General features: G+C 45.4%; 2 protein-coding genes, 1 non-coding gene and 1 pseudogene across 6 annotated transcripts; 2 read left to right on the plus strand and 2 right to left on the minus strand.

Moving 5' to 3' along the window:
- The first annotated feature begins 25,677 nt into the window (after positions 1 to 25,677).
- On the plus strand, positions 25,678 to 121,047 carry CAMSAP2 (calmodulin regulated spectrin associated protein family member 2). 4 transcript variants are annotated; one of them, XM_065871250.1, is made up of 18 exons: positions 25,678 to 25,816; positions 44,396 to 44,655; positions 81,316 to 81,477; positions 90,538 to 90,621; positions 96,481 to 96,513; positions 99,321 to 99,462; positions 99,758 to 99,897; positions 104,013 to 104,106; positions 105,850 to 105,934; positions 109,221 to 109,303; positions 109,571 to 109,640; positions 109,955 to 112,109; positions 114,797 to 114,933; positions 115,362 to 115,582; positions 117,520 to 117,592; positions 118,344 to 118,459; positions 119,987 to 120,105; positions 120,742 to 121,047. In XM_065871250.1, the coding sequence occupies exons 1-18, from the start codon at positions 25,678 to 25,680 to the stop codon at positions 121,045 to 121,047; spliced, it is 4,419 nt and encodes a 1,472-aa protein (XP_065727322.1). The 4 variants fall into 4 exon arrangements, with proteins under 4 accessions (XP_065727322.1, XP_065727488.1, XP_065727408.1 ...); XM_065871416.1 differs by having other exon boundaries at positions 109,269 to 109,303; XM_065871336.1 differs by lacking the exon at positions 96,481 to 96,513.
- On the minus strand, positions 49,012 to 65,585 carry LOC136132932 (glycerol-3-phosphate acyltransferase 3 pseudogene; annotated as a pseudogene).
- LOC136140731 (small nucleolar RNA SNORA62/SNORA6 family) lies at positions 75,402 to 75,546 on the minus strand. The gene has a single exon (XR_010657655.1). It is a non-coding gene; the product is annotated as a small nucleolar RNA SNORA62/SNORA6 family (small nucleolar RNA).
- Positions 121,048 to 133,686: 12,639 nt separating the features above from the next.
- Positions 133,687 to 134,799, plus strand: GPR25 (G protein-coupled receptor 25). The gene has a single exon (XM_065871993.1). It carries the CDS (start codon positions 133,687 to 133,689, stop codon positions 134,797 to 134,799), a length of 1,113 nt encoding a protein of 370 aa, XP_065728065.1.
- Positions 134,800 to 143,772: the final 8,973 nt, after the last annotated feature.

Consider the following 143,772-nt stretch of genomic DNA (forward strand, 5'->3'; position numbering starts at 1 on the left):
AAACTCTGCAAAGTACTAAGAGAAAAGGATTGAAATCCAGGAATTCTATACCCAGGTGAATTATCACTTACCCATCAGTTTGAATGAAAGATACTTGTAAATATACAAGGATTCAGAGAATGTATCATAGACAAACCACCAGTTGAGGAAAAAACTCGAGAAAGTGAGCAAAAATAACAAATTAATCTGAACAGAGCTTATATTGTATTAATTATCCATGATAGATAACAATTACCCCAGAACTTAGGGGCTTGAAGCAATACTAATCATCTCTCACAGTTTTTGTGGATCAAGAGTGGCTTAGCTAGGAGGCTACAAAGATGAACTCACAGTGGGGCCAGGGCTACAGTCACTTAAAGACTTACCTGGGGCTGCAGAATCTGCACCCAAGATGGGTCACTCATACGACCAGCAAGTTGGATGGCTGTTGGCCAGAGGTCTTAGTTCCTCTGCACATGGAGAAATCAAGCAACATAATTCTAAAGAACCCAGGGGTCAAAGAGAAAGTCTCAATGGAAATTTTTTAAAAATATAAATAATGGAAAGTAAAAATACAGCATATCAAAATACGTGTGATGCAGCTAAAGCAGTGCTGAGAGGGAAATTTATAGCATCAAACACACACATTAGAAGCAAGTAAAGGTCTTAAACCAGTCATCTAAGTGCCTACCTCAAGAAACTAAAAGGAGAGAAACAGAATAAGGCTCCAGCAAGTAGAAGGAGACTTAAAAAAAAAAAGAACAAAATTCAATGAAATTGGAAATAGAAAATCAATGAAGAAAAAAAGCTGGTTCTTAAAAAAAAGATATCACTAAAATTGATCATCTCTAGCAAGACTGACAAAAGTAAAGAGAGCTGACACAAAACAGAATATCAGGGATGCTACTCTAAATCCTTCAAGGAATCCCATGAACAGCTTTATGTTCATAAGTTTGACAACTTAAAAGAAATGGACAAATTTCTTAAAAACCACCAACTACCAAAATTCAATCAAGGTGAAATAGAGAAACTAAATCATTCTACAGCCATTAAAAAACTGAATTTGTAATTTAAAATTCCCTAAAAGAAATCCAGTCCCAGATGTCTTCACTGGAGAGATCATCAAACATTTGAAGAAGAATTAATACCAGTTTTACATAGTCTTTTCGAGAAAATAGAAGCATAAGGAATATTTCCTGACTCATGTGTTAGGAGGCCAGTATTACTTTGATATAAAATCAAAGACACTACAACAAAACAAAACTGCAGACAAGTATCTCTCTTGAACTTAGATACAAAAATTCTGACAAAATGTTAGCAAATTGATTCCAACATAGTATCTAAAACAAATTATCCACCATGACCAAGTGGGATTTACTCTGGGTATGTAAGACTGGTTCAACATTTGAAAATCCATCAATGTAATCACTATATCAACAGACTAAAGAAGAAAAATCATAGGGTCATAATGATCATATTAATTAACAAAGAAAAGGCATTTGACAAAATCCAACACCCATTTATGATTAAAAAAAAAACTCTCAGCAAGATAGGGATAGAGGAATTAACTCATCTTCACAAAGAATCTACAAAATCCTATGGCTAAAATGTCACTTAATGGTGAAAGACCAAATGCTTTCTCCTTAATATTGGGGACAAGACAAGGATGTCCCCTTTTATTACTATTTTATTATTCAACGTAGTACTGGCAAGTCTAGTCGCTGCTCTAGGGCAAGAATAAAATAAAAAGCGTATCATCTGGAATGGAAGAAATAAAATTATCCCCATTTGCAGGTAACATGATTGTGTACATAGAAAATCGAAAATCCCAAGGAATCTGCAACAAACAAACAAACCCTAGAACTGAGTTCAGCAGGATCATAGGATAAGAGATCAACACACAAAACACAGGGTATCTCCACATACTAACAATGAACATGTGGAAAAGAAATTTAAAACACAATACCGGGCTTCCCTGGTGGCGCAGTGGTTGAGAGTCCGCCTGCCGATGCAGGGGGCACGGGTTCGTGTCCCGGTCCGGTAAGATCCCACATGCCGCGGAGCGGCTAGGCCCGTGAGCCGTGGCCACTGAGCCTGCGCGTCCGGAGCCTGTGCTCCGCAACGGGAGAGGCCACAACAGTGAGAGGCCCGCGTACTGCAAAAAAACCCCCCACAACAACACAATGCCATTTACAATCACCCCAAAGAAAATGAAAAACTTAGGTATATATTTATCAAAACATGTAGATGATCTGTACACTGAAAATTGTAAAATGTTGATGAAATAAAAGAAGACCTAAATAAATAAAGTGACATTCTGTGTTCACGGACTGGGAGACCAAACAGTAAAGATGTCAGTTCTCTCCAAATCAACCTGTAGCTTCAATGCAGTTCCTATCACAATCCCAGCAAAGATTTTTTAAGACATAGACAAGCTTATTCTAAAATTTATATGGAACAGGTCCTAGAATAGCTAAACTATCTTGACAAAGAAGAATAAAAGGGGAGGAATCACTCTACCTGATAGTAAGGCTTGTAATCTAGCTACAGTGACTAAGAGAGTGTGGATTTGGAAGAGGGAAAGACACGTAGTTCAATGGTTTAGAATAAAGAACTCAGAAATAGGGGACTTCCCTGGTGGTCCAGTGGTAAAGAATCTGCCTTACAATGCAGGGGACATGGGTTCGATCCCTCGTCAGGGAACTAAGATCCCACATGCCGCGGGGAAGCTGAGCCCGCGTGCCACAGCAACTGAGCTCGTGCACCCCAACTAGAGCCCGTGTACCGCAAACTACAGAGCCCACCCACTCTGGAACCGGCACAGCACAACTAGAGAAGAGAAAACCTGCATACCACAACTAGAGAGAAGCCTGTGTGCCACAACAAAAGATCCTGCATGCCTCAATGAAGATCCCGCATGCAGTCATTCATAGTGAAAAAGATTGGAAACAAAGTGTCTGTCCACTGAGAGAGGAATGGCTGAATACGTTACATTCTTTCACACTGAAATATTGTGCAGCCGTGAAGAAGGATGCATTAGCCTTCTGCCAGTCGACACAGAGGGATTTGGATGAGACATTATTGCAAGACAAAACTAAGGTATGAGAGCAGAGTATATAATATAATCTCATTTTTGCAAAGCAAATAATGGTTTAAAATCTACATATCTATGTATAGTTATATGTCTGGAGAAAAACACAGAAAAATATGCATCACCTTGTTTGCACAGATTCTCTGGAGGAGAAAGGGGTGGTCAGAGGGACAGGGGAGCAGGAGAGGAGAGAAGGAGAGGATGCAGATAAATACATAATATGGAATGACTAAGCAAAGTGAACGTACTCTAGTATACACGGAATAAACTCTTCTATGTAAAATAGCGTGTGTGAGGGAGATTATGTATGAAGAGATTAGAAAACATTGTTACAGACATGGATCTACTAACTTGCAGAGAAATCTATGACAGACTGTCAGATTAACAAAACGTAAGTTGGGCTGCATGGGCTGAGGGTACTTAAAATCAAGTTGGGATTCAGTACTGAATCTTGGAAAATCTGGAACTGTATAAAGTATGATAACAGATAAGCCCCCAACGTATCTGAATATATATTTGTATATGTGTTAAAATACTGACGTTGGTTATCTCAGGGTAGCAGCAGTGAATGGACGGCGTTGGGGCAGAGGTAGAAAAAAGAGGAGACAGTTAGCTTTGTCTTTTATATATGTTCGTTCCATGTTATTGCACTTGTTATTAGAAGCATGGGCTACTGCTATAATGTTCAAAACATTTTTAAAAATTAAAAAAACATAAACCCCAAGTTTTCCCACATGACGCCTCAAATGCATGCCATAATCTGTGTGGAGAGCACACGTCAAAGAGGAATGTACTGAGAACTCATTTTGGAGATGGGATACAGGCATTTGTGGCTGAAAACGGATTTACTTTAAGGAACATAAGGACTTTAAGGAACATACTTTAAGGAACATAACTTGGGAGAGAAAATAATACCTACATTTAGGTGCCTAACTATTCATTTAATCTCAGCTTGAAAGAATATTAGATAGCAACTGCTCGAAAATAAAGCATCAGAACGATCCTTAATGCGAAGCAGGAAAGAGGTAGATGGACTCGTGTGGCTGGACATGTGATACCAATGATGCAAAGAGATAAAACTGCAATCTTTAGGGCCTGTGAGTGCTCACTCAAGTTCAGTTCAGGCAGCCACAGCCCAACAAGCCAACAAGCCAATGGAATCATTTAGGACGGTTTGCAGAAGCTCATAGACAGACCACTAGAGTCCTAGGCAAATTGCAATGAAGAGAATTTAAATGTGTTCCCTTTCCTCGTGTCTTCCTCCTCCTTGGACTCCCACTTTGGTCTTATGTCTCCAGACTTAGCCTGCAGTAGATTCTCGGGAGTGTTTGTTGGTGGTGTTGACGGTGCTGATAATTCAGTGCTTTCCCGCCTCCTGGGAGCTTCCTGCAAGTCCTTATTGCCCGTAAATTATCTCCTGGACCGCCCAGCTCTGAAACATCCCAACACAAACCAAAACACGAGGATCGGTCATTTTACAACCACTTCCAAAAGGCCAGAATAACTAAACTGTATCTCTAATGAAGGCATTTCCCGACTGAAGGCATGAAGCGTTTCAACACAGCAGAGCCAGGAAATAGGGAAAAAGATAGCACTTCAAACCATGGCGGGCGGGGCTCCACCGGCTCACTCCCTGTTTTGCCAGCCATCTGTGGGCCAGGACTCTAAAAGGGCTTTGTGCCACTTTCTCTATTTCTGAGACGGGAACAACAATATATTTTCCTCTGCATAACCAGTAAACATATCCTCTAAAGGCTGAAACTTGTACCTAACTCCCGTCTTCCAATTCTTTCTCCGTTAGTCACCAGGAGTCTTCTGTGCCCTATGACGGCACAGGGCAGGTTAAGTACAAAATCAGCATTTGCTCCCAATGAAGCAAGTAGCCATGCTTTGTCTCGAGAAGCTGCCAAATGAAAGATGATGAGATTATCTGGTGAGCTTTAATTGCCGAGTTAATTGTCTGGCTAATTCAGGAAAACAAGTCCAGAAATGGAATTTGGACTAGATTATCTGTCATCACCTGGATCTGAATTTGCCTGTTCCACAGGTAAGTCAGTCCAACCTCCATCTTCCCCTCACTTGTTTAAAGCTAATTTGTAGTGTTTAAAGCAACATGTCCGACACGTGATCTTTATCCCTGGTGGTGGAAAGCCCGGGCTCTGACCTCAGCTAGTATCTCAGGAGGGGCAGTTAAGAGTGAGCAGTCCTGCCTGGGATGCAGGCAAAGAGCAACGGGGGCCAGAGGCTGGGGACTGATGAAGGGGTCCCGGGAAGAAGGGACGGAAAGTAAGGCAGGCTCAATACACGTGTGATGACAAGTATTTAATTTTCCCAATGAAAGATTTCTTTGTAAAATTGGAGCATGTCTTATATTTCCAAATATGGTGGTTTGGAAAAAGAAACCATCACATCCCTCAAACTTGCTCTTAATCTCATGAAACTCCAGCTATAAGCCAACTCGAAAATTAATAGTTTCCTTCCTGAGTTTGGTGAATGAAAATAAGAATTCTAAACTTTTTAGATAATTGTTGAAAAAATCACCTTTACTCCTGAGCCTTGAGTCTAGTTGTTAGATATGACTACCTGAAATTAGAGAGTCCTTTCATACATTTTCAGGTTTACGTTATGATTATACTTGAGAGCAAATGGAGGCAAATGTTTGACTATGAGCACAGGGAAAGAGGTCTGCAGAGAGAAAGAGAGAAATGTGATGAACACAGGAAGCCACAGAGTCCCCAAGTAAGAATGCAGAGGCTTAGTTTTCTAGTTTAGTTGTCTAATTCTTCACATTGCCCCATTCTTGAGGTTCCTTGTGATAACCTAATTACTTATAATAAACCCCTTATATAGTATATTTTCAAGATGGCTCGAGTAGATTTCTATTGCCCAAAACCAAAACAGTTCTGATTAAGAAACCCTGCCATGTCATTGTAGCTGAGTATTTAGAAGTTGATTTCACCCAAGCACCACTTAAAGGACTTAGGACAGTTTTTATTGCTAGTGTAGATGTACGTCGGCTCTTTCAAGGTTTTTGGTAGGCAAAGTTAAGCCTAAATGCAAGTACTGGAAATTGATTATTGAAAAAATGGTTATCATTTCAAGTATGTTATTTAAAACACTTTCTATAAAATATTTAAAGCAATATGTTATTGATTTGTCATCAAAATTTCCCTCTCTGAATATTGAATAAGAGTAGTAATTCCAGGACTTACCTGGTGGCGCAGTGGTTAAGAATCCTCCTGCCAATGCAGGGGACAGGGTTCGAGCCCTGGTCCAGGAAGATCCCACGTGCCGCGCGCGGAGCAACTAAGCCCGCGAGCCACAACAACTGAAGCCCTCGCTCTGCAACAAAGAGAAGCCACCGCAATGAGAAGCCTGTGCACCACAATGAAGAGTAGCCCCCGCTCGCCGCAACTAGAGAAAGCCCAAGCACAGCAACGAAGACCCAATACAGCCAAAAGTAAACAAATAAATAAATAAACTTATTTTTTATAAAAGAGTAGTAATTCCAAATTTCCTTTAAGAGACACTTTAGAATTTAGGCAAAACAATTATAATTGATATTTAATTTTAGGGAATGAGTTACAGAATGCATTAAGATGATCTCATCTACTTTGCTGTATATTATAGATGTTATGCAAGATGAAACCCTTCTTGGCTAGCATTAGAGTAATAACAGAATGATTAACGCTTCATGTGATAGTTGACTTAGTGCATGTTCAGATTTTCATACCAAATTTATTAGGAGATATTTGACTAAATGTTTCTGATAAATTCTCTAAATTTAAATAAATATAAAAATAACCTTACATCATTTACCTTACCTCTCACTGCTCATACTGGAGTTTTTCTCAGGCCTTTTGTATGGCTCTATTTGGAGGTGGGGTCTTTAAGGAAGAATTAAGGTTAAATGAGGTCATAAGGGTGGGGCCCTGATCTGATAGAATTAGTGTTCTTATAAGAAGAGACATCTGGGGAGCCCGGTGTGTGTGTGTGTGTGTGCGCGCACGTGTGCACATGTGCACACCAAGGAAAGGCCATGTGAAGACACAGCAAGAAAACATCTGTCTGCAAGCCAGGAACAGAGCTCTCACCGCAAACTGAGTCATCTGGAGCCTTGATCATGGACTTTCAGCCTCCAGAACTAGGAGAAAATTAATTTCTGTTGTTTATGCCACCCAGTCTATGGTATTTGTCCTGGCAGCCTGAGCAGACTAACATATACCACTAGGTACATGTGATGGAAAATTAAAGTGCTGTTTGTTGAGGGAACTTAGAGGCCGAGAACAACAGAGGGCACACGATCTTCCCATCTCTCATTATCCCCCAGAGAAATGTGCTCAAGTGGGGACTTTGTGATGTGTCACAGGATCCAAAAAGAGGTCCCCCCTTTATTGTTCTACATATTTCTAAGGATGTTGGAGGGAGAGGCAAGGAACATCTATTTTACAGCAAAACAGTGGGACCTTCTTGATGGAAGAAATGGACTTACTAGGAAGAGGAAGCTGGCACTACTAGGATGTGGTATCAGCCTGTCCTTCCATCGAGTTAATCTGCTGAGCTACTTTCTCCTTAAGCTACCAAATGTAGGAGGGAATGAGCCTCCAGGACGACCTGCTTGTCTCTCATCAATAAGCAGGAAACTTAAAATGTGAGGACACCAAAAGGGTGAAAAGGTAAGATGGGAAAAGCTATGTTAGGTAAATTCTAACAAAAGAAAGCTCCATGATTAAGCCAAAGAGCATTATCAGGGACAAAGAGAGTAACTGTCCAATGATAAGAGGAAACAATTTTCCAGAAAAATATAATAACACTAAACTTGCAGGCACCCAATAACATAGCTTCAGAGTATACAAAGCCAAAGTTGTCCAAAGTACAAGGAGAAACTGAAACATGAACAAGCATATTGTTGAGGTATGAACAAAACCCTATGCAAACATGGTACTTAGTTGTGAATTGTTAGAAGCATGACTTTTAAAGTCAAGAACAAATCAAAGGTACCCGTTATCACAACTTACATTCATCATTGTATTAGAAGTTTAAGCCTCAGCAGTAAGAGATGAAAAAAGAAAAGTGCAAAAGTTGGAAAAAAACAAACTAAACTATAATTCCCAAATGACCAATTATCACAGTTATCATAGAAAATCCAGAGAATCAATAAATTACTAGAACTAAAAATAGAGTTTTAGAAAACCAAATTGCATTTCTACATATCATCAATATAATAGTACCCAAACCCATAAGATTCTTAGGAGTAAATCTGACAAAACATGTTGGGAACCTGTAAAAAAAAGATCTGAGGCTAATCAAAATAAATAAAAGGAGATATATAAACGTAGAGCTATATCTTGTTTATTGGAAGATTCAATATTGTAAAAATGTCCATTCTCTTCCAACGAATCTCTGAACTCATAGTATTTCCAACCAAAATCTCTACAGGGTTTTTGCAAATGAATTTTAAAATTTATACGAAGAGATGCTTTCAGAGAAAAAGAACAAGGTAAAAGAATTTTCCCTGCCATGTAAGAAAGCTTATTATAAGTTATGACTGTGCCTATTATAATTAATGTTGGTTCAGTGATGGGAAAATAGATCAAAAACACCAAACAAAAATTTGCAGAATGAAACCATTCCTACATGGAAACTGCATATGACATTACAAATTTGCGGGGAAAGGACAAACACTTCAGTAATTGACGGTGGCAAAACTGATCAATCATGTGGGAAAAAATAAAATAACATACCTATCGCACACAACGCACAAAGGAAAAGCCTAAATAAAATAAAGACTACTCAAAAGCAAAATGAGTGAAGGGTGAAAATAGGCAAGTCACAGAAGAAATTCAATTAACATGAAACAAGAATGATCCAACTCACTTGCAATCAGAGAAATGCAAATTCTAACGAAAATGATCTTGCATTTCCATACATCGGATCAGAAAAAATGTAAACATCTGATGATGTCAAGAGCTGGTATGGATGTGGACCAGGAGAAACGCACACACTTTTTTGCAACCGAGGAGACATCTTTTTTTCTTTTTAATTCATTCATTTATTTATTTTTGGCTGTGTTGGGTCTGTTGCTGGGCGCAGGCTTTTGTCTAGCTGCGGTAAGCGGGGGTTACTCTTCGGTGCGGTGCGCGGGCTTCTCATTGCGGTGGCTTCTCTTGTTGCAGAGCACGGGCTCTAGGCACACAGGATTCAGTAGTCGTGGCACACAGGCTCAGTAGCTGTGGCTCGTGGGCTCTAGAGCGCAGGCTCAGTAGTTGTGACACATGGGCTTAGTTGCTCCGAGGCATCTAAGGGATCAAACCCGGTCTCCTGCATTGGCAAGCAGATTCCTAACCACTGCCCCCGCCACCAGGGAGGTCCCCTGAAACTCACACACTTTTGAGAGCCTTTGAGAAATACATATTTAGGTTGAAAAGGTGCATCTTTGTAACCCCCAGCGACTCTCACACACGTGCCCAAGAAAACAGGTACAAGAATATTTACTGTAACACTTGGCAATAGCAAATAATTAGAAACCACCTAAATATCCACTAATAGTAAAGTGGATCAATAAACCGTAGTATATTCATATAAAAGGATGCTATACAACAATCAAAATGAATGAACTTGGGCTTCCCTGGTGGCGCAGTGGTAGGGAGTCCACCTGCCGATGCAGGGGACACGGGTTGGTGTCCCGGTCCGGGAAGATCCCACATGCCACGGAGCGGCTGGGCCTGCGCGTCCGGATCCTGTGCTCCGCAATGGGAGAGGCCGCAGCAGTGAGAGGCCCGCGTACGGCAAAAAAAAAAAAAAAAAAAAAGAATGAACTTGAGTTGAGTGGGTCAACATGGGTAAATGTTAACATTGAAAGATGGTCTGATATCATTAATATAAAATTTAAAAGCATATGTCAGTAATGTGTTTTATTTGTTACACACTCATATGTACAAAAATTATAAAAAGAAGTAAGGGAAAAAACGTTCAGTGTATAATGTATACATGGGAAGCAGAGGGTGAGGAATGAGATGGGGAAAACATACAGAAGGTTTTAACTGTACCTGTAACATTTTATTTTTAAAAACTTGGAGCAAATATAGCAAAATATTCAGATTTGACAAAGATCAATGGTCAGTACTTTATGCTATTTTCTGTAACTTTCTGTAATGTTCTTGAAATATTCTAAGCAAGTTTCCTGAAATATTTTAAAACAAAGCAAAACCAGTCCTGCCTGATTTATACCTTCGAACAGTAGTTGCTGAATACAAGTCTTATTATTCTAACATTTTGAACTTGAGTAGGAATGTCTTATGATACATTGATTTAATACTAGCATTTTCTACTTATAACACAGTAAATGAAGAAATCATTTAAAATCAAGCAGTGTTTTCCAAAATTACTTTACTAGGGTGAAAGAGTGAAGACGCAGTCGTATTTAATAAAATTGGGAGAACGATGAAGGGAAAAGTGAACCAGGCTTGGTGGGGAGCATAGGGATAGAGAGGAATACAGCTGAGCAACCAGGAGAGAAGGGAACCAGAGGAAAGGAAAATAAGTTTTAAATAAGCAGGCCCAACACCAAAAATAAAGGGAGCAAATTGAAAATAATATGAGTGGGTAATGTTTTTTTTTTAAAGTTCAGAACCTTAATTTTCAATTTAAACATTTTTTATTGAAGTAGAGTTGATTTACAATGTTGTGTTAATTTCTGCTGTACAGCAAAGTGATTCATATACTTTTTAAAAAAATATTCTTGTCCATTATGGTTTATCATAGGATATTGAATATAGTTCCCTGTGCTCTACAGTAGGACCTTGTTATTATCCATACTATATATAATAGTTTACGCCTGCCAACCCCAAACTCCCAGTCCATCCCTCCTCAATCCCCTCCCACTTGGCAACCACAAGTCTGTTCTCTATGTCTGTGAGTCTGCTTCTGCTTTGTAGATAAGGTCATTTGTGTCATATTTTAAATTCCACATGTAAGTGATATCATATAATATTTGTCTCTCTTTCTGATTTACTTCACCTAGTATGATAATCTCTAGGTCCATCCATGTTGCTGCAAATGGCATTATTTCATTCTTTTTTTGTGGCTGAGTAGTATTTCACTGTATATATGTATAGAGTGGGTAATTCGTCATGTAATTATAGAAACGATTTTAAAAGGCAGACTTAGATGCCAAATGTGATTTAATTTAACTTAGGCCATTCCTAACGCCTTCTTCAACACCCTACTTCGAAATGGGAAAACTGAGTCCCAGTGAGGTAAGTCACCCTGTGGTCAAGTGCAGAGCTGGAAGAACGCACAGTCCTGAGGGCACCTGGATGCAGTGGTTCTTTCTCTTCACAGCACCACCTCATGCACCTGGGTCTCCATCTGCCACGAAGGGGTGCTGGGTGACAGTGGGGTGCGAGGGCAGTTCAAGGGACACACCCAGGCTGAGAAAAACCCAAAAAAGGTAGCAGAGGGACAGAGTGAGTTAAACTTTTACACCTGTGTAGTCTTCCTCTTGTATTTTTAAGCCTTCTTTTTTTTTTTTTTTTTGCGGTACAGGGGCCTCTCACTGTTGTGGCCTCTCCCGTTGCGGAGCACAGGCTCCGGACGCGCAGGCTCAGCGGCCATGGCTCACGGGCCCAGCCGCTCTGCGGCATGTGGGATCTTCCCGGACCAGGGGAAGAACCCGTGTCCCCTGCATCGGCAGGCGGACTCAACCACTGCGCCACCAGGGAAGCCCTGAGCCTTCTTTAAAAAGGCTAAGTGGGCATGCTTCTTCTGTTTTAGGTATTTAAATTGGCAAATGATATAGGGAATTAAAAATGGACAACTGAGAATAAAAAATGTTGAGAACTGTTACATTAATCCATTCTTATACTATTTTTATTTCTGCTTTTCCGGGAGAACATTCTCTGTAACTCATTCCTTGAAATCCAGTAAAGTATCAAAAAGGAATCTTCTCTAATTAGGCCCTAAAAGAAGAGTACAACCTGCAGAGGAGAAGCTGGCCTCTGCACACCTCCAAGATGATGGCAATGATTGCCTTTTTTTAAAAAAATGACATAGATTTAAACAGTAAACTGTGGTTTTTGATGATTGTTTGACGTTGATGGTTAGGAAGTGGTTATGTGCTTTAAGACAGAATGTGAAGTTAAGGGAAAACAGCAAACAAAAACCAAATGGGGAGCATGATACACTGAGCTTGAAGTGTCTTAGTTCTGCTGGATGGTAAAAGCTCATTATTAGCTAATGAAATAATCCATGTGCCAAAATAATATTTGGTCTATCAGAAGCGCAGTGCATGGGCAGATGCCAGGCACCCTTCAATGTGTTTCTTTCCATGCCTTTGAGTTTTCCAGATAAACCCCACTAACAGCTCCGGCAGCCTCATGTTTAGCTGGTGACAGACTGGAGCGTGCAGTGTCCTGGAGACTCCTGAATGCTTCTTTGTTCCAGGGGCTCTGCTGACCTGAGGGCTCCATCCTGCCCAGCACTTGCCATTCAAACCTCCCTTTGCAGAGATGTATAACTTGGCTGGAATACTTTGTCATACAACTTTGCTTCAGGGGATCGTTGTGGTGGTAAGTTTTTTCTTTTGTTTTGTTTTTTTACAAATTCTGAAAACACACACACCAGGTAAAGCAAACCGAACATGTTGTGTAGAGCCTGACTTTCTCCATTAGTTATGCTTTCACTTTTTATTGTAAGACGTTTTGGGAGAGGATGCAATTAGGAAAGTGTGTGTTTCAATAAGGCCTTTGATCAAAACCCAATCGTGCTCTTGGCAAGCATCTTTTACATAACGTAGTTTTAGTTGCATTTGGGATTTAGAAAGAACTAAGATATTTGCCTGGAAAAAGTGGTAATTTGTTTTCTTTTAGAGAATTTCCTCTGCAAAAAAGTACCTGGGGTCCTACTGAATCAGTTAAAAAAAACACCTTGTAGTAGAGACCATGTAATGTTGTTCTAAACTACAATAATTAATAGATTTTTTTTAAAAGAGGATGACAAAACCGTTTTTATTAACTTTCATGAAACTGTGAGAAGCCACTGAAGTGTCACAGAGCTCAAGGGTTGGACAAGCCCTCTGAGGCCACTCAGTCTGTCTTTCCACCAGGCTAGACTGTCCCCTTCATTGTTCTATTCAGCATTGTTCTCTAGTCCCCTTGGAATGTCTAAAGCAACACAACACAGTCCTTGGAATTACAGTTGTTATTCCAGCATTTCATCAACTGAAGCAGTGCTGAGTGGTTTTCCTAAATTGAATGCGGCTTCTAATCTCCGTTAAGAGATTTAAAATTAAGGCAATGACCCTCTTTTCTTACGTTGGAACTCTGTTTGGGCCTGGATGTTAGGGTGGTATGCAACTTATAGATTAGCACAATTCAAACATTTACTGTATTGGTCATTATGTTTCAGAAGAGATAGTTCTGTGTGGAGTCATACTATAATGTGGTCCTGCTACAACACATCATGATTTTGAGGTTTTATTGCTTTCTTACATACAGTTGTTCTGTAAAATGACATACTATCCTTTTGGATGTTTAGTTGGAAGTGTCTGGTGGAACACAGTTTATTGAAGGAAAGAACTTACCTCAAGACACAAAACATATTGTAGCTGATGGCCCCCAAAGAATATTTGTCAAGGGACCTATTTAAAAAAAGGAAGAGGCAGGGCTTCCCTGGTGGCGCAGTGGTTAAGAATCCACCTGCCAATGCAGGGGACATAGGTTCGATCCCTGGTCCAAGAAGATCCCACATGCCACGGAGCACCTAAGCCCGTGCGCCACAACTACTGAACCTGCACTCTAGAGCCCATGAGACACAACTAGTGAGCTCCCGTGCCACAGCTACTGAAGCCCGCGCGCCTAGAGCCCGTGCTCCACAACAAGAGAAGCCACCGCAATGAGAAGCCGTCACACCGCAACGAAGACCCAACGCAGCAAAAATAAATTAATTAATAAATTTTAAAAAATACATTTATTTTTAAAAAATGCTATAAGTGGGAATTCCCTGGCGGTCCAGTGGTTAGGACTTGGTGCTTTCACTGCCAAGGGCCGGGATTCAATCTCTGGTCGGGGAACTAAGATCCCAGAAGCTGCGTGGTGCGACCGAAAAAAAAATGCTATAAGTAACATTAAAAGAGAAGTGATACTACCATGTATAAAATAGACAGCTAGTGGGAACCTGCTGTATAGCACAGGGAGCTCAGCTCAGTGCTCTGTGAGGACCTACATGGGTGGGATGGGGGGTGAGGGAGGTCCACGAGGGAGGGGGTATCAGTATGCATATGGCTGATTCACTTCACTGTACAGCAGAAACTAACAACATTGTAAAGCAGTTATCCTCCAATAAAAAGTAAAATAAAACAAATGGTGCATCCATTTGGAATAATTTTTTAAAAAAAAGAAGTGATAAATTTGGAAAAATGGCTATTTGAGAGACAAAGCTAATATATTTAATATATAGTATGTCTCCCACAAATCAATACGAGAAGATGAATACTGTAACAGATAAACGGGAAACTAGTCTTATAAGAGAAAAAAGGCAAATAAAATTATGAAGAAATGTTTAACATCATTAGTTAGCAATTAAAGAAATATAAATTTAAAAAACAATGTGTACTCTTACCTATGGCTGGTATGCATGAAAATTTGTACAACTTCTCTGAAGAACAGTATAGCATATATATCAAAAGACAACAAAAATGAATAGACAATTCACATTTAAGAACTTATCCATATCTAAGAACAATCAGTGAAGTAAGCAAAGATGTATGTTCAAGGGTATTCCTTACAGCTTTATCATAAAAACAAAAATTATCGAAATAACAAAAATATCCCGTAACAGCGGTTTGGTTACAAACAAAAAAAGTAATGCATCCAAACAATGGAATTCTAGTATGCATTAAATTGATGTTTTAGATGAATAATTATTAATATCAAGGTATATTAATAATACTATTATGTGAAAGAAACAAAGTACAAATGGAATATACAATATGATCTCACTTTGGTACAAAATATATGGAAGTATATACAAAGCATATCTCTGGGTGGTGAAATTACAGGTGTTTCTTTTTTCCATTTGCTTTTCTGTATTTTCTAAATCAAAGAAATAAACGTGGATTGCTTTCGCCGTGAGAAAAAATTGCGTTTTAAGTTTAAAAAATATACTCAATTGCAATTAGAAGAAAGTATTCTAAATTGTTTTTAGTATTAACGTAGGGTTCCTGAAGTTATTTGTACTGTGTTCCCTTTTCCTAATGAAAAAATACATACTTTAAAAAGTGCTGGCCACGATTTGGGAACAGGCTGTGGTTCTGACCATTTTTTTTCCGATCCTACCCACCCCGTCTCTGCTCTCATCTCTCACTTCCACCCTCACTCCCAAAAGTTAACCAGGCTAGCTAAGTGGCCTGTGGAAGGTAAACAACAAAACTCAGTGCAAATGAAATCAAAAGTTAAATGATGTACAAGTATCCAACCTGCTTGAACCAGCCCCGCTCTGTGAATATTCATGTGGACAAACGAGATCAGTGGTGAGAAAATGGTTTACTATTCGCACATGTCCAGGTGGCTCCGAGCATTTCCGATCCTATTTACCTTCAAATAAAAATCTCCTGATCCTCTTTACAAATGGTTGTTATTATTCTGAATTGTGTCCACTAATGTAACAAAAAATGTTTTAAAATGCAATAAGAAACAGGTTTAAGCAGATTTAAAATGGATTAGCTAAAGCTCCAGAGTCTTTCTTCTGTTTTCAAGGACACCTCTTTTGTTTGGGAATCGTGGAGGATGATCTCTGCACATTTTTAACCCTCTGGGCCATTTGTTGCTTTTCCTGCCTTTTCAACTCCAGCTTTGATTTTGAAGACCCCAAGTGTTTCTCAAGTGGCAAAGATAATGTTGAGTTACCCAAGTGCCATAAGCAATATCATTTTGGATGCCACAGGCTTTTTCCTTTTCAAATGCTCAAGCTCAAGCTGTAATTTTCCTCTTCCAGTTTTATCCAGAACCTTTAAATCAACAACAGAAGAAACTAAACAGGAAGCTGCATTTCTCTGATGTAGAAAATGGGAAGGAAGATGGGGACAGATGAGAAAACTAAATCTGGAGAAGGAAGCCACCATATTTTGTTTCTGTTCATCAAAATCATATATTCATTATCCTCCCAGTAGCCTGGCCCAAAAGATCAAACATCGGGTGGCGGGGGGGGGCAGTACATTTTTCTAGCTGTCTATAGGGCATCACGAAAGGAATGACCATATCCTATCTTCAGCAACAGTTCGAAATCCATTTAGAAAGAGGTCCACAAAAGTTGAAGCATAACTCCTAACAAGAGGTTTAAAGGAAGAATTGATTTATATTTTTAGTGACTAAAAAAGAAGGAAAATTTAGCCCATATGCCATCACTTGTTCAAATACGAACATATTTGAAATGAGAGTGATAACTGTTTCCATAGCAAATATGATAACACAAAAATAACACATCTGTGCTTTGTTTTTCCGAATGCTATTTGGAGCCAGTTTTGTTTAAGAAGCCTAGGCAGGACCAATTCACTTAGTTCGGTCGATTAGAGCAGTGACCTCCAGACTGGGATTTCACAGAGCAGCGATGGTTCCCAAATGAATGAATAAGTAAATAAACTGGAGAGGAGAAAATACGGCGTTGTCCACTTTTCATTTCTCTAAGTGATACAAAAAGCTCAACCATCGTCAATAATCATGGTTATTCCCTGAGAGAAAGGACATTTTCACAGAAAAAAATCAGGAAGGGAACAATCTCATAATAAAAAACAGTCCTTCAGAGGAAGAAAATTAGTTTATGGAAAAAATCACTACATTTTCTCACTATAAATTCTAATAAAACGTAAGAGACTAGTATTTAGGAACCAATGGAAACGACTTAGTATAGCATTAAGGAGATTAGCTTTCCATTTTTAATTCCCATATAAGCTAGTTAAGTTATACTGGTCTGTTTAACGGTCTTAGGATGTGTGTTAATGTGTATTTTTTGTTACCTGTTAATTCACTGATTCTTTCTTCTATTCAACAAATACTTGCTGTGGTCTATTATATATTAGGCACTGATGGAGGTTATGAAGCAGAATAAGATTGTCTCTTCTCTTTTTTTTGTCTGTTTGTTTTTTACAATTTTATTTTATTTATTTTTTATACAGCAGGTTCTTATTAGTTATCTATTTTATACATATTAGTGTGTACATGTCAATCCCAATCTCCCAATTCATCACACCACCACCACCCTCCTGTCGCTTTCCCCCCCTTGGTGTCCATACGTTTGTTCTCCACATCTGTCTCTATTTCTCCCTTGCAAACCGGTTTCATCTGTACCATTTTTCTAGATGTCACGTATATGCGTTAATATACGATATTTGTTTTTCTCTTTCCGACTTACTTCACTCTGTATGACAGTCTCTAGGTTCATCCACGTCTCTACAAATGACCCAATTTCGTTCTTTTTTATGACTAATATTCTATTGTATGTATGTACCACATCTTCTTTATCCATTCGTCTGTTGATGGGCATTTAGGTTGCTTCCATGTCCTGGCTATTGTAAATAGTGCTGCAAGGAACATTGGGGTGCATGTGTCTTTTTGAATTATGGTTTTCTCAGGGTATATGCCCAGTAGTGGGATTGCTGGGTCATATGGTAATTCTATTTTTAGTTTTTTAAGGAACCTCCATACTGTTCTCCATAGTGGCTGTGTCAGTTTACATTCCCACCAACTGTGCAAGAGGGTTCCCTTCTCTCCACACCCTCTCCAGCATTTGTTGTCTGTAGATTTTCTGATGATGCCCACTCTAACCGGTGTGAGGTGATACCTCATTGCAGTTTTGATTTGCATTTCTCTAATAACTAGTGATGTTGAGCCTCTTTTCATGTGTTAGTTGACCATCTGTATGTCTTCTTTGGAGAAATGTCTACTTAGGTCTTCTGCCCATTGTTGGATTGTGTTGTTTGTTTTTTTAATATTGAGCTGCGTGAGAAGATTGTCTCTTATGGTGCACAGAAAGAATTATAATTCAAGACAAAACTTACCATGAGAGGGCACAAGTCGATCCGGGAAGCCAGGGGTGGGGCAGTAAAGGCTTCATGGGGAAGGTGGCATTTGGGGCAGATATTGAAAGATGAGAGGATTTCCGTAGCTCACGTTGGTCTGGTGGAGGGTGTTATGGAAGGAGGTGAAAAAAAAAATCATCCAAACCAGTCAGCCTGGGAAAGGATTCAATATGTTCGAGGTCTTGAGAGCAGTATGGCTCGATATGTACTGGAGAGTCCTGGGGAAATACGATCATAGCGAAGGCCATTTCGTAGGGGATCCTCAGAATCAAGGCAAATGTTTAGACCGCGTCTAGGAAGCTAGGCGGAGCAAGCAAGCAGGTGTGTGTGGATGGAGAGATTCCTGACCTTGAAATCAGGAGGCGTGACTTTGAGCGTCTGCGCTGTTCTCCCCATGAAACCTTGCGGAATTCTCTTACTCTCTCTGGGCCTCCATTTTCCAGCTGTAAAATGCGATTAATACCTCGATGACGTGCTATCGTATTATTCAGTTCAATAAGCCGCAGTATGGGAAAGGCCTAGGACAGTATCAGACACATAGTTGGAAACCATGACAGTTTGCTGGTCGTGGATATTTGCCGAATCACCAAAATCCAGGTTTAGGAAGATTCTCACATTCACCTGTGGACTCAGAAAGTGAGAAATAGAGGGAGTGGATGAGAGGGAACGGAAGTGAGAGCTCTTCGGATTGGTTGGGTGCAGGACTCAAGCACAATGACACATGTTAGCAGCACGTGCGAGGCAGAAGCTGAGACGCGGGTTAGGGAACCGCCTGGTCCAGTGATGAGAGTTGAAGCCATAAAGACATCCCTGTGATGCCAAGAGCAGGAGTGTGGAGGAAGGAGGGGACCAAGGGCTGAGTTTTGACCATCTCCTCTGCTGGGCTCGGAAGGACAGCAGAGAGAACACGGGTCTCCCGGAGCCCACGGAACCTGAGAGAGAAGATGGCCTCGGGAACAAAGGGGCAGTTGTAAGTGCCGCACGTCACAGGGGCCAAAGAAACAGGAGCACAGGAGTCACCACGGGAGCTCCTGAGGGACTGTTGTGAGCACAGTGTCAGTGGTTCCGGGGGAGCCGAAGCCACATCGCAGGAAAGAGTGAAGAGGTGAGTTTAAAATAGATTAAGTTAATATTTGGAATAAGTAAAGCTGCCTATGAATCAAAAGGTACCAAAGCACATAAAGAGAAACCTAGGTCTCTCACCTACTCCTCCAATTTCTGTTCAAACGTTCAGGAATATCCATGGAGAGTCAATGAATAGGTATTTCTGGTTTTTGTTTTCGGGTTTTTTTAGTCCTGAGAATTTTTTTTATTGTTATTTTATGATAGTTTCACACATTTTAATATATACCTGATTCTTCATAATCTGAATTTATAGTAACATATCAGGCACGTTTTCGAAATACCAACTAAAACCTACTACTCTGCACCCCTCTTTCTACACCATGTGATGTCTTGGAGATCTCTCTATATGATCCCGATGTACAGCGTAATTCATTCGATCAGTCTTGACACAGTCCTCTACTGGTGGCTATGCGGGATGTTTCCATCAAGAACTTGATAAAAAGAACAAAATCTTCATGAGTGACTAGGTGACGTTCTAAAACTCTAGACCTTGATGACTCAAGTAGCAGAACTACCGGATTTACCCACAAACAGCTGCATCCATTCCCTCTTGCTAGACTCCTTCCAGTTTTTTTTTTTGGCCGAGTCATGCAGCATGTGGGATCTTCCCCCACCAGGTATTGAACCCGCGCCCCCTTCCCTGCTGCGTTGGGAATGCGCAGTCTTAACCACTGGACCGCCAGGGAAGTCCCCTTCCAGTTTTTTTTTTTTTTTTTTTGCGGTACGCGGGCCTCTCACTGTTGTGGCCTCTCCCGTTGCGGAGCACAGGCTCCGGACGCGCAGGCTCAGCGGCCATGGCTCACGGGCCCAGCCGCTCTGCGGCATGTGGGATCTTCCCGGACCGGGGCACGAACCCCTGTCCCCTGCATCGGCAGGCGGACTCTCAACCACTGTGCCACCGGGGAAGCCCCCACTTCCAGTTTTTATTTGGTCCTTGCCTTCACTGGAGGACCCCATTTCTTGTCCTGTAACCTCCCCTAGCCTTTTTGCATTATCCTATCATAATGCTTTCTGGAAATAAAAAAAGTAACTTCCGCTCTAAAGATTTAAATCTTGAGTGCTAGCCAGCTGACTGATTAAACCTTCAGTTATGGTCTGGTAAAGTACAGAGATGTCACCCTCCCATTGTGGACTGTTGGCATTGCGAGTACCTTAGAATTTGCGTAACTCGACCTCCTTTGTTTTACAGAAGTGGAAATCGGAGAGCAGAGAAGTGACATGTGTTCCCCCAAATCATGTGGCCAAAGAGTAGTGGACCCCAGTATCCTCACTACCTTTTTCTTTTTTTCGGTACGCGGGCCTCTCGCTGTTGTGGCCTCTCCCATTGCGGAGCACAGGCTCCGGACGTGCAGGCCCAGCGGCCATGGCTCACGGGCCCAGCCGCTCCGAGTCATGTGGGGTCCTCCCGGACCGGGGCACGAACCTGTGTCCCCTGCATCGGCAGGCGGACTCTCAACCACTGTGCCACCAGGGAAGCCCACCTTTTTCTTTTTTAAAAAATAAATTTATTTATTTATGGCTGCATTGGGTCTTTGTTGCTGCATGCAGGCTTTCTCTAGTTGCAGTGAGTGTGGGCTTCTCACTGCAGTGGCTTCTCTTGTTGCGGAGCACGGGCTCTAGGTGCACGAGCTTCAGTAGCTGTGGCGCAGGCTTAGTTGTTCCGCGGCATGTGGGATCTTCCCGGACCAGCGCTCGAACCCGTGTCGCCTGCATTGGCCGGTGATTCTTAACCACTGTGCCACCAGGGAAGCCCTCACTCCCTTTTTTGTTTTGTTTGTTTTTTTGTTTTTTGGCCATGCCATGCAGCATGTGGGATCTTAGTTCCCTGACCAGGGATTGAACCCGGCCCTGGCAGTGAGAGCGCAGAGCCCTAACCACTGGATCACCAGGGAATTCCCCCAGATTGGGTGTTCTTTCTGTTTCCTCCAACATCCTTACCTGTCTTCAATGATTCTGAAAGTGGTAGAAGCATTGCCCATTACTGGAGACTCAGGTTTGAGCAGGGAATAAATAAAGGACAAATGTCTTAGGGATCTGGGAAACGGGAGGGCCGCCCCTGGGAAGCTGAGGGCCAGGCTTCACGGTTGGGTTTAGACACTGACTCACCTCCCGCCCCGCTGGGAGGTGTCGGGGATCCCAGTGTTTCAGCTGCTGCAGCTCCACACTTGGCCTCTGACCACACAGGCCTTGCTGGAGTCATTGTGAAGGTTGATGAGGTAATCCTTGTAGAACTCTGTTAGCTCTGCGGACGAAAACCACAACCGTGTCTAGAAATGATGGAGTGCCCGCCATTCGGCCCACACTCTTCTACCCCAACTTGGTTTATCAGATGCGGCTATACTTCAGCCAGTTTAACATCTTATTGTCATCAGTTAGCTTAGCATTCCTGTCTTTTTTAAACCTACCCCACCCCTGCCGGTCATTCTTAACTTGGATGATTCAAAGGTGACTTATTCTAGTTCCTTGAGTTTCAAAATAACATAAGGTCTCCACCACCTCCTTAAGTCCTCTGTACCTTGGTTATTCCATTTGCCAAATGAGGAAAATAGGGCTGTGGTGAAGGTTAAAAAAGTTAATGTATGTGGAGCAGGGCCTGATACGCAGAAAGTGTCAATAAGCGTTAGCTCCTGTCCGTGTAACTAATTGAAAATGGATGACAGTGTGTGAATACATGCCTTCAGTTAAAGAAGTAACGTGCACTTACTGTAGTGCTCAGTGTAGTGTAGTGTACAGTGTTTCTCTGTTTCCGAGGGGACGCAATGAAGATTTCTGTGGGTGAAGTACCAAGGCTTTGAGCCTACGAAGATGTAATCATGACAACGGGAGGAGAGCTGGGCTGCCCAGGCCCCGAGATCTCTCAGTTTTCCCATTCAAAATTTGCTTTCTCAGCTGTCTTGTTCAACACTGCAGCCTCAGCACCCAGGTACTCAATCAATATTGGCTTATGAATGAATGAATAAATGTATGAGTCTATCCAAAGACAGAGAAATGGAGGACGGCCCCAAGGAAGGAAGTCTGGCTGACACTGTGGATTTTCCAGGAGAAAGGAGATCAACTTTTAAAACAGAGAGGATGAGGAATAGACATGTAGGAATGGTGTAACTGTTGCCTGATGGCTAGATTCCAAGCCTGGAGATAAAAAATAGAGGGATGGCTGTGCAGTTGGGCAAGTTGGCCCAAAGAATCATTGGGTTTTGTTTCTGTTTTTTAATGAAGTCAGATACCTCAAGAAGGCCGCGGAGAGCGTTTCTTTTTGACAGCGGTGCTCTGCAGAGATTTCCAGTCGTTAAAAGGGATCATTCGGAAGGTATCACAAAGAGCCCCCTATTAAAGTGTCTGTCTCCCTGAAAGTAAATCCTTCTCCTTTGTACTCAGGGTGTTTCTCTGTTAATAATAGCCTCCTACTATGACCCCAAGTTTCACAGCCTCCCTGAAAGTAAAAGCTGCTCTTTGTGTCGGCATTTTTTTGTTTTCCGTTCCTACACACACTCCTACCCAATTGGGGTCGTAGTTATGCCATCGCTACCAAATGCATCACCACTGAATCAAAGGACAAGCAGAACAACTGTGTGTGCTCCCTTCTCTTCCTCGTTGTGTTTATTTAGGTTGAAATTGTTTTCCGTAAGATTCAACAAGCATTCACCCAGCACCCTCTGTGACTGAAGCGCCGTGTTAGGTCACAAACACAGCATAGAGTTGGCTGGGCGTGGTTTCTGGCCTCGAGAATCTTGCATTGGTTTGCAGATGGTCACGGTGACTGGCGAAATGCTTTGGTGTCTCTCTTCAACCTTTCCAGTATATAGGTTTCTCTTAATTTGACTTGTCACTTCAGGATTTCATTGAAGGTGAACTTGAGTGCATTCGGTTTGACAGAGTCTCTACGAAACCCCCCTGATTCCTCTATCCGGATGTCCCCTCTGCACTTTATGTGCACTTACATCATTCTTTATATTTATTTATGTACATGTCAACCTCCATAATCTGGGGAGGGAACAAGCACAGGGGAAGGAGCCCTGGGAGTGGAGCCAGAAGACCTGTGCTTGTTTTTGAAGCCAGCCCCAGGTATGAATCAGCCATGAAATCTTGCCCACACAACTTAATCCCTCAGATCCTCAGTCCTGCATCTAGAATTGGAAGATAGTAATAACGCCTATTTCACAGCATGGATGTGAGAATTAAGGTAGTTATCATATGAATGGGCTCTGTCAACTGTTATTCATATGCTAGTTTTATTATCCCCTGAATGATCTAGCAAAAGGCCTGGCCCATGAGAAATACTTTATTAATATTCATTCACTCATTGAAAAATGACATCAACCACCCTGTGGTGTATTATTCTCGTCACTCACGTTCTTTTCGTAGCCCCTATTGTTAGTAGGTTTATCTGTAATGCCCTACTAGGTTCTGGGGGAGTATTTGCAGGGATCAAAGGGGCCTGCTTGCCAGTGGAGCTGCCCTTTTAGATAGTAGGGTCCAAAGCCCCCTCCCCACCCCCCATATTTCATATGTCCTGCTTCTATCTTAAGGGCAGGGAGTACCAGAGAAGCCCAAGTAGTTAAAGCATGGGCTTTGCAGTAAGACGGTCCTGGGTTCAAATCTTAGGTCAACCAGTTTACTAGTTATGTGATCTGGGGTAATTTTCAAATTTTTCTGAGCTTTCCTTTTTTTGTATGTGTGTGAAATGAGGATAACACAGGGTTGGACAATTAAAAGTCAATAATGTATTGAAAGGAGATAATGTGAGGAATTCTGAGTTAAATAAGCTCAACAAGAGTGAACGACAATGATATCCATCCCGAGTCCTTGTACATTAATTGAGCAAGTACTATGGGTTGGGCCCTACACGGGTGCGGGAGATAGACGCTGTCATCAGTGGGAAGACAGACGAGTCCTAGATGATTGCATGTACAGTATGTGCAAGAGCTGGGACAGAACAAGAACACGGTGCTCTGGGAACAGGAGAGCACCTGCCTGGCAGCCCTGACCGGGAGGATCAAGAGCTGTCAGGGAAGGCTTCCAGGAGGAGGTGATTCCTGTGAGAGCCTTGCGGGCCGAGTAGGAGTGAGCCAAGGGGACAGAAGGAGTACGGCCGAGCCAGAACACTGACATCTGAGAAGACGCCCCTTCGGGAAAACGGAGCGGCTCTGACAATATGCAGCCACGAGGGTTTGTGGATGCCAGGTCATGCGGTTGGCTCCGTGCAGGAACTGATGCGTTGTTTGGAGGCGCTGATGGATGTGCCCCCTCCCGAGAGAGGACATTTAAGTGGAGAGCATGGAGTAAAGTATCCTGAAGTCGTGAAATCGACACCGGTGCGGAGCTTCCCAGATCCTCAATCCTGGTCAAGCCCCACGTGTGACTTAATCACCCCACGTTAACCTCTATACCTTTGTGGTCAACCAGCGATCACACCCACCCCCTCGGGTTACTTCGAGGACTAGATGGAATTGTTTAGGCACAAGTTGGTAGCAAAGTGTGTGTCACCGAATAAGCATTTTACTAAACATCAGTTCTCTGTGCCTCAGCACTGCGTCGCGAAAACACGAAAGCCACGGCGAGGCCCGTCTCCCCCTCCCTCCCCGCCTCTCCAGCAGGGTCAGCGGCCGCCTCACGCCGGGCCAGGACGCCAGGATGTGCACTCGGCTGACCAGCAGAGCCACCGCCGCCACCGCGCATGCTCCGCGGGCCGCCTGGACCCCCCGCGGGGCGGCGGGCGGGGCGGGCCGCGCGAGGACGCGTGCGCAGACCCGCGCCGCCGCTCGGTCCAGTGCGGCAGCTGGAAAACCGCAGCTGCGGCGGCGGAGGCGGCTACGGCGCGGGCGGCCGCAGGGGAAGCGCGGGGCAGGGCTGGCCGGGCGGGGCCCGAGCTCCGGGCTGACGGCGTCCGCAAGGCGGAGGGCGCGGGGCGGCAGCGCGGCGGCGGCGGGGAGCGGGCGCCAGGAGGGACGGCTGTCGGCGCCCGCGCCGCAGGGACTTTGACGTTCTCCGCGGCGGCTCCGGCTGCGCCGGGTGGGGGCCGCCCGAGTCCCGCGGCCGCGTCTCCGGCGAGTCCCAGCGGCCCCGCGCTCCGGCCGGCGGGCGCCCCGAGGGCAGGGCCGCGAGCGGAGGGCGGCGCTGCGGGCGGCGCGATGGCGGGACGGCCCCCGCGACGTGACCGCTGAGGACGCCCCCGCCGCGCCCGGGCCCGGCCGCGCCGAGACAAAGGGGAGGCGCCCGCACGCGCGCTCGCGGGAGGCTCGCGGGACGGCCGGACGCGGCGCCGCCTCATCCCGGGCCGGGCGCGCGGGGCCGATGCTCTGAGCGGCCCGGACCCCGGCCCGGACCCAGACCCCGACCCCCACCCCCCAGCGCCTACCCCGCGGCCGGCAGCACCATGTGAAGGGCGGGCCGGCGCCCCGAGCGCGTGAAGATGGGGGATGCTGCGGACCCCCGGGACGGGAGGAGGACGTTCATTGTTCCAGCCATCAAGCCCTTCGACCACTATGACTTCTCCAGGGCCAAAATCGCCTGCAATCTGGCCTGGCTGGTGGCCAAGGCCTTCGGGACAGGTACGTGGTGCCCGCCCCCCATCCCTCCATCCCTCCGTCCCCGCAGGCTGCGCGCGTCCCCGTTTTGTTTCCCATCCTCTGGTCCCCTTCGCGCGTGTCTCCGCGCACAGGCTCGGGGACGCGATGGGAGAAGAAAGGAGGGGGGGATAACGCAGGTTTGCTCTTCAGTTAGGAGCCCTTGATTTGGGCAGGTAGGATGCAGCCAGATTTCTTTTATTGGATAGCAAAAGTGGGTGGTTTTTTTTTTCCCCCCCTCCCAGTGACCAATTTTGTCATGTTTTTTACATGGGGTGGTTTTAATTTGTGGTATTTTCCTCATTGTGCTGCATTCATTTCCCCCACAGTCATAGTTGTGATTACACCACCGAGAAATCTGAGTTGGTTTCGTTATTATTGGAAGGAGGTGGATGGCACACAGACTACATTGATTTTGACATTTGTAACCATGGCTGCGATTCAGGATCCGTGGACTGTACCGTGGCCTCTGTCGGAGCGCAGTATTAATTTTTGTCGTCATTTTTGAAGCCCGTGTCCTCCCGTACACGTTTCAGTCTCTATTAAACCAGCTATTTAATATTTAGCTTGCTGAGTGTCACGTCCTATTTTTACTTCGTGTTCAGACACATTCCTTTTCGCAAACATTTTGGCTTCATAAATTAAGAAAAACAACAACTCCCTACAGTGGGATTTTTTTTTTTTTTTAATAGAAGAGTTTTTTGAGGGCATGTGCTGTTGACACAAATTGTATAGGACAGTAGGCGTCAGACACTCCCACCTTTACCCAGTCTTTGCAAAATGACAGGAAAAGGGCCTCCTGTTGTAATTCCTTAGCTGTTGCTTTAGGAGCCCATGTTGTGGAGCTCTGGAAGCATTACCTTCTCATGTGGAGATGCTCCTGGAAGGTAATTTAATCTGATAACCTTGAGTTATTTTGTAAGATTTCTGTGGCCTAGTTCATAAAGATTGGTTGTGTAAAATATTTATTGAGAAGTTTCTTAGTATTTACAGACTTTTCTCCGGATGTTAAATACAGGGTTTATTTTGTTTTGTTTTGTTTTGTTTTGAGGGGAAGAGGATGGCTTAATTCCAACTTTAGGACCGTGAAAATTTGTGGGTAAATGTTTTAATTCATTCTTACTGTTTAAACATACACAGCTGGATACATACACAGGTGACTATCAGGGCTGCATATTTAGTTAACTAGCAAATGAATCTCGGTGTTTAGAAAACTGTCTGAATTAGTTTTGAGGGAAACTTCACGTTACAGTGACTTTGTGCTTATGACAGCTTCTGTTTTATTTGAATTATCATGCTTTGATATTGAAGTAGAAAGATGTTAAAGGTTTTATTTATTTATTTATTTTTGGCTGCAGTGGGTCTTCGCTGCTGCGTGCGGGGTTTTCTCTAGTTGCGGCGAGCGGGGGTTACTCTTCGTTGCGGTGCGTGGGCTTCTCATTGCGGTGGCTTCTCTTTGTTGTGGAGCATGGGCTCTAGGTGCACGGGCTTCAGTAATTGTGGCATGTGGGCTCAGTAGTTGTGGCGCGTGGGCTCAGTAGTTGTGGCACGTGTGCTTAGTTGCTCCACAGCATGTGGGATCTCCCTGGACCAGGGCTCAAACCCGCGTCCCCTGCATTGGCAGGTGGATTCTTAACCACTGTGCCACCAGGGAAGTCCCGATGTTAAAGGTTTTAAAACTAGCATCAGGAGTAAATATAATGAAAAATTTATTCTGAAATAATTTAGATTTTAAAGATTTCTTTGGAACTAAATGTGTAGAGTAACACCTCGGAGGAAACACAAAGTGTTAGTATATTTTTGTTTTCTGGCACCACTGATATCGGTGGTGAAAGTAATTGATGTATTTTGGTTTTAACTTAAGCAGCATACTAAAGCTAATATCCGTTTAGAAGAGAAATGAAAGCTATTTAAGTTTTGGTTTTTTTTAAAAGATTTTTTTTGATGTGAACCATTTTTTAAAGTCTTTATTGAATTTGTTACAATATTACTTCTGTTTTATGTTTTTGGTTTTTTGGCTGGGAGGCATGTGGGATCTCAGCTCCCCGACCAGGGATCGAACCTGCACCCCCTGCATTGGAAGGCGAAGTCTTAACCAGTGGACTGCCAGGGAAGTCCCTATTTAAGTATTTAGAAAAGATGGAAAGAGTAAAATTGATACAGTGACCTCTGTGGAAAAGCAGTGTGTACAAAATGGAAGGCAGAGAGAATAGCAAAAATATTTTCTTTCCTTCTGAAACTGAGAGGAAACTTGTAGTACAGATGTCACAACGTTGCCCTGGATTCACAAGGGTTCCTAACCAGAAAACGGCCTACTCTCTGGATGCCTGTCAGGCAAGTTTACTAGATCCTGGACCACTTGGGAAACAAGTGTTGAACACACTTGGCGAAGAAGAGAAGAGGAAGGAGCAGAGTGTCAGTGGAATGTGTGCCGTGCCTGGGCACTGCGCTAGATGCTTTGCATTATGTTATATGTTCGGGACTTACAGCAGCTCTGTGATGTAGGTAGCGTACTCCCCATTTAAAAAAGAGAGGACGCCAGAGCAGAGAGAGGTTAAACAACTTCCCCACGGTCACAGTTTTAGTACGGGCAGACATGAGCTTTGATTTGATTGTCTGACTAAAGGGTATGGCGTTGGTGAGGGCAGGCATGCCTCTTGTATGCCCGATACCTCAAACACATTGCTTCGTTTATTCCCACAGCATCCCTCTAGAAAGATATTGTCCTCATTTTGCAGGTGAGGGAAGAAGCTCAGATGAATTTGCTCAAGGTTAAACATCTGGCGAGCGGTGGATCCTGCGGGCCAGTGCAGGTCTTTTTGACCCTTAAGTCTGCGCTGTTTACCCTGCTGTGCAGAGTAAGCCTCTCATCTGCCAGTGTGCAGAATGGGCATACAGCACGCGTTAGAAGTCTGATTGATTTATTTTCTTTGAAGGATGGGCAGATCTTAACACACTCTCAGATGGCTTAGATGAACGCTGTTGGTACTCGCAGTTGTCTTGGCAACAGTTAGGGTGGATGAAAGTCATATTCAAAATGGAATGAAAATCAAGCTCAGAAGACCTTAAGAGTCACTTAGTAACGAGAAATTATATTATTAAGAATGTTATCTTCGTGCATTCTGTTTATTCTTTAATCAACAGTATTTGAAAGTATAAATTTATATGGAGTGAGCTGAAAAAATGTCATGTTTCATTTCTTTTGATGTAAATTTTGTGCATTTGCTGCAGACACTGTCGTAAGGCAGATGTTAGTAGACAACGTAGAATTTCAGAGGTGTTGCTGGTGGTGTTCAGCTAATCATTCAAAACATTAGCCCGAATTGAAGTTACGATTTACTAAAATCACTTCTTTAATGATGACATGTCCGGTCCTCAGTCACCAGTTTAGTCTTTTTCTGTGAGAAAGTTTCTAACTTTTGACATATTAAAAAGAAGTCAATTTTAAACCCTATGTTGGAAAATTCATTGAAAATGATAGCTAGAAATCAATTTTGGGGCACAGAATGAAGTTACTGAACTATAAAAAGTAAATAAAGCGCTAGCATTGTAGTACCTAGAAAGCAAATAGAGTATTTACTTAATTTGAAGTCTTCTGTCAGAGCTTGGAATCATATTCTTTTTCTTTACACTAAAAATATTCCACATAACTCAAATCTTCATAGTTTATTTTGTGGAAGAATGCAGGTACGGTTTTGATCAAATGAAGAATAAGTTTGTTTAGGTGAATTTTAATCTGTAAACCAAATAGATACTTTAAGCAAATTGCGGAAGACGGGGAAGTTCAAGTGTGCTGTGTCTACTGTATTTGAACAGCTGAACCCATCTAGCAGTGATATTACTGAGTTTGCTTTAAGTGCTTTGCGGAAAATGGTGGGTGCAAACCCTTTTATGACCTTCTTCCTTACTAAATTCTGGCATTTGGAGGCAGCTCTGTGAGGCTTGCAGGATCTCAGTTCCCCAGTCAGGGATTGAACCCAGGCCATGGCAGTGAGAGCACTGAGTCCTAACCCCTGGACTGCCAGGGAATTCCCAGCATTTGGAGTTCGTAACATGGAGCTTAAGGCCCAATTCCTAGTGTCGCTTTATCATTTCAACTTGATCAACTATCATTCTCCCTTTCGTACAGTGTAGTTTGATGCAAACTACAAAACATATAGCAGAATATAAAATCATCTGCTCTTTTAAATACCCCTTATTTCATTTCTTTATATATCCCAACACGTTTTCTCAAAAATCCCGTCTCACACCTGACTCTCATGCACGTGTGAAGGATGTGCTGTCAGCGGACAGCGCTCTGGTTAAGAGAGACTGATTGCAGAGAGGCCTGTTTGGGAAGTTCTTGTAGGAGTCTGGGCAAGAGATGGTGAAAGCTTGAAGCAGCCGCGCGGAAATGCTGCTAATATTTATTGAGTACTTACTGTGTGTCGGTCACTCTCCATGAATCATCTCATTTTAATCCTCATGACGGCCTTGAGAGGTGGAAACTGTCCATCACTCCAGTGTTACTGATGAGGGAATGAGGCCCAGAGGGTTAGGGACTCACGCAAAGCCACCCAGCTAATGGTGCTGTGTTCTGAACCTGATTTCAGGCCGCCCACTTTACCACGTGCTGTTTGGGGAGAAGTCAAATTAATGGAAAAGAGGCAAAAGATAGAAAAAACATTGCAAAGGTATAATCCCTAGTGTTTCTAAATGACTGAATTCGGGGTGCATGGGGGGAGGATGAGGCCCCCTGAGCTGGCAAGGAGAATGAGGTTACTTGAGCTTTTGAGATCTGGTGACTGGGAAGGGTGAGTCCAGTGCCGTTGGCAGAGATGGAGAGCAGCAAGTTAAATGGCAAGTCGGCTTTGTTCTGGGGAACCTTAAGCTTGATGTGTTGGCCAGATACCTTATCTGAGAAATCTAGTAAGGTAGGTAGCTGTAAATGTGGGTAGGGAGTATGATTGACCAGGTGAGGCTACACAGTAGCACTTTGGGAATCTTCTGCGTATAAAGTGTGATTGGAATCAGAAGGAGATGACACCACAGAGCGACAGAAGAGATTTGAGACAGAATCTAGGGTGGTGAACACTTCGCATAGTTTTGGGAGGAGGCTGAGGAGAAGAAGGTGGAATTAGAGCAGAGAGTTAGGAAGAGAATTAAGAAAGTGTAAAGATATTGAGGCCCTGGAAGGAGAAAGTTTCCAGGCGGGTGGTCTTCTTAACAGTGTCAAAGGCTACAGGTATTTAAACCATGCCTGAGTGGCAAATACGGGTGGCGGGTGGAAGCACGTGGTCCGCGTGCCGGCACAGAGCTCGGAACCCGAGTACCGTTAGTGCAACAACACAGACCAGTAGGATTGGAGGAGGTTTATGTGATGAGTAGTGGGAGATGCAGCTTGAAAGGTAAATTGGCATTGTTTGAAGGGCCACGTTAGGGAATTTGGTATTTGCTTAGTAGATAAATAAATTATCCTAAGCACGTTGGATTTTTGAAAAAGCTACTATGATTTATTGAGCACATACTTCGTATTAAGTACAGTTTTGAACATTTTATATGCCTTATTTTAATTCTGAGAACGACCCTATTAAGTAGATATTATTTTATTTCTTCGTCTGCCACTCTAAGGTAGGGTTTCCCACTGCAGAACTACTGGCTGGCTCCTTCCTTGTTGAGGGGGCCGTCCTATGCATTGTAGGATTTTAGCAGCATCCTGGCCTCTACCCACTAGGTGACGGTGGTATTCCCCGCTCCTACTTCTTCCCCAGTTGTAACACCCAGAAACGTCTCCAGACATTGCCAGTGTCTCCTGGGGCCAATACGACTCCAGCTTAAGAATCACTGCTACGAAGACTGTGAGATACACCTTCAATTTAAAAAGGTTTTTTGGACATTGAAGTACAAATTTGTTACAACGTGTCCCGATTTCACAGATATTCCAATGGAAAATAAGAATTTAGGAAATATGACAGTTTGCCCTTTTAATAAAAGAGGAAATGGGTTTAGAGGGGTTAAATAACTTGCCCTTGATCATCCAGCTTGTAGATTGTGGAACACAAATTCGAGTCAAAACCTTTATGATACTAAAGTTTGTATTTTCACCTCTGTGTTATACTCTTCCTAGAGTTCATTACAGTTTTGTAGTATAATACTGGAAGTGAAGGCACAAAGAAAGCGTGAAAACCGTTCAAACGTAAGTCTTAAATTTTTTGTTTTTTGTGGAATTTAAAAGTATGTTTAATTTTTCTTCAACAAACCTGTTTGTATTTGATTAGTTAGTACAGAAATAGGAAACATATTTAGCATGGGTCTGTCATTTCAGGGTCGTCCCCACCCCCCACCCCAGTGGATCTAGTTTTTTAGGTGCTAGTTCATGGACCTTTTCTATTGGTAAATTACAAATAACGATCTTTAAATTAATATTACACATTTGTTAGTAGTCACAGCGTGGTGCTTCTGCTGAGATAATAATTGTATTCACTGTGATCACGTTTAGGACTTTGCTTCCTGTGCCTTTCAGGGTCTCTCCTGTTCTTTTTAAACACGGATTCTGCATCAACGTAACATCCTGGGTTAAAGGGCGACACCCCAACACTGTAGTGTCTTTCCAGCTCTCCTTCTACCACCTGCTCCCTTTTTGGGGGCCTTTTTCCTAAAGTCTTTGTCTCAGTTTCCCTGCTTGCCAAATAGTCATGATAATAAGCATTTGTTTTGCCTTCTTTAGAAGAGAAAGCATATACATTGAAACATGAATTGATCCATCTCACACTTAGGCTACTTTTGGATATTCTGTTTCCCATTGTGGAATGGGATTGTATTTCTTTAATAGTTTCAAAGAATTCTTTTTATTCAAAATACTTTTTTCAGGAACGAAATTGGGTCATTTGTAGAGACGTGGATGGATCTAGAGACTGTCATACAGAGTGAAGTAAGTCAGAAAGAGAAAAGCAAATATCGTATATTAACACATATATGTGGAACCTAGAAAAATGGTACAGATGAACCGGTTTGCAGGGCAGAAATTGAGATACAGATGTAGAGAGCAAACGTATGGACACCAAGGGGGGAAAGCTGCGGCGGGGGCAGGGGTGGTGGTGGTGGGATGAATTGGGCGATTGGGATTGACATGTATACACTGATGTGTATAAAACCGATGACTAATAAGAACCTGCTGTATACAAAAATAAATAAAATAAAATCCAAAAATTAAAAAAAAATAAACTTTTTCAACTATGAACTGGGAGAAATAAAACAGAGGCTGGGAATCCAGCACTAGAGAGAAAACCGAAGTCCCTCTGTAACCCTCACAGTCGCACCCTGAGTGTTAGGCCTAGTCGTGTTTATGAAGCACCTGAAAATGGTTTTTTGAGGTAAAGAAATAGAATTTCAGTTCACTGAAAAAGTGTTCGTCTCCTTACTCCATATTTAACAAATATAGGTTCCTGGGAACATGTGTGTATGATCTTGAAAAGTTATTTTGAATCTACCCCCGCTCCCACTCCCAGCCCTCTCCTTCAAACCATTTTCTGTCTCTAAATGGGAGTTACAAGGAAATTTTAAGTACTTTAGGCTCTTGGAATAAAAAATATTTGAAATGTTTGAAATACTTTGAAAGACATTTGTCCTCAGCAAAGGAACGTTTCAAAGTAGATGGTTTCATTTTTTTCTGCTGGCATTTTAATGCTACTTTCAAGATTCTCTTTCAACTGTCTTGTTTTCCATTCTTTCTGTTTTATGACATTCATATGACGAGGGCGCTGACTTGTAAATTTTTCTCTAATTTACGCGTTTTGTAGAATTTTGTATTGTAACAGATTTTGAAACAGCAGAAATAACCTTTTTTCTTTTTTAGCTACCTCCATTTTTTTTTAACATAGACTTTAGAGGGCTTGATTATAAGTTCTTGAAATTTTACTTTTGACACTTAATAGTTTTTGAAGAGGTGAGACAGGCACCGATTCAAAAGTCCAGAGGTGTAAAAGGCTAGGTCTAGTGGAAAATCTTCCCTCCTGGACCCTGAGCCACTCAGTTTGTGTTTTAAACTTGGTAATGTTGGAAGACTGTTTCTCGAAAGATCCCTGGGAGTGCACTTACAAATGGTTGACATGGTGATTTTAATGTTACGTGTATTTGGCCACAGCAAGGAAAAAGATCTCTTGGATACAGAGCAGGAAATGCATTGGAGGGAGACGAAGGGTTGTGAAGGGGGAACAGTTAGGAAGTTGTTACCGTCCAGGTGAGAGGTGGCATCGGCTTGGAGGTGGATGGATACGGAAGGAAGTGGATGCGCGTCAAAGGTAAGACCTGGTGGTTGGTTGGACACGGCGAAGGAAAGATGATATTGTGGGGCGTGTGAAGACTGATTTTCCTTACTGGGGAACAGAACAGTGGGAGAGGGCCAGGTTGTGTGTGCGAAGGAAAGAGGGCGGGACAGAGCAGCGCCGAGACGGTGGGGTGTGTGCGTTAGGCCCTTGAAGAGTCCCACTCAGGTGGGGCTCAGAAGATCTCGGGGATGAGAGGCGAGGTGGTGATGGAGACACACAGGGTGGGTAGGTGCCAGTCACCCCGTGGGAGAGTGTGGGGAGGCCCCCAAGACAGGAGAGCCACAGAGAGTGACCAGAGGGGAAGCGAGGAAGCGGGACAGGAGGCCCAGCCTGGGGGGTGAAGGCGCGGCCGGAGGCACCTCGGGATTTCGCAGCTCGGCAGAAGGTGTGGAGGGGAAGCGGGGGAGCGAAGCGGGCGGGGCGGCCGGGGCGTGTTCGCTGCGGCACGGAAAGCGCACCTGGGTCGGCGGACGGCAGCGGCGGGGGTGGGGGTGGGGGGGCTCCTCCCGCGCCCCGCCCTCTCTTACGTCCTTTCCCACGGCACCCAGGGCTCCTCAGAGAAACTTCTCTGCCCTTCTCCCGCCTCCTCCTTCCTCTTCGAGCAGACAAAGCCGTTTGACGATGGCACATCCCAAACAGCTATGATGACAGCGAGCTCCCTGTACCCCGCGTCTGACCTCCACGGCCGGCGGCTCACCCCCGACCCAGCCGCCGGTTATTTAAAGCAAGTCCCCGACATCGTGTCATTGCATCTGTAAACATACTAGTGTCTCCGGCAGCCAGGGGCTCCCTTTTTATTTTTTTTAATTTATTTATTGTTTAAGATTTTTTGATGTGGACCATTTTTAAGGTCTTTATTGAGTTTGTTACGGTGTTGCTTCAGTGTGATGTTTTGGTTTTTGTTTTGGCCCGGAGGCATGTGGGATCCTAGCTCCCCAGCCAGGAATCGAACCGCACCCCGTGCCTCGGAAGGTGAAGTCTTAACCACTGGACCGCCGGGGAAGTCCCCAGGCGCTCCCTTTTTAAACTTTGCCGTGGTGCTGCCATCACCACACCGCTCCACATCACCGGTCACCTTTCTGTTTTCACTTTTCTGTTTTACAGTTCATTTGTTCTAGTCAGTATCTAAATAGGGGCCAGCCTTTGCAATTTGGTATGTCTCTCTAAGTTTTTTAAATATATAGGCTCCCCCGCCATCTAATTCTGTTTTCCTTACAGTTTACTTACTGGAGAAACCATAGTATTTGTCCTGTCGTTTCCCACGGCCTGGATCGCCACGGGATGGTTTAACAGGTGTCATTTTGTCCCCTGTATTTCTTATACATTGACAGCTAAATATAGAGAATTGTACAGATTCAAGTTTGATTTTTTTTTTTTTTTTTGCATACTCCATAGGTTTGTGTACTTCCACCAGGAGGCACTTAATGTCTCGTTATTTCTCTTTGTGTCCTGGCTTCTTTGTTTGTTATTGGGAATTCTCTTCCCTGTATTAAATGTCTGGGTGCCCTGGGGGAGAAGTTTCCACAGCGAACTGCCAGGCAGCCACCCTGGAGGTCACGGAGCAGGAATATTCACAGACAAACTCAGAGAGCTTCAATCACAGGGATTGTTAAATCGGTTTACCGTGAGAAGCGAGGGCAAAGAAAGGTGGGGTGAATTAACACACCCTCCCCGAATCCGGCAGCACACCACACCTCGTTCTTTGTGCTCCATCAGCCTTGCCCACAGATGGTACGGTTGCAACAACCAGCGCTGAGGTTTGAACAAGGAGGCCCACAGTGATACAAGGCAGCACACTTGCTCCATCAGAGACGCAGAGGACGTGCATGCCTGCCGCAGCTGTGGCTTGTCGGGAAGCCTGATGAATAGCCTTGGGTCCTGTGCGCCTTGGGCAGAGCACACGCAGGCCAGAATGTGTGTCGCTGATGGGTGGCCCAGTTAAGCATTCATGAATTTTAAGTGTTCATGTATATTTAGTGTTCATTGCCTATTGTTCGTTCAGCCTCATGTATATTTAATGTATCATGAATATTTATTGCCTGGTGTATCTTGTGTATCATGAATAGTTAGCACGTTGGGACCTCATGAATATTAGGTATCTTCTGGTTTTCCCATTCCTTGCTATGTTTAACACACATATGCTGCTAACCACTTACCTTTATTTGGTACATTCTTTGAGTTCTGTCCGTGATTAACAACTTTTTGCTTACTAGTACTTATCTATACTTCAAATATCTTAAAAGGTTTCACATATATTTTACAAACGTAAGCATCTTTTATAACAGAATTGGTTAGCCTCGGAAGTAAAAGTGCATTTTCTGAGGTACAGGAAAGGCAGGATAACTGTTCTGTTCTTTCCCTTTATTGGACCAAACTGAATGGATCACTGGCCCCCCCGAGAATCTGGAAGGGAGTAAAGAACGGGTAGGAAGAGCATGTGAACAGTGGTGACGAGAATGTGCAAAGGCTTTGCGGGGGGAGGGAGCGTGCGTGGTTCCAGGAACTGAATGGGCCGCCAGGGGCAGGGCCATGTCTTTCTTGTAGGTCAGAGGAAGGCTTTGAGTCCTTAAAGAAGCAGAGGTCATTGAAAACCCTGAGGTCTGGCAGGGTGTGTGACCTGCTCAAGTTTGCCTACGGGAAGTAAGCAGATTCTGGCTACAGTAGAGAATGGTTTGGAGTGGGGACAGGTGTGGGCATTGCAAAGACAAGTTGAGGAGTGATGCAGTAGTGCAGACGCAAAGTTCCAAGAGCCAGGACCAGGAGGTGGGAGTTGAGATTGCGAGAAGGGGAGGGTTGGGCTGGGTTTGGTGATGGATTTGGTCTGGGGCTTGAGGGACGACGCCTAGATGCCGCTGTACTTGTGTGACGCAGGGAACACCGGGAATGATTACGCTTGGGGAGAAGATTGATTTGGGGCGCTTTGAGGTTTCATGACTCTCTTCAGCGTAATTTCAAATGCGTAAGAATAGTACAAAGGGGCTTCCCTGGTGGCGCAGTGGTTGAGAGTCTGCCTGCCGATGCAGGGAACATGGGTTCGTGCCCCGGTCCGGGAAGATCCCACATGCCGCGGAGAGGCTGGGCCCGTGGGCCATGGCCGCTGAGCCTGCGCATCCGGAGCTTGTGCTCCGTGATGGGAGAGGCCACAACAGTAAGAGGCCCGCGTACCGCAAAAAAAAAAAAAAAAAAAAAAGAATAGTACAAGGAATTCCTGCATACCCTTTCCCCAGGTTACCAGTTGTTAACCTTTTGTCCCATTTTCTCCCTTCCCCTTCCCCCACACAAATCCGTGTGTGTCTGTAGATACACACACACACACACACACACACACGTAATGTTTTCTGAGCTGTCTGAGAAAGAATTAGAGACATTGTACCCTCTACCCCTAAATACTTCAGGCTCTCTCCTGATGAGAGATGAACGGTAAGTCTCAGGTAATCTCAGTAAAATTATAAAAATAAGGAACTTTAACTTCGACCCCGTATTATCTAATCCACATCCCCTACTCAGATTTGCCATTGTCTTAACGTCCTGTGTTGCTGCTTTTCCCCCCATTTCCAAGATGCAGTCCAGGATCGTGCACCACATTTAGTAGACTTGTCTCCGTCGGCCCCTTAACCTGGAACGGCGTCTCAGTCTGTCTCTGTCTTCCACGATCCTGACATTGTGAGGCCTCAGCACCCCTGCTGCCTGCTGAGCTGGGTGGCAGGCCCCTGCCCTGGGCACTGTCTTTGCCCTGTGCCCCTGGCACAAGCAGGCAGGTCCCTGCAGGCTCCACCTGGGCCACCTCCTGCCTCGTGGTCCTCTGCCCTCTCTGGAACGCTGGGCCCTCATTCCGCCCCTGGGTTCCATGACTGGGACGACGATGAGATTCTGGTGTGGCTGCGGGCAGTGTCCCAACAAGAAAACCTAGACAGTCTGAAGGAACAGTACACAGACCCCTGACCCAGATAAGAAGTGATGGAGACCCAGGAACCAGAGACCTTTCCCGCCCCCCCATTCCCCCCGCCCCCCGCTCCTGTCCCCTGGTGCCACCCCGTCTTCTTTGGCTTTCTTCCTTCTTGTCCTTTGACCACCTACTCTCTACTCTCCCTCCTTCCCTCCCTGCTCGCCTCCAGCTGACCCGCCCTCGCACCCCCTCTCATCCCTGCCACCTCCGTCACCTGTCTCTCTCTCCAGCAGCAGGTGTCCTTCGTTGCCCCCTGCCTGGCCGCATCCCTGCGTTCCTCAGGGGGCTTGGGCAGGGATGCCCGGGAGGCACCAGAGATGAACCGCTGGGCAGCCAGGCAGCCGCAGAGGAGAAGTATCTAGACAGAGCGCAGTTTCCTTACCCTCTGTTGCTCCCAGGATCAGACCGCTTGACATCCTCCCTCATGCACCGAGATGCTGGGGAGGGGGGGTCAGGAAATAGGAAATCCAGGTTCTCAGTACCCCCGAAATGTCTGAGCCTGCAGTGTCGATTTGCTCCCTTTATTAAAATGTATTTTTATCTTATGAAAACAGTAGGCCAGTTATTTTATAGAACGTCCCTCATTTGGATCTAACGTGTCTTCTTGATGGATTCAAGTCACACAAACCTGGCGGGACGACCACAGAAGAGGTGCTGTGTTTTCAGTGTGGGTTGTGTCCGGGGCACGCGATGTACGTTCAGTTGGTGGTGCAGATTTTGATCACTTGCTTCAGGCGGTATCTGCCACTTCTCTCCGCTATAAAGTTATTATTTTCCATCTTTAATTAAGAAGCAGTTCGTGGGGAGATAATTTGAAATACCCTGTTCATCAAACCCACCAATTTAGCATCCAAAATGATTCTTGCTTGAATCAGTTGTTATCCCATTTATTTTATCCCATTTTTAGTTGGTATTCTACTACAAAGAAGAGTTTTCCCTTCTTTTTCTTTCACATACTTATTCATTTATTTGTTTCCATCAGGGTGGACATTCTTGTTTTATTCAGTGGGTTCTAATCTTTTATTGTCATTACTTATTTTGATGTTCAGATTGTCTCAGATTTGGCCAGTGGGATCTCTTTCCGGCTGAATCCTGTGACCTTTTGACATGGTCCCATCATTTGTTAGCTTTCGCACGCGCGCGCACACACACACACACACACACACACACACACGTTCTTAGCTGATCTTGCAGTTTTCCTGCTCCAGCCCGGGAGGAAACAGCCATTTCTGGAGGAGTCCTGGTGCGTTTTAATGGGAGGCGTATTAGAAACTGAGATACAGGTGCGAGGCTTATTGCCGCTGGGATTTAGCAGACAGAGCTAGGAAACACACACGTCCAGATGTGACTCTCTCTGTCACAGATACATGCCAACCACCATGTGTCCACACTGACACTTCCCATCTCAGTCCAGCCCCATAGAGCTCGCTCGGACCCCCCCGCCCTTTCCATGTTTCTGAGAAACCAGGCTCTGGTTTGGGGTTCGTGAAGGGTTGTGAGGACCTGGAGCTCAGGAGAGGTCCCTGCGTCTCAAAGTATCCCGTTCTCCTCCAGGCTGCATTGTAGTGGGAGGGGGTAGAAATAGGCTAACCTAAATATTATGGGATAGTAGTCATTGAAACAGGACGACTGCGTGGGGTCAGGGAAGGTGTATCTGGGAGATGACCACTGACTGAGCTCCCGATGGGAAGGGCCGACCGCGGGAGGAGGGTGAGGGGCCGGGGAGTAGCTGGTGCCCAGGCCCCGAGGGACAGACGTGGCACCCTGTAGCGTCTGCGGTGTGGTGGGCCCAGAGGTGGAGGAACTTGAAGTCAGGAGCAACCGTGACTGCACACCTGTGCAGGCTGGGGAGCCCGAACTCAGGACAGACAGTTCCTGCACTCACGGTCCCGGGTCAGGGAAGACACAGCTTTTAAATCCAAAGCCCCAGTTTTCCCCACTCTGTCATGCTGCCTCCTGCTGGTAGTGAATGTAGGTTAACTGGAAAAGGTTTGGTTTTGAGAGGGATACTATTGCAGAAGCAAAGAGTGGCCTAGGGGAAAACTGTCAGGTTTTTCAAAGCAGGTACACGGAGTAAATTAGGATTACTAGTACAGAATCTGGGAGTTGAGGGGAAATTTGAAATCTGGGAGTCCCTTTAGGACAAGACTGATGACTAAAATTAAAAAAAATAATAACATTTTCATTCATCAGATATTTATTTTGTGCTCGCCATGTATCAGGCACTAAGATGCTACGGTTTGTATTATGGGGAATAATTATGGTCCTTGCCCTCTGGTCATGTAGGAGGTACTCTTTTTTTTTTAAATTAATCTTTATTGGAGTATAGTTGCTTTACAACGTTGTGTTAGTTTCTACTCTACAGCAAAGTGAATCAGCTATAGTATACATATATCCCCTCTTTTTTTTTTTTATACTAGTGTTTTTTACTTGTTGACAGTTTTGCTTTATTTATTTATTTATTTATGGCTGTGTTGGGTCTTCGTTTCTGTGCGAGGGCTTTCTCCAGTTGTGGCAAGCGGGGGCCACTCTTCAGCGTGGTGCGCGGGCCTCTCACTGTCGCGGCCTCTGTTGTTGCGGAGCACAGGCTCCAGACGCGCAGGCTCAGTAATTGTGGCTCACGGGCCTAGTTCCTCCGCGGCATGTGGGATCCTCCCAGACCAGGGCTCGAACCCGTATCCCCTGCCTTGGCAGGCAGATTCTCAACCACTGCGCCACCAGGGAAGCCCTCCCCTCTTTTTTGGATTTCTGTGAGGTACTCATTTTAATACATCCTTGTCAACTGTGGGTTTAAAAATTACTTGCCATTTTGATAGGCAAAGTCTCATTGTAACTTTCTTTGATTACCGGTACTATGATTTTTTTAAAAAATGTTAACTGACCATTTTTGTGTCTTTTGGTTAATTTAGAGTTCCAGGTGTAGGGCTTACTTTTACTTGGAGATTTTGAAACTCACAAATTCTGTCTTAGTAATTGCCTTAGACATAATTTTTAGATTTGGAAAATAAGGCAGTGTTCCCATGGTTGAGTGGTGATATTTCTGAACTGCATTCCCCTTGTAACCCCTGACCATTCACTGTGTTAAGGAAATCTGTGTCATTTGCTGGTGCATGGATGCAACTAGTACTAACTCAGCTTTATAGAAAAGTGCCTTGGGCAAGACTGTTTCTGTGCCCTCTGCCTGTGCCCAAGCGTTTCAGGTGATTGTTAATTTCAAAGCTTCGCTCTAGTCAGGATTTATAATAACATGAGTAAGGTAGGTTCTTGCTTAAGTCCTGGTGCACAAGAAAAACTTGTCTCTTATCCTTTGCAATTCTGGGAGTTTCAGTTTCTTGAAGTATTAATTTCTTACCTTCTTGTACTCTGGAGGTGAGGGGCAGGGTGAAACCTCTTATCTTTGATTTTGCCTGTTTATTTTCTAATATGTGGTTTCAGGTCATTCATTTTAAAAATGTGATACAAGTCCAAACTGTTTTCTAAAAAATGATAGTCTTGTACTGTTGGCAAAATGATCGACATTTTCGAAGTCTTCTTTTAAGCATATTTAGTTCTTGAAGACTTGTTCTTAAAAGTGACCTACTTTACAATACTCAGTATGCAGTTTTGCATTCTTTTGGGGTGGAATAATCTGTTTTTGTCATATTCTTGAAACATTCTTTGACTTGCTGGATTCCTTCCCTTTTCCTTGCATTGAGATCTTTTTTTGACACTTACATTTTCATCACTTAGATTTGTGGGTTCGTCATAATAAAATGAAAATAGCCCCTAAGCTGTATGTTTTCCACCTTCCAGCCTGTTGATCCTGGCAAACCATTGTTATTTTTGAATCTGTTTAGCTACAAGGTTTCGAGCTAAGACTCTGCACTTATCAGCTATGTGTCCTTGGGCAAGGTAACCTTTCTTGAGTTCCTTATCTGTAAAATAGGGACAAGAGGGTTGTTAGTATTGAACGACAGAATGCATGTTTGTGACAGTGCCCGCACATAAAGGCCCTTATTAAGTATTACACATTCCTGATATTTTTCTGCGTATTGTCTGATTTGACAGTTCCACCAAGTTGTAATAAAGATCGTGTGTGAGAATGGATGTAAAAGCCGTAAATAAATGTAAGCGGATGTACAGGTGCGGTGAAGTTTGCAACCCTGGTGATGAGCAGTCACTTTTCTTTGCATAGCAGATGTTTAGGTACCAAGTCACTGCATTCGTCACTTTTTATTGTTATAGGGGGAAAAAATCTGTTATGTGTACATTTTATAATAATTGTCTTCAAACCAAATAATTTCCCTTTAAATTTGCTCTACGAGTAGCTTCCATTTAGCTCCCGTGATACGAGAATTTACGTGAGTGCCAGCGCCCGTCTTCTGTAGATTACAATGGAGCTCATGTGTCACGCTGAGGCCGCTGCTGAGTTTAAGGCTGGCTCACTACTGGTTAATGCAGCCACGAAGGAAGGAAAGTGTTTTCAATTATTAAATGAGGATGGTATTTTTAGATGTCTCCAAAATCCCGAATTGGTACATCTACTCTTGACCTCTTTCCAGAGTCCTGTATTCCCAGCTGCTTTTTGGATATTTCCACTTGGGTATTTTTGCTATTGTTTCAGACTCAGCACATGTAAAACTAAGTTTATGATCTTGCTTCTGGAGTTGATGCTTCCTCTGATTCTCTTTTCTCTTTTATTTATTTTTTCCATTTTAAATTTATTTATTTATTTTTGGCTGCATTGGGTCTTCGTTGCTGCGCGCGGGCTTTCTCTAGTTGCCGCGAGCGGGGGCTACTCTTCGTTGCGGTGCGCGGGCTTCTCACTGCGGTGGCTCTTGTTGTGGAGCACGGGCTCTGGGTGTGCGGGCTTCAGTAGTTGTGGCACAGAGGCTCAGTAGCTGTGGCTCGCGGGCTCTAGAGCACAGGCTCAGTAGTTGTGGAGCACGGGCTTATTTGCAGTGCGGCATGTGGGATCTTCGCAGACCAGGGCTCGAACCCGTGTCCCCTGCGTTGGCAGGTGGATTCTTAACCACTGCGCCACCAGGGAAGCCTCTTGATCGTTTATTGCTCACTGTTGTCTCCAGTTTCTGAACTGCAGAACTTTACCTGTCTGTCTAGATTATTTGTAGACTACTGGCTCCTTGAGGGTAAGGATTATTTCCAAATCCTTGAATTCCCCAGAACCATACTCATCTAGAAAGTGAACGTGCAATCATTATGATACTGTTATTTGATGAAAATATTTTTCTAAATGATAGGACCTGTCAAGAACTTGAAGGTAAAATTGCTACGTTGTATATTAATACTCGCGAGTACACCTTTTGGAAGGCTGGCGTGGCTGAGCGCTGTGGCGTCGTCGGGCTCACGCTGAAGCTGCCTGTTGAGGAGGCTCCTCGAAGCCGTGATGGGTGGCGGGTGGCCCCGAGCCCTCATTCTCCGGAGGAGGCAGGCGGGGGCCTGGCTGGTGTCGGGCCAGAGCTGCCAGGTTCTGTGACTGTGGCTCTACGCCAGCTTCCTGCTCAGATGCCCGCCTTTCCTCGCGGGGGACGACGCCCGTCCTTGCCTGGCGTTCTTCCCGGGCGATGGCCTGGCCACCAGAGAGAAGCTCAGAGACCATCCCATCGCCCAGCTGCCCTGTCTGTCTCCCTCGAAGGGAGCAGCTGGGTGCCCAGGAAGGCTTTTGGGGGTTGGGGTGGGGTCGGTGGGAAGGCGAAGGAAACAGGGCTTGCTGGCGTTCAGGACTTGTAAGGGTGGTTCTCCGAGAACCGCAGCTGTAGCTGCCGATCAGCAGCCTACGCGGGCCAGCAGGAGGGAGAGGCCAGAGGCGGCGGGAGGCGGAGGGAGGGCGCGCAGTGGGCGCGTCCTGCTTGGCAGCCGGCGAGCCGGGCAGCTTTGGGCAAAGGATTTTTTACTCCCAGGCGTCGAGGCCTAGCGGTGCCCGGAAGCAGCTGTTATCGTGAGCGCTTGAATGTGAGCGGATCCGCTGGAATGGGCTTTTCGGAGCCTTGTAGCTCGCTCGCTCTCTGTGTTCCAGCGTGCACGTGGGAATACTTTCCGCAGACTGCCCGGACTCAGAAGACGTCTCTTCCTTGATGGCTTGGTAGAGTCGCTTTTTAGAATATTCTCGGAACCGTATCTTCCGTATAGGAAAATTCTCTCTCTTTCTCGTTCCACATTACCTGCCGAGGTCGAATAAATCATCTTTTCAGCTAAAGGGTTATTGTTATTTTTAGAAGGAATCTTAACTTTTAAGACACGAATGATTGTTAGATAAGCTGTGTTTCTTTTATAAAAACCTTGTAAGAAATTGTTTCCCCTTAATCTTTGTAGAAAATGTGCCAGAGGAGCTTCGAGAGCCATTTTACACAGACCAGTATGACCAGGAGCACATCAAGCCGCCTGTTGTTAATTTGCTTCTCTCGGCTGAACTGTACTGTCGCGCTGGGAGCCTCATTCTCAAGAGCGACGCTGCCAAACCCCTTTTGGGCCATGATGCTGTCATCCAGGCTTTAGCACAGAAAGGTCTTTATGTCACGGACCAAGAAAAATTGGTAACAGAACGAGATCTCCACAAGAAACCCATACAGATGGTGAGTCTTTATACACCCAAGATTATTTTGTTTCAAGTGTGTACGTTTGTGAATTGTATTATAATACAGAGGGACATAGGTTTTACCATTGCATTGTCATCTCTGCCTAGAGTTTAAAAAATACCTTTTTTCTTACAAGCCTCATTTTCAGATTAAGATTTTTTAAAATTGAAGTATAGTTGATTTACAGTGTTGTGTTTCAGGTGTATAGCAAAGTGAACAAATTAAGGAAGATTTTAATAAACTATTGTGGAATGTTTGGTGCTATTATAATGCCTGGGAGAAACAATTACATAATTCCCAAGTAAAGAAAAGTGATTTCTTTTTTGATTTAAAAACTTTTTTCCATCATAGAGACTAGAAGAGATGTAAAGTGCATCCTTTTATTCTCATTAGGAAAGAGATGGGATTTGTAAGTGTTCATTTACATGCTTGAATGACCTCTTGGTAAATGTCTGTATATCAGATACTTCAGTTTACTTAACAACTTGAATGCGTTCTTGTGGAAAACACACAATGAAGGGCTCTGCGCTGGCTTGGGACTAGCAGGCAGGCCTCTCTCATGATAGTCTGTGGAGACACACAGACGCTCAGGTGCATCGCCTGCCGCTTCAATCTGCGGTACCGCTGTAGCTCAGGTTTACAAAACGCTGGGCATCGTCGAGAATGGCATTAGAACAGCAGATTCGCACGTTTAATTAAATCATGCTCTTGCATGAGACATTCCTTACTTCGGAGGAAGGAGAGAGATATACAAGAAGAAGATATGAAGTTTTGAAATTGAAGAATTTCAAAGAATGAACGAAAATTAGTTTACCGAATATAGTGCTGAAAGAGACGATTGACCCGCTTTTGCTTTCTGCCTATTTTCCTTCTTATAAAAAACAGTTACTTTCAAGAAATGGAGAATAATGTCTCAAGAAAAACGTAATGAATTTAGTAATAGATTTATAATAGAATTATTAAGGAAAAGTAAGAGTGTTTATTATCAGATGTGAGATTTTCACCTCTCACTGACGGCTTCAGGTCCACCTTGCGGGTTCCCCCATCGTTGTGCACCTGTCTCTGCTCAGGTGTCCCCACAGGCGCTCACCGCCACCTCTCTGCAGTCACTGCGCTAGTGGGATGCTTCTGCTCTGATTATTTTTGCTTCCATCGTTCAGGCCAAATGGATGGTTATAAAGCACGTCCGCAACGTTGAGTCTGTGTCTGTGTTTGCTCAGTACCCGTTCTTTCAGGTACCAAAGATACACGTCACATGACCTGGTCCTTCTAGCATTAGAGGAGGTTATCTATTTTAGATCCTCTTTAGTAAGAGTGAAACAAACCTACCACATTTTCTTCATTCTTTTTCCTAGTGCAGCTTGTGTGTGTGAAGATACAGGTTTGGTAGACGACTAATCGCATTCCTGTCAGGTTTCTTTCACTCTGTATCGATCCTGCTATTAAATCTGACTCCGGTAGATGAGATTTAAGGAACGTGATGTAAACGATACGGCCTCTGGTCCTCTGGGTCTGGCTTCTGTCTGTGGGCATCAGGCACTCATGCTTGACTACATCACCTGCACCCTTGCGGTGTCACACCTAATGATCTGTGTTTTAATCGCGTACTTGCAGTTTTTCTTACAGTTTGATTTCAGGTTTTCCAGTTGCTGTGAAATTTTGACCGATGATGCCGTACTCTAACTATTTTTCTAAGACCCCTGTGAGAAAATTTCTCAGAGTACTAGTAAAAGCTTTGTTTCCTGAGAAACTGTTTGGTCTGGTTTTAGAGGAGTAAGAATCAGTTTCCTGCCTTGTCCTGCTTTTTGAGAAGTATAATGAAAACTGGTATGTTTAACTGTCCTGAATATATTGACCCCCACCACACTTCCCACCTCTAAATTATCTTGGTATGTTTGAGATCTTTTATTTCTGTATGCTGCCTCCCAGCCTTTTGGGGGGAAGAAATGTGTGGTGGTAGCAGAAATATTCTAAGGCAAGTTTGACTAACCAGATTTTATTAACTCGGGGTGGGTGGGGATTGAAAGCAATGCCTTTTTTAAAAAATGACAACACCCGTTGCAGAGCACATGCTTTCTATCACAGTGCTTTTAAAGAGAGATTTTGAGAGTATAGCCTTTAAAATGTTTTCTTCTGTATTTATATCCATGGGCAAGTGTTTTCAGGCATTACGTTTCAAAGCCAGGTAATAGTTATGATGTATTAAAGTTTATTCATAACTATTAACTGAATTATCTGTCAGATCGCTGGAAGGGGTTGTAGAGTCGTGGTCTGCCTGATGGCTGTCACACATATGTGAGTAAAGGACAGATTGTGAACCAGGCACAGTTGCAGGGCCGGACGCACAGGCTCTGAGAGCTGACGCTAACGCGTGAGTCAGCGTTAAACGTATGGCGAGTTGTGTGCATTAAAACCACAGGGGAGCGCCTTCCACCAGAAGTGTGTTCTGACCCAGATCAGGTTAGCTGTCAGATTATTTGTCAGCACAAACACTGGTATGTAGGATGGCTTGAAAGTTGAGGGACTTGTACAGCAAATGGAGCCAGATGTTAAGAATGATAGCTTTTGAACTTTCCTGCACAGCAAAATGAAGTTGCGCGTGGACTGTGTTCGATATCATCGGGTTGGGCTGGGGGACTTGATCCATGTCATAAAATCTTAAATTCATAGAACTTCAGAGCCATAAAGAGCATTAGAGATCAGAAACCAGTGTGTAGTAGAAGACTTCCCAAACAGGAGGAGCCTGGGGAACACGCGTCCGTGGGAACTCTGAACACAGACCCCCTGGCCCCCAAGGCAGAGCTGCTAGCATAGAGCCTTTAGAAGAGGGGTCAGTACGTGTATTTTCAAACAAGTGTTCAAGGTGATTTGTATGATAAGAATGGGATCTGGGAAATTTGATCTAATCCAGAGTCATTTCAAATATGTAAAACTTAGAATTTAGAGAGGTTAAGTGATTTGCCTAGGGTAGCACTGTTATTTAGTAGCAAAAGTAGAATTAGAATCTGAACGAGCTAAAACTGTGACTTTCTAATTTAGACTGCTGTCATTTGAAGGGAATTTGAGCACTTTAATATTTGGACTCATGCTATCTAAACCGTAGACTGCTTATGAATCAAACTCTTGGTTGTAAATCAGCTTTCCAGCCATGTTTGTATATGTAGGAAATAAGAGTTGATATTTACATTTATAAAACTCCATAAAGTAAATGCATATAGTATGTGTGATATGAAACAAGGAGATTGATTTTCATATTTGATTTATAAAATAACATTTATTATTTAATCAGATCTTGTTTTGGAACAGTCATCCTCATATAACAAAAGTTTTATTTTGAAGTGCTTTCTTTCAATGAGTAGCAAAAAGATTTAATACTCTGCTTAACTAATGGAAATTAAAGTGGGCTGATAAATCATTTGATAAGTAAGGCATAAAATGTTCTCTCAGTGAACTGTCAGGATTGTTATAAGAGATGTTTTTGGTTATTGAGAAAACATAAGCTAAAAAGTTAGTACGTATACCTACTACTGTCCATTACACAGCTTTGTAGTAGTGACAGGCCAGTGAAGCTGTGTTTAGAACACAGAAAGATGATGGAAATATTCGTCTACCCTCAAGAAGGACATTCCTGTAGGTAAAGACGTGTCACTTTATTTTATTACGTTTTGTGGTCTGTGCATTCAGCTGACCACTGACACTCCACTTGAATGATGTGGAACTTAGAATCCAGTGAGGAAGAAGATCGGAAAAAATGCTAATTAGCATGAAACAAGTGCTCTAAGTGTGAGTTTAAGCAATAGGCGTTGGGAACGTACAGATGGGCGTGATGATTTCTGCCGGGGAGGATGAGGAAAGGCTTCAGAGGATGGATGATTAATGGGCTTTCGGTGGTTGGGAAAAGGGGTGGGTGACAGAGGTGACTGCCCTGAAGGAATTCTTGACCCAAGTTGGAACTGAAAGCGTATATGTCACTACTTACAGTGTTGCCTGTGTGGAGGCATAAATGTGAGATGAGGCTGAAAGATAGGGTGGGCTTCCTGGATGGTGAGGAGGCTCTGAGCCGAAGTTGAGGGTCTGTAGCTCTTTCTGTGGTTACAGGCTCATGGAGTCAGTTTTCATGCTGTTTTTCTGGGGTTTTTGTCGGTGGTGGTGGTGGTAGTGGTGGTTTGTTGACTTTTTTTTTTTCCAGCCTGCGTCGAGCAAGCGAAACATGGCAAAACACCGTGAAGCCCTTTGCGTGCTGATTTGCTTCTATCCATCTGTATACGTGTTCACGTACCATCCCACCTGGAAGCCCCTTTGGTTTAGCTTACTCTGTGCCCGGCAGTGTGCCTCCACGTTTCATCCCCCGTCTCACGTAATTGAAATCTTACAACAGCCCTTAGAGGAGAGCGTATGGTCCCCGCTGTACGGATGAGGAAGCTGAGGCTTTGAGAACGCGGCCCCGGCCTCGGAGCCAGCGCAGGGAGGGGCGGAGGCGGGATCCAGGCCAGCTCCGCTGCGGCTGGCTGTAGTTTCGTCTTCGCCCGGGTACGGGAAGTCCTGGGAGGCGGGCCGACGGGAGCGGGTGGGAGGAGACAGGGGCTGTAGGCGGGAGGGAGCAGGGCCGTGTGCCTCTGGAAGCCTGCGCAGCCCTCTTGCCCTGGCTTCTGCTCCTGTAGCCTTGTGTGAAGGGCTGCGGACGGAGGGCGGGTGAAGCAGCGTTGTGATCAGGTCTTCCTGGGGGGTGGTTTAAGACCGTGCCTGGTGATCCCCCGGTTACCACCGATTCTGCTCGGCACACGGAAAGCGCGGAACGGACGAGCCGAGCTGGGGGAGCGTCGTGCGGTCCTCCTCCCTCCTGTTTTCCTTCCCTGCCTCCCTGCCAACTGCCGGCACACTGGTCCGGTCAGCAGCTGCTGTTGGGATTTCCTTGGCACCTCTGTCGCTGGAACTCGGGGTCCTGTACCCATGGAGAAGCTTTAAAAAATCTTTTCCCCGTGTAAGAAGGTTAAAAATTGCACTTTAGAGGAAAAGGATTATATACATGGAACGTGATAGTAGTGGTTGAGAAGGTACTTATTTCTAGTCACCCTTGTATAATAGTGCCTTACAAACTTAGGAGCAGAGCTTGTCTGTGAAAAATTATTTTAAATTCTCATAGCCGTTGTTGAGCAGGGTTTTTTCTTCATGCCTAGTGCCGGGTCTTTCTGTTTCCCACGGATCATGTACCTAGTTTGGGCTCCATCAGTATTTCCGGGTAGCATATACGCCTCAGTTACAAAGTCACAGTATCTCTTGATATCTTACAGCCGTGTTTATTGTGTTTGAGTTTATTTGTAACAGTTATTTAGAACTCCAAATTACTTTCTCGTAGAAATAACTTGACGACTGGTGCTTACTTTACCAGATGATCTCACAGTAACCTTTATATTTATAATAAAACTGCAGTCAGTCAGGCCGTGTATTAATTTATTCAGTTCAGTCGTGTACTCTGTATTACCTGCTGTGATGAAACAGAGTCCCTGTCCTTCAGTGGCTCACTTTCTACTGGAGATTATAGAAACATAAGCACGCTGTAGTACATACGTTTCAGGAGTTCAGAGGCATCGAACTCAGTCCTAATCTTAGTCTGAGTCTTGACGGCTCTGAAGGGGTTGCCAGGTGGGCACAGAAGCGCCTGTTGTAGGTGGTGCGTGAGTGCCAAGGGTGTGAGAGCCGTGTGCACCGTCACAGCTTTAGCCCAGGGTACGTGTCGGGGCCGATGAGAACCGAGGCCAGACCGTTGGATGGGGCCAGGGCACGGATGAGCTTCTGTGTCCCCCAAGTGTCACTTCATCCTGGAAGTAATGGGGCTTTAAACCGGGGAGGAGGGCATCAGACTTGTGTTATAGTCACTGTGCCGTGGGAGAGACACCGCTGGAGGCCGTGGAATTTCAGGAGAAGCGTTTTTGAGGTGGAATTGAGATTTTTTTTTTTTTTTAATCTGTCCCTACCCCCCACCCTTCCCCCCTGGTAACCGTAAGTTCCTTCCCTAAGTCTGTGAGCCTGTTTCTGTTTTGTAAATAAGGTCATTTGTATCATTTTGTTTTAGATTCCACATGTAAGTGATATCATATGATATTTGTCTTTCTCTGTCTGACTGACTTCACTTAGTGTGATAATCTTCAGGTCCATCCCTGTTGCTGCAAATGGCATTATTTTACTCTTTTTTATGGCTGAGTAATATTCCATTGTATATCTGTACCACATCTTCTTTATCCATTTCTCTGTTGATAGACACTTAGGTTGCTTCCATGTCTCGGCTATTGTAAACAGTGCTGCAGTGAACACTGGGGTGCATGTATCCTTTTGAACCAAGTTTTCCTCCAGATATATGCCCAGTAGTGGGATTGCTGGGTCATATGGTACTTCTATTTTTAGTTTTTTAAGGAACCTCCATACTGTTCTCCCTAGTGACTGTATCAATTTACATTCCCACCAACAGTGTAGGAGGGTTCCCTTTTCTCCACATCCTCTCCAGCATTTATTGTTCGTAGATTTTTTTGATGATGGCCATTCTGACCTGTGTGAGGTGATACCTCACTGTAGTTTAAATATGCGTTTCTCTAATGATTAGTGATGTTGAGCATCTTTTCATGTGCCTCTTGGCCATCTGTATGTCATCTTTGGAGAAATGTCTCTTGAGGTCATCTGCCCATTTTTTGATTGGGTGTTTGTTTTTTTTGGCATTGAGCTGCATGAGTTGTTTGAAAATTTTGGAGACTAATCCCTTGTCGGTTGCATCCTTTGCAAATATTTTCTCCCATTCTGTGGGTTGTCTTTTTGCTTTGTTTATGGTTTCCTTTGCTGTGCTAAAGCTTTTGAGTTTAATTGGGTCCCATTTGTTTATTTTTACTTCCATTACTCTGGGAGATGGATCGAAAAATATATTGCTGCGATTTATGTCAGAGAGTGTTTGGCCTATGTTTTCCTCTAAGAGTTTTATGGTATCAGGTCTTACGTTTAGGTACGTAATCTATTTTGAGTTTATTTTTGTGTGTGGTGTTAAAGAGTGTTCTAATTTCATTTTTTGACATGTAGCTGTTCAGTTTTCCCAGCACTGTTTATTGAAGAGACTCTCTTTCCTCCATTTAATAGTCTTGCCTCGTTTGTTGCAGATTAATTGACCGTAAGTGTATGGGTTTATCTCTGGGCTTTCTATCCTGTTCCATTGATCTATATGTTGGTTTTTGTGCCAGTACCACACTGTTTTGATGACTGTAGCTTTGTAATATAGTCCGAAGTCAAGTCCTCAGTTGGGAAATGAAGAAGAGAACCTAGGATAAGGACTGGCCAAAAGATTTTAGCCCTTATATCAACTCCAAGTAATTAATTGTTGGCTAACTGCTAGAAGCTGGGAAAACCAGCTCTCTGGTTTCGCTTTGTTCTGGGAGCCTCAGGCTCCTCTGTTGCTTCTGGTGGTTTTGAATGCTGATACTTTTACCTAATAGGTTAAAAAAACAAAATAAGTAAAGGGACAGCCTTTTAGTTTAAAAATCTTGAGCTGATGGTCTTACGTCTTATTTTTGGTCAGAAAGATAAAGGTTACTCTAAGTCTCGTCTTAAGCTTCTCTTTTCTTCTTAGCACCTGTTGAAAAACATAGGGATGTATGTAAGTGAAAGTGGGTCTTTGTTGTACTAAGGAATGGAGTAAGATTGATATGCATTTTGTTAGAAACGTCTGGTTTTTCAGTTTGTTATGTTACATTTATGTTTTTACCAAGAAGGTGGATGGGAATTCACTTCTTTAATGTACTTACTGAGCTCCCACTGTGCACTCCAGGCTAGGCGTTGGTGATGAAGTCTATGGTCTCTGCCCTAAAGATGCTCCTGGAGACCTGAGGTGAGGAGTCACATGGATTGAAGGATCTGTAGTGTGAAAATGGGATAGGACCGAAGGTGGAGAGTTGTGGGGATAAAGTCAGGTATGAGGACAGTTGAACGTACTTTACAGATGTTAATTATCCACATGCAATATGTGATACGGGTATTAGTATCGCTGTTCTATAGATGAGGAAACTGATACTCCAAAAGGTGAGTTGACTTGCCCAAGGCCAGACAGGTGAGAAATGCCGATGCTCAGGCTTAGCTTGTATCTGCCGACTCCCAGGCCCACGCTCATCCCGTTTATACGATGGCCTTCCAAAAACCCTAAAACACACACAAAAAACCCGCTACTATTTCTGTAGTGTTTAACAGCTTATAAAGAATTTACACTTTTTTTTTTTTGGTAACAACTAGGAAAAGTAAATAGGGCAGTTATTACCATCTCTTTTTATAACAAGTAAGGAAACTTTATGGATGGATGTTGTGAGTAACTACTTGTTCAGTTCTGACTGGAACAAGTGTGCAAAGAGGCAGTGAACAGATGGCGGCGATTGTGTAGCCAGTTGGTGACAGAGCAGTGACAGGCTCAGGCCTCCCTGACCCCTGACCCGGTGCTTGTTCTGCACATACACTGTGCCACCACCCTTGCTCCTGTTCTTGTGGATTTTATTCTGCATGGATTCTGCGGAGACCAGCAGAGAGTGTCAGCGTGAAGCAGGATGTGACACAGTGAGAGGGTGTACAGCAGACACACGGAATGGTGAGAGGAGCGGGTTAGGAACCCCAAGAGCAGGGGAGGTCGGCGGGAAGGGGAGTTGTTCTGGTCGCCCAAGCGAGGGGCTGTCTTAGTCTCTTCAGGCTGCCATAACAGAATCCCACAGACTCCGTGGTTAATGAACAAGCGAAATTTATCCCCCCCAGTTCTGGAGGCTGGGAAGGCCAAGGTCAAGGAGTCAGCATGGTCGGGTTTTGGTGAAGGCCTTTTCTGGGTTGTAGGCTGCCAGTTTCCCGCTGTGACCTCACGTGGGGGGACAGGCAGGGAGCTCTCCGGAGCCTCTCTTACAAGGGCACGAATCCTGTTCACAAGGACCCCACCTCAGGACCTGACCACCTCCCAGAGGCCCCACCTCCTCGTACCATCAGCTGGGGCTTTAGGGTTCAGCATAGGAGTTTTGGGGGAACACAGACATTCAGATCACAGCAGGTACTCTTCTTACGTAGGGACGTCTCATTTAGTGACAGCTGACGTATGAAGATACAGACTTTTAAAAATAGAGTGATTCACTTTGCAAAATAATTTTTAAATTTTAAAAATGCTTTACACCAGGATTTATTTTCACAACGTTGCTTTGGAAAAATACGACTTTTAATCACCCAAGTTTCTAAGAATATGTGAAATGAAAAATATCGTCCATATCATAATGTTCAGTGTAACGTTCATTTTTTTTTTGGGCCTCTCACTGTTGTGGCCTCTCCCGTTGTGGAGCACAGGCTCCAGACGTGCAGGCTTAGTGGCCACGGCTCATGGGCCCAGCCGCTCCGCGGCATGTGGGATCTTCCCGGACCGGGGCACGAACCTGTGTCCCCTGCATCAGCAGGCGGACTCTCAACCACTGCGCCACCAGGGAAGCCCACGTTCATTATTTTAAAAGACTTGCTCTTACGTATAGTGCACAGTCTCCTTTATCTGTTGAAAACATATTTTATATTTCTCATTTTTCCCCAGCTTTATTGATAAAACTTGCATCTATTTAAGGTATATCATTTAATGTTTTAATATACACATACACTATGTATACTGACCATATCGAACCAAATATTATGCCTAGTGCTTAAAAATGAAATGTTAATTTCTGGCCATAAAAATCAGATGTTTTAGACAAATTGGGATGGTGGAGAGTTTGTTTCCCCAGAGACCCTGTCTGCGCTCCCTCCCTGTTGTCGGTGGTTTATCCAGGAGTTAGGCTGCCTGATGTAGGAGGGCTGATCGCATTGTGCGGGGGAGAAACCCACAGCACTGTGGTGGAAGGCGAGGCCGAGCTTGCGGGTGCCCTGCCGAGGCCCCGGAGCCCTTCGGTTTCTGTCCTTCCTGAGCCCACTGGTCCAGCGCTCCCAGAGTCTGTGCGCTGCTTCAGTGTCCCCACCAGTAAGTCCCAGTTGTTGTTTAAATTAGCGTAATTAATTCAACAGACTCTGTTGCCTGCCATTAAAAGAAACATAGCTAAACATTAAAGAAGCCACTCATTTCCCTTTATTTCCAGGTGAGGACAGACTTAACTGTAAAAGTAAAAGTTTTAGAGCAAAGGGACCATCACAGCCATCTGGCCTGGAGTTTTGAAATTCTCTTGACTGAGACTCACAGTTAGAAATGCATTCTGCCTCAGGACCCACGCCTGGTCTGGCTAGAGAAACGCATGTGACAGTTATCCTTGTAACTTGAGTTTTTTCCTGTTCTATTTGGAAAGAATGTGGACTGCAATCGACTGAACCTGCTTCACGCGTGACCGTGAGTGGGGCATAAACCCACGTTTAAAATCGCTTGTTTAGTTAAGTTTTTTTTTTTTTTACAGAGAAAAAAATGGTGAAATGACAGTGTTGGTACTGAAAACTCAATAACCATACTCATGTTTTTCTTAAAAATAGATTCTAATATACAAGTTACCAACGTGTATCTGTTTTAATGCAAAGAACTGTGGGAATAGAGTTTGTATGTGGACTTGCCTCCTTAAGATTGATGTTACCTAGGGACTTCCCTGGCAGTCCAGGGGTTAGGACTCAGCGTTTTCACTACCATGGGCCCAGATTCAGTCCCTGGTCTGGGAACTAAGATCCCACAAGCCACACAGTGAGGCAAAAAATATCTATATCTATATCTGTATCTATCTATCTTATCTAATTTCTATGGTATGCTGCTGCCAGATTAATTTTCCTGAAATGGCACTTTGATACCTGTCTTATTTTCCAGTTAAAAAATTTTAATCATTTTATTTGACTTGAAATGCAGTATACGTTACGGATTCAGATGCGTGTTCTTTTGAAAAAATTTGACTTTCAGAGCTAGTGTCTAAAGTGTGGTGTAACAAATTACTTCAAACTTTGTCTGTAAAATAGATAATTCACTTGTAAATAATGAAAGTTTTATTCTTTCTGTTTGTAATCTCATCTCCATAACATATTCAAAGTAGCAAAAGCTAAGATACTTAGGAAGTTGTCTGATATTACAGACCTGCCAGCAGTACTTTTTGATGATTATTGAAGGTGAAGTAAATGTATATGAACTAGGACTTTTCGTCTTTTAAAAAGGGAAGAAAGGTAACTATTCATTGTAGGTTACTAAACTTACGTAGGTAGTACTGTAGAGGATGGTTTTTCTTTATTTATGTGATACATACAGCATTAGTATACATAATTGGAGCACCGAGATGGAGCTGTTTTAGCAGGTTTGGTGTAGAAATGCGGATTTTTCTAATCTGCATGCTTACAGTCCAGTGCTGTCTAGCGGTGCACGGTCCCAGCAGTGGTTCGCAGCCACCGACACCCCAGTCTGTGTCGAACAGATCGATCCCCCATCCCCATCCCCATCCCCATGATACCGACCCATTTTTGTAGCTTGCTAGATTGTAGTAGTTTAGCAGATTGTTTTTAATTAATGTCAGTGATGAGCTTTAAAGGAGGAAAATAGATGATTATTTTAAAACTGTACCAAAAAAAAAAAACAAACTTTGCAGACTGTTCCATTTGAATGCTTGCCTGTGTTTAGACACCTGGGTAAATGAGCTTCTGTAATGGGGGAAAGAAAAATCTTTGTAATACTCGGTTTCTTCTGAGCTCACACTGTTCTGTGGTTGAAAAGAGGGTTTTAATGAGCTGTGTTACAAAGTGAGCTGTGTTACAAAGCTGTCCCTGGGGCCTGTCTTTTCAGGAAGTTCTTACATACTTTCAGGGATCGAAGAATGCTAATTATTGTTCTCCTGAAGCTAAAATATTTAGTTTGTGGTAAACAGTCCAGCTAGTAAACAGATTAAAAAGGTAACTTTAAAGAGTGATGAGGAAGGACTGTGGAGCATATAAAAGCGGGATGATGTGACGGAGCGATCGGGGGAATCGTATGCAGGTCCATCATGGATAGAAGGGTCGGGGCAGCCTCGCGTGCAAGAATGAGCAGAGGTCTCCATGAGGGTTCAGTTAGGCCGAGGCAAGGGGGAGAGCATCGCTGACAGAGGGAGCCTCAAAATAAATCAGCTTCACGTCTGGACGGTAAAGTTCCTACTAAGAGTGTCCTGGACGAAACATGTTCAGGAACTTGAAATTTTAGGGCCACATTTATTCGGCTTGTAATTCGTACAGCATGAACTACTTGATTCATTCAGTAATCCTGGTTGAGAATTACTGTGGGCCTAGGCGATAGGAGACAGAGATGGGAAGGCAGACCAAGCCTCGCTTGCACAGAACTAATATTTGAGTAGCAAAGACGAGCAATGAAAAGCTAAACCAGTTGTAATAATTGCAGATGGTAGTAAGCGCTCTGAAGAAAATAAATAAAAAAGAAAGAGGTGGAGGGAGTGAAGAATGCTGTTTTCATAGGAGGTGGTCGGGGAAGGCTTGTCTAGAGAGTTGACATTTGAACTGAGACCTAAATACCAGAAAGAAGCAGCGTGTGTGACAGCTGGGGAAAGAACAATCCAGGGAAAAGGGACAGCAAGCTAAAGGCCTGGATGTGTGTTTCAGGAGCTGAAAGGCCACGGAGGCTGGTCATGAGCAGGGTGATGAGTGATGTTCAGCATCTTTTCGTGATGCCTGTTGGCCGTCCATATGTCTTCTGTGGAAAAATGTCTATTCAGGTCCTCTGCCCATTTTTAAAATTTTTTTTTTTTTGGTTGCTTTTTTTTGGTCTTTTTCTTTTTTGGCTTTGTTTTGTTTTTGATTTGAGTTGTATGAGTTCTTTGTATATTTTGGGTATTAGCCCCTTATCATTTGCAAATACCTTCTCCCATTCAGTAGGTGACCTTTTTGTTCTGTTGACAGTGTCCTTCACTGTGCAAAAGCTTTTAAGTTTGCTGAGGTCCCATTGATTTATTTTTGCTTTTCTTTCCCTTGCCTGAGAAGGCAGATCCAGAAAAAGGTCACTAAGACCAGTGCCAAAGAGTTTTCTGCCTGTATTTTCTTCTAGGAGTTCAGGTCTTACATTTAGGTCTTTAAATGATTTTGAGGTTTATTTTTGTGTACGATGTGAGAACATGTTCTAATTTTATTCTTTTACATGGAGCTGTCCAGTTTTCCCAGCACCACTCATTGAAGAGACTGTCTTTCCTCCTCTGTATTTCTTGCCTCCTTTGTTGTAGGTTAATTGATCGTAGGTGTGTGGGTTTATTTCTGGACTCGTTATTCTGTTCCACTGATCTATATGTCTGTTTTTGGGCCAGTACCGTACTGTTTTGATGACAGTATAGTATAGTCTGAAGTCAAGGATCGTGGCACCTCCAGTTTTGTTCTTTTTTTTCACAATTGCTTTGGCTGGAGTCCATTTCTTATCAATATTTCCCTTTCCTGGGTATGGACTGAAGGGAAGGATGTGAGGGCTTAGAAGAGAGAGTGTATTTCCTTTTCCTTAAGCCAATTTCATGATTAAAAGGCTTTAGATTTTTGTTGTTTAGATAAAGCTACTTCAGAAAAACACTTAAAACTAACTGGAAAAGCAGTGGTGGAAAATCTTGGATAATAATCTGGAAGGAAATAGAATATTGTATTTATCTCCATTTCTTTCTTACAGTGTTTTATTTTTATTGAGATACAATTGACGTAGAACGTTGTATTAGTTTTAGGTGTACAGCATATATGTTTCTATTGCTGGATTGCAGTAGGTTCCGTTTTATCCCTACTCTGAAGCCTTTTGGGTTTCTGTTTGGGAGATGAGGATGGAGAGATACACACAACAAATGGCTTTATCTGCTAAAGCTTTTTTCTTTTTCTTTCTTTCTTTTTTTTTTTTTTAACTCTATAAGAAGTCGTTTTTTTAGAAAGAGTGAATCACAGAGTTCAGCTTATTTTTGTATGCTGGAGCCAAAATGAAATTCCTCAGATAAAGTGTAAACAGGGAGAAATCGTTTACTACTTCGCAGTTCTCCATCCAGCCGACAGGGGATGCGCTTTTTGTGCAGAATCAGCTCCACAAAATCAGGGCTGTGTTGATCATGTTGTGTTCCCAGCTCCTGGCCCAAAGATGCTGCCTCAGTGAAGGAAGAAGAGATGTTAGTGAATATTTAAATTAAGAATTAAATCTATTTTGAAAGAGAAGTCATTCAGAATTACAACCGAGAGAGTGGTAGAGATGTGGTTTTTGTTTTCGTTTGCCTACAGATTTGAAAAGCGTGAGCTGTGATTATTCATGACAGGACACGCATGTTTACTGAGCTTCCCCATGAGGTCTTCTGGGGGAGGGAGGCCCTGAGAATCTAATTAAGTGATGAGATTGTTGGCTTTCTACTTTACCGTTTTAATATAGTAAGCGCCTGTCTGCTTTCAGATAGTCAGCTGATGTTGACTTCCCTCTCCACCTCTGCTTTCTGTATCCAGCTGTGCCGTTTAAAACTTCACAATTCAGACCGCCTGGGGGGGTGGGAGGGAGGGAGCCGCCAGAGGGAAGAGATATGGGAACATAGGTATATGTATAACTGATTCACTTTGTTATAAAGCAGAAACTGACACACCATTGTAAAGCAATTATACTCCAATAAAGATGTAAAAAACCAAACCAAACAAAAAAACTTCACAATTCATATTCATATATCAAATCACCAGGATGTACGTTTTAAATGTCTTAACAATTTTATGTAGGTAAAGCTGAAATTTTTTTAAAAATCACATTAATTAATTCTGTTTATAACACAGAATTAATTAATGCATTTTTACCAGTTTGTTTTCATGAAGTGAAGTATGCTTGAGCTATAATTAGGTCTACTAATACCAAGGATATAGTTTAGAAACTAAATCCAGTTACAGTAGATTTTAGGTTGTCGCTCAGATTCTTTCATTATAGAGTTATGTGGTATTTCTCTAGAAATAGTTTAATTGTAAAGTAACTTCAGAGTTTTATTGCATTTGGCCAGAGCCATTTTTTGGTAAGAGCAGATTAAATCCAAGGAGTCGTTGACCCCTAGCTTCTGCCTTGTTGCTTAGCCCAAGGTGATAAATGAAGCCAATGAGAGTCTCTGCTTCAGAAACCTGAACAAACCATGGAAGGAATTTGCTTGTTAGCAGATTGAGAAACTAAGCAGAGAGTCCTGAGGAGGGAGAGTTAGGGCTGGGAAGGCATGGCAGACTGTGGAGTTAGGGGCAGGGAGAGCGCCTGGAAAGGGTCATAGCCATCTTTCCACATTGATGAGTATAGACCCATGCCATCATTTTTCAAGACCGTACAATACTCTGTGGTGTGAAAAGACCATAATTTATTTTTTTATTTTTTTAAAACTTTATTTATTTATTTATGGCTGTGTTGGGTCTTCGTTTCTGTGCGCGGGCTTTCTCCGGCTGCGGCGAGCAGGGGCCAGTCTTCATCGCGGTGCGCGGGCCTCTCTTGTTGCGGAGCACAGGCTCCAGACGCGCAGGCTCAGTAGTTGTGGCCCATGGGCCCAGTCGCTCTGCGGCATGTGGGATCCTCCCAGACCAGGGCTCGAACCCGTGTCCCCCGCGTCGGCAGGCAGATTCTCAACCACTGCGCCACCAGGGAAGCCCAAAGACCATAATTTATTTGCCCAGTTCCTTGATGGATGTTTAGAACCTCCCCGCACTGAAAGGTTTGTAAGTATAACAATGACGTGATCAGAGTTCCATGTTCAAAACATAGAAATAAGAGACTGTGTCACTAAGACTGAGCAGGCTGAGTGCGTATTGTAGTGACCTTTCCTGAGGTCGGGAAACGGGGAGAGGACGAATTGCAGTGCGGGGAACGGCCACGCTACAGTGAAGAGATGCCCGTTGAGGTGTGTGCTGAAGATAGACATTTGGGGATCACCTGAGTAGTCCTGGATAGCTGAAGCCATGGGATTGAGATGACTGGGGAGGGCGTGTTTCAGAGGAAAGAGAGAAGGTTAGGGATGGAATTGTTAGAAGCAACCAATGTTTAAGTAATGCACAGAAGGCACTGTGGAGAACAGACAAAGGTGTGGGATGAAGAACTGAACATTTCTGGATAGTATCAGGAGTCTTCTTGTTCTGATGACATCTGTTTTTCTTAATGATTTTTATCCTCATTTTGCTCGGTAATTATTCTTTTGGTCTTACGTCCCAGACTGGGAAAATACTTTAACCTGTCTGTTCAATATGTAGAACATCATGGGAGATTAAGAGTGATCTCAGAGATTTTTCTAAAGTAGTTTTGAAAAAAAAACCTTAAAAGTTTCCTTTAAAAAAAACGATGAGGCATACAGGTTCAGAAATGCTTTGGGTATTTTGACATTTTATTAATTGCAGTATGGTGCACTGGTACCACTTGTTTATATTCAGCTTTTCCTTCCCATCTTTGGCAGAATTGATGCCACACCGCTAGTTTCCACATTAGCTATAAGAACGTTACCGAAGAAAGCCTGAAAATACGAGGAAAACTGATTTTTTTCTATCCTTCTTTTGTTAAACAGCACTGTTATTGATAAACAATAGCATTATTTCTTGAATTTTTTAATGATCTAAATTAGAATTTAGATTTGAATAATGTCAGTACTTAATGGGTCATTAAAAATTAATGTTTTAAAGGAGTTATGTTTGTTACGGTCTACCAAAATTATAGTGGTGGCATTTTATGTGGACAGTAAGGTATTGTATTACCAGCTCAGAGGGTTAACAAAAAAACTTGATAGTCTTTTGATCTCTTTACACATTTCTTCACCTTAGAATGAACACAGGGGAGATTTGACAGTTTTATCGTAGGTAGGAGCATTTCTTGAGAGTTACGTCACCAGATTAGTTTGGGGGTCTCGTGCTGACAGCGTCTGTTCTAAGTGCACTGGCTCCTATACGTATTGAAACTCCTTTCATGTAAGCACTCGTTTTCCTGCCAGTTACCTAGTGAGGTACCTCCCAGATCTACAGCTCTTTACCTCTGGCCAGTATCTATGTGTAGAGGCCGTGATGCCGACCTCGGTGAAGTTAGGTGTCTTAGTTCTGCCGCTGTGGCATGTTTGTCTCGGCACTGCTTGCCAACAGGCCTTCATCTGGAAGGAAATGGTGACCTCTACTTGGTGGGTTGGAGGAAAGGTGTTCCTACTTCTTACTTTGCTGTTTGAGTTTCTGCCGTAGCTGTGTCCAAATCTTGTGACATTTTGCCCACTGTTATTCAACTTTAACTTGTCTTTGTAGTTTCTGAAAACCTGGGTGGTAACCTTCCACGTCACCAGGGAGAGACATCATGACCTTCCTTTTTCTCTTCCCCGTAGACAGTGCTTGGCAGATGAGTCCTGACTGCATGGTGGGCAGATGAGGGAACAGCTATGATTGTGTCAGAACCTCGTGTGGTTCACTTTCTTTTTTTCTCTGGTAAAGCTAGTGCTGTCAGGTGCAGTTTTCATACGTACCCAGCTGAAAGAAATCTGCTGACAAACTTCCTTTCGGGTAATTTTTTGAGTGTTAACTGGAGCTTTTACTGATGGTTATTTTTATATGATGAAGCATATTTCGGTGTATTTTATGCAACTTGTTTTCGATTTTGAGATTTGAGGCACAGTTTTTGGCTCAGCATATCCATATGCCTGGAAAACTTTCAAATCTGGAAAGCTATAAAACACAAACATACTTTGAAGTACACCATATGTGGCTGGTTCAGCTGCACTAGGAATGTCACATTGGTTCGCAAGTGAAAGAACATAGCTGTCATTCTACGTCGTTGGCATGAGGTGGCAGCAATTATGTTGAGTGGTGGTGGACGAGCCTGAGCTGCCATATGTAAACGGTCATAAAAATAAAACTTGCCCAGGTCACTATGGTTAGGACGTTTGAAAAGCACGAACGTTCTGTACTTAAATCGTGATGTGTTGGGTATAATCATCTACTTCCGTGGGTTTTCCGTAAAGCGGCGCACGCTTTGCTGTCCCCGTGGTGGCTGTCTTTTCCTGCTTCCACTGTCTTTGGTGGCTCATTGCAGCCCCCCCACTCTTAGTGGGCCAGGCGCACTCCTAATTTCATTCCTTAAAGTATCGATCCATGTAGCATTTGTTTGGGGGAACATAAAAATAAATGATTACGGGGCCTTCCCTGGTGGCGCAGTGGTGGAGAGTCCGCCTGCCGGTGCGGGGGACGCGGGTTCGTGCCCCGGTCCGGGAGGATCCCACGTGCCGCGGAGCGGCTGGGCCCGTGAGCCACGGCCGCTGAGCCTGCGCGTCCGGAGCCTGTGCTCCGCAACGGGAGAGGCCACGACGGTGAGAGGCCCGCGTACCGCAAAAAAATAATAATAATTAAAAAAATGATTACGATGAAGTTTGAAGATTATCTTTAGGTAATAAATTATTCTGCAGGCTAATCCCATCGTCATACACTGACTGATACCCGAAGTAATAAAACACTACAAATCATTGTGTCACATAACAACTTCTAGAGTACTTTGATGTACTTTGGTCTCATCTGATGCCTTGTGGGATGAGAAATTATGTATTATCTACATTTAACAGATGAAGAAGAAGACCCTCAATGAAGTCTGAGTGACTTCCAGGTCAGAGCTTTCTTTTTAAAAATCAGCTTTGTCGAGGCATAATTTAAATAAAGTGTACCTATTTAAAGTAAATAGTTTTGAGTTTTGACAAATGTATACACTCATGTAAATACTACTCCAGTTAAAACATAAAATGTTTTTATTGGCCCCCAAAATCCCTTCGTGCCTCTTTGCTGTCAGATCCCCATCTGCATCCCGTGCTAGATCTCCATCAGTCTCCTTCCCGTCCCTGTAGGTGAGTTTTGCCTGTTCTAGAATTTCATACAGATGAAAGCATAATGTATGAACTTTTATTTTTTAATTTATTTTTCTTAGAAATGTAGAATTTATTTATATTCACCGTAAAATGGTGTCACATTTTGTACATGGTTACCAGAAGAGAAATGACACTTGGATGACGCCATACTGCTATCGACATGGCTTATGCTGCAGAGTCGGGAAACACTTACTTTCCCCTTTAAAAAAATTTAAAGCTCGGTTTCCAAAAGGTAGTCTTACCACTTCTTTTCCTGTTCAAGAAACTGGGGAAATTCTGCAATAAAGGACGAAGGGGTGGAAGGGGAGGAACAGTGCTTCCTTCACTCCTGCCCCTGCTGAAGACACTCAGTGGGATTCGCAGTTGTCAAAGGTTCCTATTTGAAATGTGTTTGGTTACAAGATAAAACAAATCAGTAGATGGGAGAGGCCTTAAGTATAGATCTTTAGCATACAAACGAGGAAGACTAAAAACTCTATCACCTATTGCTGGCTAACTTACTCGCAAGCTGCCTACATACAGATGTGCACACACAGTAACGTGGACTCCTTTTCTTTGGTAAAGCTCACCAAATAGAAGGTCTCTTCTAACACGCTAGTAAAAAATATTTAATTTCCTTTCAACTTTCAGATCAAGTGGCCACAAATCTGTCCTCTCTCCTAAATACTGTCCTCCATTTTTCTTTTCAACCTTGTGGTAGAACAAAACCGTAACAGTAACTCGAGTGATGTGAAATCCATGTTTAAGTGATAGAAGGAAATGGGAGGAGGGGGCCCGAGAAAGCTAATCGTGAACACAGCTCGGGGGGTTTTCTTGAGAATTACTGTATCAACGAGTTCCAAACACAACTGAGTTCCACAGATGTTTTAGAAGTACTTTTCCCGGGGCAAATACTTCATTCAATTCACAGTGACACAGTCGTTTTACAGAAGGCAGACCATGTTGAAATAGGTAAACTACTTAACTGCTCGTGAGGCTAATGCTGGGACAACAAAAGCCAACAAGGGCACCGTGGATTCCGCCTCTGGCATAAAGGTCGAGACAGTCATCCAGTAGAAAAGATTAACAATAAAAAAACAAAAAAAACAGTGCACCCTCCCCCCCCCCGCCAAAAGAGAAAGCTTCACCACATTCCATTTCCGAGGGCTAGTTCTGGAAAGCCTGGGTGGCATTCAGTCTGCTTCCGTGTTGAGATACCCATTGCCCACAGTCATCTTGCTGTGCTTCTTCTGTGGCTCTGCCTTAGAGACGTCCTTCACCTAGGCTCTCTTCAGCCCTCTATCCCAAGGGAGCTCAGTCAGCCCTCCTTGTACAGCAATAGCAGACTTAACCCTATTAGCAAACTGGGCTGCATCTTCTCCTTTCTCTCTGGTCACGGGGGGCGCGTACCGCACAGCACAGACAGTGGCCCAGCTGGTCATCACTCAAAGCAGGTAGCTCACCGTGTTGTATTTACTGCTGTTCCAAAATGCATCACCAAACTAAGGATCATACTTAATTGCAACTGGGTGTATGGTTCCTCCAATTTTAAAGCGTCCCTTTTTAAATACCATGACTGAAGTATTGTTGATGCAAGTTCCTTCAGGAAAGATGAGTATGGGTAATTTTTTCTTATCAGCTTGCTGTAAACCAACAGACTGATCCTAGTGAAAGCCAAGGTAATTCTCAGAGGCAGTAGGACACAGTAGCGCACTGTGACACCCAGCACCACACCATGGTGAGACACGGACTGATGTCTGGAAATAAACATTGGTCCTTGCGAGGAGATTCCATGACACTAGCTCCTCTGAGGAGAACCGCTGGGTCACTTCATCTTCCACAGTGGCCTCCAGTACCTTCTTGGAGAAATAAAACACGTCAGACAGCTCCAAGTCCCTTCCTCACAGACCGGACAGCCCATTTCCCACGGGTGACTCATCTCTGGATAATACCAACAGAAGCTGAGTTTTTAAGAACTGACTCCTTTGAAGCTCCTTTTTCAATCTGTAATGTGGTCCACTCTCAAGTTTTCACCAGGGTCTTCACGTTGAGCTCGGAGATGCCCAGAGACGCCCCAGAGGCCGAAGCTCCTAGCATCAGAGTCAGGCCGGTGTGAAGGATCTTCCCGGCCAGCCCCACACCATCCATGGTTCGGCGCACCCAGAAGGGGTCCCCGGAGGAGGTCCGAGTGTGCCGGCTGTCCCTGTGCCCGGCTCCCAGGAGTCAGTGCCGCCACCTCCCAGCACTTACCGCTGCAGGGAAAAACGAACTTCTGAAATTGGATTCTCTCGCTCATACTTGGTTGATTCAGTCACGCTGTTACGTGTCGTCTGTTCCTTCTTATTGCCGAGTATCATTCCATTTTATGAAAACCACAATATTCATTCACCTGTTGGTGTACATTGATGTTTACAGGGTTTGACCTATTATAACTAAAGTGGCTGTGAACATTTGTGTACATTTTTGTGAGGACATATATTTTCATTTCTCTTGGGTAAATACCTAGGAGTTGAATTGGTGGGCCATATGTAAGCACGTGTTTAACTTTTAAGTAGCTGTCCAGCAGTTTCCCAAAGTGGCTGTATTTTTTTTTTTTTTTTTGCGGTACGCGGGCCTCTCACTGTTGTGGCCTCTCCCGTTGCGGAGCACGGGCTCCGGACGCGCAGGCTCAGCGGCCATGGCTCACGGGCCCAGCCGCTCCGCGGCACGTGGGATCTTCCCGGACCGGGGCACGAACCCGTGTCCCCTGCATCGGCAGGCGGACTCTCAACCACTGCGCCACCAGGGAAGTCCAAGTGGTTGTATTTTTAATTTTGCCACCAGCAGTGTATGAGGATTCCAGTTGCTCTACATCCTTGTCAACACTTTTGGTGTTGTTTTTTTAATTTTAGCCATTCTAGTGTGAATCAGTATCTCCGTATGGTTTTAATTTCCGTTTTCTTGATGACTAATGTAGTTTAGTGTTTTTTATATGCTTATTGGTCATTCATATGTTGTCTTTTGTGTGTTAAATCTTTTTCTCATTTTCTTATTGGGCTTTTTATTTTCTTACTGTAAGAATTCTTTTATATTCTGACTACAAGTCCTTTGTCCGTTATATGTATTACAGATATTTTCTTCTAGTCTGTGGTTTACCTTTTCATTTTCTTAATAATGTCTTTCCAGAAATTTAAAATTTTGATGAAGACCAATTTATAATTTTTCTCTTTTATAGTTAGTGCTTTTATGTCCTAAGAAGTCTTTGCCTACGTCACGGTTGTAAAAGAGTTTTTTCTTCGGGTATTTTGTAGTTTTAGCTTTTACATTTAGTTCTGTGACTCATTTTGGATTGTTATTATTTTGTATAATGGGAGGGAAGCGTCACGGTTTATTTATTTAACCAGAATATTTAGTTGTTCCAGAACCATTTGTTGAAGACTGTCCTTTCCCCACTGAATGACTTTGACACATGTGTCTGTTAGGCCAGTACCACTCAGTCTTGATCACAGTAGTTTTACAGTAAGTCTTAAATCTGGCAGTGTCAGTCATTGAGCTTTGTTGTTCTTTGTCAAAATTGTTTCAGTTATCCTAGGTTCTTTGTATTTCCACATAAATTTTAGAGTCACTTGTCAATTTCTACAAAAAAGCTTAGATTTAGCTTAGATATCGATTGGAATTGTGTTGAATCTATACATCATTTTAGGAAGAATTGATATTTTAGCACTATGGACTCCTCCTGTGTGAACATGCTATCTTTTCTCAGTTTACTTAGGTCTTCTTTATTTCAGCAGTGTTTGTTGTTTTTAGTATATGAGTTCTACACATATTTTGTGAAATTTTACTTTATTTCATATTTTTTATTTTGATTATAAATGGAATTTTAAAAAATTAATTTCCAATTGTTCATTGCTAATATGGAGGCATACAGTTGAATTTTGAACATTGATTTTTGTACGTTGCAACCTTGCATTTGTTCCTGGTAGGTTTTTTGTGGAGTAGTCAGAATTCCCTACATGCATGATCCTGTTGTTCATGAATAAACAGATTTACTTCTTCCTTTCCAGTGCGTTTGCCTTCTTTTTCCTTCTCTCATTGAACTGCCTGAGATTTCCAGACAATGTTAAATAAAAGTGGTGAGACCAGACATCCTTGCCTTATTCCTGGTCTTAAGGAGAGTGTATTTGGTTCTCATTGTTAAGCATGATGTTATCTGTAGGAGTTTTGAATATCTGTAGGATGTTCTTTATCAAGTTTAGGAGGTTCTCTTCTATTCCTGGCTTGCTAAGAATTCTGTGTATGTGTGTGTTTTAAATCATGAATAGGTGGCTGTATTTTGTCAACTGCTTTTTTTGCCTCTGTTGATATGATCATATGGCTTCCTCATTTATTCTTTTAACATGTGAATTACATTGATTGATTCTCAAATATTATACCAGTCTTGAATTCCTGGAGTTAAATTCATTTGGTCATGATGTATTATCTCTTTTATATATTGGTGGATTTCATTTGTTAATATTTTCTCAAGGGTATTTGCAGCCATTTTTATGAAAGATATTTTTCTTCTAATTTCTTTGTCTGGTTTCAGAATCAGAGTAATACCGACCTTACATGTTGAGTTGCAAAATGTTCTTTCCTCTTCTGTTTTCTGAAAGACTTTGTCTAAGATTGGCATTGTTTCTTCCTTAAGTGTTTGATAGAATTCACCAGTGAACCATCAGGGCTTGATGTTTTCTTTGCGGGAAAGTTTTAAAATTACAACTTCATTAAAAAAAGTAGGTTTAGGGCTTCCCTGGTGGCACAGTGGTTGAGAGTCTGCCTGCTAATGCAGGGGACACGGGTTCGGGCCCTGGTCTGGGGGGATCCCGCATGCCGCGGAGCGGCTGGGCCCGTGAGCCACGGCTACTGAGCCTGCGTCTCTGGAGCCTGTGCTCTGCAACAAGAGAGGCCGCGATAGTGAGAGGTCCGCGCAACGCGATGAAGAGTGGCCCCCGCTTGCCACAACTAGAGAAAGCCCTCGCACAGAAACGAAGACCCAACACAGCAAAAATAAATAACTAAACTCCTACCCCCAACATCTAAAAAAAAAAAAAAAAAAAAAAAAAAAGTAGGTTTAGGTGGGTGGTGAATGCTATAAATGCTGTAAATTATATTTACAGCTATAATTTTTTTTTTGTTTCTTATGTGAGTTTTGGTTATTTTGTGTCTTTTCAAGGACTTTGTTTATTTCATCTAAACTTGTCAAATTTACTAGCACTAGGTTGTTCATAATATTCCCTTATTATCCTTTTAATATCTGTAGAACCTGTGGTGATGCCCCCTTTTTCTTTTCTGATATTATTAATTTGTGTAGAGGTTTATCAAGTCTATTAATCTTTTCCAAGAACTAGCTTTCATTTCATTATTTTCTTTTTGCTTTTTTACTGTTTCATTAATCTCTGCTCTTAGTTTTATTGTTTCCTTTCTTCTCCTTATTTTGATTTAATTTGCTCCTCTTTTTCTAGCTTTTTAAGGATGGAATCATAGGTAATTGATTTAAAAGTATTCTTTTCTGTTATAAACACTGAAAGCCAAAAGTTGCCCTCTAAGCTCTGCTTTAGCTGCAACCTGCAAATTTTGACATGGAGTCAAAAACCAATGAATGTTGTTCATTACCGTTCAGTTCAAAATATTTTCTGAATTCCCTGGTGATTTCTTCTTTGCCTCATAGAAATTCAGATGATTTGATTTCCAAGTACCTAGATGTTTTCCAGATACCTTTTTTTTTATTATTGATTTCTAATTTACATCTGTTGTGGTTAGAGAACATATTTTGTATGATTTCAGTCCTTTTAGATATGTTGAGACTGTTTTATGCCTCAGCATTTGAATCTGTCTTGGTGGGTGTTTACGTATACTTGAAAAGAACTGTTCTTTGGTATCGCGTTCCGTAAACATCAGGTCGTTTTGCCCGATGCTTTTCAAGTCTTCCATACCCCTTCTGATTTTCTGTTCAGTTGTTCTACTGATTCTTGAAAAAGAAGTATTAAGAACTTCAACTAATTGTGGATTTCTCTGTTTCTCTTCTTAATTCTGTTTTTCTTCATATATCAATATTTTGGCTTCTTTCAAGATTTCCCCTTTTTTCAGAAGTTTGACTATGAGATGCCTATGTGCATTTTTCTTTATGTATATTCTGCAAAGGGCTCACTTAAATTTTTGGTTCTATGGGTTGAAATCTTTCATTAATAATGGAAAAACCTTGGGGTTTTTTTGGTTGTATGACCAGTTTATCTATTTATCTGTTTATCATAAACTATATAAAACATAGAACTTACCATTTTAGAGAGTACAGTCCAGTGGCATTAAGTACAGTGTTGTGCAGTCATCGCCATCACTTAGCTCCAGAACTTTCCACCGCACACCTGAAAGCCTATGCCCATCAACAGTTACTCCCGAACCTCCCCACCCCATTGCCACAGCCCACAGCAACCATTAGTCTCCTTTCTGTCTCTGTGGATTTGTTCGTTCTGGACATTTTATATGAAAGGACTCATACGATATGTGGCCTCCTTTTGATTGGCTCCTTTACTTTGCATAATACTTTCAAGGTTCTTCTAGGCACGTAGCCATACTTCATTCCTTTTTATTGCCAACAAGCATTCTGTTGTAGGGGTAGAACACATTCTGTTTATCCATTCATAAATTGATGGACATTTAGGTTGTTTCTACTTTTTGGTTACTATGAACAACGCTGCTATGAATATTCATTTGCAAGTTTTTGTTGGAATACCTGTTTTCAGTTCTCTAGGGTGTGTCATGAGAGGACTGGTTCTCCCAGTCAGCGTTACACTGTGTTTCTTACATGCTCATTCGTGGGCAGGCACTTCTCTGTTGATCACCTAATGTGTGTTAATACAGAGCTAAACCATCGGAACACGTAGAGTCCAGCAGGAGGGACAGACAGGGAAGAGGCACCTGCTTCATGGTACCTGCTGCTGCTATAGGTGCTGGGGAACCTCCCAGAGACGCACCTAAGCCTAATCTAGTCAGAGGTGGGGAGTAGCGATCAGGGAGAGCTTTCTGGGTGGTGCCATGTTTAGTCCAAGACCTAAAGAAATGAGTAGAAATTAGCTTAGATTTTTTTCTCGTGAGTTAAAAATAGTCAACTGAAGATTATATACAAAAGCCCAAGAACTAAGATGTGCATTTTATCCACTGCCCGACAAGTCCTTGTGAGATCCTTAAGGCTTGGCATTTTTCTGTATGTGTGTACAGGTGCACACGTGCGTGTGCTCGTCCGTTTCGGGCTGAGCACGCTTGGTAGGAAGTGGATAACCCTGTGTGTACAGGTATCTCTGAGCCCACCGCCTCCTGTCGCCGCTTGGAGAGCCTGACATGCCACTGAGAGCTGGAGCGGTCTGTTACATTTCTAGACTTTTTCCTGTGCTGTCCATCGAAGGTGTGTTCTGGGGCAGCTACCACCTATAGTTATTATTTCCTTAAACACCTTCACAGACGTTTACCTTTCGTATAAGCTGGTTAGGTTAAGAATTCAGTTAATACTGACCAAAAATAAACTGCTTCTTACTTTAACTGTGCCACTACAGCCTTCTTTTTAAGAGTGCGAACTTTAGTTAGAGCTTTAAACGTTCATAAGAAAGGTAAGTTAAACTGGGAAAGTTCAGCCACCTATGATGTTGACTCATTTAGTACCTCAGTGTAATCTATTTAGCAGGCCCCTAAAAGAGTAAGTGAGATAGTTTCTGTTGGATGTTCAATGTGTAGCTCAAGCTGACGTGTTTACACTTATAAAAGTGTTAACAGTCATAATCTCAAGTAATCAGTGTCTTAAGAGCTTTATTGGGACTCAGCAATAAAAAGGAACAACCGATGGGTAAATATAGCAGCTTGTATGAATCTCCATGGAATACGCTGAGTAAAAAATGCCAACCCCCAAAGTTTCGTAGTGTGTGATAGCATCCGCGTAACACTCTTGAAAGGACAAAATTGTAAAAACAGAGAACAGATTAGTGTTGCCAGGGTCTGAGGAGAGGGAGGGGCAGGAGGGAAGTAGACGTGGCTGTAAGAGGCCAACAGGAGGGACCCTTGGGATGGACAGGTTCTGCAGTTTAATTGTGTCAGTGCAGTCTCCTGGGTGTGACATTACGCTGTGCTTTTACAAGATGTTACCGTTGGGGGAAACCAAGTAAAGGGTACGTGGCGTCTCTGTGTTAACTTCTGACAATCGCATGTGAACCTGTAATTATTTCAAAATAAAAAGCTTGATTTAAAAGAAGTTTATGAAGGATGGACATTTAAGATTGAAAGGAAATGCTGCAGGTTGGAGCAGAAATGGTTTGTGCCCTTTGGCAAACGCGTCTCTGCTGACGAGGCAGAGTGGTGGTGCTGGAGCCCTTTGTCGCTAGAGCAGGACAGGCTCGGGTGGCAGCAAATAGCTGTCTGCCTTTGGACTGCTTCTGAAACTCTCTGCGGTCCAGTTTCTTGTCTGTGTAAGGAACGACACTGTTGTCTACCTTCCACAGTTGTGAGGGTGAATTAGAGTAGGCCGGGGAAGCGTCTAATGTAGTACTTGACCTGTGATAAGAGGTCAGTAAATTTTAGCAATTGTGATCGGTTTCTGTTGCCCTGTTTCTCTTCCTAGGTCTTTTGTAAACTGAATATTAGTATGTGAATTAATTCAAAATAATATATTTACATACTTATTGTTATAAAAATGGTTACTTAATGTGTGGTAAAGCAAAATAGTAACTAAAAGAAATAAAATTTATTTTCACTTTAGGTCCTAAAATTTCTTAGGAGTGGCACTGTTTCTGGAAGGGGTGCCGCAGAGAAGCCGGCCTCATCTGGATGGCACTGATGCCAGGACAGTTTTCCGACCTCTTTGCTCTGTGTACTGACAAATCGTTTAGGGGGCTTATATGTAACCTCAGTTGAAGGCCTTTTATTCTTTAAGCCTTTTTCTTGATTTTATATATATTTTCTTTTTGGCTTATTGAAAACTCCTCAGTTTCTGTATCTAATTGTAGCAACAGGACTGGCAAGTATCGCTTCATTAGAACTTCATTAAGGCCGTACATTCTCCTGTACCCATCTGATGACTTGTTTAATGGACAGATACACATTTGGAATGCATTCCTTGTGTGGTATGGTTTGGGGAGAAAGCCACCAACAATTACCTAGGAATTAAGAAGGTAAACAGAAACCGCTTATTCTGTGCATGTATCAGCAGCTCCTGTTTTAGCTAGACAGCATTTAAAGCTTGCTCTGTAAACGTAATTTTGTGGGATAAGAATATCAATACAAGATTCAGAGTAAAATCTTTTTCTTTTTTTGTCGGTACGCGGGCCTCTCACTGCCGTGGCCTCTCCCGTCGCGGAGCACAGGCTCCGGACGCACAGGCCCAGCGGCCGTGGCTCACGGGCCCAGCCGCCCCGCGGCACGCGGGACCCTCCCGGACCGGGGCACGAACCCGCGTCCCCTGCATCGGCAGGCGGACTCTCAACCACTGCGCCACCAGGGAAGCCCGAGTAAAATCTTTTGACATGAACGCTATGACATGAATAGGTGATATGTTATACTCTTGATTAAATCTTATCATGTCCCGTTACTGGTGATTCTAAGTTTGACCACTTTTCCCTTTGTAACCGGGGGCGTTATGTGGAGTGATACTTCGACACTTGTTGCACATTGTGTTTCCCAGTGATACACCACCTAGCGGTTTTGGCATCTCTGGGTGATCTGTGCCTGAATGAATTACTGCAGGGGTGGTTGGAATATGGTGATTTAAGAATTCTCTCATTCCTTTTATATTTCTTACCTGGCATTGTTCTGTGAAGAAAAGCTTTCTCATCCACCTTTCCCCTTTAGTGATTATCACTGTGGACTCATGGGTTCATCTTGGTTTTGATTACTTGTGTTATGATTCATTCTTGTTTTTAATCTTTTGTGTATTCACGTGGGCCCATATTTGGCCAATGGGACCCCCCAGTAGGCTGACTCCTGTATCCTTTTAACAGCTCCCCAGCAGTCTTTGAATACTTTTTTCTTTCTGACCCAACTAGCTATTCCAGGCTCACTTTGTGCTTTTCCTGTCTCTGACTTGGAATCAGCCATTCTCTAAAGAGCCTTGGGTTTATTTTAATGTGGAGATGTTATTTAGAAACCAGGATCTGGGCACAGGTATATTTATTGTGTTACTGCTTCTAGGCTAGGAGAGATGTACACGTAGGATAATGAGCTCTTAGGGCAACCTCCAGTCCAAAACTGACACCACAGCCTTCTCTCCTGTTTCATTCTTCAGAGGGGCATCTGCCCAGGGCCCTTGCCCGAGGGCAGCCCCGGCCGAGTGCAGTCTTGGCTGGGGACAGCTGCACTGCTTCCCGGGTCCACCTCTGCTGGCTGAGATCCACGTCCATCTGTGTCATCATCCACCAGCCAGCCTCTAATTAGAAAGCACGCAGCATGTCCACACTTGCTTCTGTGCACTCCTCCCTGCGCACTGGGGCAGCTTCCAGCCCGGTGGAAGCCGGGCTCTCCAGGTTACCTCCTGGTCACAAAGCTGCAGATCTTGCGAGTGGTCTACCCCAGCCCTGTTCTTGACGTAAACCGTGTTGTTGTTAGGGCACGAATGCCCGTACTGTTGTTGTCAGCCCACTCTGCAGTTGAGGGTAGTGAAGCATAAAGAAATGGAGGGCTTTGCCCAGGGTTACGTAGGAGGTGTAGAGTCAAGGCTGAACGCAGGCACTCTGCTTGCTCATCACATAGGTTCACGTAGAGAAGCAGTGAAAGAGGAGACCCTGGAAGGGTGGTGGGCCCCGGGAAGCCCCTGACGGCCTCGGGTTGTGGAGTGATGTCATTGTCAGTCTGTCGTGCTGAGGGCCTTTGGGGGCAGGATTCCTGTTAGGATGCTATTCTGGGGCCCCTCTGACGTTTGGGGCCAGGAAATTTGTGATTTTTGATGATGAGCCAGATTCAGAGCCACTGCTGTAAACCATTTCCTGTGTTTACCGTATTTATTTGCTACCAATGTGCAGTCCCTGTCTGCGTCCGCCCGGTGCAGCCTCAGGCAAACATCCTTAACTTGCCAGTTGAGGCTAAATATAGTCCAGGGGAAGTGATGGAGCTGCTCAGGAGACATCATTTCTTTCACTGGTCTGGGACTTGCAATTTGATAGACGTTTGGGCTGCCCTGTTTCTTGCATGTATTCCTTTTGTAATAAAGCTTGATGTCGGTTTGGTTCAACATTATCTTGGAAACAGTTCTCCATTGGGCGTGTGATTATCAGATTCACCAAACGCAAATGACAGAATGTAAGCCAGATGCTCCTGCTGCCCTGACGGACACGGATTAAAGAGAACTCTTGACTGCTTTATTGTGTGTCCTACGGTATGTTTTCAATTTAGGCAGAGTTAAAATGGCAGCTAAATAAGTATCACTGTGCTTAATAGTTCCATGCTGGTAATCGTACTTTTTAACTTTCTCTCTTTACCCCATTCACATGTCTAACCAGATGCGTCCAAATAAAATCGACGTATCACTTTTGTGTGGTCACAAGCAAATGTCATTCATGTTAAGAGTTTGAGTCTCACGGACATCACCTCCCTTGCCAAGGCGCCCAGTTCCACCGTTCCGTCTGGTGTAGCAGAACGACGCTGGCCCGCTTTGGTCCTGACTGTGTTTACTACAGGTTGAATACAGCATCATTATGACTGGAACAGCCATGCCTGGATCCTCCTGTAGGTTACAACTAAACTCTTTGCTGTCTCAGTGATAGTCTGCCTCTGTTTTTTTTTTTTTTTTTTTTTGGCCGCCTCTCATGGCACGTGGGATCTCAGTTCCCCGACCAGGGATCAAAGCCATGCTCCCTGCAGTGGAAGCGTGGAGTCTTAACCACTGGACCGCCAGGGAAGTCCTGCCTTTGTTTTTAAGGCCAGTGCTTTTTGCTCCTTGGACCAGCCTACCTTTCTTTTTCTTTTTTTTTTTACATTTGTAGCAAGTATTACTATCAAACCCCACTCATTGGGCCAAAGACCCTTGTGATGTTAGCAAAAAACTTGCCCCTCATGTAGCACACTACCTACACTTGTGAGTCCAGCCTACTTTTGATAGCCTGAATTTTTGATACGCTAAGATTTTCTTATCATATAAGGGGACCGACATTATGCTTGGAAATAAATTGTTTTTCTGGAAAATTTCTATTCTCATACCAACTATAGAAATCTATCGCTAAGATTCTAGCTACTAAAATAACAGTATCTAAGAAAGATCGTAAATAATAATCTTTTAAAGTAAACTATATATACCTTTTATCCAGGTTAGTTGGAGCCTTAAGAAAGTGAACCTAAAAAAAAAAAGAAAGTGAACATAAATATCTGTGGGAGGAAAATAGAATTAACTTAGCGTATTTATTTATTTTACTTTTTGTCATCAATTCATATATAGATGTTTCCTGCTTAACGTTATGTAGAAAACAAACTTATGGTAGTAAGCAAATGTTAATTTATTTTTTAATAATATCTAAAATACTTCACTGTCCAGAAAGATAAGTGTCCCTTCACCTTGAAGTCCTTCTGAAGATACTTTGCAAACACATGGATATAGCTAACTGCCTGACTTAGACCTAAACGGTCGTTTTTGAGGTGTTTACACTGGAAGAGGGTCAGCAGAGCGTCATAAATCCGTCTGATCTCTTGGGGGGCTAACGACTTGAGGTATGATCGGCACACCATACAGTTCACGCATTCCAAGCGTAGAGTGCAATGGTTTTGGTATATTCAGAGTTGTGTAAGCACTGCCACAATCCATTTTAGAAAACAACATTGTTTGCCAGGTTCACACATGTTGTGGCCTATGTCAGGCTTTGTTCCGTTTTATTGCCGAATTATATTCCATTCAGAATATCGTGGCTGTATCATTTTCGCTTATCCTGTCCTCAGTTGATGGACGTCTGGCTTGTTTCCACCTTTTTGGCTCTTACAAATAATGCCACTCTGAATATTTGTGTACAGATTTTACGTGGACACGTGTTTTGTTTCTCTTGGGTATACTGAACGTAAAAGCAGAGCTGCTGGGGCAGACTCTGAGAAAGTGCCAGACTCTTGTACAGTGGCTGCACTATTTAACATTCCCGCCAGCGGGGCACGAGGGCTCCCATCTCTCCACATCCTTGCCAGTGGTTGTTATTATCTGACTTCTTAAATTATAGCCTTCCTGGTGGGAAGTGGTATCTCAGTAGGGCTTTAAGTGCTGTTTTCCTTGTATCTCCATGTAAACGAAGGGTAAATGAAAATTTTGGTGAACTCGTTTATATAAATAAATGATGTGTAAAATATTATTTTCTGAATCGGAATTAACTTTGACAAACTGTAGCGTGATGTGTATATGCTGTTGTGTGCCACTTTAGCAGAATAATTCCAATTCTTCCTGTTCGTGTCCGTCTGTTAAGTCTGTTCCCTCCCGTGTCCCTCTAGGAGGGCTTGGACACGGTTGGTGCACTGGCCACTGCGCCACAGGCCTGAGTTCAGTTTAGGAAATATTTTCTTAGTCCTACGTCTGATAAAAGAATAAAAAAGCCATGAAATAGTAGAACTTGGATGTTATTAATCTGTGAGGCTCATTAATAGCCTTCTTACCTACAACACTTCGATGCTCTTCTTTATTTAATAGGCTTAACCTTCATTTCTGATACCTAAATGTAAATCATTTTTGTCTAGACTCCACTGGTCGGAGATAACAAAAATGTAACCTGTAACCCAGATCTAGAAGCTAGTAGAGGCCTCAGTGAGTTCCCGGGCCTCCTTGTCCTTGCCTTTTTCACTAAAATGCAGGGGACCTTCCTGCTTTCCTTCCGCACTAGCCTTTCTGCTGCTGCTCCTGGGTGGCGGGCTCTGCACTGCCTCCGCGGTGCCCAGCCCTGGGGTCTGCAGGCTGCTGCTGGGCCGTGTGAGCTCCGCACCTCCCGGCTCTGTAACCTCGGACGGGTGGCTCCGTTCTCTCATCTGTGAAACAGGTTTAATAAGAGCGCACCTCAGGGCGCTGTGTTATCAAGTGAGTTGACACAAATGCGGGAAACATTGCCTGGAGCGTAACACTCAGTGCTAGCTGCCGTTATTGTTATTCTGACCTTAATGCTTTGGGTAAACAATTAAATGCGTGTATTTTATTTAGAGACATAAATCGTTCCAAATGGATTGATTGTAGCCTACAGCTTAGTTTTCACTGTCGATGCTTTCTAGATTCATTATGTATATAGTTTCTGTTATATATAATTTCTAAATTTACTTCTACCTCATAAAGTTAAGGGGTAAAAAAAAAAATCATAATAAAATTTGAAGGTTCTCAGTTTAAAAGTGGGTGGACATGTTATGGAAATATCTGTAAACACGGTAGTGGAATTTGTTTAAGTCTGTTTTTAAATTTAGGAAGTGAAGTAATCAGTGAGATGAGCTTTGTTCTGAAAATGTATTACTAATTATACTTAGTGTTTACTATCCTCTAAGTTTTGAAGTAAACTATAGATTTTATATGTATTTTTTGCATATTATAACGTGGTCATTTCTAAGTAAGTTTTATTTTTATTCATTCCTTTTCCCTTCCTGTTATATATATATATATATATATATATATTCTATGTATATTCAAGGTGTATGCGTACATACACTTGTGTCTGTCCATTCATGTGTGTATATTTATTTTGAGCATTGTTATAGTATGGCGTTGTTTCTTCTACTCAACATTGTATTCTGCACATTTCCCCTATCCTTAAAGAGCTTAGCATGGCAGAAGTTGTTAATTGTGCTTGTAACGTTGCTTCCTTTCTTGTTATATACAATTCTGTAACGGTCAGTTTCATTCCTACAGCTCCGTTTTCTCTCTTAAATTGTACCTGTAGAATAAATTGCCAAGAGAAAAGAGTCTTAGTGAAGAGGAGGTGGATGGTCTTACAGCTCCTGAGATGTTTTCCCACATGTTTGTTCAAAAGAGTTATGCTTCGTAATGCTGTAAATACTGATTACTCAGACTTTGCCCTCAAAACCTTGTGCTGGGAACAAAGATGAGAAAGACGGGACCCCGCTCCCTAGGGCTCGAGTGAATAGAGAGAGGACACAGAAATCACCTGAGTGGAAGGGCGCGCTGCGGTTGATCCCGTGTCCACTCTGAGTCTGAAGAAGGAATTGGGGTCTCTCTCTGGACAGTAGCCGCCCGAACAAGAGGGAGAATGTGAAAACATGACTTGAGGTGCAAATAATGATGCTGAGTTTTCCTTCTTGTATGTGATGACTGTTTACCATTTCCAGAACATATTTCTTGCCTAACTATTGGTACGTGACTTAGCTTCTGCCAACCGCACTATGCAATAGGAGGAGTGCGTGGGTTTGGACAAACTATTTAATTTCTGGAGCTTCAGCTTCCTCACGTTAAAAACATAAACGATGCTTCCTTCAGAGCTTTAAGGGTTATAACAAATGTATATTATCTCCAGCCTCACTTCCGCAAAGATTGGAACTGGAAGAGCTCGTATGTTAATAAAGCCCTCAGCACAGCACCTGGAGTCACCGTTGGTTTTCCGATTGCCGTAATCAGGCATTCCGCTTCAGACAGAGCACCTGCCTTCCTGTAAACGCCGCTAAGTTTTCAGTACGCTGGTCCGCCACGTCCAAGTCAGAACCCGCTTCCTCAGCCTCCAGAGTCAAGCTAGCTCTTCGCCCTTTACAGTGAGCAGTAGGCCAGCTCCTTTCCTTCCTTTAGCCCGTGCTCGCTGTCAGGTACCATGTGAGGTGTAGGGAGTGCGAAGATGCTCAGACAGTGCCCTTGCCCTTGGGGTCTCGCTGTCTCACCAGGGAGATGGTGCCTGTCCTGCAGCCGGACAGTCTATGGTCCTCAGCCAGCTTCTCGTTAGCCTCATCCGGGGAGCTTCTTACAGATACTGTTTTCCGTGCCCTGCTTCAGATAATGAAGTCAGAATTCAGTGCACGTGGCGCTAAACCTGTTGTGCTCATCATTTCACAATTATCTGTGTGTCCAGTCTTCAGCTCACACAGCGTGGTATTTCAGTTACATCGCAATAAAACTCAAAGAAGAAAAGAATTTCATGCAAGTATAAATAGTATACTCACTCTGTAGGCAGAATGATCCATCTTGATTGGAAACGGGGTCGGAAAGAGGGTGACAGTCAGACCAACAACAGGACTCGGTCTGCAGTGTGAGGCGGCGACAGCAGGGAGGGCACGGGAGCTTGAAGCCTGGCGACGGGTTTGCGGAGCAGCAAACACTCTTCTGAGGCTGTTCTAAACGGAATGTAGATTGGGGGAAGGAAACGTGGGTTGTAAAACTGGATTGATAGGGAGGGGCCTTAGACTTTATTACACAGAAGATGAGGTAGACTTTAGGGGAGCATGATATGATGACGTCTCTGATATGATGACGTCTCTGATATGATGACGTCTCTGGCATGATGACGTCTCTGATGTGGAAAAATAACTAGTCCCTAGTTGATAACATCTTCAAAAATAAATTCCACGTGGATTTAAAGTATCGTTAACAGAAAAAGTAGAGGATACTATTTCTATATTCTTGGGGGTGTGCGGGGGGAGCCTTTTGTAAGCTTGGGAGAAATTCCAGAGTCGTGAAGGAGAACGTTAAGATTGACAGGTTTTACCGAGTAAATACTTAGAACTTCTCTGCGGCATAATATATTCCGAATAAAGTTGAAAGTCCAAAGACAGGCCGGGAAAAAGTATTTGCTACCTGAATGGTCCAGAGCTCATGTACCTAATAAATAATGAGCCCTTACAAATCAAGAAATAAAGAAAGGTGAGTATACCTAAGGGAAAAATACCAATAATTGCCCAACATACAAAAGATGCCCGTCCTCAATCAGAGAAATGCAAAGCCTGAACAAGAGTGGGGTTTTTAACCTTCAGACCAATACAGATGATAAAAAGGCAGTGATGTCTAATGTTGGCAAACAGCGTGGGGAAACAAGCACCCTTGCTAACATTCTTGGGGGATGTGAAAGTTGCCGCAGCCTTTCTAGAGAGCAGATCAGTGATTATTCATCAAAGCTTAGCGTGAGGTTTGCTCTCGGGCCCAGTAGCCGCACGGTGGAGAATCGTCCCTGGAGGCACACAAGGTTGTAGCGTTGTTTGTGACGCCAAAGAATAGGAAGCAGTGTAAATTCTTACCAAAATTACATTTTTGGTAAGAATACGTACCAAACCGTAGACGCTGCTTGGGAAACAGGAGGGGGAGAGGGTACTTTCGACTTTAGATACTTTGTAATGTTGGGAAATGTTAAGAAACACCCCCCCTCCCCCCATATAACGTTTCTGTTTGAAACCTCCACCCCGCAAAAAGCAGCCACAAAGGAAAGACTAGAAGTCCTGTGCTGGATGCAGAGCGTGAGGAAGAAGTTGGAGCCACAGGAAAACCAGGATTTTTGCCTTGTTCAGGGGAGAGACATGGTGGTGTCCGAATGGGAGCGGAGGCCGCCAGACCAGGCGGGTAGCCTTGAGAGACAGCTTACAAGTAGCATGTGTACATTTCTGCCACGTGGAGGAGAGGAGTGAGGAGAGCACTTACTCAGAGACTGCTCTGAAGTTTGAAGTTGCGTTGCCGAGCCGATGATTGCGACATTTTCAAAGGCAGGACACGCGGGAAAAGGAGCGTGCTCTGAGCAGGAGGTAACGTGTGTCTTGAGCATAGATCCTCAGGACGTGTCTGAGTGACAGATGACTCGGGTTCCGTCAGCTCACCTCCGGCCTGGACCACTTGTGCTTTCTCACCAAGGCTCGTCTTCCACAGCCTTGAGTCCTGCTCCCGTTCATAAGGAAATACTATTAATATGTAAACTTATATAAGCAGCAGTTTCTGACGGTCGTTCTCGGTGTCTGTTTCCAGAGCGCTCACCTGGCCATGATGGACACCCTCATGATGGCTTACACCGTGGAGATGGTCAGTGTGGAGAAGGTGGCCGCGTGCGCACAGCAGTACTCGGCTTTCTTCCAAGCCACAGATCTGCCCTATGACATTGAGGATGCCGTCATGTACTGGATAAATAAGGTAGGGGTGTGCTCCCTCGGGTAAAAAACAAAAAGTCTCAGAGCCAGAAAACATCACACATCCCCACTGTGCCGCACACTGAATGTTTGTGTCCCCCCTGCCCCCCAGTCCATATGTTGAAGTCATAAGCCCCAGTGCGGTGGTGTCAGGAGGTGGCTAGGTCGTGAGGGCCTGGCCCTCCTGCGTGGGACCTGTGCCACTGTCTTTATCAGGAGACCCCAGAGAGCTCCCTCGCCGCTTCTGCCGTGTGACAGAGCGGGCTCACCAGACACAGTCTGCTGGCGCCTTGATCTCGGACTTCCCAGCCTCCAGAACTCTGAGGAATACGTTTCTGTTGCTTACGGACCACCCAGTCTGTGGTATTTCTGTTGTAGCAGCCTGAACGGACTAAGACAGATTCCATTAACTCTTTTTGTTTGAAATCAAAGTGAAAACGAAAGCTGCGCGCTCTTACTTGAAATTTCCCGTTCCCTTTAGACTTAAAAAAATATATATACTGTTAAAATGATGGAAATAGATTTCATGTATTCCACAGTATCTGTAGTTACATTTAATGATTAATCTAGTTCATATTAGATTATTAGAAAACTCAGAGCCCTCCACGTAGGGAACTAACTATACGCTGCAAGCGCTCAGTAAGTATTTTTTACGCCCAGGGATGAGATAAGTTTCTCATCTCCAACTAGATGATTTTTAGGTTTGCTTGGCTGACTTGCATAAGACTATATAGATTGTAGATTCCTCCTCTTGGAAATTTTTATAGAGCTGTGATCCGTTATTTGTGCTCTGAAGATGCTCCAATTGTCGATTTATTGCTCCCTTTACCAATTTGAATAGTTAATTCCTCCTGACTCTCTTTCGTTTACAACTGTAACCCCAGAGAAAATCAAACCTTATCTGTGAGCAAGACAGACCTGAACGGATTTAAAAGAAGTTACATCTTCAGGTGTCCCCGCCTTGAGTGCTTGCATGGAGCTTGTAACAAGAAGCTAAGTGTGAAGACTCCTGCGTCTGCCATCGTGGTCCGTAGTATCAGCGTCAGTGTCAAAGGCCCGTGTGGCATTCTGCCCTCCGCTCGTTAGCTGTAGGGATCACGGTCCTATCCTGGACCCACTCATCGTCAGAAACCGCGTGACCTTCACGACCCACCGCAGACCTTCCGTTCTTGTTTAACTCTTTTCCCTCACTCTCACACCCCCACTATTAAAAATGTTCACCTTTGGCTTCCCTGCTGGCACAGTGATTGAGAGTCCGCCTGCCGATGCAGGGGACATGCGTTCTTGCCCCGGTCCGAGAAGATCCCACATGCCACGGAGCGGCTGGGCCCGTGAGCCATGGCCGCTGAGCCCGCGCGTCCGGAGCGTGTGCTCCTCAACGGGAGAGGCCACAACAGCGAGAGTCCCACGTACCGCAAAAAAAAAAAAAAAAAAAGCATCTCCTGGGAGCTTGTAGGTCTGGGCTGGGGTGGAGAGTCTGCGTTTCTGAGAAGCTCCTGGCAGTGTCCCAGCGCTGGTCTGTGGGCCACACTCACGCTCCTCTGTCACCCGACTCCCTCCCTGTCGGGTCATCCTCGTAAGAATAAGGCTGCTCTGCTGTCTCCCGTCCTGGTAAACAAAGCTTCCCCATCCAACTCGGACCCTGTTTCTCTGCACACAGAACCTCTCCATCCCCTCCCCTACTCCCACCCTGAAGTCGCTGCTGAGGCCACTGCAGGCTCCCATTCGGACAAATCCAGTGACTGCTTTTCTGTCCGCGTCTCGAATTCACATGTGAGCCTTGTGAAGCCTCGGGACCGCCGGGCATTCTCCAAGCCCGAGCGCCACGCCACCTCCCTGCCGGGGTCCCAGCAGTTGTCCCCTTCCTGGGCTCCGGGGCCCCTTCCTGCTAGCACGGTGCAGGCCAGCCAAGGATCTGTGGCAGTTTCCGTGTGGGTTGGGGTCCCCTCCATGAACGAGTCCTTCCGGCCAGGCTGCTCCTCCTTGGTACCCAGCCACGCCGGTGACTGCCCCCTTTGCTCCTCAAGCCACCGAGGCTGCAGCTCCCTGCTTGAGCCCAGCCACTCAGCCTCGCGCGGGTTGAGGGCAGAGCCGCGCAGGCCGACCGCACTCGGCGCGCTCCTCCTTCAGCGGCTGGCCCTCCCGGTCCTGCCGTCGCGTCCAGAGCTCTCCTCGGTGTCCCTGGGAAGCTCCGGGTGACACCTGCTGCCTCAGCAGGACCAGAGCCAGGACCCCCAGGATGTTGCTTTCAGGCCACTCGGACCATGCCGGGTTCACATTTTACACTGAAAATGTCAAGTGGACCAGCGCCGACAAAGTACCCCCCAGCCCGACCCCTGTGTGCACCTCCATCCCAGGTCAGGGCCACTGTTCCTCTTCTGCCCTCCCTCCCTTCGTCCCAGCTGCGGGGCTCACCTCTGGCCCTTGGACGCGATGCTTCCCGTTCCCGGGTGGCCCATCGCCCAGCCTTTTGTGCGGCTCGGTGCGTCTGCGCTATCATTTCTCAGCTTGGATGGCGCTTTCTCCTCGCAGCCTGTCTAAAGTAGGCACCTGGCAAGTCTTACTTCCTACTGTGATGCTCTGTTTCCTTTATAGCACTTTTCAGAGTTTAATCCTTTGAACAAACTAGAATAATCGATGTGAGGGCAAGTACTGTGCTCATCTTTCTTTTTTAGCGCTAAGCGCCTGGACTAGTGCCGTGTTTGGCAAAGCGATGGTGTTTAATACATCGAAGAGGGAGTTTAAGCCACAGAATCGGGCTCGGCACTGTAGAACTTTGGGAGTCTACGGAAAGTAAGGAGATCACCTGATTTGGAACGTCCAACACCTTTAGGCAGCCGTGTCCACCCTCTTCAGTTTTCAGGTCATGATTGGAACCAGATGATTGAACCTGCACCTCAGAGTAGCTCAGAGTAGCTTTTTCTCGCTGGTTCCACCAGCCCCGGCATGCATCGGCGTCTCTTCTCTGGGTGTGACGTCACCTTCCGCTCTCCAGTGGAGTACGTACCGCTTCTTCTGGCTCTTATTTTGCCTTATCCTGACCTAGTTGCCTTTTCTTCTGGATAATACAGGTATTTAAAAAAAAAAAAAAGCTGCCGTAGAAAAATGGGAATTACATGGCTAGAATAGTTATCAGCATTGTTGACTGTAAATGAGTTTAAACTTAAAAAAAGCAAGATCACAGAGGACAAGATTGTAATGGCTAAGCCAGGCGGGGTACACAAGGGTTGTGAATACAGGAACCTTCTGTTACTTGGCCCTACCTCTCTCTAGTTCCATCTGTAGCCTCCCTTGGGTTCACCAGGCTCCAGCCTTACTGTTCTCTTTCACTCCCTCAAACACAGCAGGCTTTCCCACCACAGGGCCTTTGCTTGTGTTTCATCCTCCTCTCTGTGTCGTGGCTGCAGCTTCAGAGGCCGCCTCTGGGACAGCGTCCCTGCCAAGATAGGTCTCCCCACTCCCGTGATTTTCTACTCACCTCTTTATTGATTTGTACCACTCCTTACAGATTGCTTTTGGGGGGGGGGAGAATTTTTTACCCTTTTTTCCTTTTTTGTTCCGTCTCCCTTGTTCCGTGAGGACGGGGACTAGACTGTATTTATGCACCGTTGTGTCCCTATAGCCTCTTAATATAATGTCCGGAGTTCAGTAAGTCGCTGTTGACCGTGTGGATGAGTAAGTGAAGGAATAGTGGTTCAGAATGCTCACGTGTGACCAGTTTGCTTTTCGGAGAGAATCAGATAAGGACTTTTTAAAAAATCATGAAGATATTTCCAAACTGACAGATCAGTTACAACTACCTGATATTGAATTTGAAAGTGTTTCTTTTTTAACTTAAAAAAGAAAAGAAAGAAAGAAAAGAAAATGCTAAGAAAAAGGACCAAACCAAAAACCCAGAAAAAGTTATAAACTTTCCCAAGTTTGGGCCCTACCAACTCCTCCCCCCATAACTGGTAAATGGTCAAAATGCTTCAAGATGCATGGGTGTTATGACGCCTTGTAACACATGTTGCCGGGACAGGACATTGTAGCTATTTTGGCAGCGTGTCACATTCAGCGGTAGCCCTTCCTGTTACAAACTCCTGGACATGTTTGATAAAATGCAGTTGGAAAGGTTTATGCTACAGAGCTGAGCATCAGAGACAGAAAAGGAAACTGTCGGGTGCCAGAAACGAAGCGGGGCTGCAGGCTTTGGTGGCCTCTCAGGGGCCGTGGAGCCTCTGCCGGGGCTCGAGAGTCACTAGATGCCAGATGAGGCCGTGCGTTTTGCCGGTTACGGGAAGCTGGAACCGTGACCTCTGTGTAGACCCACCAAGAGCTCGCGCCCTCAATGGAAACGAGCACACCAGCCGCGATGTCTTTGCTCTTAAGTGCCACCTGGAGGTGGGCCTTGACGGTGTTAGTGTCATCAGTAATGCAGGGGTTCCAGCTTTGCCACGGGGCTACTTCCACGCATGGTTTTACGATGGCTGTGGTGATTCCAGAGGTCGTACACGTGCGGTCATAACGATGTCCGGCAAAGATGAGAGTAGGGTCTTCTGGGCGCTGCTATCAGCAAAGGAACCTTCCCGCAGAAGGTCTCCCCCAGGAGGGTGGTTCTCAGGCCCACACCTAAACCACCCCCTGGCGAGAAGATGCGGCCTGTCGGGTCGTCTTGGGCTGACTTTGTGTCTCCCTCCAGGTCTGGGGAGGAGGCCTCCTGGACTGAGCGTGGGGTGGGGGGCGACAGATGACCAGAAAGCCCAGTGCCAGGCCAGTGGTATCTTCCTGGCACCTGGCAGACCAGCAGAGGTAAAGTTGCTCTGAAGGTCACTTCTGCACCCAAACCGTGGGAGTCCCCAGCAGTGGGGGAGGGATACTCTTCTCGCAGATGCAAAAGTACCAACGACAAGTGTTTAGGAAATGATGAAGATGCCGTCACGTACGCGGGAGAGTCAGCAAACCTGACAGACAAGGCCCACACGCTGAGAGCTGCAGAGAGGAGAGCAGTCTGAAAAGACAAAAATAAATGCTTGAGTGGCTGAAAATAAAACACGGAATAAAGGCCATAGGAAAGAATAAGGCAGCGTGGAGGGTATATTGGAAAAAGAATAAAATATAACTTCAGGAATTGAAAATTTTAGTCGTTGAAACAAAAAGATTAAACAGAAGATTAGACGTAGTTGAAGAGGGGAGTTAATTAACGAGAAGAAATTACCCAGAACCAGCCCAGAGAGATGAGAGGGGATATGTGACATTGAGGTTAACAGACTTGCCTAGAGGTCTGATTGGAATTCCAGAAGGAGTTAACAGGGAGTGGGTGGGCTGGGGAGAGAATAATTGAAGAGACGTGGATGAAAATGTTTTACAATAGATGAAAGGCATAGACATTCAAATTCAGGAGCCATCGTGAGTTTGAAGCAGGAGAAGTGAAAATAAATCCACGCCTACACATATAGCAACGAAACTGCAGAATCCACAGATAAAAAGACAGTCTCTCTCAAAGGAACGCGACAGTAGACACCTCAGCAGTAATAGTTGAGCCAGAAGACACTGCAGCAAAATCGTCAAAGTGCCAAAGAAAAATAACGACGAGCCTAGAGTTCTGTACTTCCGCCCAGGACTAAAGCTGTAATCGAGATTGGTTCAGACAGGTGGTTTATCATTCAGACCTTTGCAGAAAGAAGTACTGGAAGGTTGTGCTTCAGGAAGAAAGAAGGGGAACCTAGAGGAAGAGGTGGGGTGTAGGAAGCAGTGATAAAAAGGGGAGTTGGGGACTTCCCTGGTGGCTCAGTGGTTAAGAATCTGCCTGCCAATGCAGGGGACACAGGTTCGAGCCCTGGTCCGGGAAGATCCCACATGCCGCGGAGCAACTGGGCCCGTGCGCCACAACTACTGAGCCTGTGCTTTAGAGCCCGTGAGCCACAACTACTGAGCTCATGTGCCACAACTACTGAAGCCCATGTACCTAGAGCCCATGCTCCGCAACAAGAGAAATCACCGCAATGAGAAGCCCACACACTGCAATGAAGAGTAGCCCCTGCTCTCTGCAGCTAGGGAAAGCCTGCGCGCAGCAACGAAGACCCAACGCAGCCAACAATAAAAAACAAATAAATAAATTTATAAAAAAAAAAAAAAAAAAAAAAAAAAAAAAAGGGGAGTTGGTGTGCACATGGGTAAATCTAAGCAAGTGTCATTAAAAAATCATCCTCGTGCCTAATTCTGAGGCCCTTAAAAAGGAAGAGCTATGTTGCTAGGTTAAAGTAACGTGAGGGGTGAGAGGAGGTGATCTGAATTAAAGCCTTTCTACGGTTTTTGTATTATTCAGGAGGAAGGAAAAAGTATTGACTGACTTTAGACTTACATCAAGGCAAGGATACACATGACTGTTTTGTATTTTTAAATGAAAAAAAATTAAATAAAAGCTCGTGTCCATTTTTAAATTAATGGATATTTAAAAATGCATGTGACGTTTTAGCACATTTATTTTTAATTCATATGCCAGCGCCGGCTGTTCGTTGTACGTTCTCTAGTTCACTGGTCCTCAGCGCTCGTTCCAGTGGTGAACTGCCTCCAAGTCATGGTGGGCTCTCTGATACACACACATCTTGAACTTTTTATCCGTGAGTTGCGCAAAGAATGTCATGACTCAACTTTAGTGCTAGAACTTTCTAACCAGCATCTGGGAACTGGCTTAAGAATTACTAAGCTAATTATCTCATTTATCTGTCTTGTGTACCCAGGTAGGTTAAGTAACTTGAAGTGACCAGGTCTTGTACTTTCCGTGTAGTTTCCCTATTAGAAAGTTAATGAATTATCAACGTGTAAAATTTTCTTATAATCATGAGTTTGGTATTTTGGATGATTTATGCCATTGCATCAACTTAAAGTATTTTGAGTAGGACTTGTTAAGGCCCTTACAGACATGTAACTATCTGGAATTACGTTGGGGGTGTATCGTTTCTAAGTAATGGTAGTAGTTTCTATTTATGGGGTCTGTGCTCTGTATTATGCACTTTACTTGGTACATTTTATACATTATCTCTTTTATTCTCTGTATTAGTTGTTTTGCCGTAATAATTACCACAAACTTAACTGCTTAAAACTTCTGGTAGCTCAGTTATTTACTCACTTATTATAATCATCTCAGGATTACCAGTTTCTGTGGGTCAGGGGTCCAGACCTTGCTTACCTGCATGCTCCATCTTCAGGGTCTGTCACAAGGTTGGGTCAAGGTGTTGCCCAGGCCTGGGGTCTTATTGGAAAGTTTGGGTGTGGAGGGTCCACTCCAAGCCCACATGGTTGTTGGCAGGGCTTAGGTCCAGCAGTTGGACGGAGAGCCTCGGTTCCTTACTGGCTGCTGGCCGGAGGCTGCCCCCAGCTCCTTACCATGCAGGCCTCTCTGTAGGGCAGCTCGAGGGACGGCTGCGTGCTTCCTCAAAGCCAGGAGGAGAGAGCGGGGCTTAGTGTGCGAGACGTAAGCGCCAAAGTGGTATCCCATCCCCTTAGCTGTATTCTGTTGGGTAGGAGCAAATTATAGGCCCTGCCCACACTCAAGGGGATCATTGGGGACCGTCTTAGAGGCATCGTCTCCAAACCTCTTGCGAAGTAGGTTTTATTCCAGCTGGCAACGAAGGCTCAGGTATCAGGAAATTATTAAGGTCGTGGCTTGTGAGTAGGGGTTTTGAGTCAGAGCCGGGTCGCTTCTGCTTCTGCTGTCTCTTCGGAAGAGTGTTTTACACTGCCAAGTCGGTGCCCTAAGATCTTAGAGCACGGCAGCCTACTTGGCAGTACAACCCAAGATGAATCTGTGTGTTGGTTAAATTCCTTCTAACGCCTCGGAGTGTATCGTAACTGTTAGTTAAATTTATCATAAATTCAAATTCTTCAGTCTTTTTTTCTCAGGCACTGAACTGAATTTTAAGCAGCAGAAGAGGTTAGAAAATTATTGATTTAGTTTAGAGTTACAGTGGTTGATAATACCATTCAGAGTTTCCAGAATGCCATTATTAATTAGCTTGAACATTTGCTTATTATTACTGGACTGACCTTAAAATCAGTGACTCAGAATCCAAACTTGTCTAAACTATTCTGAAGAAATACTTTTGCACTAGACAGAGTGTCTCTTAATCATCTTGAATTATGGGCTGTTTGAACAATCTCATAGATAAATCAGACCTTCTCCCTAAGAAGTTCCCATATGCAAAAATTTTTCATGTATTTTAACTGTGGCCTTATGACCACACTAAAACCTACTCACGATCCAGGGACATGCCTATGAGATCACAGCCTAAGAATTTGATTCAGGGCTTCCCCGGTGGCGCAGTGGTTAAGAATCCGCCTGCCAATGCAGGGGACACGGGTTTGAGCCCTGGTCCGGCTCAGAGGTCCCACGTGCCGCGGAGCCACTGAGCCTACGCGCCACAGCTACTGAGCCAGCGCTCTAGAGCCCCCAAGCCACAACTACTGAGCCCACGTGCCACAACTACCGAAGCCTGGGCGCTTAGAGCCCGTGCTCTGCAACAAGAGAAGCCATTGCAATGAGAAGCCTGCTCACCGCAATGAAGAGTAGCCCAGCTCGCCACAACTAGAGGAAGCCCGCATGCAGCAACGAAGACCCAACACAGCCAAAAATAAATAAATAAATAAATTTATTTTAAAGAAAAGAATAAAAGACAAGGAAGACATTTGAAAAAAAAAAAAAGAGTTTGATTCCAAGTGTTTTTGAGGAAAATAATTTTCACTTAGCAGTCCTAAAAGAGATGGTAAACTTTTTACTGAAAAAAGTTTTATTGTTTCCCAAGCATTAAAACAGAAGTTATCAAGTACCTTTTTTCCCCCCTAGCACTCCAGCTAGTACCTGACATGTACTAGGTACTCAACAAGTATCTGGTAAAGTCATGGATTTTAGAATTTCAAACAGAACACCTGTAAAATACTTTTTTCTGGTTGGGAAAATGAATTCTGTTCATTTGCATGGTACTGGTATTTGACATCAGTGATCTGAACACAGGCATTTTAAGGTACATGTTATTTTACTGTTATATTTGACTATAAATTCAAATTAATGTTTTTATATTTTAAGGTAAATGAACATTTGAAAGACATAATGGAACAAACACAGAAATTGAAAGACCACCACACAGTGGAAGCTTCAGGAGGCCAAAAGGTACATGTTCTTAAGAAAAAAAGGCGCCTTTGTGAGACCCTGTGTTCATACATGTGTGCTCTTTGGGGAAGCGTTAAGAGTGTGTTCATCAAATTCGTTTTTGGTGATCTTAACTGTACCGTAGAAAGCCTTTCCATAAATACCAAGTAAGTAGCAGTGCAAAATGAAGGTTAATTGGATGACGGTGTTTAGGAAAATTTGTTAATGACTAGAGCTCAGCTTCTGACATTCTTCTGGCAAAAAATAATGGGTTTGTCTTTGTTTGGTAAAATATATGAAACAGGAAAACATTTTTCAATATATCAACCTTATAATGACTTGTAGTAAGACCAGCCTCTAAAATTACATTCCAGGAATCATAAGTTGTACATATGGTTGTTTTGTGAAGGAAGAAGAAACATTAACACGGATTAATTCTTTAAACTTCTTGAACAGGCTTTTAGAGTTTTTTTTCTCCGAACACTTGTGTGTTTGTGTTTGTTCTATACTAAGACCTAAAGTATATTGCCTACATCTTTTAAAATATATTATAATGAGGGCCCTTTAAACATGTTGTCTAGCATTTGAATCGAGGTATAAGAAATTATCGTATGCAGAGACTTTATTTTCCACCTGGGTTATTTTAAGTCTCTTCATTATTATACAGCACTTCTGTTCATTTTGGGCGAATGCTGCTAGTTACTGATACTCTGTAAGAGAGGAGACCGGAGGAGGGAAAGGGAAAGAGCTGGTTTGTGCATCACCAGCTGCGCCAGGCAAGTTGTGCGGAGACCACCTACACTTCTGTCTCAATCTGGTGCTCGGGATCACAGTGGTTTCCCTGGGCTTGATTCTTGTCTTTGTTGACCACCTTCCCCAGTGGAGATCTGCACCCGCTTCCCTGCTTCCCCCAGCTCTGCCCCCGCCTTGTCCCTCAAGTCCCCCAGCCCTCTCCAGTTTCCCCCCTTGCTCTTTCCCTCCCTTTAGTAGTAGAAATCCTTGCCCTGGAGATGGATTTAATCCTGCCCCCCCCCACCCCCCATTTTGCTCCTGGCTCTAATCAGGAATGAGGTTCGGCAGCATCCTGTGTTACAGGATTTCCATGGAAACCTCGTTTATTATATCTATGGTTTAATTCTGTAGTTTCGCCTACACATTATGAACTAAATGGGGATTTTATATGCTGACACAGGATCCAGTAAACCTTGTTTCTATGGAAAAAAATGCTATTTGTGTTCCAAACAACTGCAGATTAAGTGACCTTTAAGAAAAGCAAACTGTGGTATCCGGACACTACTGGATCACGTCACTCTGACTTTTTCACGGCACTTGGCCCATGGAGTTGTACATACTGACCTCACAGCCAGTATTTGCTGAGTGAGTGATTGAGTAAATGAATGAATGAGTGTCCTTCACTTAAATATTTGGGTCAGTACACATTTTTACTTGAGCACAAGCATAGCATTTATACCTTTATTTTCTTTTTTTTCCTCTTTTATTATTTGTTTTCATTTACTTTATTATTGAAGTCTAGTTGATTTACAAAATGTTGTGTTAATTTCTGCTGTCCAGCAGAGTGACTCAGTTATACACATATATACATTCTTATTCATACTCTTTTCCATACGGTTTATCCCAGGATTTTGGATATAGTTCCCTGTGCTGTACAGTACGACCTTGTTGTTCACCCGTCCTATATGCAATAGTTTGCATCTGCTAATTGCAAACTCCCACTCCATCCCTCCCCCATCTCCCCTCCCCCTTGGCAACCACAAGTCTGTTCTCTATGTCTGTGAGTCTCTTTCTGTTTCGTAGATAAGTTCATCTGTGCCATGTTTTAGATTCAATACCTTCATTTTCAAATGAATTTTACCCTTTTTCTCATTGTGAAAATCTTTGTGAAGGTAAGTGTTCATTTCACATAGTCTGTGAAGTACAGGGGTCCTCGTGAAGAGCACACTGCCAAGCACAGAGTAGGTGATGAAGCCTTGCTCTGTTACCCAACAGTGGGATTTTGGGCATTTGAACTATTTGGTCTGGCTAGAAATATAATCATTTTATTCTTGATTTACATTCTTATAAAAACAAAGTTCTTCCTTATAAACGTTCACATTTACGTATATATTTAAACATTTTTAAAATTCAGAGATGGTACCATAACTTTTTTTTCTCCGAGCAATATTTTATAAAGATGATTTGGTCTGAAGAAACTTACACATTAGTTAGATATCCTAGTACCGTGATTTTAATCTTTGCCTGAGTACTATGAAAATTAGATTTCTTCAGCAGCTTTATAGATCAGTAGTCTTGTGCATTTGGATACAAGACCCTACAAAGATTTGGATTGGTATGGATTTAATATAACTTGTTAAGAACATTTATTTTGAAATATTTCTGATTTAACAAAAAGTTGCAAGAATAGTTCAAAGACCCCTTACGTGTCCTTTCCCCATATTCATCAGTGTAACATTTTGTGTGCTCTGTGTATTACATGTTGCACACACAGATGTATATATGTGTACATTTTTCTGAAACATTTGAAGGAAGGTTGCATGTATCATACCCCTTCACCCCTAAATATTTCAATGTATATGTCCTAGGAAGAAAGCTATTCATTTACATGACCACAGGATAGGTAACAATGTCAATAAAGTGCTCTGATCAGACTTACAGCCTATGTTCTAGTTTTGTCAGTCATCCCAATTGAACTTTATATACTTTTCTAGTCCAGGATCTAGTCCAGGGTCAGGTAAGGTATTTAGCTGTCGTATCTCTCATCTTCTTTAAACTGGAACAGTCCTCAGCTCTTCTTTTTCATTCGTGACCTTGACATTTTTTAAGAATACAGGTCATTCTCATAGAATATCCCTCGATTTCAGTTCTTCTGATATTTCCTCATTGTTAGATTAAGCTGTGCTTTTTTTTAGCCTAGAATACTATGTAAAGTGTGTCCTTTTCCCAGTATTGTACCCAGAGGCGTGTGATATCCGTCTGCCCCTACTAGGTGATACTAATTTTGATCAGTTGGTTAAGATGATGTTTGGGTTTTTTGACGGCATGATGATAATATTTCCTTTCGTAATAAGTAATTTGAGAGGAGGGTACTTTGAGACTGTAAATATTCTGTTCCTCTTCCGTGTTTCCCCACCTCCTAGACTTAGCATTTATTGACGATACCTACTTCAGTTACTTTTTACTATGGTGGTTACGAAATGGCGATTCTCTAACTTTATCATTTCTTCTACGTTTATTAGTTAGGATTCTATTATAAGCAAATTTGACCTCATCTATTCATCAATCTACCTATCCTCTCTTTATTATCTGTATGAACCGATGGATTCTTGTTTTATTTAACGGGTTATAATCTGTTTCTGTCCATCATTATTCATTTGTTCATCAATTTGTTCATTCCCAGTTTTATTGAGATCTAATTGACATACGGCCCTGTGTCAATTTAGGGTGTGTGCCATAATGATTTGACTTACGTACGTGGTGACCACAATAGATTTAGTGAACATTCATCCTCTCGTATAGATACAGCATAAAGGAATAGAAAAACCTGTCTGTTCCTTGTGATGAGAACCCTTGGGATCTACCCCCTTAGCGGCTTTCCTGTATAACACGCAGCAGTGTTGACACACGCTGCACATCACATCCCTAGTACTTATTATCTTGTAACTGTTTGTGCCTTTTGACCACCTTCACGTAATTTCGTGTGTATTTATTTTTGAAATCAGCTTTGTTGTGGAATAATTTTAGATTTACAGAGAAGTTCCAAAGATAGTACAGCTTCATCCAGCTTCCCCCAATGTTAACATCTTACGTAATCGTGGCCTATTTGGCAACACCAAGGAAATAGCATTGGTGCGTTACCATTGACTAAACTACAGACTTTATTTACATTACCCCAGTTTGTGTACTGACCAGCTGTTTTACCAGTGTCCTGAACTGGGGTTTGTCTCCTGTGTCCTGTGATGAGGTCGGGCCTGTGGGCCTTTGAGAAGAACACCACAGAAGTGGCTTCACATCTCATCACGCCACATCAGGGAGCACGTGTCACTGACGGTGTCCGCCTTGACCACTTGCTGAAAGTGGTCTCCTTCATTGCAAAGTTTCTGTTTCCCCCTCTGGTGCTCTTTTCTTTGCAAGTGGGTCACTAAATCCACCCCATGTTCCAGGAGAGGGAAGTTAAGCTCCCCCTCCCTGAAGGGAAGAGTATATACACCATCTGGAATTCTGTAAGTGAGATTCGTACTTTCTCCATTTATTTATGTCCTTCAGCCGTTTATTCGTATCAATGTGGATTGGTGTGTATGTGCTCTGTACTTGGTGTTACAATCCAGCCTGTGTTAATCTGTATTGTTACGGGCTCCTGTGTATGTGTTGTATAGTTTGGGTTACGATCCAGTCTGTGGTATTGACTTGTTGTTCAGTTTTTCCAGCTGCAGCCACTGGGAGCTCTTTCAGAGTTGTCTGAATTAGTAAAAAGGTCGAGTATTGAATATTTTGCAAGAAATGCAGACTCATTTGAACCACGAGAGACTCCTTTGCTTATCTCCTGTTTTGTATAATCCATAGTAATTTCTTATTATCATCAGTTTCTGTGTTACGGATTCTTCTAGTCTCAAAAACAAGAAAACTCCTGTTTTTGAAAATTCTGTTATTCACCAGGGATCCTGACGCGTTCACAGGGGCTTCCTGCTCTTTGGTCCTGCTCGGGCAGGACCCTTACGTGGCTATTTTTTTTTTTTTTTTTTTTTTTTTATGGCTATTATATCTGCAGCTGCCAAAAACTTTGGGTTAAATGAGAGATTCAAATACATGCAAAAAAAGTATTAGGGTTATTCTTCCTGATGCAATAAGAAAAAATTATTGGAAATATTATCTCTTTGTGGGAAGCTGGTATTTTTCTGATTCTTGAGATGACATTTTTCTGATTTTTGAAGTTCTTGAAAATACCTCATTTATATTATTTTTCCAAATAATGTTATTTGTGCTATTAATTTCTGTAGGAAAAACTTTCTGCATAGAAGTTGAATATGAATTTTAACTCAGACCCCATTTAGTCTGGTTCACTTCAACAAATATTTATTTAGGGCTGCCAGAAAACTGTGCTAGGAAATACCAAGATAAACAGTTACAAATTATGCTCGTATTATCTGAAATTATGAGTTTTGTATATTCATCTTCTTAAAGACATAAAATTATATTCTTTGGAACACCCCTAGATAGTAAAATTAATAACGTTTACATTCTCTTTGTGTTAGTAGCTGCTTGCCTTAGAGACTCTATAAAAATACTAACTGGTGAGAATTGCCAGCTGGTTTTTTATCCCCCATTAATTGAAAGAAATTCTTTATGTCATTAAAAGAAATGATCATTGTGTTCAATTCTACATTGTTATTTGCTTTTATTCCTGCACTTATGAAACAGTCTTTCTTCTTTTCCTTCCGGGAAGAAGTCTACCTTATCAGACTTGGCCTCCTAATGTCTTAAGAATTTTAATGATTGCAAGTCCAGCCCTAGAATCTCTCTACTCCCTCTTGTGATATAAATTTAGTTTCTAACGTGATGTGTGATCCCGGAACTGGGAGGTAAAATTCTTTGCTGCCGAAGTACACAGCGTGTCCTGGGTACCCTAAAAACGCACATCCATGTTGGGAGAGGAGAGGGGGGAGGGAAGGTGGTGGTCTTTATCGTTAAGAACCTCTATAGTTTAAGCTAAATTGTAAAGTGTTAACATTTAAAAAATGTTTTGAGAACTATAAACTTGGAACTCCACTAACAGAAACTTTACTATAACTTGTTAATTTTAAAAACTTCTGATGAATTTTCCCTTTACCTTTTGCTTCCCCTTTTTTCCTGCTGCTTCCTCTGAAGTCTCCTTCCAAATGGTTTTGGAAATTGGTTCCAGTAAGTTTACACAGCTTCTTCAACTTGCTCTCCAGAAGTGTAATTGTAGAATGGTATCGTTTCTGTCTTGCCGATATGGTCATTACGTATAATTCTGTTAGTCACAAGTAGAGATTGGATTTTAAGGTGTTTTTGATCATAATGTAAAACAGAAAGATTTTTAAAATCTAGTCAAATTTTGGATTAGAAGCTTTAAAAATAATTTAAAGTGTGAGCTAGTCTGTCGGTATTCACAGACCATCAGTAACTAGGTAACAAAAAAAGTATGGATATAGATTTGCATTAGTTTTAATAACGTTAGTAAAAGTGAATATGAATTGCACATGTAAATTATTTGTATTGTAAAGTCATCTTTTTGAAAGGATCCTTTCCTTTTGGCCTGAACTGTAGAGGATACTTTTTGTGTAATAAAGAAGTGACAGGTTCTGTGTCCCTCCCAGCACTGGACCTGAGCTAGATTCAATTCTGGTTTGACTTGAAGAGTTGATCTTTCACGGTGACATCTGGGGGTTAGACCACTTAAGTATTTTACACCCTCAGAAACAGAAATGTAACTTAGAAGTTCACCATAATGTTGAAAGATAGAAAGTATGTCCCTTTTAGATGCCAGATTTCTCCATCTGTAGAAAGAGCAGTAAGTCTGTAAGGCATAGAGCATGTTCGAGTATAAAAGACGCTGTAACCTTTGTGAATCGCAGATGAACTTTCAGGGAGTCCCACGTGACTTCAGTATTAGAAGTTGGTTTACCTGATGCCCCTCCTAGGATATAACCTTCAGGAAGGTGTTTCGGCATGCCACGTATAAACCTCTGATTGGTCTAAGCCGTGGGCCTCTGTGGCTGCAGCCTTATGAAGCTCTGTGCGTGTGTGTCTGTGTGTGCCTTGTGCGGGGTGCGGTACAACACAGCACACGGTTCAGTTCTTTGTTCCACGACTCTGGGCACTCAGCTCAGTCCAGTTCAGACCGTGGGCCGAAAACAAGGGTAGACCTGGAGATCTGGGAAGTTTGGTCCTGAGCCCAGCCCACGTAGGGGATTCCCAAGAGGTGACTCTTTTGTTTCTAGCCGGCCCAAGAGGACCTGGAAGGGTGCTTACTACCAAGTGTGAGGGGCAGCAGCGTAAGGCCGGAAGAGGCCACCGGCTGATTTCTTTCTCTCTCCCCCTTCCTCCCCTCCTCTCTCCTCTTTTTTCATGGCTGATTTTTAAACCATCTGCCAGCAGCAAAATGAGGACGTTTTCTAAGGATTATGTAAAAGTCAGTAATCAATTAAAGAATTTATGTAGTGTATCTGTGTGATTTTTTTTTTTCTGAATATAGGTAGTCTGTGAGTTTGGAACATACCATTAAACACAGATGTCTAGTCCCCACTGATTCATAAGAACAAGCTCCTCTGAAAATCTTCGGAGGAAGAGATGTTCCATGACCCTTGCTCTTGAGTAGCCAGTGACAGGGAAATAGGGATAAATGTCTCCTTGAACGTGTGTGCTCTTCTGAGGGATATCATTTAGAGGAAATCTGACCTCACCACCAAATAGTAAATTTTCTCTTTCAGTAAATTATAATATTTTTCTGTTATTCTCACGAGAGTATTATATGTCATAATTGTATTTTAATTATGAGATATAATCAGGTTAGATGGAGTTAGAAGAAAGATTAGTTTTGATTACTTAAAAAAAAACTATTTAAATATCAGTAACCACTATAATTGTAAAGTTTGCTAAGAAAGCACTTCAGTGTGCATCTTCATTAAGCCTTCGGCATTACTCTTCTTGGCCTGAGGAGAGCTGATAGCTAGTAGCAGCTGACCACCGGCGATTACCCGCTGTGTGCCCGTGTGTGCATCGCACTTTCTGTCCATCATCTTCTGTAGTCCTCCGTGCTGCTGTGAAGTAGGGACTGTGGTTGTCCCCAGTTCACAGGTGGGAAAAGCGAGAGATGAGCACTGAAGTACCTTGTCCAAGATCACAGAGCTAAGAAGTGGCAGAACCAGGACTTGAGCCTGGGTCATCTGGCTTAAGAGCTCGTTCTCGTAACCTCTGAGTTCTACAGCATGTCTCATTTCTAGAGAACCGCCTTACACGTTTGTATCCACTCACGCCAGCCAGTCTTTAGAAAACAAGAGTCTCATCTGTTTTTCTGCTAGGGAGCAGAAACCCTCGCGCTTGCTCTGTTATTGGTTAATGCAACCTCAACCAGGAGGGTGTTTTTCAGTTGCAAAGTCGTTACACTTTATTTGCATTGTCTCAGCGTTCAGGTGAGGGGCCAGAATACCTCCATGGTATTGAATGTTATTCCAGTTCCTCAAAGTAATGTTTCTTCTCGCCACGTTTCCTCTAAGAATGGTTTCACATTCTTCTGCCCGCTCTCCCAACTCTGATGCCTCTCCTCATTCTTTCAGCTCGAGTCCCACTCTTTCCACGTAAGAACGTGTGGTCTACGTGAAGTCTAACCTTAAAGTGAATGAATTTCATCATCTGCAAAAGAGCAGAACTGATGATTCGGATAACAAACGTTCAAAATCCATTTGTGATGCTTTCACATGTAAATTCTTAGGCTAAGTGAATTTCACGTAAATGAGCGCTGTAATGTTACGTTAAGTACTTGGCTTCAGAACCAAAGTGCTGTTGGTAAAGGGAGGTCTAGTGGTAATGTTTAGAAAAGAAGGATGTTGGTGAGTAGTTCTCATTTCTCTTGACTTATATTTTATTACTGATACATTGGAATCTACAATACTGTCTTTTTCCTGTATGTTGCTAAGTACTTATTCATTTTCACCTCTTTTTTTTTTTTTTTTTTTTTAACGTAGGCTCGTTACAGGAAAGAGCAGACATTGCTTAAGCAACTGCCTTGCATTCCGTTGGTAGAAAATTTGTTGAAAGACGGCTCGGATGGCTGTGCGTTAGCTGCCCTTATTCATTTTTACTGTCCTGGTGTCGTCAGATTGGAAGGTAAGTGTTCCACTGAAATGTCTCGAAACTGCGGATAGATGGTAAGAAATATTTAAGACAGTAACTTTAATAAGTAATGACGGCTTCTTTTAAGAAGAACATTTATGTATAGTTCTAGGAAGTAGTTGAGCGAAGGAGTGCTTGGTCTCTAAGCCTCTGTGTAGTGATCACTGCCGTTACATGTGTGGGTCAGACAGATTCTACGTAGTTGTGTATCTGTATTAAGGCAATGATTACAAAATGAACATGAAATGTACATTATCAGAATTAACCCCGGCTCTTTTCCTGTTTGAAGATATTTGCCTGAAAGAAACCATGTCATTGGCTGATAGCCTCTATAATCTGCAGCTGATTCAAGAATTCTGCCAAGAATATTTGAACCAGTGTTGCCATTTCGCCCTGGAAGACATGCTGTATGCCGCTTCCTCCATAAAGGTATTTCAACCATCCTCTTCCCCTTTGTTTGTTCAGGTTTGCCGAAAAAACATATAACCGGGTACATAAACAGTATAGCTGCTTTAAGCTTACAAAATTAACTGTAATTTCAGGCAAAGGAACTCTTGAAAAAATCGTTTTTGTTGGATTTTTCTGCTGATTTTATTTTATTTCTTATTTCTTAAAAACCCACACTGTCAGCTACAGGTTTCTTTTGTAGCGCAAAGCTAAACTTAATGTCATAGTACAGAATTAAACCGTTGTTCTGATGTTGTTAGCAAAATAGAGGACGAGCCAGTAAGCATTGCTGGGTCCTGGAGGGCTGCTGCCGCTTGCGGGGAGCGTGCGGGAGGTGTGGCCGCTCGGGACACTCAGCAGGACTGTGGACTCTGTCTGGGAAGAAGGGGCCCTCAGGTCCCAGAACTTGAGGCAAAGCCTTGGGAAAGGAAGAGGGAAGGAAATATTACAGTTATCTGGAAATGAACCTTTTAGGAAGTCATCGCATTTATTAGCTATACACTTGTCCCTTGCTTCAGGACGTCACATGACCTCTTAGCTTCGGGGCCGTTGCTTAGTGCCTTTCTCGCAAGAGATGTTTATTGAGCGCCTCAGAGTGTTCTAGGTGGTTGGGATAACTCAGCAGACAACACAAAGACCCCCCCCCCCGCGCCCCCGTCCTTTTAGGGCGTTCTTTCTAGTGGTGAAGACAGACGCGTGTCTAAGGCGTGATGGCTTCTGAGCTACAGGTTCACGGCTCTCGTACACCTGCCTGAAGTTAACACTTCTGTTTAAAGGCTTTAGGAATAAATGATCTTACAGTCGATTTGTTTGAAGTCTGAGGGGAACAGCTTTATGTCAGTCCTAATTGTCCCTGCGATGCCCACCTTCATAGAAGCTGCTAAAGGACCCCTCCCAGCGTAATGCTAGTGCCCTGTGATGCTTTAAATTCTTGTTCTCCGGTCTCTCTCTTTCTCCTGTACCCGTTTCTCGGTTACCGCGAGGCAGACTGACGGAGCCAGGGGCAACGGCGTTTCCAGAATAAGCCACTGCCCCTGTTGACCAGAATAGCGCTCACTCCCCAGTGTCCAGCACATCACAAGAAAAACCTGGACTGATTTTGAATGTTTACACTTTGCCATTTTTACCAAAATGGAAGTTAGGAGATATTTTCGTATTTATCTTAATACTTTTTCTGGCGCTTCCTATTAAAACTTTTAAATACTTTTACTGAGGTCTCAAAGAAAAAAAATGACCTCATTAAATACATTGAGTTGTAAGGTTACATTTGCTTAAGTTGTATACCTTGGACTTCCAATAAATAACATATATCCCTGATGTTTAGATCAACTTAGTCTGGGCATGATCCGGATACAAAGACATTTTCTTCAGTCAGGCACTTTAAAAATAGATACTTATCTGCAGAGAAGACTTTGGTCACTTTCTGTGTTCTCTGCTAAATTATTAGAACCACAGTTTTGACCTCAAATGAGTATTTTAAGGCTCTAAGCCCGCAAGAGGTTGCTCGGTCCATGGTGCTGGCCACCTTGTCATTTGTTAACTTGAGTAACAACTGTTTGTGGGGAATAGGGAGTGAGCCCTCTTTTCCCCTCGTGGCGGACTTGTAAACTGGTGTGCTCTTTTTAGAGGGCAGATGGGCATTCTCTAACCGCATTTAAAGTACACAGAAGGATGTATAAGGATTGTTCGTGGTTGTGAAGAGTTGGCAGCGGTTCACCTTGGGAGGGGGGCCACACTTGAAACGTCTTGTGAAGTAGCTGTTTGAAGGAGGCAGGGGTATCTTACTGATGCGGAAAGCTCGCTAGGAGTTACTAAGGGAAGCGTGCGGGGAGCACACATTATATACGGCATGATGCAATTTACATATATTTTAAAAATCCTTTTTCTGTTTGTATGCACATCTACACACATACAGAGGCGTGGGAAAAGGTCTGTAGAGAGACAAACACGGACCTGTTAACAGAGGTTTCTTCTGACTGCAGTCTTAGGATTTGAGGGAGGGGAGTTAAAGCATACTTCTACTTTTTATTCTATGTTCCGTATGTTTGTATTCTTTGATATCATTTACAGTGTTTAAGAACGTTAATGTAGAGCTGCGTGGCTGTCTTAAGTGAAAGAAGGAAAGAAGAGCTCTTAAATGAAATTGATCTGGTGCCATTCCAGGAACTTGGTGACAGATTTATTGCTGAAAGACATTCTCTTCCTAAACTAGTTACTGGGAAAATTATTTCTTACTATGCTGACATCTAGTGGCCAGACACAGTACTACTAATTCTGTTATTAGGACAGTTATCTTACCAAGGTGCTTAAAATAAATTTTTTCCATAATTGACATATAACATCGTGTAAGTTGAAGGCGTACAGCGTGTTGATTTGATCCACTTACATGCGGCAGAATGGTTATCACCATAGTATCAGTCAGCACCCTCATCACGTCACGGAATTACCATTTTTGTTGTGAACATTTAAGATCTACTCTTTCAGCAATTCTCATGGATATAATACAGTTATCATTAACTATAATTACTTGATCCCCGGAACGTATTCATTTTATAATTGGGAGTTTGCACCCTTGACCAGTACTCCCGCATTTCCCCTACCCCGGTCCCTGGGAACCACCACTATGTTCTCTGTTTCTGTGGGTCTGGCTTTTTCAGATTCCACGTACAAGTGATGCCGTACAGTGTCTGTGTTTCTCCGTCTGACTTACTTCACTTCGCACAGTGCCCTCAAGATCCGTCTGTGTGGTTGCAGATGGCAGACTCCCCTGGTTCCTCGTGGCTGCACGTACACCACGTCTTCATCCATTCATCTGCTGGTGGACACTAGGGTCGTTTCCATGTCTTGGCTGCAGTGAACATGGAAGTGCAGATATCTCTTCAAGAGATCTGTTTTCATTTTCTTTGCTTATGTACCCAGATAGGATTGCTGGATCATATGGTGGTTCTATTTTTAAGTTTTTGAGGAGTCTGCATACTGTTTTCCATAGTGGCTGCACCATTTTACATCCCCACCAACAATGCACAAGGGTTCCCTTTTCTCCACACCCTCATCAGCGCTTGTTATTGCCTATCTTTTTTTTTTTTTTTTTTGTTATTGCCTATCTTTTTGACGATGGCCATTCTGACAGGTGTGAGCTGGTAATCTCCTTGTGGTTTTGATTTGCGTTTCCCTGATGATTAGTGATGTCGAGCTCCAGGGTCCTTAAGATAGTAATTAATTTCCTATCAACGGACAATTATGGGGTACTTAAACAGTGTTTTTCCAAAAGATATACATAGCTTTCAGTGAACTGTACTAGTAGAGCTGGAACCTAGCACCAGTGCTTTAGATACAATTTTATACTTTGGTTTTAGAAAGTACACGATGAGATAAGTATAAAGAAAAACTATAAATCACAGTCATCGCACTACCCAGAGATATTCCGTATCAGCATTTCGATGCTTTGCCAGGGACTGGCCTTTCTTGTAATACGTTTATTCATTCATTTATATGTTCATTCAATACATATTTATTGGACATCGATTATGTACCAGGCACTGTGTTAAACACTGAAGATGTAGTGGCGAGCATAGCTTTGTCCTTTTGACCATATAGTCTAATGGGTAAGATGGGGAACCCTGGAGAATATGGTATTAGATGAAGCTGGGGAAACTGAAAAGGGACCCAGTCAGGTACCCGCTTGTAAGCTATAGTCAGTCTCCCAAGGGCAAGGGCAAGTGGGGGAAGGGGTGTTGCATTTTGAAAAGTTTGGCTTCATAAGCCGAAGAAGAAACGACCGCGTGCTAACCAGGAGGCGGGAACAGTTTGAGTGAGGGTAGTGACGATGCAGGGGGAGAGAAGTGGGTGGATTCCAGGGCTGTTGAGGCGCAGACCTGCAGGCCTCGGCGGTGAATCGGGTATGAGGGGAGAAAGAGGCCGGTGTCGCGGTGACTCCCAGGTTTGCTCTGTGCACGGGAAGGTGGCTGCCATTCAGGGAGATAAGGATGGGATGGGTGAGTGCTATTTCGAGCTGTGTTTTAATAGGCAACTCTCTGTCATTGCTTTCTGGTCGGGCGTTACCTGCTTTCTCTCTTAACTTCTTGCCTCTCCCACAGAGTAACTACCTGGTGTTCATGGCGGAGCTCTTCTGGTGGTTTGAGGTCGTGAAGCCCTCCTTCGTCCAGCCCCGCGATGCTCGTCCGCAAGGAGGTGATCAGTGTTCCCGTAAGCAAGCAGGATGGAGCGTTCGGATAGCCTCACCCGGTTATTCTTTTACAGGGAAGCCTGTTGCTGTTTCCCAGTCTAGCCTTGATAAATTCTCTCTCAACGTTTAAAGCCACTAAATTCTCCGTGACAGACGTGGTGTAGGGGAGGAAAAGGGGGTGGCGAGAATAGCCCTGCCTTCCACGGCTTATGCTGTGGAACTTTTAGCTTTAACTGTTTTCCCACTTTCCTCTTTGCATCTTTTACCCCCGTCCCTAGCTTTTTGTTCCCTGTTAGAGTCTGAGTTTTTAACACTGTTGCCCAGAAGCCACTCAAATCATGGCTCGGCTTTAATCTGTAATTTGAACTTGCCCTTAGACCATAAAGGGGCTTTTGTTATATTTATTTTTAACCCTAGTAGGTTTTGTGACTGCTACAGTACCACGATCTATTGATTGCTCATAATAAGGACACTGGTAAGAAATAAAGGGGTAAGTTACTGTAAAGGCCTCTGGAAATGAAGGGAAAAACATCTTTCTGTATTTTCTCTGAAGCAGAACAAATTTTCCATCAGCTTCCATTGTAAGACCAGAGTTTTATTTCTGTAGGGGAGAATCAGTCCCACATGGTAAGTGTGGGCCCACCAGAGAACCTGCCCCCGTCATAGCAGGAAATGAGTGTTTAACCTGTTGTGCCTCCGAGCTGCTTAGGGCAGAGCTGTCATGTAACGAGGCAGACCTAGAGAGCAGCTGAGGCCCTTGCCGAAGGCCACTGCGTAAAGCCAGGTGTCTTCAGTACTTACCACAAACGATACTGTACAGCTTTTCACCGTCAGCATAGAGTTTTCACGTACGTCGCTTGTGTGATCTCATCTGTGAAGCCCACTATTCAAAATATTCAGCAGCTGTTATATTAGGCCTCCAAAGCAAAAAATAAATGAGCGTTATTTACAAAAATGTAAACTATACCAGTGGTTTTAATTACTAACCAATGAAATTCTGTCTCTAATCGATTACCAAAATACCAACTATTTCATAGATGTAAAAGTGACCATGTGTAACTGAAGTTCTGTGAAAGCTTTTAGCAAAATTAGACACTCGTTTATTTTTGTTTTAAATACGTTTATTTATCTTATATTAAGCCTTTTTTTCCCAGTTAGCCTTAATCAAGTGGATTTTTAAAAATTCATTTATTTATTTTTGGCTGCGTTGGGTCTTTGTTGCTGCGCGCGGGCTTTCTCTAGTTGTGGCGAGCGGGGGCTACTCTTTGTTGCGGTGCGCGGGCTTCTTATTGCAGTGGCTTCTCTTGCTTCAGAGCACAGGCTCTAGGGCGCGTGGGCTTCAGTAGTTGTGGCACGTGGGCTCAGTAGTTGTGGCTTGCGGGCTCTAGAGCACAGGCTCAGTAGTTGTGGTGCACAGGCTTAGTTGCTCCTTGGTGTGTGGGATCTTCCCAGACCAGGGCTGAAACCTGTGTCCCCTGCATTGGCAGGCGGATTCTTAACCGCTGTGCCACCAGGGAAGCCCCAGTCAAGGGGATTTTTTAAGCCAGAACACTTCCAAGAACAGTTTAAAGAAAATCTGTCCTTTTGAAAATTATTTAAGGAGAAAATTAAATACGCTAAGATTTCTCTATAAGTAATAAGGAAAATTGTGGTTAAACGTAAACATATATTTGTGGCTCATAATTCCTGAAGCAGTGTTGGAAACATGCTAACTATGTAATTCTGAGGGTTTTTTTCCTTTCCTGTAGCTGAACCTGTGGACGATCTGCCCTCAGTTCCTGTCTTAACTGCTGCCCAGAGAAACGCCTTGGACAGCTCTGACTTCACCCCAAGGTAGAGTCCAGAACATCGATTCCATTCACTCAGGAAATCAAAATCTTATTACATTAGAGTTTTTAAAGTTTCAGTTGGACTTTGAACTAAGTAAGTTTCAATTAACTTACCCTATTAAAGCCTGTTTTAACAACACCGTAATTGAAATTTACACTGAAATGAATGTTTCATAAATAGGCTTTTATGAATCACACTGAAAAGTGGGGGAATATTATCCGAAGGTCCAAATAATCAGCCTAAAACTAAACTTTTGATGCACAACTTGTTTATAATTGAGATTATATGATGCTTAAACGATAGGTAACTCTTAGGCCGGGGGAGATTTTTAAATTTTCCATTTTTTAATAATTTTTTAATCTTTGAGGCAGTTTTCCCTACTGTTTTGTTTGCTGGTTACTGTAGCTATTCATAGAGCACAGTGGAATATTTATTGTCCTGTTGAATCTTTATCTCATGCTTTAGTTCTTAGTATCAGGAACTGAATTGGAAGCAAAGTGAACATTTAATAGCAGGGTAATCCTGACTTCTGACCCAAGTATGTGATAGAGACATTCATTTGTTTAAAAATGTCTTTCAGCAGATCCTATAAGCACTTTTTTTTGTTTGTTTGTTTTTTTGCGGTACACGGGCCTCTCACTGTTGTGGCCTCTCCCGTCGCGGAGCACAGGCTCCGGACGCGCAGGCTCAGCGGTCATGGCTCACGGGCCCAGCCGCTCTGCGGCATGTGGGATCTTCCCGGACGGGGACACGAACCCGCGTCCCCTGCATCGGCAGGCGGACTCCCAACCACTGCGCCACCAGGGAAGCCCCCTATAAGCACTTTTAATGCGTATTTATTAGAACCCAAAATGTGTATCGACTTTGGGCTCCCTAACTTACCTGATTTTTATTTTAAGTTTAAAACGGATGTATTTTGGGATTTTTTTTTTTTTAGAAGTTCAAGCAGATGTATTAAAAATACATTTTAAAAATTATGAGTAAGAAATTGAATCTTTCTGCATGAAATATGAACTTGTACTGAAGTTGTCACCCCCTCCTCACATCTAAGAAGTTTCTCTCTCCACTGTGTGCTAATGAGCATGGACAGAACCCTTACAGTACCCTTACTGCCTTTGGTAGGGCTTCTTAGCGCTGTGAACTTCTCATCTCGCTAAGTATTTCCTTCAGATTAAGAGGGCATTTTCCTTCCCTTACCCTCTGATTGACTCCTATAAATTTTCTTACTTCCACTAAGTTTTCTATTTCGTAACCACCCCCGAGATTTACCACAAAGGGATTAGGTTAGAATGTGGCTGATCTAGGAGCGTCTCTGTTTTATCCCGTCGGAAACTTCTTTGGACACGCTACTTCCTCAGTGCTTTCCTGGGTTGGTTAGATAGTGGCATTTCCTTCCCTGAAAATTTAGAAAACACTCAGTATTCTGGGTCGTAACTCTTGTACTGTTAAATCTTTAAAACCTCTGAAACTTTCCAGTTAAAGACTAGGTTATTCCATGATTATTATTTCTAGGAACTTGAGTGGACGATCTTCCACCTTTCTGACACTGGGAAATGTCTTAAGATTCTCTGGAGGACTCATCCCTTCTCTGTCTCTCAGATATCTGAGTGGCTACCTTTTTCCTTTCTCCCAGCAGAAGAACTTCCTATAACCAGATGGATGTCTGAATCCTTTTCCTTGAAGAGTCATTGTGTAATCCTTTCATTTCTTTTTTTTTTTGCGGTACGCGGGCCTCTCACTGTTGTGGCCTCTCCCGTTGCGGAGCACAGGCTCCGGACGCGCAGGCTCAGCGGCCATGGCTCACAGGTCCAGCCGCTCCGCGGCATGTGGGATCTTCCCAGACCGGGGCACGAACCCGCGTCCCCCGCATCGGCAGGCGGACTCTCAACCACTGCGCCACCAGGGAAGCCCTCCTTTCATTTCTATGAGTTTCCATATGGTCCATTTGTAGTTCTCCCATTGTAGAACTTTTGGGGAAGCAGTCAAGGATTTCTGCTCTTCCTGGGAATAATGCAGCCACATTTACAAATGTTATCGCACCTGAATGGTGACCTTACGAGGAAAAAAAGCCAAAGGAAGAAGACAGCAAAGCAAGACGTTGGTAGCAGCTACTGCACACGCTTGGCTACTAACCTGTACGGGAATCGCCCCACATCAAAATCCTCTGTGCAGGCGGGAAGTAAGGCAACTGTAGGGAGGTACCACAGTTTAGCCATTACTTGGGGAAGAAGAAAAGAGTGAACCTATTTTAATAACTGAACTTATATCTCTTCAGGATTATGCCCCTGTTGTAGATGTAGGAAGGGTAGAGGTTGCGGAAGGGCTACTGGAGCGGGGAGGAGAGAGACGGACGAGACAGGGAGCAGCGTGGGGTCCTCTCCCCGGGTTTCCCAGGAAACGACCTGGGACGCCAGTGAGAGGAAACTGATGTGCGGGGCAGGGGCGGGGGGCTGTGGGAGCTAAGCGACAGCGAAGGTGTGCACGTGCTCCGGGCGTTGTTGCTTCTGGAAAGCTCGTGAATTAAGCTTTCATTAGATAATAAGAATGCAGCATTGTGGTTTACCTTTGTATCCTTTAGCTGCTTGTTCACCTTCGCGGTTTGCATTAGCCGAGAGGTAGTGCGGTTGCAGAGAGCTGCAGAGGTCAGGGCGTCCTGCTCCCAGCTTAGTCTCCGCCCACTGGGGTCGGGATGCTTAGTTTCACCTGCTACAAGGTAGGCCGTGGTGGACTGAAAACGTAGAAAAAGAAAAACTAAATTGTGGCCAAATGTCATCAGAAACTGAGAAGTAGACTGTGTGATCCGCTGCATTAACTGGAACAGGGTGGAGTTAAATCAGAAAAAATGTAAGTGTTAAAGACGTGCAGACTGCCCGCGAGCAGGAGGTGCCAGGCTCTTTCACAGGGATTCATCGTTCCTGTACTTTTAGAGATTGAGATTCGACCAGAATACTGCAAGTTGACGACTTTACTTTCTTTAATTCTCAGTCTTTCTATTTGTAAAATGAAAATAATGTGCCGTATCTTGTCTCATAAGGACATCGAGCTGTACATGAAAGTAGTGTTTCAAGCTCTTGGGCTAAAAGACATAAGATACATAGAGATACATATAATCACCGCCATTCTTTGGTTTAAACACTATATTATGTTTCCTTATTATTATTTTTTTTTCACTTAGGATGGAGAGTCGGAAGTGACAGTGTTGTTTCCGACTTCAGCTGTTGTATCTCAAATTTATATGCAAGAGCTAGACACTTTATGACATTTGATTGACGTGTATTTTACGTTGCAGTGGGGAAGGAGCTGCGCCTACACACTCTCGTCCTCATTTGCCTTCTAGACACTCACGTCCCCAAGCTCATCCTTCAGCCTCAGGTAATGTATTTGAAAAAGCCTAGGAAAATGCCATTTAAGTGGTTAACTAGAAAATGATTGAGAATAAATGTAAATAGAAGTATCCAGTTCTTTTTTCTAAAAAGTGTTACATATGACACACTAAAAGGGCTGCTTCTCTATGCTTGCTTTTAACAAAATGATCTTTATTTCTCCACATGTACTTACCTTATGTGAAATCTGTTAAATTGTTGTAAGTTAAATTTTTTTTACACGATTTCAATGACTTTTACTTTTATGCATTTGAAGGAGGAATAAGAAGGTCTTCATCTATGTCCTATGTTGACGGCTTCATAGGGACATGGCCCAAGGAGAAAAGGTACACAGAGACTTATTTTTAGTGTACTCACCTTCTCGAGAACTGCTCATCCCCCGCCCCCACCCCCTTGTTAGCCAGATTGCAATTTAATTAGTACCTGCATTTGAAAAGGGCAACGTGGGCCGATGATAGAGTGACCAAAGGGGCCAAATGTGACGGGTGGCCCAACAGCCTTACCCTCGCCTTGAGGACAATGTGATTATGAGAAATGGGAAAGAAAGGAAGCATAATTTCAAATAACTGTTGCTGTTCAGTGATATCAGATTGTTTCCTTTCTGGGATTATTTAAAGATTTTCTCTTTAATTTTTTTCAGATCATCAGTGCATGGCGTTTCATTTGATATTTCTTTTGATAAAGAAAGTAGTATACAGAGATCCACTCCAAACCAAGGAATCACTCGTTCTATTAGTAATGAAGGACTTACTCTGAACAGCAGTCGTGTATCCAAGAACATTAGGAAAAATCTGTCCTTCAAGCCAGTAAATGGGGAGGAGGGAGCAGGAAGCATTGAAGAAGAACTTCACGTGGGCTCTCACGGCCACCTGGCGGCCTACGTGCCCCTAAACACAAACGAAGTGGGTCCTAAGCAGAACATGGCTCACAGGCTTCCGAATGGAGCTCTGCAGGGCAGAGTGCTCCTCGATGAGTTCGGCAGTCAGGTCGGGACCCCCAGCATCGAAGAAGCGCTACAGATAATCCACGACACCGAGAAGCCTGCCCACACCCCTCGGCCGGAGCAGCTTGCGAACGGCTTCTTCCTCCACAGCCAGGAGATGGGCGTCCTGAACTGCAGCGTCCCGCGCAGCCAGTCCAGTCCCGAGAGCATGGCGGACACGAAAGGCGCCTCGAGCCCCGTCACTGACAACACGGAGGTGGACACGGGGATCCACGTCCCTTCGGAGGACATTCCGGAAACTATGGATGAAGACTCTTCCCTGAGAGACTACACCGTGAGTCTGGACTCCGACGTGGACGACACATCCAAATTCCTCCAGGACTACAACCCCAGAGAGGTCTTGAGTCCCTGTCCCAGCACCGTCAGCACCAAGTCCCAGCCCGGTAGCAGCGCCTCCTCCAGTTCCGGCGTGAAGATGACCAGCTTTGCCGAACAGAAATTCAGGAAGCTGAATCACACCGACGGAAAAAGCAGCGGCAGCAGTTCTCAGAAGACCACGCCGGAGGGCTCGGAGCTCAACATCCCTCACGTGGTGGCCTGGGCACAGACCCCAGAGGACACGGGCCTTCCGCACGGCCGGGACACCACGCAGCTGCTGGCCTCCGAGGTGGTGCATCTCAGGATGAAGCTGGAGGAGAAACGGCGGGCCATCGAGGCCCAGAAGAAGAAGATGGAGGCCGCGTTCACCAAGCAGAGGCAGAAGATGGGGCGGACGGCCTTTCTCACCGTGGTGAAAAGGAAAGGGGACGGCCCCTCCCCGCCCCGGGAGGAGGCGGCTGGCGCGGAAGACGGGAAAGTGTACGCGGAGCGGCCGCCGGAGAAGGAGCCACAGAAGGCGAACGGGCCGAGGAGCGGGTCCCCGGCGGACTCCAAGGAGGGCACGGAGAGCCCCGTGGGCAGGTGGCCGCCGTCCCCGAGCGCGCCCGGCGACCCCGAGGGGCCGTGGAGCCCGGCCGGCCCCGCGGAGGAGCCGCCGCAGGACGGCGAGCTGCTGGAGCACACGCGCTCCATCGAGAGGCTCAACGCCTCCCTGCTGGTCCTGCAGCGGGAGATGCAGCGCCTGGCGCTGCAGCAGGAGCTGCTGATGCACATGCGCGAGCAGCAGGCCTGGGTCATCTCCCCGCCCCCGCCCTCTCCGCACCGGCCGGCCCGCGCAGGGAAGCCCCACCGGCCGCCGGCCGAAGCCCCCCGCCCTGCCCACCCGTCTCCGCAGCCCGCCGCCAGGAAGAGCGCCTCCTTCTCCGTCAAAACTCAGAGAACTCCCAGGCCAAATGAATTGAAACTCACGCCCTTGCACCGAACGCTGACGCCCCCTCGCTCTGTGGACAGCCTCCCTCGGCTCAGGAGGTTCTCCCCGAGTCAGGTCCCCATTCAGACCAGGTCCTTCGTGTGCTTGGGGGGCGGCGGAGAGCCGGAAGCGAAGGAGTCCGGACGCGAGGAGGGGGAGGAGGAGGGGGAGGGGTCCACGGGCCCTCGGGAGCAGCACGGGCACATCCCGGAGGACGAGGAGGCGCGGGCTCCGCCCCCTGCGGCTCCCGAGGGCCTGGCGCGGCCCGCCACGGAGACCGCGTGGCCCACCCGGAGCGAGGACTGCGTGAGTCGGCCTGCAGAGCCTCCTTGCAGACCCGCCTTCCCACCTGCTGCTCCTAAAAGTGCTAATCTCATTGAAGTCTCCCTCTCAGATTTGAAAGCCCCTGAAAAGGCTGACGTATCTGTTGAAAAATATGACGGAGAAAGTGATAAAGAACAAGTTGATGACGACCAGAAAGTATGCTGTGGCTTCTTCTTTAAGGTAAAGCTAACCCGCGTGGCCCTAGGCCTCTTCACTGGTGGGTGTTTTCAGCTGGCGCGCTTGCTCCTTTAGCAGCCGCCCTTCTCGTTACAGGTCTGCCATTAATCCTAAAATGTATTCTGGCCCGCCCCTTGTGGACTGCAGTTCTGTTCGGGCGCGTTGGTTTCTAGAACAGCCCTCCTTTCATCACATCGTGGTACATGTTTAGACGTGCTGTTTTTGTCCCTCTGACTCTCTCTCACTTTCACCAAAGCCTTTTGAAAGCCAAGCGATTCACACTCTTCCAAAAGATGTTCAGTGGCCACTTTGTATAAAGCTCATAACTTGGCATTGCATGTAAGTCTGTTTTAGTTTATTTTCTTAATACTGACCGTCTTCCCTTGTATGTATTGTTTTTTAAAAAATCTTTTGAAAACTGACCAGACAGACTCTTGCAAGGTGAAACATTTAGAAGTATATAATTGGAACAGTTGTCATTGAAATAGCTTCTCTAGAAGCATTGGCGAAGGTGTAGCATATGACCCCTAATCTCAGGATCGGTGTTGGATATGACGTGTTTAAACAATACTACAGCCAACTAACGCAAATACTGAACAGTATCACCTCGTGATGGTAAGATCTTGAAATTTATCGTAGATATTAGAACCAGAAAAGCCTAATATTATTTAAAAATGTTTCTCCTGTCATCCCTTTTTTCATCTTTATATTTTTCCAAATTCCCTATAGGGAATAATATAGGGTTTTTTATAATCAGAAACATGTATATGTGTGCTACTCATGTTTCTTTTTTTAGTTAAGAGACTAAAGTAAACAGTTTGTGATCCTGAATAGCTCCTCAATTGGGAACATAGATAGAAAGACAGCACTCAGTGGCAACAGTTTATAATTTCGGGTTTTAAATGACGCGTACAGCAGTCCTATTGGGGTCAAAACCCGCGAATACTGAAGTGGTTACAATTGCTAGTTTTACTTAGGATCATTCAATATTGGAACCTGGTAACTTACTTTGAAGTTGGTCATAGAGAAATGGCCCTCTCGGCCCTTTTTAATGTTTAGAAATTTGAATGTGGGTTGTGTTTTGTCTCTTAACCGTGTAGAACTACTATTTTTTTTTTTAATAGGCTGCTACTGTAGACAGTAATAGATGTGTTTAATTTTAGAGACCTTGCTACCTCTGCTCCTGCAGAGAAAGGAGAACAGAGGGGCATCCTTGGGTGGAAAACGTACAGTCCATCTCTACCCTCGTTTCCTCACTTCAGTTTTCATTGCCCGGTACTCCCCCCTTGGACCGTGGTCATAGCTCATTCACGGGGCTCCCTGCCTCTGTCATGGTCTCATTCGTCACACTGCCACTTGGTAGCATAGCTCGACGGAGTCTCTTAGAGTTGCCTGTTGGATAAACTTAAACCCCTCAGCATGTATTCAGGGGCCTTTCACAGACTGATCCAAGCCTGTTGGTCCACCCTCTCCCCCCATAACTCTGTTTGGGATGTTTTGTAAGACTAACTTCAGGCCTCATCTGTTTGCTGCAGCCTTTCATGGTTCCTTGGGTAGATGTGAGTATGTTCTCCTCTGTGTCTCTTGTATCCTAAACATCCTCATAGTAATGCTGCTGACCCAGAACTTCCAACTACCTTGTGATTTGCTTCTGTTACGATTTCTCTTAGACTGTGAACTCCTAGAGACCCTGCATCTCCTTATCCCCAGAGCATAGTAAAGTGCCTGGCAAATTGCAGTGTGTGTCGTTTGTTTGACACAGACGTGTGAATGTTTGGACTGACTGTTTGAATGGTATCTTCTGACTTTCTCCATTCAGAGTTCATCTCTCTCTGGGTTTCTGTGCAAAGCACCTTGTTTGTACCTCTTCCCCGTGGGATCTAGAAGCTCCTTAACCTAAGGTGCCCTATCTTTTTCATATTTTAGTATCCGTAACGTCTGACACTATGTTGTGAATGTATTAGACACGCAGGAAACACTTGTTGAATTAATAAGCAAGGCATCGTTGCGACGGGGAACCACTTCTACAGCTGGTTACTTGCCCGACTTCTGAGCTCCCTGAGCGTTCAGGTAGAAGCTGGGGCAGGCTCAGGACACCTACAGGTCATGAACTAGCTCTGGGGTTAGGAGTATAAGTGTGCTCGTCTTCTCTTCAAAGGAAAAACCTGTGGTATATAGTTCAGAACCCAGCAAGCAAACTGTCAGGACCTCAACCTTTTTTAAAAAATCATGCAGCAATGGCTTCATTTATGTGATACAGCTTTGGGTAGCTAATTTTTTTGATGCTTTGACTTGAGTTTTCTATATTAAGCATGTATTTAAATACAATTTAAATGCAGTTTTAAAAATTGTGGGGAAACTCTCCACTCTCAGTTATTTATCAGGGCCCAAAAAAACTTTGTCTTTTTTTCCCCTTTTTATGTTGTTCTTTGCTAACTTCCTAAGTTTTGAAAACATGTAATCAAAGAAGTTTGTGTCCTTTGTTACTTGATAAAAGTATGACCACTTTAATTCATTTCTTCCCTCATAATTTTGGAACATGTCCATCTATGGTGCGATTGGAGTGAGCTTCACTAGGCAGTTTGGATTTTCAGTTATTAAGAGTGACCCCTCCCTGTGGCCACAAGCATTGAACACGAGGATATTGGTGCCTCAGATGTTTCCTCTTTCTCAATGACATTCACTCTTAGGATGATCAAAAAGCAGAAAATGATATGGCAATGAAGCGGGCAGCTTTGTTGGAGAAACGATTAAGAAGGGAGAAAGAGACCCAGCTGCGGAAGCAACAGCTGGAAGCCGAGATGGAGCACAAGAAAGAGGAGACCAGGTGGGGGCCGCTGCGCGGGGTCTGTGGGAGGTGGTGTCCCCCTGACTCTTGTTAACGGTGTTTAGGGACCTTTGCAGAATATAGAAACAAGGCTGATTTGGGGTGCTTTTTAGAAGTTATTTTCCTAAAGTGTTACTTGATTGCATATTTTTATCCTGAGTTTGAGGCATCTTAAAGTTCTCCAGAAACATTAATTGGAAGTAATTTTCCTGGGTTTTACACACACACACACACACACACACACACACACACACACAGACACACATGCATTTTTTAAGTACTTATTAGTGGTATATTTAAGTGACCTAAATTATCTCAAGTACATTTTAAATGAACCACTTTCCCAGGGGCTGAATCATTCTTCCTTCTCACGTAAGCGCACACCTGACAGTGTTGTGCACAAAGAAATGTACCCGCTTGTTTCCTAGGCGTAAAACCGAGGAAGAACGTCAGAAGAAGGAAGATGAGCGAGCCCGCCGGGAGTTCATCCGGCAGGAGTACCTGAGGCGCAAGCAGCTGAAGCTCATGGAAGACATGGACACAGTCATCAAACCTCGGCCTCAGGGAGCAAAGCAGAAAAAGCAGCGGCCGAAGTCTATCCACAGAGACCACATTGAATCCCCCAAAACACCCGTAAAAGGTCCTCCAGGTAACACGTGCATTGTGAGGAGTCTGTTCATAGCCACAGCAGCCCGGGCAGTCACGCCGGCTGTGGGTGCTCGGGGCTGAACTGTACACTCCCTGTGTGCAGAACCAGAACGAGCAGAGGATGCTTCCGGTGACTTGAGTGTATTATGTGTGCATGCGTATGGCCAGCAGAGCAAACGCAGGGGCTGAACATCCAGCTTAAACGCTAACCTGGCAGGGAGCTCGCCCTCAGACGTCAGCTCCCTGGATCATTAACTGCATTGTGTGCCTGGCATGTATACAGAACATGTCAGTATAACCAGGAATATAAGATCAGGAGTTCATGAGCCCCTCCTTTAAGATATAAATGGTCAAAAATCCAAATTTATAATTTCTGGAGTTGAGATAATACTTTTTTCCAAATTCAACATGCATACTCTTATTTTTTTAATGTTTACTTTATTAAAACTAAATGCCACAGAACATTTTAGAGAATTCCTAGAGTAATTCTAAAACTGAAGGAAAATAACATAACATTGACTGTTTAAAGAGACCTCTAATGCTCACAGACATAGAAAACAAACTTATGGTTATCAAAGGGGAAAAGGGGCGGGGTGGGTGAGATAAATTAGGAGTTTGGGATTAACAGGTACACACTACTATATATAAAATAGAGAACCAACAAGGACCTACTGTACAGCACAGAGAACTATATTCAGTATCTTATAATAGACTTATAATGGAAAAGAATCTGAAAAAGAACGTGTGTATATATATATTATATATATAACTGAATCACTTTGCTATACACCAGAAACTAACGCAACATTGTAAATTAACTATACTTCAACTCAAAAAATAAAGAGAACTCTACCTTTTCTAGTCAGTGAAAAATTTTGATACCCAGTATTGGCTGAAATTAATAAATTAATTTTCTACTTGGTAAGAAGAATAAATATACTTTATTCTTCTTGTTAGTTTCTTTGTTAATTTTTCTTATTGTTAACTTTTTTCTTATAATCACTGTATTATATCTCACATTACCACGTTGTTTCTGGAATAAATCCTAACAGCAATTAATTTTGTCATTATTTCTTTTTTTTTTCTTCCAGCCTTATTGAGATATAATTAGCATACAGCGCTGTATAAGTTTAAGATGTACAGTATAATGATCTGACTTACATACATCATGAAATGATGACCACAGTAAATTTACTGAACATCCATCATCTCATCTCGTATAGATACAACATTAAAGGAAAAGAAAAACATATTTGTTCCCTGTGATGAGAACTCCTAGGATTTACTCGTAGCAGTCTTCATGTCATATATCACACAGCAGTGTTAGATAAATTATAAACCGTAATCGTCTTGCTGTACGTCACATCCCCAGGACTGTTTGTCTTATAACTGGAAGTTGTACCTTGCCACCACCACCTTCCAGTTCCCCCTCCCTCCCCCCACCTCTGGTAACCACACATCTGATCTCTTTATCTATGAGTTGGTTGGTTTGTTGAAGTATAATTGACCTGCAACACTGTGTTAGTTCCTGTAACACAACATAGTGATTCATTTGATGTTTCCCTACGTTTCAAAATGATCACCAGGGTTAGTCTATAGTTACCACCTGTCACTGTACAAAGATATTACACAGTTATTGACTATGTTCCCCACCCTGTACGTTGCGTCCCCGTGACTCATGTATCTTCCAGCTGGAAGTTTGTACCTCTTAATTCCTCACTTATTTCATTATTTCTCAAAAGTAGTTCCTTGCTCATTTTGAACAAATTGTGCGTACATGCACGCGAGCATGTTATGCACCTAAAAAGGAAAAGAGACTACGTGAGCTCCGTTTTCATATGCTGGTGTTACCTAATGAGCAGACTCTTTTCCGGTTGTTCCTTTTGAATTTCTAATCTCGTTTTTATTCAGGATCACAAATTTATCGTGTCTTTTCAGTCTCTAGCCTTTCTTTGGCGTCACTGAACACAGGCGACAGCGAGAGTGTGCATTCAGGCAGGAGGACCCCGAGGTAAGTTGCAGCATAAGTGTTTTCATAGAAAACGTTACTTTATGTTTCCCAGTGAACGGACCATAGTCACAAATGTTTATAAGTGTTGCTCGCTAGGACAGTTTGGGTTTCTGTTAAAAGAAATTTATATGGAAAGAGGTCTGTTCATCTTTCAGTTTTTTATCTTTCAGAATTTTAGAATTATGACACCAATAAGACATTAACCGTACTTGTACATCAGTCGTTGCCACTACGGTTGTGATATAATCATGGTAAAAACAGAAAGTACCTCATCGGTGTAGCACCGTCCTCTAGTTTTCTTCCCCTTTAGAATAATTCCAAAGTAAGGAATTATTGCTCGTGACTTAGGAAAGATCTCTTTTGTACGCTGTCTCTTTCTTTCTCTAGGATATATGTACCTTAGAAGCTAAAAATCAGTATTTCATTATTTTATACTATAACACCCATATACAGAAAAGAGCGTGTCTAGGGACAGTCATCAGCTCTGAGCTCTGATCTTTGTATTACCACCCTGCTGCGTGAATTGCCGATTGTCATGTGGACAAACCATTCATTCTGTCATTCAGCAGACACTTAGGGAGTGCCTGCTGAGTTCTCAGGACTTGGATGTATAGCTGTGAATGAAACGAAGTTATCACCGTCCTCTCGTTTTAAAGCCTCTGGGTTGAGTTTGTTTGGTGCTCATGTATACCCTTCTGAAGCCCAAATGTTCTTCTCTATCTGAGGCATTAAAATGTTATTTATTATTTAGATCAGAGTCTGTGGAAGGCTTCTTATCTCCAAGCCGTTGTGGCAGTAGAAATGGCGAAAAGGACTGGGAGAACGCTTCGACCACTTCTTCTGTGGCTTCCGGAACAGAGTACACAGGTCAGTGCCTGTGCATTTTTAGGGAAACAGTTTAACATGGGGCTGAGACTAGCCGCAGGCTGTGCTAAGAAAGGTTCACTGACTTGCCTCTCGGTCTAAACACGGAAAACTGATCCGAAACAGTGAATGCAGGTGGTCACTTTCGGTTTCAGTGATATGGTTTGTCCCAGAAGAATTAAGGTAAGTTTCTAAAAGGTAGTAGTACCCACCTCATTCCTCTACTCCTCCCTTAAAAATGCAGGCCGTTTTTGTGTTGTAGTTTGGGTTTGAAGAAGTTTTAGAGAGGGTCCCTCAGCAGTGCATCGGTCCTGAGTACTGGGAACAGCTAGAGTCCACCGAGCCCCTCCTCTAACGCTGGGATTTCAGTATCTGGAACAGTGCGTCTTGAAAAAGTGTTGAGAGGCTCTAAAAGACATGGGAATGCATTGGGTCTAGGAGGGCACCCGGCCTTGCACGTCCCCGTCAGGCCCTCCTCCAGCCTCTGTTTGCAGAGGTGTGATTGAAGGAAAAGCTCATAGAATGGAAAGAAGGTAAGAAGTAAAGAAAAGACGCAGGAGAGGAAATGTGAGCGCCCTGGAGAGGTAGGTGGGAGGACAGGAGAAGTGCGGAGGAGCAGAGACCGCCCGCGTCCCGCCTGCATCCGTGTGGCCCTGGAAGTGGCCCCCAAAGGCCCAAGGAGGCAAAGCTGGCTGACTTGGTGTGAGCTTTCCCTCCCCGTTCTATGGCTTCTAAGACAGCCCCCTTCAGCAGCGTGTCAGCCTTTAAGGCCAGCTTAATGGCCGTGTTGCAGCACCGCTGGGAGCCCAGAGCTGCAGGCCTGTGGCAGGCACCTGACCTGCTCAGACCAGCTCATGGGCTGACAGTTAAAATTCCAGGAATTATGCAGCTGCAGAACAATTGCTGGCCCTGAGTCAGCCATGGTAGGAGTAGTTTACTCTAGAAATAGGTAAAGATCAGGGCTCATGTTTTTTCTTTCCCAAAGAACCAGTTTCTCGGCACACTACCGAGGGCCTTTCGGGGCAGAGCTGAGTTAGTGTGAGGGGGAGGGAGCCTGCCAACACACGGCCCTTCACGAGCGCGAATGTCCCAGCAAAGTGGCAAAAAGGGTTTCTGTGCTTTACAGACATCGTTGTGAAAAGAAAATGCTAAGAAAAAACCCCAGAGGTGTGGAAGAAGAAAAAGATGACGCTTTTTCTTGTCTTTTAAAAGCTAAAGTTACTTGCGGTCCCATTGTGCATTAAGCTCACCAATAACCTTACCAAACCCCAGAAAGAACCGGGCAGTGTGACGATCACAGCAAGGCCCGCGAAGGCCCCAGGGGTGTCCCTGCGCATGCAACAGTGCTCTGACCTGCGCTCTGACCTGCTCTGACCGCTGCAGAGCAGCCAGAGGCCCTCAGGCACAGAATGTTGTTTTCCATTACAGAGTTTAATCAGTGTAGGGACAGTCGCATCGTTTAAACACAGTCGTATTTCTGACTCAGGAGTGCTGTTTTTGTTTTATTACTGTTATTAAATTCTGCCATAGGACCAAAGCTCTTCAAAGAACCCAGTGCAAAATCCAATAAGCACATAATACAAAATGCTTTAGCTCATTGCTGTTTGGCTGGAAAAGTAAATGAAGGTCAGAAGAAAAAAATACTGGAGGTAAGCATGTTTGCATGAAAATTAGATTTGGCAACACTGTAAAACTGTAGGAGTCTTCTCTTTCAGTTCAGGAGGAAATACTCTTCAGGGGACTCCTAGAATTTCAACAGCATATGAAAGATCTGTTAACTATGTTCTCATTGTTAGACTGAGTTTACTTTCAAACGGGATTCTGGAAGACCGCAGATTTTATTAAAGACTAGGCATAGACTTAAGATGATAATATAAAATTATAAATGATTTTCTTGCCCAGAGTCACTCGTTCACGTTTCATAAATGTAGATAACATGATCTGCCTTTTTAAAAATGAAGCTCTGTTGCGAAGGAGATCGCCAGTGCCTGGCTGTTAGTGGTAGAGACAGTCTGACTGAGACCGAGAGTTAGCAGACCCTGCAGCCCTTTTAAGTCCCTCCGGGGTTACAATTCCGGCACAGCCAACAGGACCTCAGCGGTAAGGTCTCTGCACACATCTCAATCCCCGTGTGCTGGACGTGGATTGCATGCCTCATTTTGGCTACAAAGAACTTATATTTTAAATTACATGTCATAAAAACTGGCCAAGAAATGTAACACAGTTATATAAATTATATTCAGCAAAATGTTTAAGGGCTTTTATTTTTGTTTCTTATCCTAAAGGAAATGGAGAAGTCAGATGCCAACAACTTCCTAATCTTGTTCCGGGATTCAGGCTGCCAGTTCAGGTCTTTGTATACTTACTGCCCAGAGACTGAAGAGATTAATAAGCTGACTGGGATAGGCCCTAAATCTATCACTAAAAAGATGATCGAGGGCCTTTACAAATATAATTCTGACAGGAAACAGTTCAGCCACATCCCCGCTAAAACTTTATCTGCCAGTGTTGATGCCATTACCATTCACAGCCATTTGTGGCAGACCAAGAGACCAGTGACGCCCAAGAAACTTTTGCCCACTAAAGCGTAGGAACCGGGAAACACTCGCTTCAGAACATTCACGCTAAATTTGCACTTCATCTTTCCTGCCTATAGAAAACCTTTCTAATTGCCAACAGACTTTTATTAATTGAAACTGGACATCCAGCTCTGTTGTCATGACAACTGGAATGTAGACCGCAGCGTTTGGAGTGCAGGAGGACCCACACGGGTGATAGGCCAGGCGGTGACGCGCTGTCCAGCTCACAGGTGGAGGTTCGCCTGCTCGGTATTCGATACGTCGAAGCACTGAGTTCTCATATGGACCCTAGTTGAAATACGGCTAAGATTACGAATTGTGTGTTTTGTTTGTTGCTTTTTTTTTTTAAAGAACTTCTTAACGTACATGCCTGTCTTCAGATGGTTTATTTTGCTGTTTTTCTCTGCTGGGGGTTTGTTCCAAGACACCTTTGTATTTTGTTTCACGTGGAGATCACGCGAGTAGGAAATAGGCCTTCAGAGGTAACTTGCGTCTTTCGTAGGATGCTGAGAGAAACACTAGTGTTCAGTTTTACAGCAACCCTCATGTTTTAATGGTGTTAGAGCATTTGCAAGAATTATTCTGCTAAGTATTTACAATTCCATATTTATTATTCACTCAAGTATTAATGTTTCTCTATTAAATAAGAGGAGAAGTTGTGAAGAGCTGCTATAGGTTCACTTAAACCACATGAGCTTAACCAAGAAGATGTTATAAGAAGTTGCTGATTAAATCAGTGCCGTTTTTACACCACTTCTGGCCAACTCAGAATAATTTGGATTGTTCTTTTAACAAAAAGGCTTTCTGTCTCTCTTAAAGTATGTCACTTTATAAGCTGGCGGAAGTGAAGGACACTTGGAGAATAGTCTCGGAATCTGAGGATGTAAGACTTCCTGCCATGACTTCTCAAGAGGTCTTTACATTATATTTATAACTGATATAAAAAATTATATTTAGAATTTTTAAACATGTACAAAGGGCTACGTTTTAATTTTCAAATGGCTTCACATTCTTTTGCTTATGTTGCGTTTTTCTTCTTCTTTATCCTTTTCGAGTGGTTCAGCTTAGATTAAGTACACACTTGAAACCTTCTCTATGTGGTCTTTGTTCCTTTAACAGTGTATACCAGAGGGTTAGTTGGGGAAAAACTTCATTCTCAGGAAAAGACTTGAATGATTCTGTGACCCTGTTATGTTTCAGTGTTGTGACAACCGTGTAAACTTAGAGGGAAAGACAGTATTGTAGCATATATGAGATGTGTCGTCTGTTTTCTTTCACGGGAAGTAGAGACTAAAATTTATACATTTCTCTAATTGAGTTGTTTAGAGAAATAACTAATATCTCATATGATGTATTTACTTATTTTTTAAAAAGAGTAGGAATGAAATGTCCCTGAACTGTACTTTTCTATTATTATAAGGCCTTTAGGCATCAGTGCATCTGGGTTATCAACATTTTCTCAAATGCTGTCAATATTTTACTGTAATTTATGTTCTTATATTTATGTATATTTGTTAAAACTGTAAAAAAAAAAAAAATTCACAGATTTTTTCCAGTACCTGTGCAAGATATATGTGTAGCTCAGAACTATTTGTGATCTACTGTTTGCATGTAAGAGACCAGGATATATGTAACTCTTATATTTTAAGTGTATACATACTGTGTATATAATATATGGAGATTTAAACTGGGGGACTGCACATGTTACCTTTCAGACAACCGTTTCTATCACAATGAGAAGGAAATGATTGTCAAATACATGTTCAGATTGACTAGTTTAAAAAAAAAAAAAGTAAGTGAATCTAATCAAAATGTGGTAAATAATAGAGACAAAAGGAGAATTAATAAGCGTTCTACATTCCTAAATTTGTTCTTTTCAATCAATTAAATTTCCTTTATCAAAGCAATCTTCTTGGTGATATTACTTGGCCATAAATTTTTTTTTAATTGGCTGCCAGACAATGGAGGAACTAACTATGTAAAACCGGACAGGACCACCCTTTATTCTCAAATTTGTGTGTGTCCAACAATGTCCACAGTGTCTAAAGGTAGAATGTGAATGTTGCCACAAAAGTTCCTTGCTCTCAGTATGTTTTACTTTCTTCATGCAGAAAGAATATGGATATATTTAAGTCTGCAGATTTTCTTTAAATTATGTTTTGAAAATTATACACATGAAAACTACGCTATTTCATAAAGTCTGGAGATATCCATCAACCTTATCGAACCACATTGGTGCTTCTCATCATTGGAGGGTCACATTATTAGGACAATTATTCAGTTAAGTTTGCCAAACAAACCCGTAACGGTTACCAGTGCGGCCTGTCAAATTCTGCCACGTGACACAGCCTTGGAAAGCTTCTCATTCCTCTCGGCTTTTCCCTTTTGCTTTAGAACGACTGTTAACCGTTTTTATTTGGCTGTTTTTAAAGCCGAATTCAGCTTTTTAACTGTGGTTTCATGGGCACTTCGGGCGGTGCACAGTATCTGGTGTGCTTACTGTGTACCCCGGAGCATCGCTTACAGGTTTTTTTTTACGATGCTGTGCTGTAAAATACTGTCCTATTTGCTACTTCCTGGTACCGTGTAGTTTTTCCCCTTTCATTTGAATAAAAGCATGGCACCAAATGACCTTTTCTGTTTCTTAAATAACATATGGGTTTGGGGGTAATATTTGAACTTGGGCAAACTCATCATATCGTTTTTCCTGTCTCTTCACCTCTGTTTAAATTGAACCGTTGAGATATTCATAAGAGGCCACCAACACTAGATGTTGTTTGAACCCTGACTTAGGCAATGCTGAGAGTCTGTTGCCTTCCGTGCTCGGCTCAGACGGTCTGTGTGGTGGCGTGTCAGTGTTTGTGCCCCTCCTACGCTGATTTTGTCCGTGTTGCTTCACTTTCTTCTGGTGAGTTAGTAATTGTGTCGGAACTAACCCTCTGTACCTTTGGAACTGAACGGCTGCCGAGGCGACCCCCTCACCGCCTGCCCCGCCGTCTCTGGCAGCAGCGGGAAGCCAGGTCTTGGCCATGATTCTCTAAATTTCACTTTGATTTTGTTGATTCTCCTCGTTGAGAGCAGAGCAGTTAAAAAAAAGAAAGATCTAACAACCGGTTAACAACAACAGAAATCCTTCCTGCGTACTTCCACACCTGAAGAAATGTCTGCAGTTGCCAAGCCCGAGTGCGTCCTCCGCCTTTGGTCCTTTGACGGGACGCTCGGGCCTCAGCACAGAGTTGCACTTCCAGTTTCAAAACTGAAGGTATTTAACCGTGAGACTCAGGCGACACTAGAGAAGCGTGCGCAAACCGTGGTGCCCGGGAGTGTGCCCCCCTGGCCTGGCTCATTGGGAGTCCTTACTTAGAGCAGAGGAAGGTAGCCTGGTGGATAGGAACAGGCGCCTTTATTTCGTCACCTGTCCACGCGGAGAGATAACAGCAAAGGGAACACGGCTGTGAGGCTCTGACCTAGGAATCGGGCGTGAGTTTGAAACTCTGCCCTCCCTCAGAAGTCACGGGTGCTTACAAAGTAGACCTGCATCTCCTTAAAATGGCAGTTTTGCTTTTCAGAGACAAATGAGAAATTAACTATTTGTGTCATTTGGGGGGGGGGGGTACGTCAGCTGCTCTTCACGTCGGGGCTCTAGAACCTCGTCTCGGTGGCCCGCTCTCTCCGGGTTCCCTTCCACGTGCCCCGACAAGAGTGAGTTCCTGTTTATGTCGGAAAGAAAGAAAAAAAGGATTTTTTTACTTTCCATGGAAGAGGGTAAAGGCAACTGAGTTAACAAAAACATATTTCAAGGCCCGCTAAGGGTTTCTGGGGGTTTTTTACCATATGAAGCGAAGCCGCTGTGGAACCTCAGCTCCCGACGCATTTTATTCTGCTTCAGCCCAGCCTGCGGCCTGAGGTGGTCGAATCCTCGCCTTCCGTCGGGAGCACCTGCTGGGGTGCGAAGCGTCGCGGGCTGAAGACACGCAGGGCGGCGTGTGTCGCTGACAGTTACACTCGGCTGCGGTGTTTCGTTGTTCGGGGTGTGCACGTCGATGTGAGAAAGGAAATGTGGCTCTCGGCCCCGACCAAACAGAAACCGTCCCCTTTCACATCGCCTGAGGACTTAAAGGGTCCTCTGATTTGCCCTCCGAGGGGACGCGAGCATTGACATCTCCATTTTACAGACAAGGGTGACGAGGCCTTGGAAGGTTAGTGACTCTGTCAGGGACACAAAGCTAAGAAGTGGCGGCGTCCCGGCCGGCGTGTCAGCCTGGGGATTTCAGATCCCCTCCCCGCCCGGGCCACCCGGGGCAGCATTTCCCGCTGCTGTAGGTGCTGTGGCATGAAAAGACAGCGGAGTCTGACGGTTGCAAAAGGCGGTCACACATTCACCGGCGGTGGGAAACAGCCCTTAGGGCTGAGGTGGGCTTCCCTCTGGTGCCCAGTTCTCTAAACACCCACACAGCAGCAGCAGCTAAAACCAGCCGGGTGTGTTCCCGTGGCCTTGAATACCTGGATTCACAAGGATGGGAAGACGGAGAGATGGCGAGTGTACTGGAGATAAACGAAGCCTGCCAACAGGTTGACTACACGTATCGAGGAAAGAGTCGTCAGGTGCGAGGGTCACCACGGTAGGGTCCCTTCCGTCAGGGAACTCGACTGCCTCCAGGCAGACGCACTCAGGCCTTGAAAACAGCTGGCAGAGTCTCTGCTGTGATGGGGGCAAGCGAGTCCTCTTCTCCTTAGCGGGCAGCAAGTTCAGTCTCACGAGAGCCGGTTTTGTAAGGAACGTAAGACGGTCCCGCAGTATTAGCTGGTGGGACGTACGTGCAGTGTGGTCTCAGACCTGAATTTTGAGTCGCCGTAAGGGCCTACTTTTACGACCACGGCCCTTCAGCAAGGTAGCGGCTTGTAAACTGTCCCCTCTTGGCTTGGAGCCAGAGGCAGCCCCCGTGTTGCCCGTCCCACGTCCCACAGGGTGTGAAGGTGGCGGAGCGCGGGGCCCCGGGGGAGCACACAGCTGTGTCTGCGGACGCTGGAAGTCTGTGCTTGCATCCCTGACCCTGCGATCCGTGTGTAGACATAGCAGTGCTGAGTCAGTATTCGCCAGATGAGTCAGTGGAGGCCCAGAATTGAAAATCAGACCCAGACCTAGTCTGCTCTCTGCTGGGCCACCCCTGCTTTCCTACTAAAGATGTTTCTGCCCTCAAAATAAGAACCCCACGTCGGCTTTCCCGCTCTGACCCCTCCGGTTCACACAGCATTCCCCGGGACCCGGGGGCAGCTCGAAATTCCAAACTGCCGGGTCATCACGACGGTGACCTTCTGACCTTCTCTCTGGGCCCCCATCTTCCCCCCGCGAGTTATGGGCCTGTCTCAGAGCTCCGCTCTCCCCGACGCCCACCCCAGGCCCTGCTCACCCCCTGCCCGCCTTCGGGGCCTCCAGCCCCTCAGGGTCCCGGACCCCCGCGCCCCGCCCGCCGCCACCATGCGTCTGACCTGTCCCCTGGAAGTTCACGGCCATCCCCAGCTCAACCTGCTCAGGAACCGAACAGCAACCTCCCAGTGGAACCAACTCCCTCCCGGCAGCCTCCAGCCACCAAGGCCGAAACCTTCAAGAACATCCTTTCCTCCTTCCCCCCTGCAGCACGGAAGGCACCCAGGCCCGGACCCCCGTCACGCGTCCCATCCTCGCCTCCCTCCGCCCCCAGTCTCCTGTCGGACGGCTCTCGCAGGTGAGCTCGGGTCCCGATGCATCTCGAGTGTCTCCCCCCCACAACCCCGGGGCCGCCTCACCTGGGCCCGGACCTCGCCTCGGGAGCCCTCCCCAGCCGGCCGGGTCACTGTCATGGCAACCGGCAGGGAGATCCCCAGTAGACACCGCGAAAATAAGACAGTCTGACATTCCGAGGTAAGTCATCAAGGTAGTCGTAGAAAAGGTCAAACTGTAAGGACGGTCTTGGGCTTATCTTAACGGCTCCTCTTGTGTCTGTCGAGCTGCGGGGAGGATGGTGCCGGGGTGACTGTGACCCCTCGGCGCTGGGGCCACTCAGGACATCACCCCACTTATCACGTTGCCCCCGACACAGTCTTCTTCGCGAGGCCGCCCCGCTGCCCACACCCGGGACAGGATGCCGCGGGCTGCCTCGAGTCATGCTGATTCATGTGGTAGAATTCATCCTCTCCAGTAACGTGAGAGCGGTTCTCAGGGAAGCAGTGCGTCATTTTCCTGTCTTTTGTTACCTGACAGGTGGGGCATCCATCCGGTGGTAGGAGGGGCAGGACGGGGTGAGAAGGGCAGGGGCAGGGTCGGATGGGAAGGGCAGGGTCGGGCCGGATGGGGTGGGAAGGGCAGGGTCAGGGGCAGGATGGGGTGGGAAGGGCAGGGCCAGGGGCAGGATGGGGTGGGGAGGGCAGGGTCAGGGGCAGGATGGGGTGGGGAGGGCAGGGGCAGGGGCAGGATGGGGTGGGGAGGGCAGGGCCAGGGGCAGGATGGGGTGGGGAGGGCAGGGCCAGGGGCAGGATGGGGTGGGGAGGGCAGGGCCAGGGCCAGGATGGGGTGGGGAGGGCAGGGCCAGGGGCAGGATGGGGTGAGGAGGGCAGGGGCAGGGGCAGGATGGGGTGGGGAGGGCAGGGCCAGGGGCAGGATGGGGTGGGGAGGGCAGGGGCAGGGGCAGGATGGGGTGGGAAGGGCAGGGCCAGGGGCAGGATGGGGTGGGGAGGGCAGGGTCAGGGGCAGGATGGGGTGGGGAGGGCAGGGCCAGGGGCAGGATGGGGTGGGGAGGGCAGGGCCAGGGGCAGGATGGGGTGGGGAGGGCAGGGTCGGGCAGGATGGGGTGAGAAGGGCAGGGTCACAGAACCAAGAGAGCCGCCCCCCAACCCCCACCCCGCTCCAGTTCCTACTGAAATGACTAGAAATGTGCACCCACTTTCCCACTCCAGCTTTCAGTGAAATCACTGGAAAGTAATGGCAGGTCCTAGCGAGCAGCCTGTGTGGGCTGAGTAATGGCTACCGAGAGCTGTGACTTCCTTTCCAAACACGTTCTGGGGTCCTGGTCCGGCCGAGGGACTTCCCTGCCGCCCATCTGTCAGGTTCCTGCCGCCTTGTGTGCGCCCCGGCCGTGGAGGGGATGGAGTCTCCCTTTCCTTGAAAGCCACCCTCCGCCCCCGACCCCCCCGACCCCCGACCCGCAGGCTGGCAGTGAGGTCGCAGCCCTGAGGCGCTTTCACTCTGAGTCACCTCGGCGCACCTGGGGTACACTGATGCCCCTTCCCAGCCACCCAGGTTGATTTCCTGAGAGTTTCTGAAACAGTCAAGCATGTGACACACTGCTCGGCCGGCAGCCAGGGTGGGGCCCCTCGGCTGGGCAGGCTGCAGGGCAGGGGCAGGACGGCCGCCTCCTTCCCTGGACAGCCCTCCCTGCCCTGCACAGGCACACGGATGCACACGCGCCATGCACACACAGGTACACACACGGGCCGTTAACCCGTCGACCGCAGAACTGGCAGAACGCCACCTGTCTGCGCCTCAGCCCTGTCAGCATCTGTAGCAGAAGCCCCCTCACCCCGTGGAGTTCACCACCCAGGAGCCCAGGCCCAGGGACCTGTGGTGGTCAGGGCTACAAGCCCCCAGATGGGGATGATCCCTTGGTAGGTTCCCAGAGCAATCCCAGATCATTACCCACCACCCACTGTGTGCACAGAATGCAAAGAGGGGATGGGGCTGGGGGAAGCTGAGCCTGGCAGCTCCGGCTGGGGAGGAGCCCTTGACCCCCCTGCTCAGACCCTGCTGGAGGGGGGCCTTCTGATGTGATCCTCACCCGCTCAGGGAGACCCTCTCCCGCCCGCTCTAAGACACAGGAACTGGAGCCCAGCTGCACACAACTGTCAAGTTATAAAACTGACGTGGGGGCCAAACTCAGGTCAGTAACAATCTGACCCGTTTGTTCACGGGCCGGAAGCAGACACTCGGACACAGCGTGTGCGGCGTGTACGCGATGAACTTGACATCACAACACAGCAGGGTTTTAAAAAATATTTTTAATTTAGTGGTGTTGGGAAAGTTCGACAGAAATCTAAAAGGAATGATTACACTCTAGGTGGATTTAAAAAGATACAAAATTTTAACAAGAATAGAATTGAATGTTTTTAGATCATCAAAGAGAAGATAACATTCTAAACTCTGAAACTGCTAAAAGCAACAAATGACTATGGAAATGTAAAACAAAAAATTAAAAATCGCTAAGAAAAAGGTCTGGGAAAATATTTAAACCAAATGGGACAATGGTTTATCCTAAATAAAACAGTCCATACACATTAATAAGAAATACAAAAGATTATAATAGATAAATGTCTGAAAGATGTAATTAGGCAGTTCACCTAAGAGGAATTACATCTAGAAAGATTTTCAGTCATTGTTTTCAACGAAATGTAGATTTCAATGAGGTACCATTTGACCTCATTACCTATTAAAGTGGAAAAATATATTTTACCGATGAATATCTCTAACAAGATTGCACTGAACCCGTACCCTCCTACAATGCCAGATGATTACTGATCGCTGCAAGCATTTGTATCAAACCAAGAAAATGCTTATAGCCTTTGACCTTCACGAGGGCATTTATACTCTGAAAACAGTGAAAGAAGAAGAAACCTGTAAGTGCAGTTACTCATTACAAATCTCCATGACAGCAAAAATTACTGCAAACAACCTAAATGTCCAAAATTAAGGGATTAGAAAATTCAGCAACAGAGAAAAATGTGAATTTGCGTGAACTGAGAAAAGCAGACTACAGAACAGGGCACATTCTGATTACGTACACGCCTCTGAAACAGTTGTGTAAAATGTATGTGCGTGGAGAACATCTGAAATGGAATGTTGACAAAATAGAAGACCCAAGAATAATGGGATTACAGACGAATTCTCCACTTTTGAAAATGTCTTTCACTGGTAGGAAAGAAATTCACCACGTTGCTTCACGAGGGCTGGGACGCCTTTTCTTATTCCACGTTCTGCGACGTGACTGTGGTTTTTATGATGAAAAAGGCGAGATAATTTTCAAAATTTTTCCGAAAAAAAAGAAAAAAAAATTTTTCCGAAAGAGTTAAGATGATTATTTGTACAGAAAAATTAACATTGAGGGGGAAAGTGGTAAGGGCTTAAATGTACAGCCCATAAAGGGCCAGAAATAAAAATACTCCTGGAAGCCATCTAGTTCAAAGCATTGGATATTTACTTATTAAGTATCTCCTCTGATCTCAGGCTTGTACCAGCCGCGGTGAGGGCGAGCCTCCCTCACCCCAGGAGCTGATAATCCCACGGGCAGGGTGAGGCTGACCCAGGTGACCAGGCCACCCGGGCTCCAGCCGTCCAGAGGGAGGAGGGCCCGTTGGTGTAGGAAGGCCCCTGGGTGGGATGGAGAGAGGGAGGACCATTTCCTTTCTGCTGTGTTGACACCCATCAGCAGTGGCCTGGATTCTCAGCTGACCGCGATGAGTTTCCACTAATGGACTGTTTCTAACCCTGAGGGGGGTCCCCTGAAGAGGGGAGGAGAGACCAGTGTCATGGAGTTGGCCTTAGTCACTGAAGCCAGGCTGGACACGTGGCAGGCCAGGCCCAGAGCGGCACCCCCAGCTCTGGCCCGAGCTGCTTCCTGCCACCAAGAGACATGCGGAAAGGCCCAACGCCCAGGCCCTGGCAGAGAAAATCCGCCATGTGCTCGGGACCACAAGACCACAGCCCAGGAAACAAGAATCTCTGTGTTTTTAATAAACAGCCCACTCTGCCTCCCCTCCACCCCCTGCCTCCATGACCCTCTTGGTCTCTTTGCCCTATTCTCTTCCACCTGGAGGTTTCCGGCCGTTCATCTCGAGCTTTCAGATTCACGCCCCTTCTATGCCCCAGGCTGAGAGGTGCCCGGGCAGGTCTGGGCCTGTCCCTGACTGTCCCGGGCTCCTGCAAGGCAGCACCACCTCGGCTGGCCTTCTGGGGAAGGAGGCTGTGGCCCCCAGGCCCCCCAGGATGAGAGCGTCCCTCAGCAGCAACCATGTGATCAAACATCAGAAAAATCGCTCCACATCTCCCGTGGCCCCTCAGGTGTCCATGCTGTATGTGGGTCTTGAGGAGAAACCCAGGCTTGGGGGCTGGGATGCCGTGGAGGGCTGGGCCAGAGCCATCCATTCCCCAGCCTCTTCCCTTGCCTGCCTCTCCCGTCTTGTAACTGGCCCAGGACAGAAATTCCTGACCGGAACGGCGTGGACACACGCGCCCACCCCTCCTTAGGCTTTGTCACCCCTGGGGATCTCCGTGGACCGGAGGGGCCACAGTTAGGGTGACCTCATGTCCCAGTTTGCGCAGAACGGGCCAGGTTGCTCGTGATAATGCTTCTTTCACACTCAGAAGTGTCTGCTGTGGATCAAGAATTATTCCGTCAGGGCTTCCCTGGTGGCGCAGTGGTTGAGAGTCCGCCTGCAGATGCAGGGGACGCGGATTCGTGCCCTGGTCTGGGAAGATCCCACATGCTGCGGAGCGGCTGGACCCGTGAGCCATGGCCGCTGAGCCTGCGCGTCCGGAGCCTGTGCTCCGCAACGGGAGAGGCCACAGCAGTGAGAGGCCCGCGTACCGCAAAACAAACAAACAAACAAAAAAAATGATTCCATCACCCCACCTCAAATCAACATGAAACGGAATGCACACACAAGCCGTTCCGTGGCCCCGACCTCAGTGGACGGGCAGTGCCCACGGCGTTCCCCACTGGCCGTCCAGGCCCAGCCAACTCCTCTGCGCTGAGGTCCTCGATGCCACAGTTCTCTTGAACAGATCCTCTCCTTTCTGTCCCCTCGTCCAGTTCCCTATGTCCGACCCTGCCTCTCCCCAACACAAACAATGACAACAGCCCACGGTGGGGTCCCCCGGCTGGAGCTTCTCCCCGTCCAGTCCACAGTTCTGCACTGACCTGTGCAAAGCAGATGGGGGGACTGCCCTCCTCAACATGTCCAGGGGCTCCTACTGGTGACATCCAAGTCCCCTGTTGCCTCTCCTGCGTCCCCTCCTAACACCCTCCTCCAACCTGGGCCCTGCTGCTCGAAGAAGTCACCTTTCAGCTCCTTTCTGTAACTGACCTCAGGTGCCGGGAAAGGTTTCTGACTCTTCCCATCAGAGGCAGCTGCTCCCTCCCGTCTGAGCTCCAGGGGGACTTTGCTAACATTCACTCCAGGCCGTCTGACCTCTAGCACGCTGGCCCCTGCACGTCCTACACGTGAATCTGTCTGCCTTGCCTCCTAATCAGACACTCTCCAAGGTCAAGAACGGCATCTCTGTGACGCCCAAACAGGGCCTTGCGCACGGAGGAGCTCGCTGTAACGGGACGGTGTGCTATAAAATGGATAGATAATCCACCTCAAATTTTTAACGCCAGATGGCCCAATAGTTCATTCATTCCTGGTGACGATGGGGCGGGGGCTCTGGGGGGACACGCACACTGTCACATCAGCTGCTACACAGCAGCTCATGGGAGGAAGTCTGCTAAGAAGAGTTGGGACCTAACTGGAGTCGTCCAGCATCCCCGCGCACCCTTCCCCATCCCCTCCCTGGCCCCACCGCCTCCTTCAAGGCCAGGCTTCACGCCCACCCTTCTCCGTGTATCCTTCCCCACCTCTCTCAGTGCACGGGGGATCTCGCCCGCCTTCTAAGCTCCTGACTCCTGATTTAGGACAACTAATCTGCTAAGTCAGGTACCGTCTGGTGTCATCTTTCGTACTGAACTTACATCTGTGTCTGGCTTAACAGGTAGGTTTTGCCGATGCAGGAAGGTGGGGAAGAGCTGGGATTTGGATTCCAGGCTCTGCTCCTTTCATCTGGACAGTCTGACCCTCCCTCTCCAGGGTCAAACCCTCCCCTGTGGCTCCCTGGGAACCTGAGTTGGTCAGAAAAGCCACTCTTTGGGCTAAGGCACGCGGCCCAGCATCTCGGGGAGCTAACACCATTTGAGGGCCTGGTGGCCAGTCCCTGATAGTAGGTAGGCCCCCCAAGGGCAGGCTCCCTGCAACATGCCCGCTGTGCACAGATAGCAGAACCCCTCTTTCCTAGAAGGCAGGGGAACCGCGGCGGGAGGCTCCTCCCCAGATAAAATACTCACCCCTGGTCCTGTCTCCTCCCAGAGACAGACAGCAGCGGGGAGCGGGGGCCAAGCGGGGGTCAAGCGGGGATGAGGACCGCCTGGGGCTCTGGGCGCCTCTTCAACCGGCCACCAGACCCCTGAGACGGTTGCCGTTCTTGGCTCATGAACAAAGAAACCGAGCGACTTACGGAGAGGGACAGGCTAGGCTCCCAAGGGAGGCAGGGCTGTGTCCCAGCCCTGGGGACTTTTCCTCCAAGGACCCAGCTGGGAAGCCCCCCGCCCCCGCCTCCGCCCCAAATCGTCGGCCACCGTCTCCGCCCCAGGAGCCTGCCCTCCCCCTCCCCTCCCCTCCCCTCCCCCCTCCCCTCTTCCTCCCCCCTCCTCCCCCTCCTCCCCGCCCCCCTCCCCCCTCCTCCCCCACCCCTTCCTGCCCACCCAGTCGCCTCGGCCCGGGGTGGGTGACAGGAAGGGAGGTGCTGGGCACCGGCCGTGAAAAGCCACCCTCCCTCTCGACGCCGCGTCCGCCCGGGCCTCGCCAGCCATGCGCCCCACCGAGCCCTGGAGCCCCAGCCCGGGGACGGCGTCCTGGGACTACTCAGGGTCGGGCGCCCCGGAGGAGCTGGAGCTGGAGGAGGAGCTGTGCGCGGCCCGGGACCTGCCCTACGGCTACGTCTACATCCCCGCGCTCTACCTGGCGGCCTTCGCCGTGGGCCTGCCGGGCAACGCCTTCGTGCTGTGGCTGCTGGTCGGGCGGCGCGGCCCGCGGCGGCTCGTGGACACCTTCGTGCAGCACCTGGCGGCCGCCGACCTGGGCTTCGTGCTCACGCTGCCGCTGTGGGCCGCGGCGGCGGCGCGGGGTGGCCTCTGGCCCTTCGGCGAGGGCCTGTGCAAGCTCAGCAGCTTCGCCATGGCCGGCACGCGCTGCGCGGGCGCCCTGCTGCTCGCCGGCCTCAGCGTGGACCGCTACCTGGCCGTGGGCCGCCCGCTGGCCGCGCGCGCCCGCCGCACCCGGCGCTGCGCGCTGGCCGCATGCGGGGCCGTGTGGGCCACGGCGCTGGCGGCCGGCCTGCCCTCGCTGGTCTTCCGCCGCCTGCGGCCGCTCCCCGGGGGCCGCGGCAGCCAGTGCGCCGAGGAGCCGTCCGACGCCTTCCAGGGCCTGAGCCTGCTTACGCTGCTGCTGACCCTGGCGCTGCCCCTGGCCGTCACCGTCGTCTGCTACTGCCGCGTGTCGCGCCGCCTGCGCGGGCCGGCGCACCTGAGCCGCGCCCGGAACCGCTCGCTGCGCATCATCTTCGCCGTCGAGGGCGCCTTCGTGGGCTCCTGGCTGCCCTTCTGCGCGCTGCGCGCCGTCTTCCACCTGGCGAGCCTGCGCGCGCTGCCGCTGCCCTGCCGCCTGCTGCTGGCGCTGCGCTGGGGCCTCTCCGTCGCCACCTGCCTGGCCTTCGTCAACAGCTGCGCCAACCCGCTCATCTACCTGATGCTCGACCGCTCGTTCCGCGCGCAGCTGCGGCGGCGCGGGGCCTGCTGGCGCTCGGAGCGCGCGGCGCGCGGGGGCAGCTCGGCGTCCTCGCTCTCCCAGGACTACGGCTCTCCGTTCCGGAGCCCGGCCCGCCGAGCCCAGACGACGAACGCCTCCTCGGCCGCGGGCCCATAGCTGGCCAGCCCGGAGGAGCGCGCGGCAGCGGCGCGCGGAGAGGGGCGGGAGGCATAGCGAGGTGGGCCGCCCCCAACCCCCTACCTGCCTTCCCCGGACCTGCCTTCCCGAGCGCGGAGAGCGGCCCCGCCGGCGCCGCCTAGACCCCGCGGGTCTCGTTAACCAGCTTTCCCCAAACCTCAGCGTTTCGAACTCCCCCCCATGCCAGGCGGCTGAGACCAGGTCTTCTCCCGCTCGACCCCGCGGGCACCTGGGCTCTTTGTCTCCAGCCCAAGAAAGGTCCTGCGAGATGGAGCCCACAGCAGCCCGGACACCGCAGGGTCCGCCGAGTAGGGGAAAGGGAAGTGGGCCTCCCTTCTCTGCCCCGTGGAAAGCAACACTGGCCAGAGCCCCCCAAAAGCCACTCTTGTCTTGGGCTCTGTTACCTGTGGTCCCTACAATCGCCATTGCTGTCTGAGAAATACCTCCTCCAAGCCAGACCCTCTGGCCCCTCACTTTCCAAAAGATCCTACAGACTATGAAACCGACAGCCCTTTATACTCAGCGGTCTTGGTGGCAGAGTTTGCTGAATCATTAGTCGCCATCAGTTCAGATCTTCATTTTCAAAGCTCGCCAAAGCGTGGGAACCAGTCCTGCTGTCGGCTCACCCAGCCATTCCTCCTGAGTTTCCCCAGAAGCCCGGGCCTGCCCCAGTTCTGTATCTTCTCCCCTCTCCCAACAAGCGGCAGGACTCACCCTGGAAGTTATCCTGGACCTTCCCTCTGGACAGAGAGTTCCGGCATCTCTCATCAGGTGTTTGTTTGGATTCTCTCTCCCCTAGCCCGGACACCAGGCCCTTCAGTGTGAGTTCCCCTTTCTCAATAAACACTCTCGCTGCCCTCGCCCAACAGCTGTGTCGGTCTTTACTTGAGCAGAGGCGAATGGAACACTGGGTCAGACAAAACTCAACCCAGGAGTTGAGGTTGACCTCAAAGTGATCAGAATTTGGAGTGAAGGTCAGGGACCGAGACAGTTGATCCCACCGTGGGCACAGCAGTCCCACAGGAGGGCGGCATAGCTTTTAATTCTCATTATTTTAAAGGATGCTTCACATTTTGAAGGTTTCAAAGAGAGAAGAGAAAAAAAAATAAAAGATTTAAGGTCATCTGCCAGCCAGGTGTCACTTCAAAGAGGAAATGTGTCATTGTGATTCTCAGATCGGCACAGGGCTTTTTCTCCTACCCCTTTTGAGACCATCCAGTACAAATGTTGAGGGTGTCCATTTTCTGACTCTGTGACATCGTTTGAGGTTTCTGGAGGGGTTGAAATTTCAGTGTTTCTACTTTTAAGAGGATTTGGCCTGAAGAAGTGTCAGCCGTTGCGGAAAGGAGCTCAGAACTTCTCTCTGAGGGCCTCCCTCTCCGCCAGACCCCCGGACAGGCGTGGAGTCCAGTCTTTGGGGCTGATGGGTTAGAGCAGTTCAAACCCGCCTGTCAGCGGCCCTGGGAGGTCAAGCTGGGAAGAAGCACACCTGGGTGCGTCCTCCCCACGCACCCGAGGGAGGCAGGCCTTGCGGCCTGTGGGGTCGCCGAGCCGGCGGGACCGAGTCCAGACACTTTAACCTTGAAGCCCTCGGTACATCGGGGCTGCCCCCATCCTCACCTCATCGCCCTCCGAGGCAAGAGGTGACCATTTCACATGATGGGACCTCAGCTTACAGCAGAAGCGCTTTTCTGGGCTGTTTGGACGGAGCCCCTACCTGGACCCCTGTCACCTTGCTTCTCCCGACTTGCTGATGAACTGAGTTCCCTGAAGACAGACAGACAGACAGAAAACTTCTCCATCTCCCCCCAGCACAGCAGTTATCAAAGCTCAGCATTTCCCTCCCACTGCTGGGAGACTGGAAAATGCTGGTAAGTGAAAAGAAAAAAGGGGTAACAGAGTTGCTTGTGTTAGATAAGCACCCACACGCTTCACGGCTGGAGGCTAGAAAATAACTGTTAGCCTTGGTGTTGTCGAAGCAAAGCACTAGGAACCACAGAGTCCTTTGGGTAAAAACCACCTTCTGTGCTTTTCCTTCTCCAGCTCCAGTTAAACGCCACAGGCGTCTCTCTTCTCAACTAGTGGGAAGCCGTCCCGTTTCTCTCTGTTTTTGTTGTCTCTCCCTTGAGAATGTGAGCTCCATAAGCCAAGGGAGTATGTCTGTTTGGTTTGAGGCTGTGTCCCCAGTGTCTGGTGGGGAAGGGGACACGCATGAACCCCCCGTGGAGGGAATGGTCATCGGGACCCCGTCGTCATCCGAAATGATGAGAAATAACGCGAAGCGTAAAAGCGGGGTTGTTGCATGGTATTACGATCTAGGCACACAGGAAAGGGCTGTAGGAGTGAGGGAGTGGTAGCCCCTTCCCCTCCATGTCTCTGTCATGAAATTTTCTGCGAGCTTCTTTTAAGGTCAGCGAACAAAGAGCAGTCACAGTGCCCCAGTGCTGGAGCTGAAGACAGAGCCGGTCCTGACCTGCCTCAGTCCCGGCGGGGCCTTCCTTGGGCATCTCTGCCAGCTCCCTCCAGCCTCTGGTTCTTCATCTGAAGGATGGAGATGGTTCTATCTGTTTTACTCAGGCACCTCACAGATGTTTTTTGTTTGTTTGTTTGTTTTTTGCGGTACACGGGCCTCTCACTGCTGTGGCCTCTCCCAGTTGCGGGGCACAGGCTCCGGACGCGCAGGCTCAGCGGCCATGGATCACGGGCCCAGCCACTCCGCGGCATGTGGGATCTTCCCGGACCGGGGCACGAACCCGCGTCCCCTGCATCGGCAGGCGGACTCTCAACCACTGCGCCACCAGGGAAGACCTCTCTGGGTTTTTTAAAGGTCAACATTTGGGCAAAGGCTGGGCACATCGGCCTGTGTGACTCTGATTTGAACTTGTGACTAATTCTGGGCTTTCTTGGGCCCTTTCTCAGGGCACCGTGTTGTCACCCAGAGCCCTGGGTGAGTGATCTGGCGAGTTCATGGGAATGGCAGAGTGGGTGAAGCCACGCTTGGTGAGATGACTCAGCCCCACCGTCACTCTTGACATGGTGAGGGCATCTCGTTTGTCAGAGCCCATGGGGTCTAACTGCTGCTCTGCCTTGGCTGGGTGGTCTGCAGGAAGCTACTCACCACCCCCGCCCCCATCAAGACCCCCACTCAGTCCAGTGGGGCAAAGGATGGAAAGAGCCGGGAGCCAAAGGGCAGGGATGCTGGGCTCGTGGGAGGGAAGGAGGAAGCGGAGAGGTGAATTGTCACCAGAGTGTCTGCCGTGCGTACCATTGCATCTCTCGTGAGAGCGGGCGCTGTGTGCGACCCCTAACGACGTCTGTCGCAGGCCTGCAGAGCTGGAGGCCCGTTTTGCTCATTCCAAGTCGGAGACAGGGAGGGCCAGACCCGGAAATTCACCTGCTTAAGGTAACGGCGACCACTTGCATCTCTGCAGCACAGCACACGTTTGTAAAAGGCACATAGACATGCTTTCCTTGGCCCTCACGACCCTGGGGCAGGCAGGAATGATCCATTCATTTTATTGATGGTGGGGCTGGGCTTGGAAGCAGCCTGGTCAGGGTCGCAGACCAGCAACACTGCAGCTTAAGCCTCTGTCTCTCCCTCCGACTTCTCTGGACCCTGTCACCCCCTCCCGTGTGACACCCAGCTCACGCCCAGGGGTGCCCAGGCCCAGGCTCTCTCTTACAAATTGTTAAGTCCCCCCGCCCCACGATTGTTTAAGTAATGCAGGTTCTTTGTTTTTTTTAAAAAAGGAAATTACAGGGCTTCCCTGGTGGCGCAGTGGTTGAGAATCTGCCTGCTGATGCAGGGGACACGGGTTCGAGCCCTGGTCTGGGAAGACCCCACATGCCGCGGAGCAACTAGGCCCGTGAGCCACAACTACTGAGCCTGCGCATCTGGAGCCTGTGCTCCTCAACAAGAGAGGCCGCGACAGTGAGAGGCCCGCGCACCGCGATGAAGAGTGGCCCCCACTCGCCGCAATTGGAGAAAGCCCTCGCACAGAAACGAAGACCCAACACAGCCAAAAATAAATAAATAAATTTAAAAAAAAAAAAAAAAAAAGGAAATTACAGGAAAATATAAAGGAAAAATATGGAAAACATCCATTATTCCACCTTGAAGATACCTTCTTTTTCTGTGTATATAATAACACACATGTACATTGTTTCCCAGCTAAATTGGGGTCTTTCCTGGCGGTCCAATGGTTAAGACTCTGCGCTTCCACTGCAGGGGGCATGGGTTCAATCCCTGGTCAGGGAACTAAGATCCTGCCTGCCACGTGGCCAAAAATAAATGAGGAAGTAAATCAAATGAAAATAAATAAATAAACCAGTAAATTGGGGTCAATCTGTATGAGACCAAAAACTGAGTTTATTGTGTTCCCAAGTGTGTACCCAGTGCCTGGCACAAACTTGGCATTCAGTAACAGTTTGTTGAATATATGTTATATACTTTATTTTGTGGCATGCTTCCTTCACTTGCAAAATGCCGTATGAAATATTATTCTAGGGCTTCCCTTGTGGCACAGTGGTTGAGAGTCTGCCTGCCGCCTGCCGATGCAGGGGACACGGGTTCGTGCCCCGGTCCAGGAAGATCCCACATGCCGCTGAGCAGCTGGGCCCCATGAGCCACGGCCGCTGAGCCTGCGCGTCCGGAGCCTATGCTCCGCAACGGGAGAGGCCACAGCAGTGAGAGGCCCATGTACCGCAAAAAAGAAAAATATATATATATTATTCTAAATATCTTTTTAAGGTTACATTACATCATTATATGAAATGTAACCGCATTTATTTAACTAAGCCCCTAAACTTTTTTTCAAGTTTTCATTCTTATACATAATTCTGTGATGAACATCCTTGGACAAAAATCTTTATATTCACTTCTGATTCTTTGTTCAGGACAAATTCCTAGAAGTGAAATTATTCATCAGAGATTATGAACAATTTAAGACTTCAGTACACTGTGCCAAAAATGTTGAAAAATTTACATTCTCTCTGGAGGTATGCGGGCACCCGTTCACCACACCCTGAACAAACACCAGGCGTTATTATCGTAAAAAAAGATTTGCCAATTTGGTATCTCCCCAAGTTTAAAAGAATACAATATTACCATCTTATTATGTTATTTCAAATACCTTTTTTATACAACGTATTATTACAATATCACTCTGAAGTAGGTGTTAAAATAATGGCTAATATTTATTGAGCACATACTATATGAGAGGTGCTGACCTAAGGGCTTTTTTTTTTTTTTTTTTTTTTTTTGGCGGTACGCGGGCCTCTCACTGCTGTGGCCTCTCCCGTTGTGGAGCACAGGCTCCGGACGCGCAGGCTCAGCGGCCGTGGCTCACGGGCCCAGCCGCTCCGCGGCACGTGGGATCTTCCCAGACCGGGGCACGAACCTGCGTCCCCTGCATCGGCAGGCGGACTCTCAACCACTGCGCCACCAGGGAAGCCCTGACCTAAGGGTTTTATATCTACTATCTTATTAGTCCTCACAGCAATTTTATGGCATGTATATTATTCTCCCTGTTCACCAGATGAAAAAATTGAACCTTGGAGAGTTCACGTAACTTGCCTTAAAGACTTGTGTTATTATCCCCACTGTATAGATGGGAACTCAAACACCAAGGTGTGTTGACTTGCCGAGGTCACGCCCAGGGCAGGACTTAAGCCCCTATCCTGGTGCACAGCTCAAGCCATCCTCCACTTCCTCTAGTTTGCTAGTGCCTGGCTTACCCTGTTTCTCACCGATTAGCCCTAAACCAAAGGGTGACCTGGGGTGAAGGCCACCGGCACTGGCCCTGCTTCTGCTCTCAGAAGATCCGGGTGTGACGCTTAACCTCATGTGTCAGCTTGACTGGGCCACTGGGCGCCTGGGTGCTCGGTCAGACACTATTCTGGGTGTTTGGGGATGAGATTAACATTTGAATCAGACACTGAGTGGAGCGGATGGCCCTCGTCACAGGGGCGGCCTCACGCCCCCCCCCAAGGCCTGACTAGGGCACAACGGCAGGGTCAGAGAGAACCCACCCTCCCCCGACCAGCTGAGCTGGGACGCCAGGATTCTCCTCCCTTCGGACCCGGACTGGCACTGGGACCCCTAACATCGGCTCTCCGGGGCCTCCAGCTTGCCTAGTGCAGACCTAGGACCTCTCAACCTCCATAACCACGGGGGCCAGTTTCTTTGTTTTGTTGTGGTTTTTTTGGGGGGGGCTGGCCGTGACGAGCATGCAGGATCTTAGTTGCTTGACCAGGGGTCAAACCTGTACCCCCTGCATTGGGAGCACGGAGTCTTAACCACCGGACTGCCAGGGAAGACTGGGCCAATTTCTTATAATAAACGTCTTTATATATATTCTGTTTCTCTGAAGAACCCAATCTAATACAACCAGAGTCCCCTCAGGAGATGGAGTTTGGGCATCCGATTAAGAGGGGGAAAGGGGCTCTTCCCAGGCGTGCTGGGCTCGGGGTCGGGATTGGGAGAAGCAGTGCTAAAGCCCCCCCACCCCAGGGCTGCCTGGGTAGCCCCACAGGCGGGTGGAAGGTGCTGGGCTTTGCTGGGGAGAAGCCTCAGGCACCGGCCCGCGAAGCAGCTGAAGCAGTGCAGCGTCTGGGAGGCTGTGGTTTGCCCAGGAAGAGGTGCCAGACGAGGGGTGATTCATCTAGCTCGCCCTGCTCTGAAAATGACTGTCTTCGGGTGTGCACACTCCCCGTTTCCCCTGCCACACAGATACCCTAAAACAAGCAGCTCACGCCCGGGCTGTCCCTACCCCAGATCCCGTGCCCGCAAAGTCACAGCACCGGGTAGGGTCGCAGGTTCGCCCAATTCTTTCTACCTTTTCAAACAAAGTTTTGGTTTTTATATAAGCTACTGCCTCAAACCTTCTCAGGTCTCATTTTCTAAAACTGTGATCACTATAAAGAGAGACAAGGCCCCATTCAGAGTGGAATAGCTCAGGATCCTGCAGCCTAACTGCACTCATTTTCATTTTCTGACCTTCTCTCCCCAGCCCTTCTCCTATCATGGTCCCAGGTCCCGTTACTGCAATCACAAGGTGCTCGGCTTTTTTTTCCCCCGGAAGGTATTAGAAGCATTTTTCTTGGCCACCACGTAGATGTCACAGTGGTCCTTTTGAAGTCTCCATCCGGGGCCAGGCTGCGTGTAACTAGCGGGGCCTCTGCTGTCAGACAGTTGAGGTGCCAGCACCCCCGCTCTGGTCAGTGTGTGTGCAGTGATCACCTCCTCCTCCTGGTACGGGGCTGGTTTGTACGTGGGTCCCAAACCCCCTGCCACCCGGCCCTCCTCGGGGCTCCCGGCCCTCGGGCCCCGTGTGACCCATCGCCTCTGGAGACCGCCTCACCTTCTCCAGGAGCAGCAGCTTCGGGAACAAGGCACTTTGAAGAGTAGCACAACAACTATGTAACCAGGTTTTTGTCAGAATTGCCATGATTATTTTAGACCCTAGGCGCTGACTGTGAAACACACCAGCAGCTCTCAGCTTCTTCCTCCCCGTCTTTGTCTTGTTATTCACCTCAAAATCCTCATCCTAAAACGGGAGTCATGCTTCTTATCACAAAGGGAATGTGAAAGAGTTAGATGTGTTAATATGTGAAAAGTGCTCGGGACTATACACACATTAAAAAAGCGTCGTATGTTTGCTGTAATTATTGGGAGTAAAAAACCCGAGAAAGACATTCGTTAAATAGAATTGAGTCATACCATCGTTTTGGATTCCTCTTCTCAAAATCACTGATTCAACTCATTTTCATTTTGAGTTTACTATGTGCCAGTCAGTGTGCCAGACCATGGGACTACAGAAATTAAAAAGAGTCTCAGCTCGCCTCCAGGACAACCCCGGTAAATCAATAAAGATGGGGATGGTAGCCTCACTGGCATCAAAGAAGGAAATAAAGCCATGTGGACCTTTAATTTGGGTAAAGCTTTATTTTTCTTTTCCTAGTTCTCTTTTCTTGAAACTGAAAATCACACACAGCATTCCGTCTTGTGACTGAGCCACTTTTGTACATCACTGATTTCCAGGGTGTCGGTTAATCCCAGGGACCCTTCAGGGAAAGCCTTCGGGTTGACCGAGGACATTTGGTCCCTCCGGCCGGGGAATGTCCTGCAGAGGCCAGAGCGTTCCCTGCAGTGAGAGGGGCTGAGGGCCTCACCCACGGTCACCGCTCTGCTGAGGTGCTGTAACCAGTGCTGGACAGTTGGGCAGCTGTGGGCAAGACCCCAGCACTGGGGCTCCCCAGCATGTGGTATAAATAGGGAGGTTATTGTAAAACCTAATAAACCAGTGTGGACGTCTTCTGGGGGTTTTCTTGTGTCACAATCTGAGTCGGGAAAATGGATCACGAAGAAGGAAATTGCTCACATCATATGGAATTTATTGCTTTTTAAGAGAAAAAAATATTTTAATTAGACATAGAAAATCTCCTTTGGCAGCCTCAGTACAATAACTGACTCGGGCCACAGCGATGGGTGTTTGTTAGATAAAAAGATACTAAAACCACCCGGTGGGGGCTGATGGGGGCTGGACGTGTCACCTCACTGATTATCTCCTAGTGACAAGGGGAAAACACGGTCTGATGGTGGAGGATCGCTGTCACCCGGAGCCCCCATGTCAGCTCCACATCATTGCTGTAAGAGAGGCGACCAGAGGTTATCTGCCTCTGGGAGAGGAGGGGGACGGAGCATCGGACACCGCCTGTGAGGTGTTCTCACCCAAAACGCAAGCCAGAATCCCGGTCTCAGGCTTTGCCGATAACTTCCAGGTTGCAGGAAATGTGGGGTTAGGAGCAAGCTGAACGCAGCAGACGAAACACAGAATGTAGGCCATTTCACGAGGTGACTAACCCGATTTCAAAAAGTCACTGACATGATTAGAAAAAAATCAGGGTGGGGAGGGGACCCACACAAGATTAAAAGAGCAGAGTGCAACGTGT

Source organism: Phocoena phocoena, chromosome 1 (assembly GCF_963924675.1).
Source record: "Phocoena phocoena chromosome 1, mPhoPho1.1, whole genome shotgun sequence".
NCBI classification, from domain to species: domain Eukaryota; kingdom Metazoa; phylum Chordata; class Mammalia; order Artiodactyla; family Phocoenidae; genus Phocoena; species Phocoena phocoena.

Coding starts and splice junctions, on each gene's coding strand:
- CAMSAP2 (XM_065871250.1), top strand. CDS start 25,678: ATGGGGGATGCTGCGGACCCCCGGGACGGGAGGAGGACGTTCATTGTT. Junction 96,514..99,320: donor GGTTTTGGAAATTGGTTCCA/GTAAGTTTACAC, acceptor TTTTTAACGTAG/GCTCGTTACAGGAAAGAGCA. Junction 104,107..105,849: donor CGATGCTCGTCCGCAAGGAG/GTGATCAGTGTT, acceptor CCTTTCCTGTAG/CTGAACCTGTGGACGATCTG.
- GPR25 (XM_065871993.1), top strand. CDS start 133,687: ATGCGCCCCACCGAGCCCTGGAGCCCCAGCCCGGGGACGGCGTCCTGG.